The sequence below is a fragment of the Gymnoscopelus braueri genome (genome assembly GCF_963280865.1).
Source record: "Gymnoscopelus braueri genome assembly, contig: SCAFFOLD_94, whole genome shotgun sequence".
NCBI classification, from domain to species: Eukaryota; Metazoa; Chordata; class Actinopteri; order Myctophiformes; family Myctophidae; genus Gymnoscopelus; species Gymnoscopelus braueri.
In genome coordinates, this window is record NW_027660586.1 from 93,023 (window position 1) to 237,201 (window position 144,179).

Genomic DNA, 144,179 nt, shown 5'->3' on the forward strand with positions numbered 1-144,179 from the left:
ATACTGCAGGATTTTGTGCGGAGGTATTTTAACCCAAAGTCCACAAGGGTATTGTCTATGCAAAAATGCATTGAAAAAGTAGACCCAAGTCGTGGGAACGAAATTCATTTTCTAGGCACTTTTTGGTGGGTCACAACACGGCCTAATAGCCTGTCTTTCCTCTGTCTCTCCAGACCTACAGTACATCAGAATTTCAACATTGAAACAGGTAAGACACTGAGACCTCTTATATCTTTTCGTAACATGCAGATGGGAAACCTAACCGGTGACACTTCCTATGAATCCTGTCTATAATACCTTATACAGTAAACATACTTTAAAATGCATTATAATCTGCTTATAACACTGTATGAGAACTCATAAATAAATAAATATGCATAATGTTTATAACAATAATTATAGCACATTATAAATAATTTAGTATAGACTTTTTCGAGTATCATAAATACTGGTCACTTACAGACATGAAAAATCAGCATCCTACAGACTGGGGGAAAATGTAGACATGGGTGTGTGTCCCCTTTGAAGTTGAATCACCTGTGTGATACAAATTGCTAAATTTTACTTACCTTACGGTCTTATATAAATCATGATGAGATCGCAAATCTATAGATGCATATTCTAGATGCATGGTAGTCAATTGACCTACATTTTCCTTCTTTTCCATCTACTAAAGATCAGACTGACACTGATTTGTTGCAGTTAGTTAATCAAGTATCATGTATTCATGATGAGAATGTCAAACTCGGAGAACTCTATTTTGACAAAAAAAAAGGAATTGTGCAATTGTATTTTGTCTATGATTGCCATTGACAACCAACGTATGGCAGTGTTGATTTTATGTGAAAATCTATTGGGCAACAAAGTTATAATTAAACAAGCTATTACAAAACGTACATGAACAGCAATCAGCGTATAATTAGTGTATAGGCTACATTATGCTTCATTGCCACACAAATCAATCCAATCATAACTAGCTTTAGATTCAATGACCTAGCTCAATTCAATATAGTATCAAATACTGTGCAATAAATAGACAGTTATATCCACAGGCATAATTGAGAAATGTCAAACAGGAAAAATGTATGAATCAAATCAAAATAAAGTAAGAGTTTGCAATATCAGTGAGTAATGTCAACAGTAATGTAATTTCCTAGAGGCATGAAGTTGTGTGATGTAGTTAGCTATCCTAAACTCAGTTCAAGTATTGTCCATTTAAGACACACAGTAACTTTTCCAAACACAAGTTACTATTTGTTTCCACACAATACAAACCAAGCAGGTGGTGCTTAATGAAGCCTAAATGTGAGAGTTGTTATGATTACTCAATGACTTACTTATCACACTTATTTCCACTGATAGGTTGTCCCTGCAAACAATACACAGTTAAAGAACCACCACAACGATCAGCAGGGCCGTCTAATACTTTTCCTGTCTTCAGGTGAGTGATGGAAATTAATCTCAGTCAAGTTCCGTACCTTCTACTACTACTTCATCATCATGCATGTCAATTATCCTGCAATAGTTGTCTGTCGAGGCTAACATGAACAAAATTGCAAATATGCTAAATAACACAATTTATTATTACGGAAAAGGTCTACAGGCCGAAATTGTATCTTTTTTTAATTTGGAGGCTTTGGAGCATTTGTAATTTTTAAGAAGTACCACTCTTATAAGACGACTCCCCTGTTTACAGTATAAAGAGTCTATTACAGCCCATTTGATTACATGATGAAAAACTGTTGCTGCATTTAGAACATCATCTGTCTTATATGAATATGTTGCTATAATCATCATACCCCCTCCCCCCCTCTTACAGAGTAACAAAAACACAAGACAGAAATGAATTCAACAGGTACGTACTCCCTCAAACACACACACACACACACACACACACACACACACACACACACACACACACACACAGTATGAATGTAATCATATCAGTTTTTTTCTCCATATCATTGAAGAATTTCGGGTGGTGCTGGTTGGAAAGACTGGAGTTGGAAAGAGCGCCGCTGGAAACACCATCCTGGGTCATGAAGCATTTAAATCTGAATTTGCGCCTGAATCTGTGACAATAAACTGTAAGAAGGACAGAGGTGTAGTGGGTGGTAGAAAAGTATCTGTTGTTGACACGGCAGGATTGTTTGACACCAGATTTAGTAACGAAAAAGTCATTCATGAGATCAAACAGTGTATGTGTTTCGCTGCTCCTGGTCCTCATGTTTTCCTGGTTGTGATTAGACTGGGAAAATTCACAGACGAGGAGCAGGAAACGGTGGAAATTATTCAGGAGGTATTTGGTCCAATGTCAAACGAATACACCATTATTCTCTTCACTGGTGGTGACGAGCTTAAACTTAAAGGTGTAACAGTTGAAAACTTTTTTAAAGAGAGTACAAAACTACGTGAACTGATCAAAAAATGTGACGGTCGCTACCATGTCTTTAACAACAAAAGCGAGGATCCCAATCAGGTCCCTGAGCTGCTGGGGAAAATCAAGTCGCTGGTGGATGGTAATTTCAGTACCCACTACTCCACTGAGATGTTAAAAGAAGCAGAGAGAGCAATACAAGAACAAACAACTTTAAATCTTAAAGATAATGCACATGCGAGACTAAGAGCGATGGAGAAACTGAAAAAAAAATATGTAGGGACGGATCTGACAGAAGAAGAGAAACGGTTGAAAGCAAAACTAGAAGAAGAAGCAAGAAGGAAAGCTGAAATAAATAACTCCTTCCTTTCAAAAGCAGCAAAGGCGGTTGCAAAGATTGCTGAGCAGACATGCAGTATCCAATGAATGACAAAGCTTCAGTGAGATCTACCAACCACTGCATCCGAGTCAAGAAATCCACATGTCAAATAGAGTTCATATTTGGAAAATTGCATGTTATGATTCATGAAGAGAAAACAAATGCAGGATATTTGTTCGTTTTTTTTGAAAGAAGGCTGTATTCAAAATAATTCCTGTAATGTTGTAATAAAATTTGAAAGATTTGACCACTACAGCTGTTCTTGGTATCTTGTATGAAAATGCATAAGGTTTAGGCACTTTGTGTGCATGACAATAGAATACAATAATCCTCCTATAATTCTACAAAGCTCTGTGAGGGTGGTGAGGCCCAAATCGTGGTGAGGCCAAAATCTCTTCTGCCCGGTTCTCCTCAGTGGCTGATCTGAATTTGCACACAGCCATCCATTACCATGTGCACGGAACAGCAAAGCTAGTTTTTCGCTCTCCCCAAATATCAGCTGTTTATTAACGTTTTTGTGATCCCTGGCTCCCGGGTTGCCAAATCATGTGCTTAGTCATGGACTAGTCAGTGGATAATAAATGAATTAATTAATGACTAAATATATATATAAACAAACAAGCACATATATTGATAAATCAATATATCTCTGCTGTCCAGCAGCAACCAGCTAACTCCACATTTTTCAGGAAATGAAGAAAACCTTATATTTTTTAAAACAAAGCAATACTTAGTAGGTATAGTGACTTTATTATTGTCAGATACTTGCATGTGTCATTATATTGTCAACACTACCCAAATCCAGCTCAAGTGGAGTTAGGAGTTTTTTATTATGTAGGCCTACAATAATAAAAAGGACTTTAAATATTACAATAACTTCCGCAAAGAGGGGTTTACAGAGTTGGAGTTTCAGTAGAACTAGCGAGACAGAAATGCTATGAACTCCTTTCTTGTCACAATGCTCTCCTCATTAAACACTTCATAGATTTTAGAAAAATAATGACTTGTTTTCATAACATTAGCGTCAGTGCTAAGTTTGATAAACAGGTACACTGCATAGTTTTAACAGACCACAGGGGGAAAACCCGGTGTCGTTACTGTTTGTTTATGTGCTGCTCTTCTGTCTGTGTGCACTCACTGCGCAGTCAGTGCGCTGTGCTCTGAGCTGTAGAACAGCAGCAGGAGAGGAGAGGGGGGGATTTGCGGGGTTTTGACAGAAAGTTTGAGGATCCAATGGAGGTGGGAGGTTTTGTCAGAGGCGCTTTTTAATACTTTTCATTGGTTAAATTTTTTTTTTTTACACAGACGTAAAGGGTGTTCAATAGCGTTGATTTATGAGGGGGGTTGGTTAACCTCCCCCCTGATGGGGGACAGTTGGCGGAACTCTGTCCGCCAACTGTTCAAACCCCTCTGGTCTCGCATGCTGTCCAGGTTTCTTCTTATTCCTTTTCTTTTGTCCATGTGTGCAGTTGAGAATATTTCAAGTTTCAACACTGCACAGGCTATAGAGAAGAGATTAACCACATTCGCCCCCAAATTGCGTAAATAGCCGATCTATAAACTTCACAACACGCTGTGAGTTTGTATATTGGCATACTCTCTTTTGGCCTGGCGGAGACAATAAATGGAACTATGAAGTTAAAGTATAGTTGGCATTGCCAACATGTACAAATAGATTTGCTTTAAATAAATACATCTATTTTATGACCAATTGAACTATTCAAGTTTAAGTAGTTCAATTGGTCATAAAATACCCATATTTCTTTAGAGTGGCATCACTACAGTACACTGTTATGACTGTCCTTATTGCCCTGAAAAGCTGCCATTGTGTCCACCAACACCTCAGGTGCCAAATCTTAAAGGTGATAAATCCACGTCAGAGATGTAAATGCCCCCATCAACACAAATACGATGCTAACAAGCCATTGTGTGTGCCCCTCCATATGATAATGGACTTTCTTGAGTACCTAGACTGGTGTGTTTAAATACCGGAGGTCAGTCAAGTTCTTCATTACTTACCATCTGTGTGAGCTGTGGTAGTTGTAAGAAGACATGTCAATATGAGGAAACAATCACAGGTAAGACCAGAGCCTATGGAGGAAGACACCATCAGAACTGCTCCAGCAGCCAGCAGCATTACTGCTCCAACTCCCAGTGAAGACACTGCCACTCCAGACGGTGCTACACCAGGAGAAACAGGTACGAGGCCCAGGGCAACAGGAGCTCATCAACCCTCACACATTTTGTGTCAATGCCTCTACCAGCCTTCAGTGGTGGAAAAAGTAGGCCTACTCAAATGTTTTACTTATGTAAAAGTATCAATACTGTAATGTAGAAATACTCTGTTACAATTAGAAGTCCGGTATTCAAAATGTACCGTACTTGAGTAAAAATATAAAGGCATTTGCATCAAAATGTACTTAAAGTACCAAAAGTAAAAGTATCTACAAGCTCACGCTGTGAGCTTGTAGATCACAGCGACAAATTTCTCTCTCTCTCTCTCTCTCTCTCTCTCTCTCTCTCTCTCTCTCTCTCTCTCTCTCTCTCTCTCTCTCTCTCTCTCTCTCTCTCTCTCTCCCCGCTTCCACACTATTTCAGTGAAACCGGTTTTGCGACTTGCAAATGTGGGAAATTTGAAAACAAAGGCAACTTGTATGTCCACAGTATGGACAGGGGTGAGGGGCTGCTAAAGTTGTTGTCATGTAATACGGTCACATAGATACGTAGTTACAAAAGGTAAAATACATTTAGCTGCTAACAGTTTGCTCTGTGTGTGTGTGTGTGTGTGTGTGTGTGTGTGTGTGTGTGTGTGTGTGTGTGTGTGTGTGTGTGTGTGTGTGTGTGTGTGTGTGTGTGTGTGTGTGTGTGCATGCACACATTCAGTGCAGGTAAGTGTGACTGGTGTAAAGTTTTGTGTAAGTTACATGTGTTGTAAAAATCAAAATAAAATAATCAGTTTTGTGTAATATGTCACCCCATATCACTATTTTGTGAGAGTCTGTTCGATTTTGTATTGTAAATGGAGTTTTATGTGTATTTAGTTTTCTGTTTACTATTTTGTTTAAGTGTTTGCAGGCACGAAAATCCCGGGGGTACAGGGGGATATGATCCCCCCTTCAGATTGGTCACTGAATGTACAGTAGCCTAAATGGAAAGAACACTGAAGTTCTGAACGAGGAATATCTAGTTACGGCCAGTCCATGCCAAATAACATGGGTAAGTCCTCCCATCAGCCCAATGCACGAGCAAACAAACAAACAATGGTGTAAAGTAACTAAGTACATTTACTCAATTACTGTACTAAAGTACAATTTTGAAGTATTTTTACTTTACTGGAGTATTTCGAGTTTTCAGGACAAATTTACTTCTACTCCATTACAGCTCAGAGGCAAATATTGTACTTTTACTCCACTACAATTATTTGAATTATTTATTTTTTACTTAATTAAGACATTTGAGTATTTTTTTCCACCACTGCTATAGTTACTTTGTAGATTTTGATTATTATTACAAAACATACATTAACCACTTTGCGACACCCGTCTTAATATTTAGAGATATATATATTAGAGAGAGAAAAAAATTAATAAACTCGAAAGTTTCCACGCCCGCGCGCTTCACGTGCGGCCGACCCCCCCTAGCCTCAACCCATATTTTCGCCCGTGACTGTTTGTTGTCTAACATAACACAGTAACAACAGTAACAACAGTATGTATGCCAGGAGGAGTGACACATCCCTGGTCCCTCCCAGAGCACTGTATAAAAGTGAACAGATAGAAGGGTGTCAGTGAGATCTGGGAAAACCTTTCTGAGTTGTTCAAACAAAGGTAAGACTTCTGCAACTCATCAGATCTGTGTGTGTGTGTGTGTGTGTGTGTGTGTGTGTGTGTGTGTGTGTGTGTGTGTGTGTGTGTGCGTGTGGGTGTGGGTGTGTCTGTGTGTGATCGTGTGATTGGAACCACTTGAACCCAAGCATCCCTATTCTGAGGGGAACATTAGTCGAAAATAGCAGATCTACAAGCTCACAAGCTCGGCTATTTCCGGCAAAAATATTTGGTGTAGAGGGGGGGAAAAGAGAGCAGACCATGAACAAAGTGAAAGGTCATGTTTACTAAGTATTGAGGGTTTAAGTTGTTAAATGTCTGAAAATACACATTAAAGGGATAGTTCACCCCCAAAATGACTTGTTTTCTATTTTTTTTGTATTAGTCACCCCATGGAGACTTGAATTCATGATTTCCTTTTTGTTTTTGTCGCATTCCTAAGCCAATAATTTGATGACCGGCAGAGGTTCCGGTAGGAGACACAAATAGCCTCCTTTGTATCTCTTACCGGAACCGCTGCCTACCTCATCTTCAAATTATTGGCCTATGCGACAAAAACAAAAAAAATATCCATGAATTCAAGTCTCCATGGGGACTAATCGATAGAAAAAAAGTCATTTTTTGGTTGAACTATCCCTTTAACAGAAATCCAACACACTATGATTGTAGGGTTATTCCACGCCTCCAGCGCCTATGAAATTATTAAGATTATTATCATGTGCGTATTTCCTGCTTATTTAGGATTATACCGGCGTGGTAGGCTGACATATAAAGGCAGGGATAAGTACATACATATATGAAGGTTAATACTGCCTGTTTGTGGTCATTAACTGTGACATGCTCTATGAAAGTCAACCAAGAGGCACTGGTGAAAAAGTACTCAAATGTTTTACTTAAGTAAAAGTATCAATACTGCAATGTAGAAGTACTCTGTTACAAGTAAAAGTCCGGAATTCAAAATATATTGGTAAGTATTGGTATCAAAATGTACTTAAAGTGCCAAAAGTAAAAGTACAAAAATGTTTGAAAATAGCAGATCTACAAGCTCACAACGCGTCGCATCGCGACGCGTTGTAGATCGTCTATTTTCAAATAAAATAAATAAAATAGGGTTAAAGTGGTTAATGTATGTTTTATAATATAGTGATTTATATCTGCAAAGTAACTAGTAACTAAAGTTTTCAAATAATTCTAGTGGAGTAAAAGTATACAATATTTGCCTCTGAGATGTAGTGGAGTAGAAGTAAAAGTACTGACAATTGGAAATACTCCAGTAAAGTAAACATACCTCTTACTTAAGTACAGTACTTGAGTACATGTACTTTGTTACTTTACACCACTGCCAAGAGGCCTGGTTTCTGAAGGGCATTATAAGGTCACTGCAGATGGGGTTTCTGTGCCATCCAGTGGACGTTTACATTTAAAATCACGTGTCATTCGGTGGGAGGCAACGTCCCTTTAGCTGAATTCCAATACCCAAAATCTCGACCACTCCCACTCGGTCACTGACCCAATTGGTCATTTGCTTTTTGGAGGAGCCGAGTGGAGGAGCCAAGTGGGCTCTCCGAGTGCGCATGGAGCGAGTGTACATGAAGTGTGGGCTTCGACCACTCTTCACATCTCCTCGCGGAAGACTTCCGCATCACGTGTACACGTTTTTTTCCCTTCTCCCGTGACGTGTATACATGGTCCTCCTCCACATGTGGCCACACAAACACTGCTTGAAACCCGAAACCATGCCGTAAACACCCCGCCCATTCGCTGCCCCGAGAGACACACACACACACACACACACACACACACACACACACACACACACACACACACACACACACACACACACACACTTAACTAAAAAGCATTGTTGTATCGGTTTGTTGAAGAGACACATTTTCATAATACTGAATTATAGAGCTTCAACTGATAAAGTATAACTACACGTGAAAGGACCGCAACAAGCAAGCCGCTGGCTTTATTGCATTGTATGATATAAGCATAATACAATTGTTGTAATGTATTGTGCACACTTCATCTGTCTCAAAAGCTAAGAACTACTCATCGCCACACGTGGGTGTCCAGACCTCTTTGAGGAAGGGGAGGTAATGACACGCCATCAGTCGACTGCTGAAAGCACCGTGGAGGTCGTGACAGAGGGGCCATCGGCGGCCGAGGAGGAGGAGCCTTCGGAGGTCGTGACAGAGGGCACAGAGGTAGCTGCTCCTGCGGACGAGGCCGCGGACGAGGTGCCATTGGAGGTCGCGACAGAGGCTGCAGAGGAGAAGGTCGAGGGAGCTGCTCCTGAGGACGAGGCCGCGGGGGAGGGGACGGTCGAGGTAAAGACTCATGTGGGGAAGGCCGGAGAGGAGACCAACACCAATCCACACTCCGTCACCACACCAGGGCGGAGCAGCAAGGTACGCAGGGAAGTGAGCCCGAGCAGCAGCCCGCTGAGAGGTCCAGAGGCGCGGAACCCTGTCCTCAACTACCCACGCAGACTGGAGGCGATCGAGAGGGGAGTCGTGGCACCACCAAAGAAAGGTGGCCTTTGCCTCGAGCCCGGGGCCCTGTCTGACAAAAGTGGGAGGCCAGGAGCCACGGGGATCAGACCAGTCGAGTCTGATCAAGGTGAGGGGCCAAGAGTGCGCATCCATCCATCCAGCTTCAACCGCTTATCCGGAGTCGGGTCGCAGGGGCAACAGTTCCAGCAGAGAGCTCCGGCCTTCCGTGTCCTGAGCAACATTGGCCACTTCCTCCCGGGGGATCCAGAGGCGTTCCCAGGCCAGTGTGGAGATGCAATCCCCCCATCGGGCCCTTGGTCTGCCAGGAAGTCTCTTCCCAGTGTGCAGTGTGCAGGAGTGCGCAGCCCAGCGGAAGTGGAGCTGGAACGGCTGCTCAGAGAGATATCTGAGTGGGCTAATCCACCTGACCTATTCACGCCTGTTCGGTGGGTCATGAGCAGGTTTCGAAAGAAAAAGGTAAAAAGTTAAAAGGTGAGGAAAAGAGAGATGACTGTCCCACCACCGTCCTCTGCGGGGGCTGGTGGTGCGTTTCGTGGCGGCAAATAACACTGCCAGAGGAACTGACATCTCCACTGCTACCCTCCGCGGAGGTTGGCAGTGTTTTGAATAAGGCCAGTGCCATACCGGCAGCTGAGGTTGGGCATGACTGATGTAAAGGCCCACCCAGATGTGGGCCTTTGTGTCCGTTTATGTTCAGTTGGCAGTTGTGGTTAGTTGCACTCGGGTGGACTGGGCTTAAAAGATGCTAGCAGCATGTGCCTGTAACAGGGAAATGGATGAAGCCATTTCCAAATGTGTGCAGTTATGACTGAAGAATTTGAATAACTTGCATGATGATGATGAATGTATTAATTTACTGCCTACCTCTAAGTTGTGATGAAAGGAGTTAAGTAGGGTGCATTGATGACAATAGGAGCGAAATATTTGTGTATCAGGATTTGTGTTTGCCACTTAAGCTCTATTTTATATACTTAGTTGTACGATGATGTTGCGCAAAAACGGCTAAAATGGCTGACCTGCCAGGTTTTGAGCAACTGGGCTTGTAGATCTGCTATTTTACTTATTTTGAAGAGTTTAAAACTTTGCCCATGAACGACATGCCCAAATTAGGAACGTCAAATTGAAAGGGGTTTAAGTGGGATGACAAGAACATATGAGTGTTCCAAAGAAGATGGACTTGTAGTGTTCATTTTAAATGTAGACAGGCAACTATATGTCAGATTAATTTGTGTTCTGGGTTAATTTAACTCTTAAAATGTAAAACAGGTGGTGAATAATTGTTTCTAATTCAATTGGTAGTAATTTGCTTTTGATGTAAAGTTATTTCAATTTTCAAAATAGAATTTGGAATTTTGGATTCTTAAAAGGATTAAAATGACAAATTGGGGGATTTATGTTGAACATGTTTGGTGTGCATAAATGTATGTTATGTGTGAAGTGCGTAACTTTTAAGTTGAGCAACATGTAAGCTGTTCCGAGTATGGGGTTGGAGCTGTTTGCAGACAATGTAAGATGTTCCTAGTATAGACAGTGGTGGAAAAAGTACTAAAATGTTTTATTTAAGTCAAAGTATCAATACTGCAATGCAGAAGTTCTCTGTTACAAGTAAAAGTCCGGAATTCAAAATGTTACTTGAGTAAAAGTACAAAAGTATTGCCATCAAAATATACTTAAAATACCAAAAGTAAAAGTACTAAAATGTTTGAAAATAGCAGATCTACAAGCTCACAGCGTGTCGCTTGTAGATCGGCTATTTTCAAATAGCCTAGTTATAAAATAGGGCTAAAGTGGTTAATGTGTGTTTCACAATATCATAATTTATATCTGAAAAGTAACTAGTAACTAAAGTTTTCAAACAATTGTAGTGGAGTAAAAGTACAATATTTGCCTCTGAGATGTAATGGAGTAGAAGTAAATGTATAGACAATTGGAAATACTCCAGTAAAGTAAAAGTACCTCAACATTGTACTTAAGTACAGTACTTGAGTAAATGTACTTAGTTACTTTACACCACTGAGTATAGACATGTGTGAAGTACATGGCTTACGATGCCAGGCTGTGCCATCACTAAGAGTGCGGCCTACCTATTGTGTTCTCTAAGTGTCCGGAGGGAGGCAACATCCCTTTGTGTCTCTGTGGAGTCAGTGGGGGAAGTCTAGTTTCGTTGGAGATCGGGATAAGCCGGCAGTGAGTAGAGATTAGAAAACTTTATTACACAACTATTCTATATGCTGATATGTTTATAGTTTGTGTGAAGATTCATGTCGGTAATATTGCCGTGGTTGTTTCTGTGTTTTTTTTTACCTTGTTAGTAGAATGTGTGTCTACTGGCGAGGTTAAAGTTAGACATGTTAGACTGTAACCTCACTCCGTCAAATGGAAGAAGCTTGCGACACACATTTTGTTTCACAGCGTACTTGCATCTGAGACTCCGGTCGCAGAATCGATGACAGACGGAGTTTCATTTTTTCAAGCTACTAGGCAGGTGATTGGATGATCCCGCCCCTAGCAGCCGCTGATTGGTTCGGATGCGCAGCAGTTCGGGCAGCTTTACTCTGTGAGCAATCCCAGACCCTCCTTCCTGAAACCAAATGCAAATGAGATTTCCTGAGGGAGGGGGGTTTACCAGGCTAGTTAGACTGAGCTTGTAAGTAATATGTCTGATTACTGGCTTGGTTAGTAGTTTAACTGATCTTCTAGTAGTATGGTTGACTACTGGGAGTGTTAATGTATGTTTGTATTTGTGTTAGTAAATAAAAAAAAACATCAGAGACACAGGTTTGAGTAATATCTACTTTTATTTACACCTCCTATTTCCCGAACTCCTGGCCCATTGTGGCTGCTGTAGCCGATCAGACGTACAGTAGGTGCGACTGGTTGGTGACCGTACAATGATAGTGCTGTCAAACAAGTCTATAGAAGCCATCTATGAAATATATGGGTCCCTGCTTCATCCCTCTCTCAGCTAAGGGGTCATTGGGCTGAAAAAACATTGAAGACCCCTGCTCTAGGGGTATGTGGAGGTACAAAATGGACTCATTTATTTTTGTTATGTTTGATGATAAAACATTGACACCATTGTGTGAACCTGCTGATCTAAAAATAAATAATAATAAATTAAATCAATAACTTGACAAAGCACAACTGTTAAAAAATATATATATATATATATATACATATATATATATATATATATATATATATATTTATTCCACTCCAATGACGATGGACAGGACTCAGACTCGGTTAATGCTTCATTTGTGCTTTATTCGCATGACGCGTTTCGCCGTGTTGGCCTCATCAGGTGCTATACACAGGCGTGACTGATCACTCTGATTTATAGTGACATCCTCCGTGACAACATATACTCTGCCCACCTGTGTGGCTACTCAGTCAATTGTTTATACAATGTATCAAAAGTGGGCAGGTAAAAAAGCAGAAAAAAGTGACAGACAATAATAAAATGCAATACAGAGAGAGAATCCATTCCTATGTGTGTATACACACACACACACACACACACACACACACACACACACACACACACACACACTTGCTTGCTTGCTTATGGTTGTCCATCGAATCCGATGATGACGTCCACTTCTATCGGTGAGTTCTTTGGTGGCTGAATAGCCCTATCCTGGACCCACAAATCCCCCAAAAAGTTATATTTTTATTTAATTCAAAGGAATTTAGTTATACTTATGTTAACGTTATGAGCTTAAATACAAATACATTGGACATAAAAAAGACAATAGAATTTTAATTCTAGTCATTAAGCTACTAATAAAGACTTAAGTAATTAAAGCGGGTCATGTTTGCATGGTTGGAATTGTAACAGCTGAAATCAATAATATATCAGTATTCCGATATTAACCTGTGGGCCACATTAAGTGAAGGTGGGGGCCGCATGTGGCCCCCGGGACGCCAGTTGCCCATGTATGGCATAGACAATCTACAAGCTCACAATGGGACGGGTTGTCATCTATTTTTTTCCCCGTTTGGAGCCTATTTGACACTCATTCTATCGACCTCCCTACTTTGGTGACGACAAAAATAATCGCGGCTTGCTCCTGTGAAAACAACCAATGATTCTCAAAGTTGCACCTTTATGAACACAATAATGCAGGCATATTATTCCATATCTCTTCAAATATATCACTGCAGGCATATTATATTTCAATATCGCAAAATATATCAGTTGCAGAATCTTATGATAGTTCTTTATTTGTATGTAAGAAAAACATTTTCAGGTGCAAACTGGAAATAAACTGACCTGCTCATGTGACTTTTCACACTATTAGTCAAACATGACATTGATAGATTTTAATCAAGACTGTGTGTGTGTATGTGTGTGTGTGTGTGTGTGTGTGTGTGTGTGTGTGTGTGTGTGTGTGTGTGTGTGTGTGTGTGTGTGCGTGTGCGTGCGTGTGCGTGTGCGCGTGTGCGGCGTGTGTGCATCTGTATTTACTTATTCATTCATTCATCAACTTAGTTATTGATTTCCTTTAACTACGTAAAACTTACTGACCTACTGGGTCCCCAGGGATCTATACTTGCTCCTTTGTTCCCTGTACACCACATATATTTAGCTGATCTACAAGCAACAAACACTTAGTATAAGACACACACAGTATGACTGAAACATGCCATCATTTCTTTCTCACTTAGTCGCTCATGTCAGCTGGTACAGTACATATTTACATGTCAAGAGAGAGAGAGAGAGAGAGAGAGAGAGAGAGAGAGAGAGAGAGAGAGAGAGAGAGAGAGAGAGAGAGAGAGAGCACTCTGAACAGAGTACAAGGATGTTCGATTGTGTTTATGGACGATATATCTCATGTGTCAATAGCAAAGGTTGCTTTGCAGTGTCTAAGAAAATGATTTGTTTTTCTTTCAAAAATCCACTTGCCCGATCAGGCAACCAGAAAGCAAGCTCCACTTGCCAGAATATAAAATTATATTATTATCTTTTTACTGGTACTCTTGACAATCGGACAATCATTAATGTCAACCCCTGGAGAGAGTACGGCCCCTCCCCACCCATTACTGCTCCAGTGGCTGACGTGAAACAGACTGCCCCAACCGGCCCAAAAATAATGAACTAGTTCATTACAACATTATTCAAAGTCTTTTTTTGGTTTTAAAATTTTTAAAACCATTACTTTTATACATGTATCATGTGTTTAGACTTTCTTTAACAGGGACTTTGAAAATATGCACGTGTGACCAAGGTAATATGAGGAAAAGCCATGTGACATGCCTGCTCTTTGTCAAACTTGGGTGAAATAGTTCCAGTTAGCTTCATTGGGTAACACCTGAGCGAGCCGTAGACAGCAGCTAATGGTGGGCTCATAAAAGACAACATGTGCCTCGTCAGACCTCATGTCTGTCTGACGTCCTGGGCGGGAGAAGAGTGATGCTTTTGGAGTTTTGACAAGGACTTTCTTCCTCACACAACCCAACTCTATAAGTGCCTGTAGAAGTTCAGATATGGCCATTGGCTGCAGGACATCCTTATAGTGTTCCACCAGTGCCTGTCGTGTGAGTCCAGGCCGGGACATGATGTGGAACAGAACGGCCTCCAGCATGCCTTTACACGCCGGCCCGTTCAGACCGCCGTCCACCAAACGCCACGGTCGACTGATGAAACTCACATCATCTCCATCATCGTTATCAGCTGGTGATGTTGCGGGTGGTGCTGATGGTGAACCTGCATTAGTAGTCTCTTTGGTCCGAATCCTTCCACCCCCCTGCTCCCATGTGACATAGTTTTCCCAGATGTCCTTCTTCCCTGTTTCTCTCACATTCTCTGTCCCCTCTACTGGCTCCATCTCTGTTGATGCAATGTTCGATGCAATGTCTGTGCTTTTCTTGCCCTCTCCCTGTCTCTCTTGTTCCTCTGACTCTTCTATGCTGTTTTTCTCCCCGTCAGTCTCCCCTCCTGAGAATCCACCTCCCCCCTCTCTTCTCTCGGTATCCACAGCCACTCTTTTCCCTGGTGGCTGCTGTTGCCTGTCACAGCCTTCTCTGCATCTCTTGCGGGTCAAGAAGTTGTGCTGGCTTCTCCAGAAGGGATGTTTTCCTTCCTGGGTTGTGTGGAACTGGGGCCTGGACCCGGATTTTGAGGTCAGAATCCATGGGCCGGCATGGCGCATAAGCACCCAACGTGGCCCAAAACCGCCAACTTGCAACACATGACCCTGTTCCTGCAGCTCCTGCACATACTGCTCTAGGTTCCTGGTGCTACCAGATTGTGTTTCTGTCAGGTGTTTGAGTGCCTGGTACAAGTCCTGTTCACTCAAGCCGTTCTCACCCGCCCCATCTAAGCTCCTCTGTATCTCAGCACAGGCTTGCACGTCCTGAGCGGTGTAGCCGTATTGCTGAATCAAACGCACATCACACTCCACAGTGGATGGATACTCCAGAGAGGGTAGGGGTTGAAAAGAATGAGTGAGTATGGAAGACAGCTGAGATGGACCACATTTGAAGAAGTCCAAAGGGGATGAGAGCTCCAGGTTAAATATCTGGTGAGCAGGAGTGTTGCGCATCTGCACACTTATTAAACAGGACTCCACTACAATGCTGTCATTGACACTGAGGTTATGTAATTGAGCTATGCCTGGACTGCAGTATCCTCGCATCATCAGGTACTTTGTGTGTGATGCCTGATGACTCTTCAGATGCAACCTTTTCCACACCTCACACTCATCAGCTTCATTGTTGTTATCTTCATCATCATCTTCCTCCAGTGTTGCCATACTCTTGGCAACTTCATTGTCCACCAAGTTACTGTCCACCATTACCACCTGCTTGGGTATAGACACGTGCACAGACACTAATCCTAGAGTCATTAGGCTGAGGAATGCTGCACAAGCTCCGCCTGGGGATTCTAGAGAGAACTGAACCATGCTAGAAAAGTCCTGGGGTTCCTCTGAAGCTTGGGCTGCAGGGCTTGACGATGGTACCAATTGAGTCTGCTCCTCCAGGTAAGTAGGGTCCCCCACATGGTCCTCAGTGGATGAGTTAACTGTCAATGGTCTGATGTTTGTCTCCTTGTCACACTTGTTTTCTTTCTCCCTGCAACTCTTCCCACCCTTCTTTTCTTTCTCTTCCGGACTTACTTCCCCCAACTCCTTTCCTCTGCCCCCTAACCCATCTCTCCATTCTGTTTCATTGTAGAATGCAATGAAAGGCATGTCATCTACTGACCCAATGTCATTCACTGTCCTTATGAACTTGAAGGCATCTGTGCACAATGTGGCAGGGAAACGCCACAGAAAAGACCTGAAGTATATCTGAGACATCTGGTAGGACATGGGCAGGATGGGCAGGGTTCGGTTCTTCTTGGGCCCACACTTGTCACTGACACGACGGCGGCTGACCACACCTGTCTTCTTGCACTGGATGAATACTTGATGCAACGCTTCCTGACTATATTTACTATTGATGTTGAAGGTCTGGAAGGACCTGGTTAGCTTCATCTGAGAGTTAGACAACAGAGTGCTCTGCATCAAGTTATTTAACACGATGGCGTGAATGTCGTCTGTACAACTGAGTGAGTCTTCCAAGCATATTCCTTTACCCTCATCTATGGTGTAAACCTTAAACCGTGAGAAAAGCTCTTCCTTGGTATTGGGGACAGCCATGTTGTTGCAGGAGCTCATGTCAGAGCTGAACTTCTGCCTTAGGAGCCTGATGAACTCGGAGAATGCTGCAGCGCAGTCCTTGGGGTCATCTGGGTTAGTGGGTTTCTTTTCCTCCAGAAGTTCCATCAGAAGCTTGTCCTGGTACGCCTCAGCTAAACACACCCGGTAGTTCAGCAGTGTCTGAGGATTCTTGAGGATGGTACACATGTGTCGCCCGATAACGACAGACGTTTTATCTTCAGATATCTCAAACTCTGTGTACAGCAAGGCCCTCACAACACAGGAGGGAACAAACTGCCTTGTCATCATGCTGTTGAGCAGATGTGAGGCCACACTACAGAGCATCATCAGTGAGTCTTCCTGTATGGACCATATGAAACGCTGTCTTGTCATTTTCTTCAAAGCCAGATGTTCTATTTCATCATGGGTGGGGCTACATATCTTTAGCTCTTTTGTTTTCTTGCATGTGGGTTGGACGACAACCTTCTTTGGTGTTTTCCTCTTCCGTTTCCTACCTCCAGCCACCTGCTGGTCCACGCTAGCAGGCTCCTCTGCTACCTCAACACTTTCCGGTGTGATCCAGTCCCAGTTGCGTTTAAGGTGTGCAAAGAAGCATGAATCCAACCCTCCAGCACCTCTACCGTCCCCTGGAATCGAACCGTCATCACACAGCTCATGGGAGCCTTTGAGCAAGTATGCCAATCTCTGGAAATTGTCGCGGTCATGTGTCAAAGGAAGTCCTACGATCCCTCTCTTAGTACGGTTCACTCCCAGATGTGTATTGAGGGAGACACACATAAGGTCAAACCAGTAGTTTTCCACATCTTTGACTGTGGTGAACATGTAGTGTCGCCTCTCAAATGGTTTGTCGGGTGGATCTTTGACCAGCCAGTAGTGAGGCTCAGAGCTGGTTGTGTCAACAATCGTGGAAGTTTTCTTCAAGTAAACAGATACCTTCTGTTTTTCCTGAAACATCTCCACTGGACCAAATTGGAGCAGACCCATATAGGCCAGTCTCTGCAAGTGCTCATGGAAAAAGAAGACATACTTCTGTTTGTAAAGAAGCTGCGATTTCAAAGTACCGGGTAAGAATCTGACAAGACAGTGTTGCTTCACAGGATCCTTCAGGTACGTTGCCAGCCCATCTACCATGTAGTTTATCTGTGTGACCTGTATAAAGATGGAGAGAGGCAAGCAGAGCAGCACATCTTCAATGAGGCCCCAGCCGCTGCCAAACTCCTTGTGTATGGGAACCGGAGGAATGAATCTCTTCCAAGAGATCTCATCCACATAAACTCTCAGATTTGGGGGAGCCGACATTCCATCTGGCTGAGCCGACGTTCCATCCGGCAGAGCCAACATCCCATCCAGGTGAGGAGACCCTGCATTCCACCGGTCCCCCGTATGGGAGGAGAGATCTTCAGAGGAGGTGGTTTGTCTGGGTGCATCTGGTGAATTATGTGCGTTGCCGAATTGGGGATTGTTGCCTGAGAATGACGGATTTGAGGGCTCAGGGTGTTCACATGATAATGTGTGTGTAGCACCAGCATTAGAGGCAGTTCTGTCCGTGGGAGACTGGCTGGATGGGTGTGTACCCCTGGTGCTCTGCTGGAGCGGGTGCCCATGCAAGAGGTACCAAAGGAAGGTATGGATTACACGCAGACGTTGCATCTTGGGTTGATATCCCCAAGCCCTGCCCATTCCTATGACTGTTGTGGGTTTGAAGTCAACAGGTGTGTCAGCATTCTCTTGAGCCTGCAGCAGATGTGCAATGGAGAAGGATCTGGAGGTCTGGAAACAAACAGCGCTCTTCACTATATCATCGTCAGGCTGAATGGAGGGGTGAACCACAAAATCAACCTTTTTGTTGATACCATCCCGTGTGACTGTGGTAGTGAATATCTTAACCAAGCCCTCTCTGGACAGACTATGTATTATACGTTGAATAGTCTTCTTACACACTTTTGTAGTCATGCCATGCGTCTTCTCTTCATCGTTGATCATTTTTTGAAGCATGCCAATTCCTTCTATGATCTTGAGGCTGTGGACAGACTCCACAATCATGTTCTTCCTCTTCAGGAGACGGTATGTCTCATGAGGCTGCGGTATCTTACTGGCCTGAGCCTTTTTGGATCGCCCAGCACACTGGACCTGTTTTGGAATCTCCTCGACTGTAATGCTGTCACTGCTTGCACGGCTGGCTACATTCAGAGATCCATTCTTTCCCAGGGAGACCTCTGGGCTCATGATGGATACCTCTTCTTTCTCCACTGTGGTTTTGTGTTTTCCTTTGGATTTTGACCTGAAAGGTGAGGATGGTGTATTCGGGATTTGAAGCTTGTTTTTTGGGATTGCAGATGAACAGAGCAACTTGTTTCGCTCCTTTGCAAACTGTTGCAAATGGTTACTCATGCTCTCGCACTTGTGGCTGATGTATTTGGTGACCCTCTGCTTGCCTTCATCTTCCATGAATGCCTTAATCATGCCAGACCTGTCCAGCATTCGGCATATCATACGAGTCTCCAGTTTGCCAATGTGCATCCTTGAGCCTATGGCCTTCAACGAAATACCTCTGGTACCAACAGAGAGCACAAGGTGATAGGCCTGCATGAGGACATCCCGCTCCATGATCCGCCCTTTGGAAGACAAACCCACTGCACTTGTCCCAGCCCCATCTTCATCATCATCATCATCTTCCGCAATCAGTTCCTTCCTAACAAATGGCTTTATCAGTTGAAAACAGCGCGTTGTTACTTTAGTCGCTCTTTTGGTGGCACAAGTGCCAGCGTTGGGTTCCGAGTCCTCCACGGGAGCATTGATTATCCTGACCAGCTTGGCAGATTGCATATACTGCTGCACCAACCTGAATGTCCTTTGTGTCACTTTAAGTTGTTCTCTGAGAGAGACTACAGTGGCAAACTGACCAGGTGTCTCCGCTAGAATGTTGGACATGGACTCCATCAAAATGTCATATTTGGTCCTCCTGTTTACATGGAAGCGGTTGAGCAGCAACAGTATGGAGTATTGCTGCTGTCCATTGTGCATTCGAATCACATACGTTTGCATGCTGATGAGGCCATTCTTGACAAGAGACTTCCGTAAGTAATACAACTTTTTGGCATCAAACCTGAGAGAGATTTCCAGGTCCCTTTGTACCTCCCCTTGCCAACGAGCTCGCCCTACGCGTTCCAGTATACAGTAGGTGTGGTCAGCGAGGTTCAGGTCAGGGTCGCCCTCAGGACCAATCAATGCACGGAATCTGACTTCCTGCGATGCCACAACAACAAGCCTCCGGCCAAACCTTTTGAAAGCCTCTTCTAAGCGGAGCAATGCAGTGCTGACGTTGGAGCGGACAATATTGGTGACATCTTTCCTCTCTTTATACAATGCACAGGAGCCCTGTACGCCATTCTTGTCTTCCACTATGACATGGGTCGGGTAGATCTCTGTCCTTTGTTGTTGGTTAACAAGCGCCTCCCTTGTCTCAATCCCTGTTTCTGGGTCAATGTCTGCAAACCTGTCAGAGAGTAGAACGTCATCCCTCTCCTTTGGAAGTTCATAAAAGCTCAAGTCACAATTGCAGATCAACGCCTTCCAAATGAATTCCTTGGTGTGCAGGTCTAGTTTGAGAGGAAACTCTGGCTTTCTACCCTCCAGACGTATCCACAGAGAGGGAATGGTGATTCCATCCAGACCGTCCAATGCTACCTCATTCTCCACTATGCTCAGTGCATCCATAGCATTGTATTGGCTCGGACGTCAAGTAAGTAGGTCAGATTTAGCTTATTGTAGACATCAGCTGAGCGACCAGCTAATGGTGTTAGATAGATAGTCTTGTCTAGAATCTATAGGATAGAAACGCATTGTATGTGCACTAACGGATTTCAAAACAAAAGAAAAATCAACATGGTAAGAACCTACTTCGCAAAAGTTGTTACATCATGTCATATAAATTCTTAGAAAGATGAAGACGTTACTTCAACCTTCCCCATTCCTTTTATACGATTTGCCGTGATGTAGACGTGATGTTGCTGTGATGTAGATGTGATGTTGCTGTGATATAGATATATCCATATTTGGGCACAGCAGTGGAGGACGTCCATACTTGGAAAGTGCATGGAAGGACTAGGGGGAATGATGTCACTATGATGTCAGACATGCCCAAATATGGATGTCCATGATGTCAGACTGGCCTTCAAGTAGCCTCTTTGGTCTGCAATATAGGGTAAATATGAATAATATTAATATTAAATAATAATACATCACACTTATATAGTGCTTTTCATAGTACCCAAAAATAAACAACTTTATAAAAAAAAGGCTAAACATTGAGCAAGGACAAAAACATAAGCTAAGACTAAAAGGCAGAAAGGGAGATTTGATTTGAGTTAGGCGGGGAAAGTGAGTCTGAAAAGGTGTGTTTTGAGGGAGGCTTTGAACAAGGCAAGGGTGGGGTCGGCTTTGATGTGAGGTGGGAGTGGGTTCCAAAGGGAGGGGGCTGCAACTCAAAAAGCCCTGTCACCCCAGGTGTGTTTGTTATTTTTTTGTGGTATTTCCAGGAGATTGGCATCCCCAGACCTGAGGGAGCGGGAGGGAGCGTGGCGTTGGAGGAGGTCAAGTATTATCATTAACATTAATATTAATATGAATGAGAATACAATATATATGGACAACAGGGATCTCCATATATGCATAAAATGGACAAGGACAGACATCGCCATAATGGGCATAAAGGAGACACAGTCAGACAGACAGATATGTGGTCTGTATGTGTCTGTGTCATAGAGTTAAAAATAATAGAGAGGGCACCGGAAATCCTCTCCCATCCACTTGCATTGAGTTGCTCACCCAGTGCATGAGGCAAAATCACCCTTCTTCCGGGTTGTGAAATGTAATGGGTGAGGCCTATTTGGGGCTTCTGTGATGCGGTTTTGCGTCACCTCTGTGCGCTGCCCCGTGCGCAAGCTTGTGCGCAAGCTTGTGAGTCGAGCCCATTGGTCGAAACCGTTTTCGCACGAATGACCAGCATGTCCAATGCGCTTCAATGCAACCACTGGGTTCTGGGGGCTTGGTCTGTGTCCCTTTTATGCTCATATATGGAGATCCCTGACGTCATCAGTATATGCTCCTATATGGGCATTCCCATATATGGGCGTATCGGTCGGCAATGGCTGTTCCGGACAACCGCCTATCCGACCGACTTCAAACCGACTGTGCCTGGTGTCGGCCAGGCACAGTCGGTTTGAAGTCGGTCGGATGGTTTACTGGAACGATGAAAGTTGGAAATGCATGCCCCACCCGGTTATACAATACCCATTGTACCCATTTTCAGAGTACCCGTTGTACACAACTGCCAATGTCCCTTTTATGCCCATATATGGAGATTTCTGTATCTGTCTGTCTGTGTCCCTTTTTATGGAGTTCCGTGTCAGGCATGCCCAATTATGCAGTCCAGGCCCGTATCATATTAATCAGGGGATTCCATATATGGTGATTTATGTTTTGGAGATCCGCTGATCTGAACGACTGCGCATTACGGCCATAGTTATTATGAAACCTGGAGTGGTCACTGGAACTCCCCGCCCATAGAGTACAGAAGTCCTGACGTCACTCGTTCATCCCCTGGGTTGCGGAAGTCATTTCTCTATGGAGAATAACATTGGGTCATCTTAGATTCGTCTCATACTGTATAAGAATTGTGGTCCAACAATAAACAAACTGTCTCTGCGATATTGTCAGGGAGGTGGCTCTTTATTGTTTACGATAGTCAGTCATATTTGATACAGTCTGTTTCTGGCGAAGATTTTACAAATTCGGCGTAAGTAGCATTAGCGTTTTCTCACCGTCATGGGCACATTGGTCAGGTCGGCAGTTTTGGACAACTACAGATCCAATCCAATCTTTTTGCAAACAGTTAATAAAGTATTCAATCAATCAATGCACTACCACTTTGCAACTCTCACCAAAATGTAGGCCCAAATGAGCAGATATGTTCAGATGCTTCGAGCTGGTAGGAATTATGAAGCCATGCAGCTCAATTTCAATAAGTTGTACGAACAATACCAACATCTGTCCCACCATAAGCCACATGTAATTTTAACACCAGCTCATCCGTCCCCCCGTCCCCCCAAAGAAACTGGGTCCTGGTTGCTTGATGGGTTATGGATACCTGGGCATGATACTGTAAGTCTAAATATTGTTATTCACCTTTTTCTATTGCTTCTGTGCTCTGTGAGAGTGGAACCAACTGTAGTGATTATATTCACCATCATTAGATTTAAACAATCTGCTTTGTTTGTGCTATGATTTTGACATTTGTTTTGTAATACAATGAGTTAATCACCATTATACAGTCCCTTGATCATAGCAGAATCAATTGATAAAGATAATTGACAATATTTGGACATACAGTAAATATACTTAATCATGAAGTATAGATCCCAATGCTCTACCAAAGTCAACATCACTTTAAAACCTAAGACCTAAATTCTCACATTATCTAAAGAGACATCTTTGTCTAGCTGAACTTCAACAGAAACTGATGGCTTATTTCTTCCCCGTATCAAGAAGACAATATCAACAAAGACAGATCAACTGTAGTTTTTATGTATTTATTATTATTTATTGTTGCCAAAATTGCAATAGAAATACAAATCTGATACAAAGTTCAAATTCACAGTGAGAAACTATTCCAGTCATGATTACGTACCATTTTCTCTACTCTACAGTCCAAAACAATCATTTAAACAATCATTTAAAGCAGTGGTCAACTGGTCTCACACTGCGAACAAAATGTAGCATTGACCACGAAGTCAGGAACCACAATACGAAGTCATACAAATTCAATAATGTGCTTTTAAGTTGTTCTGTTTGGGTCGGGACCCGAACTATTGAGAAACACTGGCAATTAGTGCCTTCATCATTACTGGAGCTATTTCAGTCCGGCAGTGAAAATACTACGGATTGTTCAAATTTTACACAATCAACTTCAAAGACTCTTAAGGCATTAGTTAAAACAAACACATACTTCATACCAGTAGTTTTCAACTGGTGTTCAGTGGTCCTCAAACGTTCTAATGTCAAGGTTTGGTATGCATTAGGCCATGGATCACATAACCTCTGCATTAGGCCATGGATCACATAACCTCTGCATTAGGCCATGGATCCAAATGGACCCGGGTCCGTTTGTACACTCTCAGCAGAGCTACAGACCCGTAAAGATCCATTTCTATCAATCATTCAGCTGGGCTGGAACTCACTCAAGGACCCCTGGGGGTCCCCACTTTGAGAACCACTGTTCAAGATTATTAGGACTAATTAAGCTGGGACATCCGGTACAGTGAATGCATTTAAACCCTTAAACTTGAATTCATTTGTTGACCGGGGTCCCCCAGGGAGATGTACTTGACCTTCTAATTTCCCCAAAAGTTAGCCTATTATTACTTGCCCAGAAAAGACACGAAAGTTTATCCCCCAAACTACAGAAGCACTTCAAGGACTAAGACATTTCATTGTATACAGAGTCAAGTACAATTACATTTTGAACCATCTCAAGGCATCTGAATAAAACCATGTAATGGCAGGGTTCATTTCACATCAAACGTGATTGTTCTGTTCAATTCATTCACAAACACGTTGTAAAAACATATATTACTGAATTTTAGTACACACATTTCACCCTGTGAAAATGTGACATTTATTTTATGATCCGTTTTTCTAAAATCTTCCCGGAGAACAAAAATGGGTTCAACCAATCACAGCTACCCAACAAATTATTTTCATCTCCCAGCAGCAGGTGTCAGTAGTGTACCAGATGTCCTTTCTTTAGTCTGTTCTAGTTATGTCGGTGTACACATAAGGATACAAAGACCTTAACCACTCAGACCTTACATACAACTTCTCACCAGCAAATAGTGAAAATAACTTTTTCATTATTTTTTAAATGTATTGGAGACTCTTTGAAAACAAGCTCAAAATAGGGACGCATGTTGAAAAGTGGATAAGGAGTAGCACAACGTCACAACGTTATGTTAAACCATCCGCTTTCTTTTGTCCAAGAATTTGTCCAATTAAATAAAATAGAATAGATTTTATTGAACAGCAACAATTTCACCTCTCAATTGCATTTTTGTTCGTGATGAGACTGCTGCCAAATGGCCTCAAATCCAGTAGAATGCATAAGTCTAAGGAACGCTTCCTGTAATCTAGACTAGGACTATGCATACGTCTAAGGAATGCTTACTGTAAATCTAGACTAGGACTATGCATAAATCTTGAGGCAGTGTTTCTCTTCTCAAATGGTGCATCCCTAGGGGTATGCAGAGGTACTACAGGGTGCACGTGAGAGAGAATGGTGAAATGTATTTCTGTCATGTTTAATTATAAAACATCGACACACTTTGTGTGAATCTGCTCCCGTTATTCAATACAAAGCAATATTATTTGCTGTTAATGCCATTTCATTTTGAAAATATTTAGATCAAAACTGGACTTAATCTATCTGCTCACAAGATACTAATTGCAACTCTTTCACTCCATTTCTTATTTGTAATGTTATATTGTTTAAAATGTAGGTTATCATTCATTCATAGCATCATATGCTAGCTATACTTTTCTATTGCAGTTTTCTAAGCAAAATGTAGCAATAAAAGTCAAAGTAAAAGTGTGAGAACCACTGAAGGAATGAATGCTGTTCGTCTAGGGAAATGCATCAGTCTAATGGAATGCATAGAAGTTGTGCAGTCTCTACAAATCAACTTGTAAACTTTACAAAGACAGTTTGGGAAATATTGCATTAGGGTCCCCCACACGTATCAAAGAATAAACTTGCCAAATCTACAGGAATAATACAAAAGATCATACAAAGTAAGACAACAAATTATAAGGAGTGATTTCAATAAGTGAAAAATTAAGTAGTATTTCCCTTCAAAGCAAACTATACAAAGCATGAAGTAGAAACATAAAAAATTGAATCTATTCAAAAGAATGGGATGGTACTTGACAGCAGAACTGAAACGCACATTGCAGCGTATCCTGGCTGTTGAATACCGTGCCATTGTTTTGAATGGGACATTATGTACCAGGTCATGTGGTCCCAGTGCACTGTCCAACCTGGACACACCTGTAGATTGAAAACGCAATCACAATAGACAAAATCAGCATGAGTATATTTCACATCAATGTGTCGTGTCACATCGCGACACGTCGTGAGTTTGTAGATAGGCCATTTTTTGAAAATATATTTTTATAAACGTTAAAATAGGGCGTGATTGATTCAATTCAATAAGTGATTCAATTCAGGAAGAAAAAAAAAGTATCACGACAATGATATCTAGTCTGATAAGTTATCGATATAACACCGATATTTGTCCCAGCCAGAGTCTGGCTCTGCTCCAGGTTTCTAACCATTAAAGGACAGTTTTGTCCTCGTCACCGTCCCCAAGTGCTCATGGGGTAACGTCGGGTCTCTGTAGAGTATATGTAAAGTGTCTTGAGACAACTTGGCACTATATACAGTACATACAACTGGTGAAATGGACATTTACATATATCAAGTAAGTGCTTTAAGAACTACAGCATACCATAGTCTGGATAACATTGGTCAAAAGTTCTCATATTTCTGGTTATGTAGTGTAAGATACTGGTCATCAGTGTCAATTCTTTCTAAGATTCTATTTTATTACTTGGCATAATAGTGATAGGATATTTCTTTTCCCAGAGCTAACTTGGAGGATGGGCCCCACTTTACCCCTGTGCTGGGGAACAAACCAGGCTCTACCTCAGTGTGTTGACTAAACTACTTTTATATACAGTGAAATGACCCTCTAATACTACGGACTCCATTTCCCACAGTCAACTGTGTGACAGTAATAGTGTTACAGCTGGGAAGTGAGTTATCAATGTGATAGCCCGATTTTCATTTGTTGCTCTATGACATCAATAATGCACCCGATAATATTGCAACCGCACATTTTAAAGCTTTCGTGTGCTTTTTCTTTCACTATTAATTGCGTATGTGATTCAAACATCATAGAAAGTGTGTCGATATGTGGCGATTATGCAGTTGAACAGATGATGATCATAAGCCTTTGTTTGCTACAGGGATGATTTTGTCTTCATTTATCCAAAACCCTGTGCAAACTATTCAATTGAAACCTGCAATCGGAAACCAAGTCCTCCCTGTTAAGACTCTACATGAGTGACTCCTGGACCCCCAGTTTGACATGCATTACCTCACGGACCCCCATTTGGTATGATTTTTGTTTTATCTCCGGGAACCCCAATCTACTCTGTAAAATCCTTAGTGTTATCTTAACTCTGAGAGTGGTTCCATTTGTACACTCAGAGTTACAGACCCGTAAGGATCCATTTGGCTCCTAACTATTTAGCTGGGGACCCCCTGGAACCCCCTCAAGGACCCCTGGGGTCCTTGAGGGGGGGGTCCTCGGATTCCTAGTGTGCAGTTAGGTGCATGCAGAAGGTCAGGGGTCCAGGTGGGATCTTCTAACAGGAGCTGGTTCTGAAGGTTGGTGGATCTCCTAACAGGAGCTGGTCTGCAGGTTGCTCTCGGTGAGGATGGAGGTGATGGCTGAGGCGTCGTACAGGTCATCATCCTCGTCCTCTGAGCTCAGCGCTGATGAGTCCAGGGCGGCGCGTCTCATCGTCTGCACCTTCCTCCTGGAATACACAAGAGCGCCAAAATGATTCGTCTCGGCCAGAGGCGTCATAATTAGTTTAGTTTGATATCATAATTTCATTTAACTTGGTATAATAATCGTTTGGTATTCATTTGGGGGAACAAATGAATACCAAAACAAAGCAGCGGCAACCACTTTCTAAAATTCTGCAATTGGTCAGTTGGGAATTAAAACCAGGCTCTATTGTGTAACACAGTGGTGTAAAGTAACTAAGTGCATTTACTTGAGTACTGTACTTAAGTAAAATGTTTAGGTATTTGTACTTTACTTGAGTATTTACAATTTCCAATACTTCTACTCCAATACATCTCGGATCCAAATATTGTACTTTTACTCCACTAAATTTATTTGAAAACTTTAGTTACTAGTTACTTGTTAATTAGTGTGGTTGCCCTAACAGGGCAACCGGAGTATTGTTATCCTCCAGAGGCCCTAGCGGTTTATTTTCAACCGCATCTCCTCCCACAGTTTATTTTTCCCAATTTAGTGCCATATGTCAAAATGACCGGCTTCACCGGGAATCGTGTGCTTGTATTTTGCTAAGAGATTGGTTACATAGTTTAAAAAATAATTACACCAGTCGGCCTCATGGTGGCGCTATAACAGCCCACTTTACGTTTTGGCCTATAACTCTTGAACCGTAGGTTGTAAAATAAAAATCTTTTTTCCCCTAGATACCTTGGGTCATGACGCATTTGTGACAGGATAGATTTTCCGCCATTTTGAATTTTGTTCAAAACACACTTTTAGCTCCTCCTCCCACAAATTGTGTCCAAATTTCCTATGTCAAAAATCGGTACACATGATCTCTGGGCCCATGCGATAAACATATCCAAACGGCATTTTGATAGTCCTTACCGTTCGTCCGTAAATGGCTTCCAAAGTTAGTGGGAGGGAACCGTTTTACCAAAAATGCCAGAAATCACAAAGTATTTTTTTCTCGGAAACCGTAAGTGCTAGAGTTAAAAGACTTTGAAGGGAGGTTCATAATTTAGTCCAAAATTATTGAAAAAATAATTACACTAATCGGCCACATGGTGGCGCTATAACAGCCCCCTTTACGTTTTGGCCTATAACTCTTGAACCGTAGGTCGTAAAATAAAAATTTCTTCTCCCCTGGATTCCTTGGGTCACGACGCATCTCCCCATATAGGCCACGCCCATTTGCGTCAGGATCGATTTTCCGCCATTTCGAATTTTCTTCAAAACACACTTTTAGCTCCTCCTCCCATATATTTTGTCCAAATTTCACAAAAATACACACATCTCAAAATACACGATCTCTGGACCCATGCAATAATCTGGACCTAAACAGAATTTTGATAGTCCATACCGTTCGTCCGTAAATGGCTTCCAAAGTTAGCAGGAGGGGCCCGTTTTACAAAAAAGCCCACAAATCACGAACAAAACGTCCAGTCAATCCCAAATTTGAATCACATGTCAAGTGTGGTTTACTCAACAAATCCCCAAAAGAATTTCCACTTTGATCCATAGGGGGCGCCACAAATGCTCAAAATGTAACCGTTTGATGCAAAAACCTTATTTTGGGGGATCAATCCTCTCAAAATGAAACGCAAGTGATCTCAGGAGTTACGTGACAATGTAATTGGCACAGCCTGCGACGGTATTCCTCCCAGCGTATTACTCGAGTCCCGGCGGCAGCGACCCGCGACTAGCGTCGGCGCAACCACACTCTGCAATTGCCCTGAATTGCGACGCGTCTAGTTTGGATTATTATTACAAAACATACATTAACCACTTCAGCCCTGTACATTTCGGCTATTTGAAAATAGCCTATCTACAAGCTCATCGCGACGCATTGTGAGCTTGTAGATCTGCTAATTTCTAAATATTTTTATATTTCTACATTGCTGTATTGATACTTTTACTTAAGTAAAACTCTTTCCACCACTAGTGGAGAAAGCCTCCGTGTGGAAAGCCTGGTGACGCCAGGGTTGAGATGTCTTTACTTGAGCTCGTTCTCAAGCGCCGCGACTCTGGTCTGCAGGGCCTCCTTCTGCTCCACCTGCTCCTCCATCTCCCTCTGAGACTTCCTCCTCAGTCCGTCCATCCTCTCCACCTCAGACTCCCCCTCATCCACCTGCCTCTTCAACGCCTTCACCCGCAGAGACAGCTGCCACACACACACACACACACACACACACACACACACACACACACACACACACACACACACACACACACACACACACACACACACACACACACACACACACACACACACACGTTGTGAAAATGTTGTGAGGTGCTGTGAGCTTGTAGATCTGCAATTTTCACAAGGTTTGCCTATTTCTTACGTCATATTTGACAATTTGGTATTATAAAGGTCTTAAAAGTCAATTCTAAAGTAATCTCTCAAGAACAGATTCTGCTCTGCGCTTGAATCTGTCGGGGAGGTTCGTCATATCGCCTACGCACTGGCCTACAAGAGGGCGTGCCTTCAGATCAGGAAGCAGACCGCGCTTTACCCAATCAAATGTAGTGGGCGGGATTTACGTGTCTACCGATCCTTCCCCACTAGAAACAAACCGAAACTCATTTAAAGTTAAAAAAATAAAATAAAAATTGATTGTTTTTTTGACGTCTTAGACGTCACGTGGCGCTCGGGGCTTAACAATGGCGATAAAAACGGACGTCTTAGACGTCATGTGGCACTGAATGAGTTAACAATAGCGTCCTCGGAGCAGACAAAACCACGGAAAGATATTCACATTTTAACTTGCTCTTTCATCATAGAAACAAGTGGGCTTATAACCAAAACTATCCATGTTCTCTGGGAGAAGTGGTGTTAGTGTTCCGTGTAGAAATATTGTTAGTGGGAATGAAAACATAGTCACACCACCGGAAGTGAAAGGCTGAAGGCAGACCAAAACCCCGGTTTCCTTGCGTACGTGTGCTACGTCGACTTCCTCCCAGAGCCAAGTGAGGGCGCTGTTTTTCCTTTTCATTTGGCGATGGGTTCCCAGATTGATTCTAAAGTGACAATTGTCACTTTAGAAATGTGCAGACACCCTGTATATACTTATACTCTATGTTGGTTTGTTTACTGTTGAGTGAGAAAACAATGTTGCACATTATGCTAATAATCTGGAGACCCCCCCAACATAATTTGGGAACCACAGGTATAGATACGGACCTGGTCTCTCTGTTCAGTGTGTTGTTGACGTTCTTCGTCCAGAGCCATGTTGACGTCCTTTAACTTCCTCTCCAAACGCCGCTGGGAGGCCAACACCGAGTTCTTCTCTCTGGTTCACACACACACACACAAAAGTAAAGCTATGAGGGGTCTGCATGCGCACATTTCTGTCAGGGATGGAGAAAGGGTCCATTTGTTTTTTTTTACTATCAATCATTGAGGACCCCTGGAACCCCCTCAAGGACCCCATGTTGAGAAACAGTATTGAGTGGGATAGTACTGTGAGGTGCACCTCTCCTCTAGGGGGCAGTAAGTATAGTGTGGTGTAACATCTACCTCTCCTCTAGGGGGCAGTAAGTATAGTGTGGTGTAACATCTACCTCTCCTCTAGGGGGCAGTAAGTATAGTGTGGTGTAACATCTACCTCTCCTCTGTGCTCAGGCGTTCCAGTAGCTCTTGGTTCTTGTTCTCCAGCTGGGTGACTCCTACCGAGGGCCGAGACTGACCCTCCATGTCGGCTAGACGCACCCTCAACTCCTTCAACTGCACACACAATTTTATATATATATATATATATATATATATATATATATATATATATATATATATATATATATATATATATATATATATATATATATATATAAATAAATAAATATATATGAGTGAGAGTGAGAAAGAGAGAGCGAGAGAGAGAGAGAGAGATAGAGAGAGAGAGGACCCCCGCAAAAACATTATTAACCACGTTAATAACAACAGTTCTGCATGTGGCCCCATGCGGTCTGTGTGTCGTTTTTCCTACAGTTGCCAGGTTTAGCGAGAGAAACAAGCAACCAGTTTTATGAAAACAAGCCCAAAAGAAGCGAGCCCTTCGCCCCGTGGGGCACTCTAGAGGAATTTCTAGTAAAATACATGTGGGGACACCACGCCACAGGGCTTAATACAGAAACCATGTCACACATTCTGAATGGCTGCTATGCCTATAAAGGGCTTTACATAGCACGCCACAAGTTGATCTCATAACAAAGGACATATCCAAACATTTTACACCGTCAGTGAGAATGTACAAACATTCCTGTGTCAAACCTTCCATGTTTCAACTGTGTACTGTAATAATCCTGAAATCTTTGCACATCTCTCTGCTAATACACCAGATCAGGGGTGGGCAACTTTGATGATGGAAAGGGCTACTATATTTCCACACTCACTCCAGGGGGTCATATTGCGTATTGTTGCTGTCGGGCAGAAATCTCTTATCTCCATATTTTAACTTTTTTCGTAAATTACCGTAATGCCGTACTTCGTCATTCTAGTATGTCACACAAAAGTAGCAAAAATAGCTTATCTACAAGTTTGTAAATCTGCTATTTTTGCTATTTTGGAATTGAAATCCCAAATATTTTTTGGGTATTTTGGAATTGGAATCCTGAAAAGTAGTTCAAATGCATTTAAATTAATGCTTAAATTAACTTTATGAACTTAAATACAAATACATTGGACAAAAAGTCATTAAACTAATAATATAGACTGAAGTAATTAAAGCGGGTCATGATTGCATGTTTGGAATTGGAACAGCTGAAATCAATAATATATCAGTAATCAGAGATTAACCTGCGGGCCGCATTAAGTTAAGGTGAGGGCCGCATGTGGCCCCCAGGCCGTCCGGGTTGCCCATGTATGCACCAGATGTTGTTGTCAATGAAGGCTCCACATCAGTTTCCATTCTTGAAGTGGCCTGCACCTTTGACTCTAGCTTAGAGGAAGCTTTTATGACTAAAGTCATTAAATACCAGCCGCTCATCCATCTACTTGTGTTTAAATTTTGGTTGGGTAATTGTCCAAGATTTGCTGACTGTACATGTTTTACAGCACGTTGTAAATAGTGTCCTTTCATGGTATCTCTTATGTGGACATAAATCATAAATACATTATTAACCCAGAATTTTTTCCGTCATAGTTTTAGTGAGATTTGCACAAATCTTCAAGATTTTTCAAAAATAACAGATCTAGATCTGCTATTTTTGAATAGCCAAATAAATCTAAAATGACACAGATGCGTTCCCGGTCTTAATGGGTTGAATGTGTGCATAGTATGAGTATATACGTACATGTCTCTCCATAGCGTTCTTGTCCAGCTCCAGGTCTTGTTTGGAGGATCTCTCCTGCATCAGTTCAGAGCGGAGCTGATCCACCTGGTCTCTGCTGCGCGTCATTCTGTCGGTCAGCATCTCCACACTGGCCCTCTCCTCCTCCAACTCCACCTCCACACGCTTCACCTTGTCCTGACACACACGGAATGTGTGTGTACAGGTATATGGTATATAATTTGTATACTTTACTTCATTTGTTCATTTAGATGAGACAGAGCAGTGTTCTCAAACCTTTTCATGTCAAGGACCCCCAAAATGATATGCATTTGTCTGCGGACCTCCATCTCAACATATTTTGTGCCAGGGACCCCCAGAAGCAAAGATTTGAGTTACAAATGTTCGCTTAAAAAAAAATATATATATATATATATAAAAGGTTGCAAAAGATTTTTAGATAGCAGATCTATAAGCTCACAGTGCGGTACTTGGTGCCGTGCTATGAGCTTGTAGATCTGCTATTTTTGAATAGCCAAAGTATAAAAGGTTAAAGTGGTTAAAATTATTGTGATGGGACCCCACTTTGAGAACCAATGAGACAGAGCGTATTAATTTAATAGTACATAATGATGTAATGTAAATATACCGGATTTAGTGGTGATACAAATTTCACCCGCAGTCCCCCCCCCCCCACCCAAAAAAAACAACAACATATGGAGAAGGATTTACTGCCAGCTCCAAACATTATTTTGTCACAACTGAAATATTGCGTAACATTTGACACAGGGTCAAAGCAGGCCAAAGACAATTCTCACTCATCACCATACTGTGTGGAATTGAATTTTAGGACGAGGACAATTGTGGCTTGCAGCTGAGATCCAGGTCTGAAGTTAGAGACATGGCAGGTGTCAATAGGCACTATGCAAAGCAGCCATATTGGAAAGAAAGGCCCCGTTCCATTCTGGTCAAACCGAGTCATGGTGCTGATATTGTTTCGTGAGAGAAACAAGCAACCAGGTCTATGAAAACAAGCCCAAACGAAGAGAGCCCAAGTCGCTTATAATAAGCGGACATGGCGACATGATCATCTGCAGCCGTGTGTGTCTGTCTGTTCGCTCGGGTCCACGGCCGTGTATCAGCAGCCACGCACGTGTGCATGCACGTTGGGGAGGCACATGTCAGAAAATACATTATTTGTGTTCGCGCGTCGGCCGTGTGTGTGTGTGTGTGTTCGCGACGGGGGGGCGGCTCTGGCCGCATGAGGACGTACCGTGTGTGTGTGTGTGTGTGTGTGTGTGTGTGTGCTCGCTACGGGTCGCGTGTGTGTGTTGGCGACGGGGGGGCTGTTGTAGTACACAGTACAGAGTACAAACTCACTTTCCATTCAGGAAATGAAAAAAAAAAAAAAAAAAGTGGAGTTAGGAGGTTTTGTTCATCATTGATAAGAACAGCTGAATGGACCTCCAAGCTCACAATGAGGTTGGAGGTCAAAAGGGGGCGGAGCCTGGACTCAGCAAAACCAGCTAACTCCACCCCCCTTTGGTGGAGTTAGCTGGTTTAGCAGAAAGTTTGAGGATCCAATGGAGTTAGCTGGTTTTGTCAGAAGCGCTTTTTAATGCTTTTCATTGGTTCATATTTTTTTACCAACACACAGATGTAAAGGGTGTTCAATAACACTGATTTATGGAAAAAAATGCAAAAGCGTCAAAATGGAGTTGGTTTCTGCAACGACTGTCTGTGCATAGCGCATAACCCAAACTGCCCACTTTGGGTGCTCATATCCCCCGACGGGTATGGTCTAGTTGGTCTAGTATGGTCAGTGAACAAGGAAAGACTTTCATGTAAGTCGCTTTGGATAAAAGCGTCTGCTAAATGACTGTAATGTAATGTATTATGCTCCACACAAATGGAACAAACTTCAGGACTATCTGAAGCTGGAGCGATTGGTCTCAATAGAGACATTTATGGTACTTCTTGAGGACACATTGCATAGTAACTGCACCTGTTTCATGTAACACTATATTTATTTGTATCTGTGATGATCGTAATTTGATTCAAATGTTTGTTATGGTTTTTCATTATGTATGTATTTCATTTGTTTTAGATGCTGTTATCAGGGTGTCCTTGAAAAAGAGAGCTTTGCTCTCAATGGGCTCCCCGGAATAAATAAAGGAAAAAGAAAGAAAGTTAGTATAATTGGTAAGGAAGTAAGGAAGAGGCCCAAAATCTGTCAACACTGGTCAGCACACGCTTATAACCCCCTCTGTCCTTTTATTACTACAAACATATATAAATAAAGGCAAACTAATGTATTCAGAATGCATTATTTATCTCTGCTATATCTTACCTCCAGGCTGCGGATCTCTCTGGCCTTGTCGTTGTGGCTGTTCCTGCTGTTCTCCAGCTCGGTCTCTAGGTGGCGCAGTCTGTTGGTGAGCAGCTCCTTGTCCAGCTGGTGGTTGTCTCTCTCCTCACACACCAGCGAGAGCTCCTTCTTCTGACGCGAGGCCTAGTCACACACACACACACACACACACACACACACACACACACACACACACACACACACACACACACACACACACACACACACACACACACACACACACACACACACACACACACACCTCAGATTTCTTGCACATACCTGTATAACAAACTATTCTACCACTTTTCTAAATCAATAGTTCTCAAACTTTCAAGATTTCTCAAAAATGCTCAAAAATAGCAGATGTACAAGCTTGCCATTTTGTGCTCGCTTGTAGATCTGCTATTTTTGAATAGCCAACGCACAAATCTAAAATGCTTTCCCGGTTTCAATGGGATAAATAGGATGTTCAGGGTGGTGATGTGCCAAGTGACTTCTCCTTGTCAGCAAATGTATTATTTGTTTTTTAAAACAGACTTGGTCCCAAGTAATTATTTGCCTTTTTATATTTGTATTAGTCATTATTATATATTTTTTCACTTATCGTGGTATTATCGTATCGTATATGTCGTTACATCCCTATGTTACAATATGTCATGTCATGCTATGTTATGCTATGTTAACCCATTAAAACCGGGAAAGCAGATATACAGCGTGTCCAAACAGTGTTGATTTTGACAGCAAATTTGTATTTTGTTTTAGTCATAGTCTTTTGAATAAAATTCCATTTAGTTTTAGTCATATTTTAGTCATCTGAAATGTTTTAGTTTTTGTCTTAGTTTTAGTCGACTAAACATGACGCTTAAAATAAGATTATCAATCTACAGTTGATTTAGTCGACTAAAATGCATTTTGGCGGTACCGTGATGGCGTCGTAATGGCTGATTTTACACTTGGTTGCATGCTGAAAATAGCCGATCTACAAGCTCACAACGCGTCGCAGCGCGACACGTTGTGAGTTTGTAGATCTAATATTTTCAGAGCACAACACCAGAGCGCAATGAAACATAAAATGACTTGTCTTTTTAGTTCTACTGGATCTCTTCTCCACTGGTCCCTCACTAACATTTTAGTCTAGTTTTTATTTGTTGACGAAATTGTTAATATATGTAGTCTTAGTTTTAGTCATCGTAGCTTAGTTTTTATTTAGTTTTTGTCAGTGAAAAAAGGTAGTCGACGGACATTTTCCGTCATAGTTTTAGTCGACGATATCAACACTTCGTCCAAATACATATCATTTTGGGTGGTCCTTAGCAAAAAGTGTGAGAACTACTGATTTAGAAGGCATTTGTAGAATCTAACTGAGGTCTTAAAGGGGAATACCACTCATTTTCAACATTGAACAATGTCATTAATACACCTTAGAGCTGTTGTGTGGAAATAAGAACAAAGCCCCCCCTTCTATGTTGCCTAGAAGTGGAGAATTGATTGTTGGGGTCATGTGATCAGTGACATACGGCCGGTGTACTCTTTGGTTCCGCCCTCTAGGCTGCTGCATTCACTAGAATGGTGAATCTCTAGTCTGGAATCTCTGTGTGGAGCCTGCCTTTCCAAGGGGCAAATTAAAAAAATGCCTCTGGTGATAAACCCGCCCCATATTTGCATACTGGGCCCTGATAGTAGAGTTCTCAAATTCTACCCGAACCCGACCCGAAGTTTTCGGGCCGAGCCGGGCCTAAAAAGTATGCTAATTGGTCGGGCCGAGCCGAGACTAAAAAAAATTTAAAATGATTTTTTTTTAATGATTTATTTTCTTTCTTTTAATAATATATTTTTAAATTCTGTTCTGTCTGAATGTGTATTTATCTATTATGAAGATGGCGCTGACGGGGCTGACTGACTGGCGTTAACTTGCACTGTGCTGCTCAGGGCTCAGGCAGCAAAGCGAGAGAGTTAAAAAAAACGATTCTGGGCGAGCGTTCCGATGGTAACCGGAACGTTCGCCCCAAAACACACTCGCCCCCATTCATTTCGCGGACAGAGGCCGCCGGATTAGACCCGGGGCGAGTGTGTTTAGGGACGAGTCTTCTGTGATTTCATTCACCACTTGTTTACAAGTCGAATTTGGGGAAACAAAATAATTAGGAGCTCAAAAACATAATGAGAGGATACAAGAGATATTTGTGCAACAGCTGCAAAGTGTGCATACTTAAGCAAGTATTTTAAAACAGTGAAACCTACCGAGGAAAAAGAAACAGAAAGTGATATTTTCTGCGACTCCAGTACAAAAACCCACGGCAAATAAAGTTGGTCTACACCAGCCTTCAACAATAGCGGTACATTCAGTGGTCAGGTTCGTTCAGAAATCAATTGAAGAACGCAGGAGCTAGCTTTCCATATATAGCCACTTTAGCCACGTGCGAGAACATGCATACAAGCAGTACACTACACATGTGTCATTGTTTACGTCGTCATATGGTTTTAATTTGAAGGTTTAACAGGATGTTCAATGTGTTTTTGTGAGTTAAGATAACTGACCACCGTGCTCTATGCCGGCGCGCTGTGTTAAGTTACACAAGTGGCGGAAACAGTGCTCTCTGATTTTCACAATAAAATGTTATCCACCCGCGTTTAGTTCAGTATTATAATATTTTTCACCCAACACGTGTAAACTTAAGCTAATAGGTTAACAACAGTCTCGAGTCGGTCTCAGACAGTCAGGGGGGGAGAGGAGACGGAGACTCGGTCTAGAGAGGCAGAGAAATGCAGACGATGCATTGCATTGCACAGAGGTGTGTCCGTGAGCAACACAAGGATTTCACTTAATTTAAATCAGCACAGTGTAAGTTAACGTCAGTCAGCGCCGTCAGCACCATCTTCATAATAGATAAATACACATTCAGAACAGAATAATAATTTTTAAAAAATTATAAAAAAAAAAAAAAAAAAAATATTTTTTTTCCTTTTTTTTTCCCTCTGGTTTTTTCGGGCTTTCGGGCCTAACATGACGGTAATACTCGGGTTCGGGCCCAGTTAGGGCCGAGCCTTAATTTTCAGGCCCGTTGAGAACTCTACCTGATAGGTCCCTCACAACTTCGGAGGGAGAGAAATCCAATTTCTATTGAGAGGGGCCAGACCTCATCATTTTTTTTTGCTATGGCAGATTGGTCTGGAACCAGGCTGTCTCACCTCCTCCTCCAGTCTCTTCAGACTCTGCGTGTTTCTCTCCAGTGAAGTCTGGACCTCAGTGCCATGTCTCTGGGTCTCCTGCATCTCCTTACGCGCTCGGTCTCTCTGCTCCTCCAGCTGAGCCCGGAGGGCCTGCGCCTCCTCCCCAGAGGAGACGCTCAGAGACCCATACTGACACACACACACACGCACGGAGAAAAAAATGCAAAAGCGTCAAAAAAAATCAAAAGCGTCAAAATGGAGTTAGCTGGTTTCTGCCCAACAGCAACGATATGTAAAAATAAATAAATATACATACATACACACACATTATTTCGGGCTCTACCCTCTCTCACCTCGTTCTTGAGTTTCTCCAGAGCTCTGTCCTGCTGTCGTTTGCTCTCCTCCAGTTGGCCGACGTTGTGTCTGAGCGTCTCCCTCTCTTTCTCCGTCTCCTCCAGGCGCAAGCCCAGCTCGTAGTGCTCCTGGCCCAGGCGAGAGGAGAGCCTCTTGGTGTCGTCCAGCTCGGCCCGCAGTCCTCTCACCTCGGTGTGGAGGGTCAGCTCCGACTCGGAGTTCTCCGTGGCGTTGGCCTGAAGCCGGGTCTGCACACAAGACGTAAAGAAAAAAGGGCTTTGTTGTATACTGCGTTCAGGGATTAGCCCATTAAGACCGGGAAAGCATCTGTGTGTAATTTTTTTAGATTTATTTGGCTATTCAAAAATAGCAGATCTACAAGCTCATAGCGCGGCACGAGTGCCGCGCTATGAGCTTGTAGATCTGCTATTTTTGAAAAATTTTGAAAATCTTTGAATATATCGTTGCTGTCTGCCAGAAACCAGCCAACTCCATTTTTCCGCTTATGCATTTTTTTCATAAATCGGTGCTATTGAACATCCTTTACATCTCTGTGTTGATTTTTTTTTTAAATATTGAACCAATGAAAAGCATTAAAAAGCACTTCTGACAAAACCAGCTAACTCCATTGGATCCTCAAACTTTCTGCTAAACCAGCTAAGTCCACCAAAGGGGGGTGGAGTTAGCTGGTTTTGCTGACTCCAGGCTCCACCCCCTTTTGACCTCCAACCTCATTGTGAGCTTGGAGGTCCATTCAGCTGTTCTTATCAATGATAAGATTTTTGCCGGACAGCAGAGATATATAATCTTTTAAAGTGAACATTTGTAACTCAAATCTTTGCTTCTGGGGATTCTACAAATGTCTTCTACAGTTTTTTGGAAAAAAAAAAAAAAACGTATGTTGCTATAATATCAGTGGTGCTCAAACCTTTTCATGTCAAGGACCAACCAAAATGATATGTATTTGGCCGCGGACCCCCACCTGAAAACATTTTGTTCCAGGGACCCCCAGAAGCAAAGATTTGTATTAAAAATGTGTGTGTGTATGTGTGTATGTGTGTGTGTGTACACACACACACACACACACACACACACATACACACACAGATGCGTTCCCGGTCGTAATGGGTTAAAGCAACAACTAATCTGACGACTGTCCCAGTCTGTGATTTATGAAACAGTGTGAAAGGACTCCTCCACACTAGTGCTGTTTCCAAAACAATTAGCGCAATATGTAGAAGTATGATGTTTAGGTATTATCTGTACCTATCGTATGTTCTTATTGTTCTACATACAGCCCAGCAGTGGAATAAACTTTAACCTTTGCTTTTATGAAATATCCTAATTAATATATTACCATAAAACCCTAATATATTAAGGTTTTATGTAGAATGCTTCTGAACATCAATGTAAGCAATATAACATGTATTCTATTGCTAGTTTGACACATTCTAATACACTTTAAAGCAGCACTATGTAATTTGGGGTATCAGTGGCCACTTTGGACACAAATAACATGGCGGCCAACGTCTTTGACGTCATTACCCAAGAGTCTCTGCAAGCACGTCCGGTGAGGATGCGCTGTGATTGGTTAGTCTTCGCTTTGACTGGGAGTTCTGCCTTGGCAAATGCCAGGATGAAACTCATTGTCTCCCCTATACATAGTAATACAGTCAAGCCCCTATAGCAGGGACGCGTGATTTGGGAACGTATGGGACCGGTTGGTCAAACCCCGCTGGATCATGGATGCTATATTGATAATTCTCGTCACCAAACGCCTCGTCTCATTAGTAGTCATATATCTCACATGAGTACTGTACGCGACTATTCCGCCAAAAAATAGAACGGTACATAACGCAAACTGTACATGAAAATAGGGCATGGGAGAACGCCTCTCCTACTGCACAAATGCACAAAAGCTGTCTTTTATATTGTGTTTTTTTAGTAAAAGTGTCCTGTCACTAACTGCGTGGCATAACATACAGCAAGGCGCACCTATGTACCTTTCAAGCAGGTGTTATTCAGCCAGTGGAGACAGTCGGGGGCGGGATTTGCCAACCGGTCCCGTACGTTCCCAAATGACGCAGCCGGACCCCCCCCCCCCCGCTCCCGAGTCTATACATTTATGGAAGGATGATTGTTATTGTTTAACCCATTGAGACCTGGAACTGTCTCATTTTTAGATTTGAGCTAAAAAGCATTATCTTACACTTTGGGCTATTCAAAAATAGCAGATATACAAGCTCATAGCGCGGCACCGAGTGCCGCGCTATGAGCTTGTAGATCTGCTATTTTTGAAAAATCGTGAAAATGTGTCCAAATCTTTGAATATATATATTTTTAAAGCGAAAATTTTTAACTCAAATCTTTGCTTCTGGGCGGTCCCTGGAACAAAATATTTTGATGGGGGTCGGCGGCGAAATACATATAATTTTGGGGGTCCTTGACATGAAAAAGATTGAGCACCACTGATACAGAAACATACGTTTTTCAGAATACTGTTGAGATTTAGGAGACATGTAGAATCGGCTTCAGGTCTCAATGGGTTAAACATGTAACTTTATAATTTTGTGGGACATAATGTGCTATATAGTTGTTAAAAAGTTACACAGTGCTCCTTTAATATTATAAAAATTACTGAAATCAGTTGTGTCGACTGAGAACTTTAATCCATGTACGTTGCACGCGGTGTTGTGTGATGAAAATAGGTGATCTACAAGCTTGTAGGAGGGCTATTTTCACAACACCAGCGTGCAACTAAGTAGGCTTTACATCACCCTTACTTGCATGTCATAATAGGCGAGAATGTGTCGAAAACGGCAGAACATTTTTCAAAAATAGTCGATCTACAAGCTCACGATGTCTCACACTGTGACACATCGTGAGTTTGTAGATCGGCTATTTTCGGTGACTAGATTTGTGTAGAGGGAAAAAGGAGGGGGTCTAATATAGACCCCTGGGGAACCCCGGTCAACTAAGCATACTGTAGGATTGAAGTGGTTAATGGCATTTGATATGTTGATAGGTTCTCCAAATCTATGATTCAATTAGACTTTACATTTTTCAATTTACCTTTTAAAAAAATCACACTGTCAAGAAAAAGAAAAGATATTTCCATTTACAGGTGAGGAACCTCAAGCTGTTGCAAAGTACTCTTCTGCCCTCTAGTGACTCTTCTTGTAACTGCAGCGTGCACTCTTCACATCAAGCAGTAGTGCATTCCAGCTCTAACATAACCTTCTGAATTAAAGCATACATATACATATACTGACACACTGAGTATGATGTTTCTATTAATCTGTATGAATTAATCTGCTGAAAATTTTCCATACATTATTGAAACTGGCAAAGAAAATTGCAGAATTCCCTCGGCGTGTTTGCCGTTTTTGCAAGTGTGGCCACAGTTTCGCTATTGGGCTTTCATGCCAACTCCAATGTTGCGCTATTACTTTCTAATATTGACCACATCACATGAACACAGTCTTACCTTGATGAGCATGCAGTATGGGTGAAATCTAGCTGTGTGCATTATGCCATTTCCAATTCCGATGTAGGAGTCGGACAATGGAGGGTTCGTCCAAAGGACAGATTCCCCTCAGTAATCAATAAAGCTCTGATAAAAATAACGGATAGTGGCGGATTCCAGCATCATCTTTTTACCTCGGCAAAGGTGAGTGAGCAATGGTTTAGTAGAAAGGGCTTATATAATTTCCATTCCAAGTTTGATTAGCTTTTGGTCGTGAGGTTAAACTTTGTAAATTCACTTCTTATATTCTCATTACACGTGAGAGTAGGCTATATTTACTTTATTAACGTTCAGCGTGAGGGACTCGCTTGTGCTGATCTACAAGTTGTCAGGTGGGTGCGTACCGCCACATTGCAAGCTTGTAGATCTGTCCATTTTGAAGCGTGATGACATTTATGGTCAGAGTTTCCGGTTGCCTTTTATGGTGTTAAATGGGGCGTGAATGATCTACACCAGGGGTTTTCAACACTTTTCATATCAAGGTCCATTATTTATTCGGCATTTGAGCCACGGAACCACCGTTTAATGAGATTTAAACTGTCAGACCCAAGACTTGGAATATTTTGTTATCGTTGGATACGATTTTGTCCACAATTCCATGCTGTACTGATGTTGGTTCCATAGGAGAGATAACAGGCAAACGTTGATCAAAATAACAATTATTTAATTAAGTAATGCTGATGTGTAACAATAATTTAACCCTTGTTAAATTATTGTAAAATGGATTTTTAATGGACCCTTACTGGTCCATTTGGTTTCATTTTACGCTCTCAAGGGTTAAATATCTATAAGGGTCCATTTGGTTACCAACTCTCCATCATTTAGCTGGGGACCAGCTGGAACAGAGGGTTCCCCTCCCTGAGGGTCAGGGACCACTGGTGGTTCCCGGACCACTGGTTGAGAACTACATGATCTACACGGAAGCTCGCTCGTGACTGTCAGGCAAAAATTCGTTACGCCTGCGATACGCACAAACAAAAGGCTGTGTACACGCCGTTTGGTGAGCACGCAAGACTGTGCTCATCGAAAATACGCACCCCTTTAGGCTCCATTTACGAACAGCTTAGTGAATCAGGCAATCAATGATTTTGGAGGCGGTGTGTGTCAGTGAGATGCAGTGTTGATTTTTACGGCAAATTTTGATTTAGTCATATAGTCTTTTGAATACAATTCCATTTAGTTTTAGTCATATTTTAGTCATCTTAAATGTTTTGGTTTTAGTCTAGTTTTAGTCGACTAAATATCATAAAATTATAGTAGACTAAATCTACAGTTGATTTAAGGTCGTGACAGACAGGAAGCGGTCCACGCGGGCGTTACCGCTCGGATCAGCAGTGATCGCGCCGCGTTCATTGTTGTTTTGTCCTCCTGCGCGGTGCAGAGAAAACAAAAACTCACCACAATCCAGCTTTTGCCGCGTGTGCACAAACGAGCACGCGCGTGAAAATTCGCCTCACCGCCCCTCAACTTCTCTGCACGTCCCAAATAATTGAAAGTGAATTACATACTGTAGGTGAATTAGTGAATTATTTTTTAATAAGGTAGATCCTAAGTATGAATTTGTGTGGTTGGATGACTCGGAGAAACTGAAACGTCTATTTCAACAAGATTTTTTTTCATTTGCTTCATTTCTTGACAAGGCCTGGTCAATGAGGAGGAGGGCCACTTACATGTAAAATGGCATTGTCTTTTTTTGTTCTTATTTTGTTCATATAATTACTGTATGCATGTTTTATTTATTTGGTATGTTATAAGGAAGGACATAATATGAACAGGAAGGACTGTTAATGGACTGTTAATGTCTTGTTTTCTTTCTGTGTAATGTGTCATATAATCAGACGAAGGGAAGCGCTTTCGCGCACCAACAGCTGGGACCGCTGTTGGACACTCACACAATCACGCTAAAGCACAAGTCGGCCCCATGCACAGCCATTAGGCGGAGGGGGAGGGGACGGATTCGTCACCGATGATGAACGCACCGTGATGGTGCAAAATATGCCGTGAACGTCCCAATCTGGCGGATAAAATCAGCGCAGCACAGGGCACCAACCATGGGGGTGACACCAAACGGCAAACGGCGTGATGCAAAAACAACGGCGAAAAAAGCGGAATTTAGAACATCGAAGCGCACCAGTGAAGCGTCCTTTTCTTTCTCGCGCGGCACCCCGGCCGGATGGGAAACATGAGGTTCCCAGTTCGATCCCGGGCTCCCCCAGAGTTGGTGTCGAAGTGTCCTTGAGCAAGACGCTGAACCCCTAATTGCTCCCGATGAGCAGGTTGGTGCCTTGCATGGTTTCCTCTGTCATCGGTGTATGAATGTGTGTGTGAATGGGTAAATGTAATGCACAATCTATGTAAGCGCTTTGGATAAAAGCGCTATATAAATGCACCATTTACCATTCATTAAGAATGGCACACAGTAGTGTATTCTACTTAGCCCATACAGCATTTTAAAGGGCAAGACCACTTTGGTAGAGGTTTGGTTTGTGTATTTGATGCAACTCCAAATGTGGACAAGAAATCAAAAATGATTGCTCCATTGATTAGAAATTGATAATTCTAAATATACTCCTCATTGACTTACATTGTAACGGTAAAACAGTGCGTTACATCATGGCAAGGTAACTGCACAACCCAAACCTCTACCAAAGTGGTCTTGCCCTTTAAGTCTGGCCACCATAGAAGGCTTATAAAACAATATTTTGTCATGCCAGCTGTTTTGAAGCATAGAGATATTAGGCCTACCTGAGAAACATCCTTAGATTCCACATGAATATGAAGTAGGTAAAAACATGGTATCAGAATATATGTCCTGTTATTTAAGCAATCATTTTGTTTATAGGCATTTTACAGTATTTATAGATAAGGAAAAAATATATATAATTTTTTTTACAATAATAACTTCATAATATACTATTTAACAAGGCCTAGGAGCCTATAAAAGCCTGCTGATTCACAATACAGCATATCTTGACCTATCTTTCTGGTTGTTTTGGGTGTTCCTACCTGTACACAATCTGTGCAAATATGATGTAAATCCAACCAGTAGGTGGACAATGGAGCAGGATTAACTTGGAACTACCCTTTTCAGGGAAGGTAGGGATTTTTCTGCATTTTTATTTTTATTTACAAATGTGGTGAATCATCTCATGGATACATTTCACGACATTTGCAGTAAAAGTTCAAATCTATTTCATGAAGAGGACATCTTAACGATATGAAAAAACAAGGTCACATTTTGTTCTACCCCTGATAGAAGAGTAGGACCAGTATTACATGTGGATTTTTCTCAGAAAAGTCCACTTTTTGCTATTTCCGGCTATAATAAGGCCTTATATAAAAGCATGCTGATTCACAATAGAACCAAATATTGGTATTATGATTGTTTTAGGATCAGAACAGGGACACTACCTGTAGACCATCTGTGCAAGTATGATGTAACAAGGGAACCAGGAGACCTGGTACTGCCAGACCCCTAGTGGCTGAAATCTGAATGGCCGGACTTCGCATGACGTGTGTGCAGAGGAAAAGAGGGACAGACCGAGGAAAAGAGGGACAGACTGACCGACAAAGCCTCATGTAGGCCGACCCTCTGGGTCTGGCAAAAACAACCAGCAGGTAGAAAATGACTTGGAACTCCCTCTTTCAGGGTAGGCGTTTTTTTTTGCACTGCCAGACCCCTAGTGGTTGAAGATCAGAGCACTACGTCAGGCGAAGCTTGGCCAATCAAGGGGACAGGTAGAAAAAGAGGGACACAGGTAGGAAAAGAGGGACAGACCGACAAAGCCTCATGTAGGCCGACCCCCTGGGTCTGGCAAAAACTAAGGCTCTTTTTGAGGGTTTGTTCCTGCACTATATTATTTTCTCAGTGTGCCTTCAGAGCCAGAGTGCTTGTACTATTCATTGACTGCTAGAGTTAAAACATCGTCTATAGCTGCCCTTGCCAGTGAATCCGAGCGTTTTCACTAACCTTTGAAAAATCATAAAATATTCTTCTTCACAATGATCCACCCGCCGATCGCTTTAAAAGACATAGTAGTCTCGTAGAATCTGAGAAAAAAAAGGGTGCCCTCAAGATAATCCGTTCAATAGTTATTGGCTGTTGAACGAAGCTTGTTGTCGCCAAAAAGCAACAGAAAGCATATATAAATATTTTTATAAATCCTATACACGGTGACTACCATCTTGATTTTGATCTTTGGCTGTACTCTTCTTCATCATCATCATCATCCAAAGACTGCGGAAGAGCGGCCTCTATCGTAAACCACTAAAAACACCACGTGTCAAGTGACTGGTCCATGGCGGTGTGAGCCTTGGATTGAAATGACGAGTATACTCGTCAGTGGCAGTCAATGAGTTAAAGCAAGGCACAGCCCCTAGCACGTGTACGTACAGTAAGTCAGGCAGAACATCTTTACAAGCCCTGCTCCAGGCCCAGAGTTGCCCCAAGCATGGCCCTGACTTTGCAAACGGCCAGAGACGCACGCATTTCCAACCAAGAGCAAGGGGATGAAGAGTGGCTATCCGCCCAGTAACGCAGAATTTCCCGGGGTGCGACGTGGTGGACGGACACCATGGCCTGGTAACAACAACGCCCGTAGGGCACGGCTGGTCCTCCAGAGAACAGCGGGCTGTGCGTGGGCAGCACTCCAGCTGCACGGGCACACAGCCCGACGAACACGTCCTCGGGGGGCAGAGGGGTGGACAGGGGTGTGGCAGCGGCCGCCGGGGACATTTTGAGCAGGGCAGAGCGAGAGAGGACATAGGCCGTGCCGCTACAGTAATCTGGGAAGACATCGGTAGGGTACGCCTCGGAAGGGAGGTAGTGCTGGCTGTCCGGGTCACGGGTCGGAGCATCCCTAGGGTGCACCCGGCCGAGGTAGAGGTCTCCTTGTTCGGGGTCGCGGCCCCTGTTCAGGAAGCGCAGCAGAGCGGCGGGGTTAAAAAACACATCGTCGTCCACTTTGGCCATGAAGTGGGCCTGGGGACAGAAGCGACGGGCCCAGCCCATTATGCCCAGAGTCTTGAGGGTGAGGTTGGAATAGCTGTCCAGAAAACGGCCCTGGATCAGGTCTCCGTGCTCCTGGGCCTCCTCGGTCAACAGCTCGGCCAGGCCGGGGTCGGACACCTCGCCAACCATGAACAAAGTCATGGCCCGGAGACCCCTCACCTCAACCTCCCCTCCCCAACTCTCCCGGATAGCCCGGCGGGCTCTCTGATTGGCAGGTGCAGACACGACCATAATGAGGAGATAAGGCTCTGCACGTTGACAAACCAGAGGACTGGGCATGAGCAAGAACTCCTCCGGTCTCGTCGGAGGGACACCCTGGGGAGGAATGCTACCCACATGTGGCTCCACCACTGTGTTCATGTACATAGCAGTGACCCATAATTCAATTGAGTCCACAAAGAGCAGCGCTAGCAAGGCAGCAACCACTATCGCAGCAACGACAAAAGGCAAAATCCCAAACCTGCTCCCTTTCTGTCCAAATCGGAAAGCACCCGTCCCAACATGAAATTAGTTTATTTCGCCATAGTCTCCTCAGCTGTCAACAGTTCCTTTAATTGTGTGTCACGACTCGTAAGGCCTGATTTATATTCAATACATGGGCTTTTCTTCTGACTACAGTGACGTCACACGTGACGTATCAAATGCCCAGTATGTTGTTGTGCGCGATGCATAGAGACCATAGAAAAAGCCTAACAGGTGCTTCCTTCTTGGACATTTAAGAGGTTATCTTGAGTTATATGCAGGGGTGAACATAACTGGTGCGCATGCGTCGTCAAAATGCATGCTGCGCGGCACATCAGACGAAGGGAAGCGCATTTGCGTACCAACAGCTGGGACCGCTGGGACAGGAATTTACTTCCTGAAGCCACACATCTATTTGGTGAGCACCAAGTAACATCTCCAGGTGCTCTTCTGAGTACTAGACCAAAGAAGGGATATGGGATGGGCCAAAATGGTGGCATGACACGAAAATTTCATTCATTAATTTCATTCATACATAGGTGCGTTGGCCGCTTGCCGCCTGAAAGGACCCTTCATCGACTAAAATGTATTTTGCCGGGCCTTGATGGCGTCGTAATGGCTGATTTTACACTTGCATGCTTGGACATGTCCTCAAGTTGCATGCTGAAAATAGCCGATCTACAAGCTTGTTGTGAGATTGTAGATCTGCTATTTTCAGAGCGCAACAGCCGAGCGCAAGCAAACATAAAATGACTTGTCTTTTAGTTCTACTGGATCTCTTCTCCACTAGTCCCTCACTAACATTTTAGTCTAGTTTTATTTGTTGACGAAATTGTCAATATATTCAGTCTAGTTTTAGTCATCGTAGCTTAGTTTTTAATTTGTTTCTATTTAGTTTTTGTCAGTGAAAAAAGGTAGTCGATGGACATTTTTCGTCATAGTTTTAGTCGACAAAATGGTGAGACGTTTACCTCCAGGGATGAGATCTTGTCTCGGAGGCGAGCGTTGGTCTTCTCCTGCTCCTGCTGCATGTCTCTCCCGTCCTTCAGCTCCATGTGGGCGGTGCTGCAGAGCGTCTTACTGGTGTCCAGCTCCGCCTCGGCGGAGGACAGCTTGTCTCTGAGCAGACTCACCTCTCCTCTGGACTCGGCGAGCTTCACCTCCAACTCTGACATGACTACTGGATCGAGGAGCTGTGTACACAAGCAACACAACTATTAGTGCGGGGTGTTTTAACAGCATGGCTCTGGAAGAGGCTAGAGCTAGAAGCTAATTTTAGATTTAACCACCTTAACCATTATCTTATACTTTGGCTATTCAAAAATAGCAGATACTGTGTACAAGCTCACAATGAGCTTGTAGATCTGCAATTTTTTGAAAAATCCTGAATTTGTGCAAACCTTTGAATACATATTTTTAAAGCAAACATTTGTAACTCAAATCCTTGCTTTTGGGGGGGTCCCTGGAACAACATATTTTGAGATGGGGGTCCGCAATCACATACACATCATTTTGGGTGGTCCTTGACATGAAAAAAGTTTGAGAACCACTGACGCTTAAACGTTTAAGATGGAAACGACGCCAGATGAACCCACCTTTTTATTTTTCTCCTGTGCCTTGCCGCAGTCCTCTTTGGCTTTCTGCAATTGGTTGATTAGCCTGTCAATCTCATACTTTAGCTCCGCCTCCTGCTCCTGGTGGGCCTTCTTGGTGTGGATCAGTTCCAGAACCTTCTTGTCCATCTCTGACTTGTGTTTCTCCACCTCGGCCTTGGAGCCGTTCAGCTCAGCACGACAACGCTCCACTTCCTGAACACACACACACACACACACACACACACACACACACACACACACACACACACACACACGCACACGCACACGCATGCATTTTAGAGCCCGACCAACTCACCCACTGGCACTTTACCCTCCCTTCCTGCCACCTTCTGCCTCCATTTGATGCAGGGGTGATGCAACTTTGATGATAGAGAGGGCCACTATATTTCCACTCTCACTCCAGAGGGCCACATTGCATATACTGTCAGGCAGACATCTCTTATCTCCGTATTTTAACTTTTTTCCTAAATTAATGGCGTACTTCGAAATCCTATGTCACACAAAAGTAGCAAAATAGCAGAACTACAAGCTCAATTTTTGAATTGGAATCCTGATTTTATTGGGCTATTTTTTTATTGGAATCCTGAAAAGTAAATTTTTTATTTAATTTCAAATGCATTTAGTTATACTTATTAGATAGATTGTTAGATTCATCAAAAACACCCGTCCTTGGTTCTGGTGACTCATATTGCCCTCCTAATACGTGAGGAGTGTTTTTTCAATTACTTTTGTCATTTATTTTTAATCATGTTTTTGGAAAATGAAAAAAACTAATACAATACAAAAATTAAATAAAAGAAAAGAAAAAGAAATCGAAAAAACACGCCCCCTCACGTATTAGTAGGAACCAAGGACGGATGTTTTTGATAAATCTAACATGGTCAAAAAGGAGTTTGAAGTTACAACGGGTTTGTATAGGAAGGGGGCGTCTGATAAAATAAATATCAAATATATAAATACTGAATCAAGCAACATAAAAACTGTCTGGGGGGCTCACAAAAGCCTGAGTAGACGATAAAATGATGCAATTTTTATTTTAAAGTGAAATATTCCTTTAAATACAAATACATTGGACATACAAAAAGACAATAACATTTTAATACTAGTCATTAAGCTACAATAATATAGACTGAAGTAATTAAAGCGGGTCATGTAACAGCAATAATATATCAGTATTCTGATATTAACCTGCGGGCCGCATTAAGTGAAGGTGGGGGCCGCATGTGCCCATGTATGCACTAGCACTTCACTCTCCCTTCCTGCCACCTTCTGCCTCCATGTGATGCTAGTGGACTATGTAGACATATCTTGGTCACTTGTTCTCATGTTTTTTTTTGTTTGGTTCATAGATTAGTTTTTATTAACCATAAAGTACAGAATGTTATTTAGATAGCATGATGTTTAGACAGATGCTAGGCTCATTGTTTACCTGGTATCCTATAGTTTCTTTGTGGCACTACACTGTTCTCTCTGCACTCTGTACTCTTATGTGACTATGTACCTTGTTGTTTATTGACTAGAGTTCATGTTTACTTAAATTACTACTTTAATTCTGATTTAGTCTTAGTCTTTTGAATAACACGCCATTTAGTTTTAGTCGTCGGATTTTTTTTAGTCTTAGTCGACTAAATATCAAAATCTTAGTCTTTTAGTCTTAGTCAACACAATTAACACTGCTACATTGTAAACTGTACAGCCTTGGCATGTTTGGTGGAAAGGCTGAAAAGTTTTCCTCCAAACTAAGGTTCTGCGCGCGTGCGAGCGTGCGTGCGTGCGTGCGTGCGTGCGTGCGTGCGTGCGTGCGTGCGTGCGTGCGTGCGTGCGTGCGTGCGTGCGTGCGTGCGTGCGTGCGTGCGTGCGTGTGTGTGTTACCTTGTTCAGGCCGTCAGTGTGTGTGTGGTCAGGTATGTTTAGTTTCATCGTGTTCAGTTTCTCCTGCAGTTCGTTCAGCTCCTCCTCAAACTCCTCTTTCTCCAGTCGAGCCTGGAGCAGCCTGACGCACGCACACACACACACACACACACATATGCGCACACACACACGCACACGCACACACACACACACACATATGCACACACACACACACACACACACACGACCGTGTTAAACAGGCTGGATATCGACACACAGCCCGAAACCATATAGTCAAACCATGCTGGTCTACAGTGACTCCCACCTTGGCAAAACACACTTACATCTAGCCATCATTAAAGGGATATTTCACTTTAAAACAAAATGTTGGTAATTTTATCGTCTACTCAGGCTTTTGTGAGCACCCCGCACAGTTTTTAAGTCGCTTGATTCAGTATTTAGATATTCATTTTATCAGACACGCCCCCTTCCTATGCAAACCCATTGTAACTTCAAACTCCATTTGCAATTACATGCACTTAGTTACTATACACCACTGTGTGACGGCAATTACATTATGGACGATTAATATATAATCTGGCCGGAGAAATATAATATTGCAGGTCACGGTGGTCGGCCAAATGATTGCCTAGCGGAAACTCTGGATGGCACACTTTTATTTATTTATTGTATTTGGTGATGTTCTGAGAATATGGGAACTTCTTGTGTTCTGTGTGCGTGCGTGCGTAGTCCCTGTACTCACTCCTGCTTGTTGGATCTCAGTTCGTCTCTGGTTGCGTGAAACTGCTCCATCCAGTGGCTGCTCTCGTCTCTGCAGTCGTCGAGCTGCTGGTGCAGCGATCGGACAGACGTGTTGACGCGCTGCCGCTCCGCCTCGATACCCGCCTGAGACTGACATGATGAAGAACCATGTTAGTATAGATAAGTAAACCTAACTGACATGATGGAACCATGTTAGTATAGATAAGTAAACCTGCCGTAGTTCCCTCTTCCATCTTGGCTAGGGCAGTGTCAATGGATTTCCTTAGGTGGGTCTCTCTATTCAGGGCACTGTCTACAGAATCTCTGAAATCAGTTTCCAGCTTAATCACCTGTTCCTTCAGAGAATTCACCTCACCTTTAAGTTCCCCAAAATCAGCCTGTGTAACATACTGTATTCCCTGTCTGTCACCAGCAACATTTGATTCAGCCTCAACCCCATCACCATCATCATCACCCTCATCATCATCATCGTCATCATTTTCAACATGTGCTTTAACTTTTTGATCGTCATTTTCTATGTACAAATCACTCAATAAAGAGGATATTTCATCAGTTGGATTTCTTCTTGTGACGAAAGGTCCTGCAGTGAAATACCAAATACAGGCAAATTCTCACTCACTGGAGTAGAGATAACTTTGGCTGTATCTGCTGGTTGTTCTGATGCCATATTGTTCAATTCAAAACAAACAATACAAAATTTATTTAAAATCATTCCCCGTATGGGCCACCATATGTAACGGTCAGATATTATATATTGACTGTTACTATTAAATATATTTAACCAAATATTTGTGGTCAAGTTTAACCCTTTTATCTACTTAAATCAATGACAGGAAAATAATACATGCATTGTCCAAATATAGCAGATCATGAAGCGGCCGACGGTAAAGTCCGCGTCTCGCGCACACTCGCACGCACGCTCCTATTGTTCCAATATAGTTCCGTGTAGCGTCTCCCAAACGCTCCCAAAACCGCACGAAAGAAAGTTAATCCAAAATAAATCCAAAAGAAACTGAATCCACTCCAGAAGCGGTATAATCCAAGGGCATGCTCAGATCTCCACGGAGAAAACAAACATATACCCCCGCTGGGTATAAATAAAATATAAACGGTCTCACCAGTTCAGAAGAATGTCCCCAGTGTCTCTTCCCTTTAACCGGTGAGTAAAACAGGGACTGTGGCCTTTGCTATTTTCCACCTATAGCTTTCAAGAGATTAATACTTAATCAAACTAAACCAGGTCTCCCATGGACTCCCTGTCGGTTTGTCGTCTCTCGTTTCGGGGCCGCGAGCCAGCAGCTTCCGCACATTGTTTGGTACGTCAGTCATTTTCGGACCCGTCAATCAATCACTCATTACATCAAAATGAAAACATAAACATTTAAACCCTCCAAACAATAACAAAATTAAAACATAAACATCGCAAAATATAGGGCCTTACCCTAAAGGATGGCGTTCTTTTAAGGAATATTTTAATTCATAGGCATAATCTTTTAAATGCCATTATAAAAACGGAATCCTCTTTTACACATATGTGGCAGCGCTACACATTGACTGTTGACTATTCATAAAATACTGTATAGCATCTACAATTGGTCTGCAAGTAAGTAGACGTTAGTGCTGCCTATAAGGGCTTGCGTTAATATTTTGTTGTTACTTATAAATGCGTTAACGCTAATGTGTGTGGTGCAAGGCCATTCATTTGAGTAAAATCTAGACGTAGAAACCATTTATGCTAGAACTAGGCCATTTATACTAGAACTAGATACAGTTTGAACTTAAAGGGATACTTCACTTTCGGGCCGGGGAAACATTTAAAAAATATATTAAAAATAAATGAAAAAAGTTATGGAAAATTCATGGCCCCCTCACGCATTAGTAGGACACTCTAATGCGTGAGGGGGCCATGAATTTTCCATAACTTTTTTCATTTATTTTTAATATATTTTTTAAATGTTTCCCCGGCCCTAAAGTGAAGTATCCCTTTAAGTGTGAGGTTGTTACAACCAGGAAAGCTCTGTCTGTGGATGTTGCGTTTGTATGTGTGTCAATATGCGTGTACAGTACTTCACTGCGTTCTTCCTCAACTTTCACTTTCCATATCTGAATTTCATGCCGTCTCAATTACACAACCTACATGTAAGAGTTGCACTCTTTAAGCCATTGTAGGCTGAGCTCCTTGTCAGCAGTAGTGTAAATATGTAGACATAGTTGTTTTATTAATAATTCTTCTCTCTTCCCCTTGCTCCCCCCCTCTCTTCTTCCCTTTTTATGGCAATGACAAAAACGATGGAGCTTGCACAACAACAACAACAAAAAAAAAAATCACCCACAGTTTTTACACCTGTAAACCTGTGATGAGACAATAAAGTTAAAAATGTTTAACCAAAGTGGCATTGAGCTACCATACTGTCAATGCATTGCCATCCAAACGTGAGGATAACAATCTTATTATATTAATATTGCTGTCGCTTGTTTGCTCACTCCCACCCAGCCACTGTGAACAGTTTTAGGCACCGTTTTGGTAAAGTGTCAGAAATGGAGAGGTTCATGCTGCCATGACTTAACCATGTAAGTGCCTCACTCATGTTTTGTCAGTTACAGTAGGTTTGTTTTCTTGACCACGATGTTAAGAATGCAAACTAGATGTAATTTAAAAGGATTTTAGGTTCATTGTTCATCTGGTATCCGTATCCTATAGTTTCAATGTACATATTGACCTGTAGTTGGTTTTCTGTGCCAAGGGATTAAGAAATTAACAAAATATCATTGTGTTCTATCATCCCCTAAAAAGGTCCAGATGTTTATCAGTTCCTTGCCAGCAGATGACACTACTCTTCAGCTTAAATCTCCTCCTCCTACTCACATAAATGGTGATGTACTGGAACCAGTAGGGCTGTCACGATTACAAATTTAAGTTGACGATTAATTGTTGAACATTGGAACATTATCAAGCCTTTTAGGCTTGATAATAAAAAATTGCACAGGGCAGATATGACAAATAACTGAAATATGAAAAGAAATTATTGACATGTTTAATAATTTATGCATGTAAAAATAGCAGAAATAGCTGATCTAAAAGCTTACAACGTTGTAAGCTTCCATATCTGCCATTTCTGCTATTTTAATATTGTAAGATGTGTGTCACAATTTCAACATGGAAACGATTATGACGATTATTTAAGAATAATTGCGATTATCTCAAATAATTGTGATTAGACGATTATGTAATAATTGTGACAGGCCTAGGAACTAGTGTACTCAAGATCAGTGGTGAATCACGCCTAACAACAAACTAACAAATCACAGAACAAGCACCCATCTGTGGAACTCTGCAGTGCAGTCAGAACTTTAGACTCACTCTCAAATTTTCCGCCGTAATCTGAAGACTGATCTCTTCAGACTCCACCTCACCCCCTATAGCACAGTGGTTCTCAAACTTGTTCATGTCAAGGACCCCCAAAATGATATGTATTTGGCCCGTGGACCCCAATCTCAAAATATTTTGTTCCAGGGACCCCCAGAAGCAACAATTTGAGTTACACATGTTCACTTTAAAAATATATTCAAAAGGTTTGCACAAATGTTTTCAAAAATAGCAGATCTTAGCGGCACTTGGTGCTGCGCTACGAGCTTGTAGATCTGCTATTTTTGAATAGCCAAAGTTGAAAAGGTTAAAATGATTGTGATGCTATATTAACACAATCTGCTGGGGACTCCCTGGAACCCCCCCGAGGACCCCTGACCACTTTGAGAACCAATGCCCTAGCACTCACCTCTTCAGACTGCACCTCACCCCCCTAGCACTTCACTCTCCCTGTACCCCTTCCTGCCACCTTCTGCCTTGATTGATGCTAGAGATCGAACATGACATGGCCACCATGCAGACACATCTTGGGTCATTCTTTCTCATGTTTTTGTCACTTAGTAGGGGTGTGCCGATATATCGCGATATGTTTTCGTGACGTTTTGGGGTGGAAAAAAATCGTTTTGAAAAAAAAAAAAAAACTAGAAAAGGTGCTCCTCGGTGCACAGGTCTCCGCCAGGTCAGGTATGTTATTCTGGCCTCCTGGTGGCGCTATAACAGGCCAATGTGAAAGGGGTGGCATTTCTTCCTCGGCCTAGTGGGAATGTACGTGTGAAATTTCACGGAAATCGCAAGCTGCGTGCATAGTTTGAGGCTTTTTTTCAAAACCTCTCTCTCTCTCTCTCTCTCTCTCTCTCTCTCTCTCGTTTGTATATTTATTTAACCCATACCGAGCAGTGCGTGTTCGAGTTACACTAAAGCAGTCATGTAGGCTATATTCCCATGAGACTCGGGCGGTCTGCAGACTGCAGTGATCCCGTGCCGCCACCCACGTTATAAGAGATTGGAGCGTCAGGTTTATATCCTTAACCCAGCCAGGTTGTAGCCTATATAACTCTCTATGACATAACTCCATACCATAGGACAAGCTACTGTAAGTTTGTAGACCGCACTGTCCATGAAAAGATGGTCGGGAGTCCCGACCGCGGGACTCCTGACGCAAAAGCGCTCGTATATTTTGAAAATAGCAGATCTACAAGCTCACAATGCGTCGCGATGCAACGCTTGTGAGCTTGTAGATCTGCTATTTTCAATGCAGCCAGATCTGCAATCTTATCTGAATGACTGTTAAAGCAGTTTGTTTAAATTAATTTATAAAATGTTACATCTTCACAGGGATTATTTTATAGTGTAGATATACATTTTGGAGTGGATATATGTGTCCAGATGCCTGTCAGACAGTCAGACAGTCCGCAGGTCTAGGATGGAAAAACGGGCGCAGCCAAAGTCAACAACTGCTCGTGACCAGACGTGAGATTTCAGCGTACGGTAGGATGAAGCCCACGTCAGGATATATTGATAAATGCCGAAAGGTGCGGTGATCTCGCCGTACGCCCATTATTTGGGCTGCACCGCGTTGATAAATGAGGGCCACTGTGTACCGATTTGCATGACGTTCGGATAAAATCTGTAGGAGTAATGTAAAAACATGGGTTTTGCACAAATCGGCCTCCTGGTGGCGCTATAACAGGCCCATGTGAATGGGGCAGAGGTTCTGAATTGGCATCCAGGGAGTGTGTGTGCACAGTTTCGGAGCGACCGGGCCAACGGTGCCGGAGATTAGCTGCAGACAGACAGGACGGACACACACACACACACACACACACACGGACGGACGGGCGGACGGACGGACAGGGAGAAAAACATACTCTCTCGCCATGCCTTTCGGCCTGGCGGAGACAATAATAATATTTGTTTGCATTTGCTTTTTTTCCCCCCCATATATTTTCATAAGCTTTTTTTTCCCCCCCATATATTTTCATAATAAAAGTGCCATATATCGTATCGTATCGATGTCGTGAGTCCAATATCGTATCGTATCGTTTCGTGAAATTAGTGTATCGGCACACTCCTATCACTTAGGTTTGTTTTCTTGACAGCAATGTTAAGAATGTAATTTAAATGTTAGCATGTTTAGATCAGTGGTTCTCAAACTTTTTCATGTCAAGGACCCCCAACTTGACACTTATTAGCCCGCGGCATTGGTTCTAGAAGTGGGGTCCGGGGACCCCCAGGGGTCCGTGGGGGGGTTCCAGGGGGTCCCCAGCTAAATGTGTCAATATAGCATCACAATAATTTAATAAAACCACTTTAACCTTTTATACTTTGGCTATTCAAAAATAGCAGTTATACAAGCTCCTGAAAAATTGCAGACATTTGTGCAAACCTTTGAATATATATATTTTTAAAGCGAACATTTGTAACTCAAATCTTTGCTTCTGGGGGTCCCTGGAACTAAATATATGAGATGGGGGTCCGTGGCCAAATGCATATCAGTTTGGGGGTCCTTGACATGAAAACGTTTGAGAACCACTGCTGTAAGTCACTCTGGATAAGAGCCTCTGATAAATGCCTGAATTGTAATTGTAACTTAGCCTATGGCATGTAGTTTCAAGTGTCGCCGGGCAAATTATGTATAGCTTATATTGTCTGTCTAATGGTGCCTATTGTAAGTTGTGCTTCTTCATCTTAAATTTAAATAACTCATCATGTATGATTATAATGGTGATCTTCTCGGATCATTGTAATGCCCTGTTGGGAACATGGGGCCTATGCACAGTGTGTGGTGCACATGTGCGTAGCAGCAGCACTGAACTCTTTCTTATGATCTGACGGACTGGTGGCTCGTGCTTGTTGTCTCCGCCAGGCCGAAAGGCATGGCGAGAGAGTATGTTTTGCCCCCTGTAGTAGGGGGTACTAAGTGAAAAATCGTTACGCGGCGGATAAAAGCATGAAATTTGATACAGATGTCCCTTGGGTCATCCTAAAACATCCTAGAAGAGGTGCCCAAAAAAATCTTAAACAGGAAGTGAGTTATGGACAAAATCCAAAATGGCCACCTAAACTGTTGACCGTTGACTCAAAAGACACCAAAATAATCTCCAAAAAGCATAAAATATGGCACACATGTCCCTTGGGTCATCCTATGACATCCTAGAAGGGGTGCCCAAAAAAATCTGAAACAGGAAGTGAGTTATTGACCAAATTGAAAATGGCCGCCTAGTGTTGTCGATTGACTCAAAAGACAACTAAAGAATCTCCAAAAAGTATAAAATGTGTCACACATGTCCCTTGGGTCATCCTAAGACATCCTAGAAGGGGTGCCCAAAAAAGTCTTCAACAGGAAGTGAGTTATTGACTAAATTGAAAATGGCCGCCTACAGTGCTGGCAATTGACTCAAAAAGCCTATAGAATCTCCAAAAAGCATACAATTTGGCACATATGTCCCTTGGGTCATCCTAACACATCCTAGAAGGGGTGCCCAAAATAATCTGAAACAGGAAGTGACAGGAAGTGACAGTCACTTAGTGGTAGCAGGGACAACATCTTAACTGTTGTGTGACATACAGGTAGCAGGGACAACATGTTAACTGTTGTGTGACATGCAGGTAGCAGGGACAACATCTTAACTGTTGTGTGACATACAGGTAGCAGGGACAACATCTTAACTGTTGTGTGACATACAGGTAGCAGGGACAACATCTTAACTGTTGTGTGACATGCAGGTAACAGGGACAACATCTTAACTGTTGTGTGACATACAGGTAGCAGGGACAACATCTTAACTGTTGTGTGACATACAGGTAGCAGGGACAACATCTTAACTGTTGTGTGACATGCAGGTAACAGGGACAACATCTTAACTGTTGTGTGACATACAGGTAGCAGGGACAACATCTTAACTGTTGTGTGACATACAGGTAGCAGGGACAACATCTTAACTGTTGTGTGACATGCAGGTAGCAGGGACAACATCTTAACTGTTGTGTGACATACAGGTAACAGGGACAACATCTTAACTGTTGTGTGACATGCAGGTAACAGGGACAACATCTTAACTGTTGTGTGACATACAGGTAACAGGGACAACATCTTAACTGTTGTGTGACATGCAGGTAGCAGGGACAACATCTTAACTGTTGTGTGACATGCAGGTAGCAGGGACAACATGTTAACTGTTGTGTGACATGAAGGTAGCAGGGACAACATGTTAACTGTGTGACATGCAGGTAGCAGGGACAACATGTTAACTGTGTGACATGCAGGTAGCAGGGACAACATGTTAACTGTTGTGTGACATGAAGGTAGCAGGGACAACATGTTAACTGTGTGACATGCAGGTAGCAGGGACAACATGTTAAAGGGATATTTCACTTTCAAAAAAACTTTGGGTCATTTTATCGTCTACTCAGGCTTTTGTGAGCCCCCCAGACCGTTTTTAAGGGGGGGGGGGTACTGGTGTGTGTGTCTTTGATCTTCTGCTTTCCCGCACAAGGTTGCAACTTTGTTTAATTTCAAGCACGAGAACCTGTCTGCTCCCACACTCCAAGCACGAGAACCTGTCTGCTCCCACACTCTCCTACATTTTTGGGGCATTAAAACGCTATGGAGTTGTGCCCCAATAGAGGGCTTGATCTCTGGTCATATGAAGATTTGTACAATATATTATGTATTGGTAATCATTCATAGGGTCTTTTAAAAGTTTTAGAAAACAATTTGGCATTGACAATATATCACTTAGAAAAGGATTAATGTGGAAGGTCATCTTATTCGGAGTGGTTTTTAAGACAATTTTGGGCATTTAGAGTTGTTTAAAAAATATTTAAGACATTTTTCATGGGTTATTTTTGCCAAATCCTTTAATATCAGTCTATTTACTATAAATGTAAAAGTTATATTTAGCACAATCAGCCAAAATGTCAGAATTATATCAACTTTTAGGAATCATGGGTCATTTCTGGCGGCCATTTTTGATTTTTCCTTTAAAAAACCCTTTAATGGGTCCAAATTTTTGGGCACCCCTTCTGAGATGATGAGATACATCCTAAAGAGTGCGTGTACCAAATTTGGTGCTTTTATCCGCCGCGTAACGATTTGGCCATTTTTTGTGCTTAGTACCCCCTACTACTGTCCGTCCGTCCGTGTGTGTGTGTGTGTGTGTGTGTGTGTGTGTGTGTGTGTGTGTCCGTCCGTGTGTGTGTCCGTCTGTGAACAGCTTATCTCCGCCACCGTTGGCTTGATCACAGCGAAACTGTGCACACACACTCCCTGGATGCCAATTCAGAACCTCTGCCCCAAATTTTTCACATGGGCCTGTTATAGCGCCACCAGGAGGCCGATTTGTGCAAAACATATTTTTTGACAGTACTCCTACAGATTTTATCCAAATATCACACAAATCGGTACACAGTATCTCTATAGTCATGTGATCAACACGGATCTGTCTGATTTTCCATATTCCATCCTGATTGGCTAAGGTTCGCTTCCAAAGTTTGCAGGATTGGTCCATTTTGAACTAAATGCCTCAAATCATGAACGCAGCTTGCTATTTCCGCGAAATTTCACACGCACATTCCCACTAGGCAGAGGAAGAAATGTTACTTGAAAATGTTCAAATCAGCCTCATGGTGGCGCTATAAAAGGCCGATTTGCATTTTTAACTATAACTGCACCGATCTGCGTGAAACTTTGCACGCATACTCCCTAGAGGCCGAGGAAAAACGTCTGTCCTGCATTTTTCACATTAGCCTTTTATAGCGCCACCAGGAGGCCGACTTATGTAAAACAATTTTTTTTAGATTAAGCCTTCACATTTTATCCAAATTTCACGCAAATCGGTACACATGATCTCTATAGTCATGTGATCAAGATCGATCTGTTTGATTTTTCATATTCCATCCTGATTGGCTAACATTGACATCTAAAGTTTGCAAGAGTAGCCCGTTTTGAACAAAATGCCGCAAATCATGAACGCAGCGTCTGATTGCCGTGCACGGCCTAGGAAGAAACGGCACCCTTTTCACTTTGGCCTATTATAGCGCCACCAGGAGGCCAAAATAACCTACCTGACCTGGCGGAGACCTGTGCTCCGAGGAGCACTTTTTCTAGTTTCCATTGTGGTCCACTGCACTCAATGCATCATCATGGCATTCAATACATTACATATCAGCAACAACACTATAAGCAATATATATAGATATATTTACAGAAAAAAAGTCGGTGGGGGCAGAGCAGAGGATGACACTCCCACGGAGCTCCTTCAGTGGCGCTCGCTGAGGGAGTGTGTTTGACTCTCTGAGGGCAAGAGTAGTAGTAGGGGATCAATAGACCAATTATTTGTTTACCAACATTGAGACTGTAATCAATTCCCAACAGATCCCCAAACCTGTTGTTTCGTGGTGCGCTGGTTTCAGTTCATTCAACCTCCTCTTGTGTGTTGGCTAGTGAGGCGCGCCCTGGCGAGACATTATACTTCATCGCGCAACGGTATTGCGCGCCGAGAATAGCTGACATACAAGCTCACAACCGTGTCGCGGATGCGACCGTTGTGAGCTTGGAGAGCTGCTATTCTCGGCGCGTTCTCTGCGAGCGACACCTTCGCGGGACGGGGCATAAATTAGGCTCGACGGGCTGCACCTGCGCGAGCCAAGCAGGCTCACGTGCCATGATCATAGAGCACTCCCTCCGTTCTTATGACAGCCACTGGAGGTCGGGTTTTGGGGACATCTACTTTAAATCGCTATTATTGTTTACACACAACAGAAACCAAGGATTATATTTTTCAAGAGCGAGAGATCACAGAAAAAAATCCTAAGCATTCTTCCTCCATACTGGGAGACAAACAGGATTTTTACACGTGAGTGCAGTGACCACTTTAACATTGCATCTTATGAGCGGTGGGGTTCATTTGGTGCCGGCCCGCGCACGCATACTGGTTCTTATCAGTGTGCCGTTGTCTGATAAGGGGTCTATAGGCGGTGCACAGCAGCCATATTGGAAATACATTAGGCATATTCTTCACTTCCTTCACATGTGTTACCAATGATACTAATGAAGGCTCTGTTCCATTCTGGTCAAACAGAGTCAGGGTGCTGATATTGTGCATGTTGGCTCACTGGAAACACTCTGCTACACCTGTGGGTCTCAAAGTGTGGTCCTGGGACCCTCATGGTTCCTTGAGGGGGTTCAAAATGGCCCCTTACGGGTGTGTAACTCTGAGAGTGTACAAATGGAACCAAATGGACCCTTGGTTCCATTTGTACACTCTCAGAGTCATGGGGGGCCTTGACATTAAGTCAAAGTGTGAGAACCAGTGCCACTGTGCTACACTAAATGGAACAGAGCCTTCATTAGTATAATTGGTAACACCTGTGAAGGAAATAAGGAAGGGCACCCAATTGCTTTCCAGTATGGCTGCTGTGCATAGAGCCTATTTATCTAAGTCCAATAATATTGTGTGTGGTGTGTGTGTGTGTGTACCTGTGACAGAGTCTCCATGCTGCTCCTCAGTCTCTCCATGTCGGTGCTGTACTGCTCTCGTAGCGTCTCAATCTCCTTGTCGTGAGAGGCCACTTCTTCCTTTAGGGCTCCTTTCAGAGCTGTCAGCTCCCTCTCCCTCTGTCTCAGCACCTCCTCCACCCGCTGTCTCTGCTGACCGGCCGCACACAGCTCTGCCTGGCACGACACTAACTCCTACACACACACACACACACACACACGCACACACACACATTTTGTAATCTACTGCAAGGGTTCCCAAACTTTTCCCCAATTCAAATAATCATATTTGAACTGGGGACCAGTGGCGTAACGGAGGGGTAGCAAGTGATGCGGTGCGGGGGGGCCACCAGCAGGGGGGGCCCCGCCTGCGCTGATACAAATATTTTTACAGCAAAAAAAAAGAAAAAAGTTGAAAGAAAGAAGTTGATCTATTGGTTCTATTTGACCAATAGTCAAATAGAACCGAATTAGACCCGAAAAAAGTTGATCTATTGGTTCTATTTGACCAATAGTCAAATAGAACCGAATTAGACCCAAAAAAAGTTGATCTATTGGTTCTATTTGACCAATAGTCAAATAGAACCGAATTAGACCCAACATTTTTGGGGTCTAATTCGGGTTGTGCACGCACATGCACGCGCGCACGTGAAACTCCCGCGGGGAGGCCACGCGATTCTGCGTTATGCCGCTGCTGGGGACCCCCCACCCTGGCAAGCACTTGGAGTTGAGGCATTACATTTAGTTTGACTCGGTTCCACAGATACATATTGTGAAAATAGCCGATCTACAAGCTCAAGTTGTGAGCTTGTAGATCGGCTATTTTCACAATATTTGCCTCTTTATAAATGTGCAGATACTCTGCATACACTTATACTGTATGTTGGTTTGTTTACTGTTGGGTGAGAAAACAATGTTGCTCATTAAGCTAATTATCTGGGGACCCCCCAAAAATAATTTGGGCACCCCCAGTTTTGGAACCACTGATCTACTGTATTAAGTTGGTGTGCCATGACACTTTGGTAGAGGTTTAGACAGTGAAACTGCTCTCAAAGCCACTATTTTAGCACATAAATGAACACAAACCAAGCTGATTCTGACAATGTATGAAATAAAAAATGATGACATGGATGGACGGACATTGTCAGAACCCACTTTTTATATGTTTATATTTTGTGTCCTAAAAGTAAGTCTTTGAGATCTATTTCACAGCCAGCAATGTCAAGTCAATGACTACAATATTTCGCATAATAAACAGAGCAACTATTGACAATATCTCACCAATATTTAGAGTTACATCGTGACAATGTAAGTACACAAGCCAAACCCTCTACCAAAGTGACATTATGGCTGTTACTGTACCTGCTTGTTGTCATTGTCTCTCCTGGCGTCTTCCTGGAGCTCCGCCAGACGGTCTTCCATCTGTCTGACCTTACTCTCTGCAGTCTCTCTGTCCATACGCAACTGACTGAGTCTGACACACACACACACACACACACACACACACACACACACACACAAGATGTATCTTTCATTTAACCACATGAACCCTAATCTCTCAAGGCAGATTCTGCTAACAGCAGAATCTGTCAGCACCACTGCCTTGTTAGTAGGAATAAACACAGAAGCATCCGGGAGGAAGTGGACCAATGAAGGGGAGGAGCCAAACCAAGTTCCCGTTTTACACAAAAAAGGAGGTGGTGCTCCCAGAGGCAAAAATATAAGGAATTATTTTTCTTTTTCATTTACCGAATGGGTTCCCAGATTGCATGAACCCTAGTGTCCATATTCTGGGCATGACATAATAGGCCAATATTCTGCCAAAAAAAAAACTACTTTGGGCAAAAATCTATAAACGTTCAGTGGTATTTGGTTGAACATTTTAGTGACAATTTGGGGATAATCTGGTGAAAATAGCAGATCTACAAGCTCAAAACGAGTCACGTTGCGACACGCTGTGAGCTTGTAGATCTGCCATTTTCACTATTGACAAACAACAAAGTATGTAGGGTTTATCCCGTTAAAACCGTGTCATTTTAGATTTATGTGTTGGCAATTCATATAGCAGATATACAAGCTCACAGCGCGTCACTTCGTGCCGTGGTGCAAGCTTGTACATCTGCTATTTTTGAACATTTTTTAAAGTGTGAGAACTCCTGATTTAGGTCTTAATGGGTTAAGTGTGTGTGTGTGTGTGTGTGTGTGTGTGTGTGTGTGTGTGTGTGTGTGTGTGTGTGTGTGTGTGTGTGTGTGTGTGTGTGTGTGTGTGTGTGTGTGTGTGTATTAACTCAGAGTGTGTCTGGTGCAGCTCGGCTCTGCTGTGGTCCAGTCTCTCCAACAGCTCCAGGTTCTCATCCACACTGGAGTCCAGCTGAGCTTTCAATGATACTTCTGACTGACTCTGACCACTGCAACCCTGCACACACACACGCACGCACACACACATTTTTAGATTTCTTTGGCTATTAATAAATAGCAGATCTACAAGCTCATAGCGCGGCACCGAGCTATGAGCTTGTAGATCTGCTATTTTTTTTTTATCGTGAACATTTTTAACTTATATCTTTGCTTCTGGGGGTCCATAGAACAAAAATATTTTGAAATTGGGGCCTCCACGGCCAAATACATATCATTTTGGGGGTCCTTGACATGAAAAAAGTTTGAAAACCACTGATTGTAGCAACATGAGTTTTTTCAAAAAACTGTTAGGATTTAGAAGAAATTTGTAGAATCATTTCATCATAGAAACATTTGAGTTACAAAAGTTCGCTTAAAAAATAATGATATATTCAAAGATTTGCACACATTTTCAAGATTTTTCAAAAAAATAGCAGATCTACAAGCCCATGTATAGCTGCTTTTTTTGAATATCCAAATAAATCAAAAATGACACGGATGTGTTCCCTTAATGGGTTAACTGAGTGATGACATTCGTTCCACATCTGTACAGTTCACACATGACATCAGTACTTTTGCTGGCAGGGGTCTGATGTATTTGTTTTCCTTCCCAAAATAATATACAGTAGTCTTTGGGCTGATACACTGATGAACTTTGTCTGCAACACTTTCAGCTGTGACTCAAATCATTTGGAATTCCTCACACAATCAGTTATGACTCATACAACTGATAAAAGTATGAGCCAAGTAGTTTCCACCTCTCTCCCAATCAGCTGATGTGACTGTTCATTTGATTTATTAAACTGTAAAACCTTCATTTATACTCCATTACATAACGGTGTTGTTCGCTGGGAAAGAAATGATCTTCAACAGTTAGTTTCGACAAGTGACACAGTCACACGATCATCTATAAACTAAGCCTGATTTAGCTCCCAACGCATCACACTGTTACAGTGTGAAATATAAATATATATTTTTTTTTTTTAAAAGATAAAGTGATTAAGACACTGGTCCTCATTTATCAACGCGGTGCAGACCAAATAATGGGCGTACGGCGAGATCACCGCAACTTTCGGTATTTATCAATATATCCTGACGTTGGATTCATCCTACCGTACGCTGAGATCTCACGTCTGGTAGAGACCAGTTGTTGACTTTGGCTGCGCCCGTTTATTCCATTGTAGACCTGCGGAGCAGCATTGTCTGACTGTCTGACAGGCATCTGGACACATAATCCACTCCTAAATGTATATCTACACTAATAAATAATCCCTGTGAAAATATAACATCTTATAAAGTAGGCTAATTTAAACAAACTGCTTTAACATCATTCGGTTAAGCTTGCAGATCTGGCTGCATTGGCTATTTGAAAATAGCAGATCTGCAAGCTCACAACGGGTCGCATCGCAACGCGCTGTGAGCTTGTAGATCTGCTATTTTCAAAATTTACGAGCGCTTCTGCGAGCGCATTTTTGGGACTCCCGAACGTCTTTTCATGGACAGTGAGGTGTACAAACTTACAGTAGCTTGTCCTATGTTATGGAGTTATGTCATAGAGAGTTATGTAGGCTACACAACCTGGCTGGGTTAAGGATATAAACCCGACGCTCCAATATTAACGTGGCGGCACGGGATCACTGCATTCCGCCGGAGTCTCATGACTGCTTTATTTAGTGTAACTCGAACACGCACTGCTCGGTATGGGTTAAATAAATGGGTATACAAACGTATTCCATTCATGGCGATGTGATTGGTATCATAATATGTCATTCATGTAGGCTACAAGCCTACCTATGTGACAACAAAGATTGTACCGCTATGCTACGGATTACATGAACGACAAAGTTGGGCGGGCGCGCGCGCGTGCGCGCGTGCGTGCGTGCGTGCGTGCGTGCGTGCGTGCGTGCGTGCGTGCGTGCGTGCGTGCGTGCGTGCGTGCGTGTGTGTGTGTGTGTGAGAGTGAGAGAGAGAGGCGTGTGCGTGTGTGGCGAAAAATATTTCTTATTGGCTTTTCATGCCTTTTTGGGTCGTATTCTGGTTCTTCATGTCGTGAAGTCGGGGCGTTTTGTGAATATTTAAGGGCGTGTTATTTAAATGACACTCGGTTTCAGCCGTGACATTTATCAAGGCTGCGACCCAATGTACGCTAGGATCGCCTGTATAGGATTAGTTGATAAATGTGACTTCGACGTTGGTGTACGGCCGAATATATGGAAAAATATAAGCCGGTTTATACGCTCCGTTGATAAATGAGGGCCACTGTCTCTCCCTCTGTTTATTCTATTTTATTTATTTTTTGTTACAAATCAAACCCTGCTTTTGTGAAATGCCTTCAATCTAGTAAAAACAAACACAAAAAACAGTATGAACCAATGACAGTTAGAAAGTTGTTTAAAAAGGACCAACCAGGAGTCTCTGAATCCTCTGGAAGATGACCTGGACTCTGTGCTTGACCACATCCTCACTCTCATTGGTCCTAGAGGTACAGTACGGGTCAACACAACCAATCAGAGATCAGTTTATAGAAACGTTAAACACATTAAGAAATCAAGAACTTAAAGCATATTGACACCACGCTAGAGGTTTGGCTTGTGTAGTTATCAGAGACATTTTTATTTAAACAATATACAGAGTCAGGTTCTGTGATATTATAAATTGTCATATTTAGTGTCGTCATATTTATATATAGTATAAACAAAGCTTTGTTTGCTTTTGTTTACGTGATAAAAAAGTGACTTTGAGAGCTTTTTTTTTCTCCTGACACAATCACAGCCAATAGCACAGTAGTACTAGGAGGTTGTCATGGCTTTATTTGTTTGTTTTTTCTCTTTTTTTCCCTAAATTTAGAGTAGCCAATTATTTGTATCCCCTTTTCTTCCCCAATTTAGTCGTTATGCCAATTAATTCCTCCCCACACATATTTCTGTGTTATCACTGATGTTGTATCCTACTGTCTCACCTGCCAGTGAGGAGCCCCCACCAGGACGTAGTAGAGCCTTCGTCCTACTCCTCCCGCCCAACACTCCCTACTGACAGGTGCCGCCCCCAGCCCGTAGGACTACATGCAATGACCATTATCACCCTCCCCACCCGGCTTCCCTCCCCCGAACACGGGCCAATTGTGTTGTGTAGACGCCCGACATTTGACGCCTTTATTCGTTTATTTACATAAAAACAACTTGTAGATATGAACTAATGATCAGAAAGGTGCGTACCCTCCTCTCACTAGGTTGTATATGGTGTTCATCACCTCCTCCTCTTCTGAACTCTGACCCTGGTCCAGCAGCAGGTCAGGGGTCACCTGCACATGGGAGATAATAGTGATCACCTCTCATCAATGACACATCCATTTATATAGAAGATAATATTGATCACTTTCAACCTGGTATTTTAGATTAAAAAATACATATAATAATAATTGTTCTTTCTTCAAAGAAACACAGCCGGTCTACAAGCTACAAGCTTGCAGATCTTTTTGAATTGTACAATAGGTGGCATAGATGACATGAGTTAAAAGGCTGTAGGATAGGCCTACTTGGAGAGACGGTAACACACTGTAACACATTTTGGTGATACGATCATGAATCTATAAAACTAAATATTAAAATGCTGCATAGTATTGTTTACATTTCCTTGTTAACTCTTTGACTGCCATGGACTCGTTAACGTGTCGAATTCTGCCAAGGCTCAGCCTGCCGTTGACGAGTTTGGGCAATAAATAAAAGCTTGTTTACTTGTTTATTTCCTGCAGTAAAATGGCCACATCTCTGCTAGATCTCCGTTCCTCCTGCTTTACGGCAGGGACAAGGCTCATTGAAACGGCCATAGCTCTTGAATGGAGGATTGCGACCAGACAATTTTTTTCCCCCTCTACTACGACAACCCTGTGCGTGTAACAAGCCCATCTTTGTGAGGACAGCGGTCACAGAGAATATTCCATGATTTTTTTAAAATAAGTTTTTGCTGGCAGCAATATTACACTATTGATCTGGCAGTCAAAGAGTTAAGTTATCTAGCTTAGCAAGTAAGAAGAAGATTGAAGATTTTTTACAGCATGAAATGATTAAGGATGTATTATTGGTATCAGTCATAATTGTCCTTTCCATTGGCCTACTGGAAGAGACGTCCTTACCCATGTCTCAGTCTGATTGGCTGATGGCGTCTCCACAGCAACGTATCGCCCCGGCGGAGCCGTCTGGTTGGCCGAGGGCACGGTAACCGTGGCGACGGATCCCTGCTGGCCCTTGCCCAGGCTGCTGTGTGTGGATGACGGGGGTGAGGAGTAGGGGTTGGGGGTGAGGACCGGGGACGTGTCTCTGATGTCCTCTGGACAGGGTGACTGGTGTCTGTGTTGGCCTGTCACACCTCCACGCTCCCACCTGCTGCACGGGTGGAAAGTAACCAAGTACATTTACTTACACAAGTACTGCACTTCAGACCATTTTGATCCATTTTGGTGAAGTAAAAAACAACCAACAAACAAACAGGGCGTACTTGGTCAAACACTGACCTGTTGGTGCGTGTGGGGGCCGGACAGGGTTGTGTCGGAGCGGGAGGCAGGTCAGTGAGGGACTGGCTGCCTGGGGTACCACCTGTCGCCATAAAAAAAAAGATAATTCATTGTCATACAAACAATTGCGATAAATGTTTTATAGTGAGCTTGCAGATCGGCTACGTTTGCTATTTTTGCGTGCCACTGTAGTATGACGAAATAGGGCATCATTCATTTACGAACGAAAGATGAAAAGTTAAAGTATAGGCTCTATGCACAACAGCCATATTGGAAAGAAATTGGGCCTCTTCCATACTTCCTGCAATGATACTAATGAAGGCTCTGTTCCATTCTGGTCAAACAGAGTCAGGGTGCTGATATTGTGCATGTTGGCTCACTGGAAACACTCTGCTACATCAGTGGGTCTCAAAGTGTGGTATGAGGGGGTTTCAAATGGCCCTTTATGGGTGTGTAACTCTGAGAGTGTACAAATGGAACCAAATGGACCCTTACGGGTTCCATTTGTACACTCTCAGAGTGACGGGGGTCCACTGTGCTACACTAAATGGAACAGAGCCTTAATTAGTATCATTTGTAAAACCTGTGAAGGAAGTAAGGAAGAGGCGAATTTTTTTTACAATATGGCTGCTGTGTGCATATATTGAAATATCGAGGTTCCGTACCTCCAGTTGGACCCAGTGAGCCGTTGAGCTGCTTCTGGTAGGACCCCTCATCCCACCTGCTCAGGCTCTGGACCACCCCCACTCGGTCCAGGTTGCCGTGGCTGCCGGAGCGCCCGTCTCCCAGTGGGTGCTGTGTGGGACCCTCCTCCCCGGTCCCTCCTCCACCTGGAACTGCATGTCACCATCATCAAACTTTAGTCATACAAATAACTGTCATTGATGATTTCATTGTGGTTTTGGCATTGAACATTGGAACATACAGTATGAACAAAAAATTCTGTTTGCCTTTAGACTAAAACAAGGCAGACAAATAACTTCAACGTACACATTAATGACGAACAATGCCCAGTACCAATAATCAAAAATAAATAATGTACCAGTGGTGTAAAGTAACTAAGTATATTTACTCAAGTACTGTACTTAAGTACAATTTGAGGTATTTTGGGCGGTGAAACCGCCCCTATAAGTGAGGTTTGGAAATTTGTACAATTATCCTGCGCTGTGATTGGCCAAAAAGTACCCCGCCTAACCCTGCACCGTGATTGGCCAATCACAGTCAATTCAGGACTGTGATTGGCCAGTGTCACATGACACATGTGCATAGCCCTATATAAGAAACCATAACTTTAAAAAAAAAACGTAAATTTGTTTTTTTAAAGTTATGGTTTCGTCCGTCATAAAGAGTGTTTCAATAAATGTATTTATTTTTTGTACATGATTGGTTGACTCCATTCAGTATTGTGATTAGCTAGCAAAACACCACCCACTTCACACAGGGTGTGATTTTTATTTTACTGGAGTATTTCCAATTTTCAGTACTTTTACTCCACTACATTTCAGAGGCAAATATTGTACTTTTACTCCACTACAATTATTAGAAAACTTTAGTTACTAGTTACTTTGCAGGTATAAATTATTATATTATAAAACATATATTAACCACTTTAGCCCTATTTTATACCTAGGCTATTTGAAAATAGCTGATCTACAGACTCACAACACGTCGCATCGCCACATGTTGTGAGCTTGTAGATCGGCTATTTTCAAACATTTTAGTACTTTTACTTTTGGTACTTTAAGTATATTTTGATGCCAATACTTTTGTAAGTTACTCAAGTAACATTTTGAACACAGGCCTTTTACTTGTAACGGAGTATTTTTATATTGTGGTATTGCTACTTTTACTGAAGTAAAATATCTGAGTACTTCTTCCACCACTGTAATGTACTATGGACAAAGCAGGCCATATGCATACTACTTCTGTTCTACAAGCTGACAACAAGCAACCTTGTAGATCTGTGATTTGTATGAACTTCTTTCAACAGATCAATTCATAGAGATGATTGGACATTATTGTGACAATTACAGGGATTAAAGCAAAAACAAATCTCACAACTTGAAATATTGCAAATCTGTGATTTATGAAACAGTGTGAAAGGAGTCCATACTCTCATGTCTAATTATCTTAGGTTCAAACAATAATCCACAAGAAACTATTACTGAAATGATTTGTGAAAGAAACAGAACAGATTCCCATGTCAAGCGTATCAGCAACCCCACATGGTAAAGAGCAGAATTGTTAGTGCCATTTTCATTTGTTCTTATATTATTAAATAAAACAAGGGAATAATTACGTATCCCTTTCTTGTGGTAGTCAGAATGACTTCCTTTATGGAAACCCAGTGTTACATCAATACTGTTAATGGCTCAACTTCACAGCTTAATCTCTTGATGACAAGGATGCTCATTTCATGATATTACTGTTTTATGTGTTGAGGCTTTAACCTTTGCTTTCATGAAATAACCATTACGGTTTGATGGAGGATGATCCTCAACATCAATTTACAATTTAAGAAATAGAATGTGTATTCCATTGCTAGTTTGACCCATTCTAATACTCTTTAAACTTATTTAAAAAAATCTGAAATCAGTCGTGGCGACTGACAACTTCAATCCATGTGATTATGCTAAATAATTGCTTTTTTATCTCAAATAGCATTTGTATAATGTATTAACCCTTTAAGACCGGGAACGCATCTATGTCATTTTAGATTTGTAACCATTTTAACTATTATCTTATACTTTGGCCATTAAAAAAAAGATAGGAGATATACAAGCTCATAGTGCCGCATATGAGCTTGTAGATCTGCTATTTTTTTTAGGAAAATCGTGAAAATGTGTGCAAATCTTGAGTATGATGTATCTAATGTATTTTTTTTAAGCGAACATTTGTAACTCAAATCTTTGCTTCTGGGGGATTCTACAAATGTCTTCTAAATCCTTTTTTGAAAAGTTTTTTGAAAGAAACTTTCATGTCAAGGACCCCAAAAATGATATGCATTTGGCCACGGACCCCCCCCCCCCCCATCTCAAAATATGTTGTTTCAGGGATCCCCCCAGAAGCAAAGATTTGAGTAAAACATATACCTATCTTATTCAAAGATTTTGAACATAATATTTTCAAAAATAGCAGATATACAAGCTCATATCGCGGCACTCGGTGCCGTGCTATGAGCTTGTAGATCTGCTATTTTTGAATAGCCCAAAATATAAGATAACGGTTAAAGTAGTTACACAGATGCGTTCCCGGTCTTAACGGGTTAAATATTTGATTGATACAGGGCAGGGCCTACCTCCTTCCGCCTCTGTGTCCAGCAGTGACCCGTGGGAGAGGGCCCTCCGCAGCACGCCACTTCTAAGCCCCTCCCCTTCTCCCGCTGGGCGTGGCTGTCCTCCTCCAGTCTCCGCCCCCTCCCTCCCCCTGCCGGGCAGGCTGCCGTAGCCGGGGGGGTATTGTGTCCTGAGCTGCACGCCATACGAGTCTCCATTCTCACCTAGAGGTGTGGACCATGATGGATTATGAATGATCAGTGTTTTCCAAACACTGGCTCGGGACCCATTGGTGGGTCACAGACCCATTTTTATGGGTCATAAGTATATTTTTGTTATCGTTATTTCGTACAAATAATAATAAATAAATACATTTCCAAAAGTCCCAATAACAAAAATGTTTACGAATAAAAAAAATATTAAAAAAAAATATTTAGGGAAACAGGGATTTTAATGGTACGATTATAGTGAAAGAAATACAATTATCAAGTATACGCAACAATATTGATGTATAAAATCACATGAGTATTTGTAAATGTGAGGTTTTATTATATTTTCCTCACAAACTTTCAGTTTTTTTCTTTGGCTTTTTTTAAATCGCTGCTTTTCACAACTCAAATAATGCAGTAGCCAAATAATGCACACAAAACAATAATAATAAACAAATAGTACATCTCAACTAAATAAAAAAAGGTTTGAACATCCATGTAGACTCTAGGACCTTTGGGGGGACGTTTGCCAAAAATAGAAGATCTACAAGCTTGTAGATCGGCCCTTCTTGATAAAGAGATTGGTTGTAGAGTGAAAAAAGAGTGTGCGCCAAGCACAGTTGCATTTCAGGTCCGTTTTACTAGTATAGAGGGTTTAAGTCAGGGGTGATGCAACTTTGATGATGGAGAGGGCACGCCGCCACTATATATCCACACCCACTCCAGAGGGCCACATTGCATATACTGTCGGTGCAGACACCTCGTATCTCTTTATTTTAACTATTTTCGTAAATTAATGCTGTACTTCGCCATTCTATGTCACACAAAAGTAGCAAAAGTAGCCGATCTACAAGCTCAAAACGAGTCACAGTGCGACGCATTTTGAGCTTGTAGATCTTCTACTTTTGCCATTTTTGAATTGGAATCCAGATTATTTGTTTGCTATTTTTGAATTGGAATCCAGATGAACTTTTTGCTATCTTTGAATTGGAATCCTGAAAAGTAACATTTTTATTTAATTTCAAATGCATTTAATTATAATGATGTTAACTTTATGAATTTAAATACAAATATATTGGACATAAAAAATACTTTTAATACTCATTTAAGCTACTTATAGACTGAAGTATACAGTTTGCATGTTTGGAATTGTAACAGCTGAAATCAATAATATATCACTATTCCGATATGAACCTGCGGGCCACATTAAGGGGGTGGGGGCTGCATGTGGCCCCCCGGGCTGCCAGTTGCAGTCCCATCCCTATTCTCACCGCCGTCTTTCAGCACGACGTAGGGCTGCCCGTGGATGCCTTGGACCCGGATGGCCACTCCGTAGCGGGCGGCCGAGCTGCCCGTCTGGGCTTTGGGTTTGGTCTTCTTGGCGGGGGGAGCCGGCAGACCCCCGCCGGAGTCACGCAGGTCATCGATGAAGCGGATCTGAACGCCGTGGTCCACCTGGCTCCTCTGCATGGACGCCGGTACGGCCGTCATGCTGCAAAGAGGAGAGAGCGGAGCAGTGAGAGCACAGACAATGACTTGCGGATTGATGTTTGATGGGACTTCTTTGGGTTCGCATTGTACCCAAAGAGCAGCGGTGGGAAAAAAGTACTAAAATGTTTTACTTAAGTGAAAGTATCAATACTGCAATGTAGAAATACTCTGTTACAAGTAAAAGTCCGGAATTCAAAATGTACTTGAGTAAAAGTACAAAAGTAATGGCATCAAAACGTACTTAAATTAGCAAAAGTTAAAGTATTAAAATGTTTGAAAATGGCAGACAAAAAACATCTACTGGGAGAACTACAATATGCGAACACAGCAGCAAGATCTGTGAACTGTTGGACCTCTGACATAGACCTACTGTACATATAAACGGAGCTGCTAACTTTAAAATACATTTTAAATCTGAGGCTTTTTTGTATACCATTTAAATAGTTAATAGTTTACAAAATGCTGCTAATTGTCCCATAGTGATATGACTGCAAAAGATTGCTGCTATTTGTCTCAAAAAAGCTTTATAACATACACTGTAATGGCTATTTTGTTGGCTCCCAATTGCTCATCAAAACCCACTGATGCACCTATGTGGTGGCTCTACGCAGGCGAAATAACACATTTTCCACAGGTTTGAGTTGTAGTTTTTGTGTTGCTTTTACTCCAAAACATGATACAAAACATTTCTCTGTCATGGCATTGTTCTGTGTGCTGCTGTGTGTGCTGCTGTGTGTGCTGGTAAAAACCATTTGTCCCTCAGGTGCATCCTGTCTCACAATCACTTGTCTCCTGATATGCCCTAGAGGCGTGCCCTTGGTGCCCACAAATCTATACCAATTAATCAATCAACTAATAAAACTAAACATGCTAAAATAACAACTACAATAATGATAATAAACAAAAACAGTGAAATGGCTTCTACATACACATATATACAAATATATATATATATATATATATATATACACAAATATATATATATATATATACATATATACATACATATACATATACATATACATATATATATCTCTCTCTCATGTATATAACGTTCCAACGTGACATAGCACTGTTTAACACAATGCTGTACCCCCTCCAACCAGTGGCGGAACAAATCAAAGCCGGGCCGGGAGGCACAGCACAGTGATCAGGCCCCCCCTGCGCACCCACGCACGCGCGCGCAGCGCGCGTGGGTGGGTGGGTGCACATCCCCCGCGCGAAAAATTTTGCGGGTTTGCGGCGGTTTCGGTCACTTTTTGGGGGGCTTTTTGTCACTTTATTTCGGTTTTAGGGTTAGGGTAGGGTTATGTTGTTTAATTCTTATTTTTGCCTGATTTTACCGATTTATTATCTGACGGCACGGGCCCGCGAGGGTCGCGGGCCGGGAGGCGGCCGCCTCCCTGGCCTCCCCGGACGCTCCGCCCCTGCCTCCAACTGTATATACTTCCCCATTTCTTTCTTACATTGTTTTTATTCACACTTGCTTTGCCAATGCAAACATTTGTTTTCTCATGCCAATAAAGCTCCTTTGAATTGAATTGAATTGATAGGGATGTCACGATTATGGAATTTTACTTGAGGATTAATTGTCACACAAATGATTGTGATTAACGATTTAATTGTGTTTTTGACATTGAACATTGGAACATATGTTATAAATAAATTAAAAAGGCTTTGTAAAAAAGAATATCAAAGGGCAGATATGACAAATAACTTTAATATATGAATATATCACCGACATATATATTTTAAAAATGAATAGCAAAAAGCTAATACAGAACAGACAATAGTTTGTATTTTATTTGTACATTCCAATGTTCAATAGCAAAAACACAACGAAGTATTTGTGAGACAATGAATCATCAAGGAAATGCCATGATGGCGACAGCTAGCTACACCAGCCAGGCCTCCACCTCAGTGCTGAGCCTCCATCAATGATTACTGTGTACAGATAGTGGAGTTTCACTGTGAGTCTGGACTATAAACACAACCCTGACCTCCATAAACAAACACCTGGCATCTCTACTTCCTGTTGTCCCCACCCTCTGCTGATCTACAACACACACACACACACACACACACACACACACACACACACACACACACACACACACACACACACACACACACACACACACAGTAAATACTTAAATGTAATAAATAAATAATTTGAATACATAAAAGTGTCAATCATTTTTCCAAAGAACTTCATAAATGTACAAAACATTTAAGAAATAGTGACAATTGCCGATCTACAGGCTCACATCGGCAATTTCCACTATTAAATAGGGCTTAAGCGGTTAATTCATTATGGATTTTTGTACATTTGGGTCCCGGGGAGACACCAACATTTCTGGTCTCAGCTTGTGAGCTTGTAGATCTGGGGGCGGCAGTGGCTCAGGGGTAGAGTGGGTAGAGTGGCCGGTAGAGCAGCCGGATGGAAGACGTGAGGTTCCCAGTTCGATCCCGGGCTCCTCCAGAATAGTTAGTGTCGAAGTGTCCTTGTGCAAGACGCTGAACCCCTAATTGCTCCCGATGAGCAGGTTGGTGCCTTGCATGGTTTCCTCCGCCATCGGTGTATGTATGAATGTGTGTGTGAATGGGTAAATGTAATGCACAATCTATGTAAAACGCTTTGGATAAAAGCGCTATATAAATGCACCATTCATTTACCATTTATCTTATATTTTCAAATAGCTTATGCAAGGTTAAAGTGGCTACGCTGATTTTTATGCTCAGCTGTATTAACTAGCTTAGCTGGGGACCCCCTTTTGAGAACCACTGCTCTACAATACTGGTTCTCAAAGTGGGGTACCAGACCCAGGGAGTCTTGGAGTGATGTGTTGTGAGCTTGTAGATCGGCTATTTCAATTATAAAAATTAAGTATAACATTTGTATTATATCAATAATGTCTTTGTATATTTAACCCATTTCGGGCGGGAACCCCTATTTGGGGTTGTTGTTGCTGTGTACAAAGTAACATACATTTGTTGTAATTTTTTATAAATATTTGAAGTTTTTCAGAAAACTTCAGGATTTAGAAGCCGTTTTTAGAATCGTCCTCAGGTCTAAATTGGCTAAGTTATCCGTCATATCCCTGTGCAACTTTTTTTTAACAAAGCCTAAATACCAAACAGAAATGTATTTTTTTATATATATATTATGAATTATGTTCCATTGCTCAAAAGCCTCAATGCTAAAAAACACAATTTGTCAACTAAACGTAACGTTAATAATCTTGACAGCCCTAACACCAGGTTGAAACTAAGTGTTTAATTTGACTATACTTTCAGCAGCTAGAAGTCCGTCCAATAACAGAATGGATAAGAATGACTATTCACATCATAGGTTTGAAGGTAAACAGTTACAACTAAAATCTTCTTCTATGTGGGACCCTCACACCAAATCCTTTCAGGAGGGGGGTCCACGACCCAATACACATCAATGTGAGGGTCCTTGACATGAGAACATTTGAGCTCCACTGCTGAACAAAAGCATCATTGAAGACACACTAAATAGAAACAAAACTGACCCATATTACACAGCCTGCCTCCCCACCCCCAGTGATTGACACGCACGCACACACACACACACACACACAGAGCTCAAAAAACTAAAGCTGTCCCATGCTGAGCTCTCATTACACCACGACACCCAACACACACACACACACACACACACACACTACACATTCGTTCAAACACTTTATTTATAGTGTTTACTCTCCCCGTGATGTCTTGAATACAAGGACAATGGTTGTTTGTCTAACATTCCTTTATGGTGAATGAATAATCCAAAAAGAATAAGAAAACGCTTGATGAATTTAATAGGCTCTATGCAGAGCAGCCATATTGGAAAGAAATCGGGCCTCTTTCTTACGTCCTTCACAGGTGTTGCCAATGACAATGATACTAATGAAGGCTCTGTTCCATTTAGTGTAGCACAGTGGTCCTCACCCTTTTGGTAACACTTTACTTAAAAGGTTGGGTTTATAATACATTATAATGTGCTTATAAATAAGGCATTATAAATGCTTATAATTATGCATAACAACTTTGTTTATAACATATTTTAAGTGCTGGTCATAATGCTTTATTATGCTCAATGGAACAGCACATTATAACTACCATAACTTAGTTATTTATAAAGTGTCTTTTTTATAAGTTGTTATGCATACTTAAACATTTATAACGAGTGTTATGAAGCATTATAAGTGTATTATAATGCATTATAGACCAACCTCTAAGTAAAGTGCTACCTGGTAGTTATAATGTGCTGTTCCACTGAGTTTATAATGCATTATGACCGGCACTTATAAATTATATTATAATATAAGTTATAATGCTTCATAAACCTTGTTATAAGTTGTCACGCATAATTATAAACATTTATAGCAAGTGTTATAATGCCTTATAAGTGCATTATAATGCATTATAAGTGTGGTTATAACGCATTATAGACCCGACCTTTAAGTAAAGTGTTACCAAACTTTTGTATTTATTTTTATTTCAAGAACCCCCATAACTCTGACAGTGTACAAATGGTTCCATTTGCACACTCTCAGAGTTACACACCCGTAAGGGGCCATATGGAGCCCCCTCAAGGAACCATGAGGACCACACTTGGGACCACACTTTGAGACCCACTGGTGTAGCAGAGTGTTTCCAGTGAACAAACATGCACAATATCAGCATCCTGACTCTGTTTGACCAGAGTGGAACAGAGGTAGTAAGGAGGAGGCCCAATTTCTTTCCAATATGGTAGCTGTGCATAGCCTATCAAATTGAGGCCACGATTAACAGCAGCAGAACTTTATTTAAAAAGTCTGGTTAAACTAAACCAAAACAACAACTCACAGTGTGAACCAAAGCCTAGCATTTCGGCTTGCAGTATTTACCTTTCCAAAATATAACCATAGAAAGGAGAAAATTTACATTTTAAACTACGTCCGGGCTAAATTGCCTCACGCATGAATTACGCACGCACCTTGGCGCTCGCGGACACGCCCCAGGCACGTTCATCGATACCCTCACAAAAACATGCAGTAATCCTGGCCTCCCCCTGGTCAGCCGGGGTGCCTGATGGAGGGGAAAGGAACTGGTGGGAATAACGTGTTCCTTCCATGCGCTACGTCCTACCGGGGAAACTCCCCACTGTCAGGTGATAAGAAGCGGCTTGCTAGCTCTCATGCATTGAAGGAGGCATGAGCTCGGCTCTGGGCTCTCCCTAGGCTGGCAGAGGTAGTGTAGTGCTCAGGATTACTTAGATAATCGGCACTGGGTGAAAAAATTGGTATAAAAAAATCGTGGAAAAAAAATGAAAAAAAAGTATTCAACTCATCATGGTGTGAATGTTATTTATTTTTTCAGCCGATCTACAAGCTCAGAACGCATGGCATCGGGACACGCTGTGAGCTTGTACATCCACTATTTTCAAATAGCCGATGTAAAGGCTATAGGGTTAAAGTGGTTGAACTGATTTTGATAATACTGTATTTACAATTATTTTCTGGGGACCCCCTGGAACCCCCTGAAGGACAGTAACATTTCAATGATAAGAAGAGGAGTACATCTGTTGACTGGTTCAACAGTTAAAACTTTTATTACAATCACTAGTTTTGTCCAGTCTTGATTATTGCCCAACGGTTTGGTCCAGTGCTTCAAACAAGGATTTGGACAAACTTCAGCTCACTCAGAACAGGGTGGATGCATGCTGCACTGTCTTGGATGAGAGTGGATCAAAGGTTGGCTTGTAGCCTTGTGACATTTTTATTTAACATCTCTCATAGGCCTACTGGTAAACCTTCATATTTGTTGTTACAGATACAACCCACCATTACTAGACATGGCTATGCCACAAGACAGGCCATGGGTGGTCACTTTACTCCGGCTTTAATACCAAGAAATAATGCACTTAAGAGAACGGCAATAGAGCAGGAACACATTGGATCAAGCTTCAAAAATAAATTGAAGGAAGCCGTGATTAGTCAAACAGTTGTTTAATGTTTGAACTATGATTAATTGTATATACTATTTTTATTATTTTTTTGTAATTTCTTGATTTGCAAACTAAAAAGTAATATACTATGTAATAATTTATAGAATTTATGAAGATCATTTGTTTTGTTTTAAGTATGCAATGGTAGAATTGTATTATGTTTTAATTGTATTGTGAAGTGTGAATGTTTGGACCCCAGGAAGAGTAGTCTTCTCTGTGGTGAGGACTAATGGGGATCCGTAATAAACAATAAACAAAACAACAAAAAATTCTATAAATTCTCAAGGACTCGTTCTAACTGAAATGGAAGGCAGCGTCCATACCACAACTACGTATAAGGACAACAAGAGTTGTAAGCAATATCATTTGGATCACTTTCAGTACGGTTTTATGAACGAAGCATTGCCAGCCGTCTCACTCACCCTAGGAACGTTTCGTTATTAACAAAGATGAGGAGATTGTGATTATGAATAGCTGGTAGGCTAGCTGGCAATACCTCAGGTAGGCTCACCTCTTTATAATTAGTAATCAGTCAGATTATCCATAATTATATCCCGCCTTGCAACACCACATATACCAGAAATACTGGTTCCTCACAAACGTTTGAATCTAACTATAATTAGACAATGTTCTAATGTGATTATGATGCATTATAGACATGGGATGTGTTAGACAGGTCTCTCTGATCATTCTGTTCAGCTTGTCAGTGTAGATTATTAGACATGATTTAGTTCCATTCCATCTACAATATTTATAATGGTGTAGTAGCAAAATGATGATCTGCCTGGCTGTGGAATGTGAACTGAACTGTTGACCCAGTCTAAAATGGGTCAACAGCACTGGAGCACAACATTGTATTGTTACAGGACTAGATGTGAACAACAATATGTCACCCTGACCCTGAGACAGAGAGACCGAGACAGAGACAGAGAAACAGACAGACAGACGGGGGGAGGGGGGGGGGCAGAGAGAGACAGACACAGAGAAAGAAAGAGAGGAATGACATCGTTTCTCTCGTATCAGTGAGTGTTTGGTGATAAAACTGAGTCAGTTTCTCTCTCTCGCTCTCTCTCTCTCTTAGAGAGTTATAGACATTATCACCGACTGTGTACGTTTCACTCTCTTTGTACACTCTCAGTCAAATTAACACCAGGAGGTTACTGTGCATGCGCACACATGTACATGAACACACAGAGACACACCTATGCATGCCCATAAACGTGTGTGTGCGCACATGCATGCACACACAGCAACCCTGTGCACGTTTTACGAGATAACGCACTTACACTCAAGTAGTGCTTGACCTTAAGCAGAATACACAAGAACCTCGTGCCATTTAATTCATTAAGTTATCATTATTCATGTACGCCAGTATTTTATTTGTTATATATTTATTTTTGTATCAAAGAAATGTGGCTGGGTGGTTTATAACACATAGAAAAAGAGACAAACAATTGAGTAATGTTGAGAATAGGATAATTTAGATAGGATGTTACTTAAACAGATGCTATGCTATAGGTTCATTGTTCACCTGGTATCCTATCGTTTCAATGTACAGATTATTATTTTGATAGTATATTGTTTACTTTAGACTGAAGCAAGGTTCATCGTTTACCTGCTGCCCTATAGTTTCAACTACAGATTGTTATTTCGATAGTATATATCGTTTTAGACAGATCATGCTAGGTTTACCTGGGATCCTAGTTTCTTGAGAGACTACATTGTCTCTCTGCATTCTATGCGTGCGTTTACCTTGTTTATTGTAAGTCGTTCTTAGGCCTGTCCCAATTATTACATAATAAATCATCTAAATCACAATTATTTGAGATAAGTCATAATCGTCTCCATGTTGAAAAATGTAAAATATAAAAAAAAGCAGAAATAGCAGATGTACAAGCATACAATGCGTTACGAATAGCCTATTATTTAAATAAATTATTATTAAATGTCTTTTTTTGTGTGCAAATTTAAGTTATTTGTCATATCTGCCCTGTGCAATTTTTGATTACGAAGCCTAAAAGAAAAACTTAAATTGTATTTGTATTCATATGTCCCAATGTTCAATACCAAACACACAATTAAATGGTTGCAATTGCAATTTCAGTAACAATTAATCGTCAACTTAAATTTGTACTCGTGACAGCCCTAGTCGTTCTGGAGCTAAATACCTAAATTGTAACATGTAATTGAGGTTATTTGGTGGCGCTACAAACTGAGAGGTCATCTTATTACTTTATAGGGTCTTTTAGTAAAATATCTTAGTACTTCCATCACTGGCATCGTTCGTTCTACTGCGGCTCAGCGGCCGCATGGGAACCGCTTGGGTTCCCGGGTTCGATCCCCGGCTCCACCTGTGTCAGTGTCAGTGTCTAAGTGTTCTTGAGCAAGACACTGAACCCATTACTGCTGCAGATGAGCAGGATGGTGCCCGGTGTTACCAGATTCTGCGAGAGAAATAAGCAACCAGGTCTATGAAAACAAGCCCAAAAGAAGCGACTATAGGCCACATGAGCACTTAAAACCTACTGTATATGCATTGGCTATTTGAAGATAGCCGATGTACAAGCTCACAACTGTGAGCTTGTAGATCTGCTATTTTCAAACAAATCTTGAAAAGAAGCAAAACATTTTAAATATTTTTTGAAACATTTTAACAACACAAACCTGGTACGGGGGGCCGTGGCAATTTCAAATATGTTTAGATGGGGGTCCATGGACAAATACTAATAATTAATAATTAATTTGGGGGTCCATGACGTGAAAATGTTTGAGAACCACCGGTTTAAACAACATTAGGAAGCAAGCCCAAATAAGCAACTACACTTTACAAACAAGCCCAAAAAGAAAACACAATCCGCAACTACCAATAATTTACAAGCAACTTTACAGAAAGATGGCTAATGACGCTTATAATAAGACATGGCAACACTGATGGTGCCTTGCATGGTTTCCTCCACCATCGGTGTGTGAATGTCTGTGTGAATGGGTGTGAATAGGTGAATGTATTGCACATTGTAATTTAAAGCACTTTGGATAAAGGTGCTATATAAAGTCATCATTTACCATTTACAGATCTACATGACGTGGAGTGAGAGTGGTTTCTTCTTCAGTTTGCTTTGTACTCTGATTAATGGGCACATTGTAAACACAGAACTGCCTTCACCTTTCGCAATGTTTGTCCTTGAAGCATGCCTTTAACAAATGACATACAGTGCAGCACCGCTACACTGCACAGCAATGCACACAAACAGCTATTCCTGGCCAGCAGCGAGGCAAATATTATATCAACCAGCCATTGTCCATATAGAGCAAAGGTTATAGATTTATGTCTAGAACTAAGCTGTGCGATGATGTGATGTGTTAAGCTTTCAGATCTGATATTAGCTTTTTTTTGGTAAACATTTTGAAAAAGTTTGGACATTGTGGAATAATGTTGCCTATAATGACATGCCCAACATAGGCAGGCCAGGTTGAAAAGTGGTTAAATCAAAATTTCTTTTTAAATGACAGTTTATAATGATAATTTAGGCTCTCAAACTGGGGTCCAGGGACCATATGGGCTTCTTGAGGGGGTTCCACATTCCTGGCCCCAGCAATGTGTCGAGGTGTCGCTGAGCAAGACACTGAACCATAGACTTCAAAATAATAGAGAGGACACCGGAAATCCCCGCCCAACAGCGCATGGGCCGAAATCACCCCTTCTTCCGGGTTGGGAAATGCGATGGGCGTGGCCTATTTGGGGCTTCTGTGACACGTTTTGCGTCACCTCCATGCGCAACCCAGTGTGCAAGCTCTTGAGTCGAGCCCATTGGTCGAAACCGCTTTCGCTCGTTCGTGACAGCGGCCCCAGGCCGTTTTAAGCTGCAGTACCTACCTATGAATGGCCAGCATGTCTAATGCGCTTCAATGCAACCTCTGGGTTCTGCACTCAAGTCTGACCGCTTGGCCAGCAATCAGCTGGGTGAAAAAAATTCTGTCGGGAAAAGATTTTTTTCCCGACACAGGATCAAATAGGTCTAATTATAATATTATATTTAAATGGACACTTACAGGTCTATAACTCTGTGGACTCTATGGACCCTTACAGGTGTGTACACTCATGGGGGTACTTTAAAACGTTTGAGAACCAGTGATTTAACAGACCCACTCAGCTGTGGATCCTGAGATCTACAGGATTCCTTTAAAAAAAAAGACATTTCCAATTAAAAACATTTAAATTGGAGTTAAAGACCTGCTGGGTAAAAACATAACACTGACCTTATAGTACACAGTGACATAAGCAACACAGATTTCAAATTAATAATGGGTGTGTTAGGTGTGTCAGTACGGTCCATCATGCTTGCACATTGGCCCTTGGCTATAGACACACCTATGAAAATCCAACATGCTCATTATTAATTTGTTTGTTGTAGCCGTGTTAACCTGAAGTGGAAAACACACTGCAAAATCAGCCTGGGGTTTCATTCCCTTTGAGCGGTTTGTCTATGTGGTTTATGTCCAATGTTATTGAAGTTAACCCTGTGTCATTTTAGGATTTATTTGGCTATTCAAAAATAGCAGATATACAAGCTCATAGCGCGGCACCGAGTGTAGATCTGCTATTTTTTTTTAAACGTGAAAATGTTGTGCAAATATTTGAACATACATTTTTAAAGGGTTTTTTTTTTACTCAAAGCTTTGCTTCTGGGGGTCCCCATTACAAAATATTTTGACATGGCCGTCCGTGGCCAAATACATATAATTTTGGGGGTCCCTGACATGACAAATTTATGTTTTTTCTAAAAGATGTTTTAGAAGGATTTAGAAGAGATTTGTAAAATCCCCAGAAGCAAAGTCACAAATGCTTGTTTTTAAAAAATATATATATATATACACACATGTATATGGCCCTATCCTCATTGACCAGGCCTTGTCAAGAAATTAAGCAAATGAAAAAATATATAAAATCTATTTTTGAATAGCCAAAGAAATCTTAAAATGACACAAATAATGCTTTCCCGGTATTAAAAGGTTAAAAGTGGAAGAGCTGTAGTACCAGGTGGTAATGGAGCTATACAGCCTTGCATGCCACTGAAGTGGAGTCAGAAGTCTGTGGGCCGTTTGAGTCTGCGAAAGATCAGAGCCCTGTATTAATACATACTGAGTATGAGTGTTTCCAGTGAGCCAGCATGCACAATATCAGCACCCCGACTTTGTTTGACCAGAATGGAACAGAGCCCTTCATTAGTATCATTGGTAACACTGTGAAGGAAGTAAGGAAGAGAGGCCCAATAGAGCCCATTCACTTAAATGAGACACTGCCTATCTCCCCCACCACTCCATGGGTGAACTAGATACTGCTGCTCTTTCACCCACACACACACAGCTTCTTCTTGGCAGCACATTGGCATAACAAAGAGGGACGTCAGTGTCACCAAATACCACACAACTAGCACCATACCTACAGTACATAAAAGCTGCCCTGCCCTATCTCACATTCACACACTTAAAACCCTCTCTAGCCTATACTTAGTAAACTGAACCTGAGTTGGCTCTGTACTTCTTTTCCATTTACCAAAAATAGCAGATCTACAACCTCACAGTTACTGTATACAGCTATTTTTGGCAAATGTCCCCCCCAGAATATGAATGCTATGTTGCTTTGAATCTGTCATGCACACACACGAAGGGCTGTCACGATTAAAACGTTTAACTTGGCGATTAATTGTCATACAAATAATTGTGAGTAACGATTTAATCATATTTTCTTTTTGGCATTGAACATTGGAACATAATGAATACAAATATGATTTCTGTTTGCCTTTTAGGCTTCGTAAACCAAAGTTGCACAGGTAAGATATGACAAATAACTTAACTTAAGTATAAAAAGGAATGACTGACATATTTAATCATGTTATACTTTATTTTTTTAAATAGCGGAAATAGCTGATGTACAAGCTTACAACGTGTAAGCTTGTATATTGGTTATTTCTGCTATTTTTGGAAAATGTTTGAAAATGTATGAACGCTTTTCAACAAGGATCAACACATAATTGCGAAAAATCAGCAGCACTCAAATATTTTGGTGATCCCCCATGGCCTTTTTTTTTATAGCGCATCCTTTATCCCAAAAAATGTCCAATGGTACACAAGCCAGTCAAAATGTAATGGGCATAATGCCATACTTCCCTGGAGGCAAAATCCAACTATTTGAGCAACCCCATGACTTTTCCTCTGTAGTAATGTCCTTAGAGTTACTACAGAGGGGCCGCCAAATCTTTGTGATGACATTTTATTTTATTTTTAACCAGCATCCCTATTCTAGGGTTGTGAACTTGTAGATCGGCTATTCTCTCTCTCTACTAAGGGGTCATTGACCTGAAAAACATTGAAAACCCCCACTCTAGTGCCACCAATAGGCTGAAAAGCCAACTTTGTAGACATCTCATAATTTAATAGAGTGCTTTTCAAAAGTTTTGTGGGCAAGTCAAAATAAAAAGCATATATATATATATAGGCCTATATATATATATCAACACATAATCAACACAACATAATATATATATATATATATATATATATATATATATATATATATATATATATATATATATATATATATATAAAATATGCAGTGGGTGGTCTCCCTACTCTTCAATTGAGAAATGCAGACACTTGTGGAATGCATTGCGTCTTTGATTTCTCAAGCTTTTAAGCTATACTAACTTGCAGTATTATTACAAGTTATTAAAGAAATCGTTTCTGTTTAACAGTGATATAAGTGAAACTTATAATAACTGTTAAAAAGGAACATAACCCGTGAGTATTAAAGCACAGGGTGTAAGATAGATCACTAAACTACCTGGAATGGATGCACTGTCTGTCAGATGGATGTGGGGAAATCAATAAATCAACTTGCCGAGCAGCAGCAGTTTGCAGAGCTACAGTTTGAAGAGACTTTTAAGTTTGATTCTAGTAGAGAATAAAAGCCGAGATGCGTCTGTATCCATTCATTCATTCCATCCAGTCCATAAAGATGCACATCTGATCTGATCGCACTGTACAACAACTTTATAATAACTCCTATCGTTAGCTCCTGCGGGCTAACCCAACCTAAGACTGTCACAGCCTACTTGGTGACCCATCGGAGTCTGTGACCCGTCACCCAGAGCCGTGCATACTCTGTCACATGCACGTGAGAGGACGGGCAGGCAAATCAACTGTAAACATGAGACGATCTGGTGACAGTAATGTGGGGAAACGATTCGCCTTTTTTCGCCTGAAACAAACCAAGGACGGTCACAGAATTCGACAGGTCACCAGTTCCGGCGCAACACCTCAAACTCTCGCTAGTTGCAAAATCATGAGAAAACTGATAATAAACACAGTAATAATCAGACCCACACCCGGGTGTAACATCTTATTTATAAGGCAACATAAATACGAGGTTTATACTAACAGGTAGCTGCAAATCATCTCCGATCACGCAGGTTAGGATGATTAATAGTTTGGATTTCCTTCAGTCATGGATGAACTTCAACCTGGTGTTAGCACTTTCTCCCTTTTTGGCCCGTACATCTACATAAACGTTCAGATTTCAAATATAAAGTGCTTAACCCATGGCCACTGACGTTAAAATTATGTACGGGCTCTCAGAAGCACCAGTATATTCCGTATTGTTCAATAAAAAGCATTGTAATCCAATTGGTGGCCATTTTTTCATAGTTATAATGTATCAGAGTGCAATTCATCTCCCAACAGATAGGGTCGCGTAGTTGAAAGTCTATGGAGAAAAAAATTGAGAAAATGGCCATCAATCAGATTAAAATGCTTTTTATTGAATAATATGGAAGGTACGGGTACTTCTGAGGGCCCGGACATAATTGTAACATCCGTGGCCATGAGGTAAGCACTTTATATCTGAAATCTGAACGTTTACGTAGATGTACGGACCAAAAAGGGAGAAAGTGCAAACACCAGGTTGAAGTTCATCCATGACGGTCGTGACAGATGACCGTCTTGTGATCCATTTCCTCAAAAGTCCGAAACAAACAAACATACCTCTTTTCTTTTTGATCAAACTGCAAATTCCTCTTGTCTCTGAGACTTGATCCCTTCTAAACGTGATCTAAACGGATCTGTATGATAAATCCATGATCAAAAGACACGCCGAACATACTGTAAAGTCCATGGTTCATTATGATGAGACACTATGAGCTGCAACCTGTTACCTTTGTCACACACTCTGGACTCCAGGGTGTTGATTTAACCAGTGTTGCCAGATGTTGCGAGAGAAACAAGCAACCAGGTCTAGGAAAACAAGCCCAAAAGAAGCGACAATAGGCCACTGTTTCCCAAACAGTGCGTTGGGGCCCATGTTTTGGTTGCGGAGCAATTTGTATGGGTTGCGAATAAATATCCATTGTTTTCGTTTCCTACATAAAAAAAATTAGTATTATTTCAAAAGATTTTAAAAATATTAAACAATAAAAGTCACAACTTTTCATGAATTAAAAGTTATTCCAACATTTTTCAAAAGTATATTAAAAAAGTAGTAGTGAAAATAGCAGATCCACAAGCTCGCAACACGGGGCGAAGCAACTCATTGTGTGTTTGTAGATTTACTATATTGGGTCCTGGGCAAACGTCTAATTTCACTTTTGGGTCTTGAGCTAAACAGTATGGGAACCAGATAGGCCACATGAGCACTTTAAGTTTAAACCTACTAAAATGTGTTATTATTATTATTTTTAAGTGACAAATTATGTATATTTCTGAAACATTTTAACAACACAAATCTGGTACGGGGGTCCCTGGCACATTTTCTTTTTTTAGATAGGGGGTCTGTGGACTAACATTAATTTGTGGTTTAAACAACATTAGGAAACAAGTCCAAATAAACAACTACACTTTAGAAAGAACTCCAAATAAACAACTACAATAGAAAGAAGTCCAAATAAACTACTACACTTTAGAAAGAATTCCAAATAAACAACTACAATAGAAAGTCCAAATAAACAACTACACTTTTCGAAAGAAGTCCAAATAAACTACACTTTAGAAAAATAAACAACTACACTTTAGAAGTCCAAATAAACAACTACACTTTAGAAAGAAGTCCAAATAAACATTACACTTTAGAAGTCTAAATAAACAACTACACTTGAGAAAGAAGTACAAATAAACAACTACACTTGAGAAAGAAGTCCAAAAAAACACAACCCGCAACTAATAATTACAAGCGACTTTGAAGAAAAAGAAGCCCAAAGTCGCTTATAATAAGCGGACATGGCAACACGGGTCTCTTGGTTGTTAAATAAACACTCTGGATTGTAAGAGTGTGGGATGGAAACTAGATCCGCCCACTATGTGTAGGACAGTGGTAGGATTACTGGAATAATAGCGCCCCCTGCTTTGCATAATGTGTCAATCATTTATCAGGGAATTAAACTGTAGAATTAGGCCTGTGTGCTTTGTAATCTTTAGTGGTGGTAAAAGTACTACATTTGTTTCATTAAGTAAAAGTAGCAATACTGCATTATAGAAATACTCTGTTACAAGAAAAAGTCAATATGTACTTAAAAAGTACAAAAGTATTGGTATCAAATTGACATAAAGTACCAAAAGTAGAAAGTACTCATTGTGCAGAATGTCCCATTTCACAAGTTTTCAAATGTATAAAAATCTTTTGAAAATAGCAATAACAAGCTCACAATGCGTCGCGTCGCAATGCAATGAGAGTTTGTAGATCCGCTATTTTCAAATGGCCAAAATGTGTGTGTGTGTGTATATATATATATAAATATATATATAAGGCTGAAGTGGTTATTGTATGTTTTGTAATAATAATAAAAATCTAAGGCCTACTCCACTGAAGTAAAAAAAATACCTAAACATTGTTCTTATGCACAGTGAGTAAATGTACTTAGTTACTTTACAACACTGACCTTAAATAGGGCTGTCACGATTATACAATTGTACGATTAATTGTCACTCAAATAATTGCGAATAACTATTTGATTGCGTTTTTTGATTGCGTTTCTGTCGTTGAAGACTGGCTGTCACGATTATACAATTGTACGATTAATTGTCACTCAAATTATTGCGATTAACTATTTGATTGCGTTTCTGTCGTTGAAGACTGGAGACTATGTGTAGTGTCCAAAAGTCCTATAGGCTACTTTTAGGCACTTACTGGTTAGGGTTGTTGTGTGCTAAAAAGACTGAATTCCAAACCGTCTGTAAAGTTCATAAATAAACGCTTTATTCTCTGAACCTTGGTCGTCACTCCAGCATACAAATAATAAATACAGTTAAACAAACAGTTAATCGTACGGTGGCTAAACAAACAGCTCTCCTAAACACAGTCAAAAAACTGTTTGCTCCCATCAGGAACACCTGCCCTTGATTACAGACAGGGTTAAATACCCTGTAACCCTGCGGTGACATCATCAATTTAGTAACAAAATGGCTCAAATGGCTCTTACACTATGAATACATTTTTAATTTCTGTTGGGCTTATAGGCTTCGTGAAAAAAGGTGCACATATTATGACAAATAACGTACATAATTTATGAACTTTATACTATGAAATAACATGAATAGTGGAAATAGCTGATCTACCAGCTCAAAACATGTCACTATGTGACTTGAGCTTGTAGATCAGCTATTTCCACTAGTTTTGAAAATATATATATATTTTTTTAGGACATGAAAATAATAATGACGATTATGACGATATGCAAAACAAATTTGTGATCAAATCAAATAATTGCGATTAGGTGATTATGTAATAATTGTGACAGGCCTAATCTTAAATGCACAAATGATTCATAGTAGCATAAAGCTATAAGTTCACAAATTATGAGCCTATGAGACAATAAAGAAACGGACAATGTAAAGGGGTAGTTCACCCCCAAAATTACTTTGTTTCCCCTGTCAATTAATCACCCCATGAAGCCTTGGATTCATGGATTTTTTTAATTATTTGTTTTGGCTCGCATTCCTGATCCAATCTTCCAATATGTGATGAATTGAAGTAGATAAGAAGACAATGCAAAACTATGTCAGAAATGAAACTCCATAACAACTCTCACAGTGTAATCCAAGGAGGACTGTAGTGAGGAGGAGGTTATAAATGGTAACAGGAAAAGGGGGCACCGCGATATAAAATTAAGTAATGTAAAGTATACATGATTAGAACATGCTTGAACATTCGCCTATCAAGGATTAATATTTCTAATATTGCAACAAATTGCTGCAAAACCTGTGTATCCAGTCATTTTGGGCATAAACAAGTAGTTGAAGGATCATTTTAGGTCTGTGATGGACCGTGCATGTTCACATCATGTTCACACCATGTACAGTATACGTTACATTACTTCAGACCATTTTTCTAATATTGTTTTACATTTTGGATCCAATTTTATCCGATGATAGATCAAGGTGCCCACTATTCCTTAGTGCCCACTCTTCTTGTATCCTTATAAGTGAATGTTTTAAATATAGTTTTGCTCTTTTAAGCTTGGGCTCCTATCAGTTCATCAAATACTGGAATATTGGATAAGGAATGAGACAACAAATAAATAAGTATCTCCATCAGTTCAAGGCTTCATGAGGTGAGTAATTGATAAGGAAAAAAGTCATTTGGGAAACAAACTACCCCAAGTAACTGAGGTTGAATTATGGAGGATAGACCTAAGCAACCTAAGTAACCTAAGTTACTATATGTGCACAGGTGGATTGTGTATTCAGGTCACATAATTGTATTGTCTATCTGTTTGCACATAATATGTATAGGAATGAATTGGCATAATGGCTAAAAAATGGATAAAACAAAAATGGGATATACTCGTTATCTGTTTTGTATTTCACTTTCGCAATCTTGGCTCTGTTTACATCCCATAGTGAGAAGGGGAGGTTGTTTATGGAGTTACATTTGTGTCTTTATTAACCAAACAAAAGAAAAACATTTGAGAGAGAAAAAATATAAACAGAGCAAAGAATAGTTTTGAATGAAAACGAATTAAAACAGCTAGCAAAAAAATATAATTTGTAAGCAAAGGAAATTATATAAACAGAACAAAAAAATATTTTTAATTAAAACAAATTAAAAACGCAATCAAAAAAATATATTTGCAAGCAAAAAAATATAAGATTTGAAAGAAAAGAAAAAATAATTGAGAACAAAACTTTTAAAATTCAAGAGTAAAAAAATAAGGAAAAACTGTTTAAACTACATAAAACTAAATACTTAGTAAAATGTTTGGGTAATAAAATGTGTTGTGCTAAATAAAATGTTTTTAATGATTATTTTCCTCATTTGCGAATGAAAGTTGTTTTTTCTGATTGCAAAATGCCTTCTCTCTCAAAACCTATGTCTTTGGTCTCGATTTTTTTTTTCTCTCTCTTGGATTTGTTTGTGTGAGGGGTTAAAGTTCAGAAGGCGGGTCCTACGCTGATAGATGTAAGACACCTCTCCATTGGTCACTTGGAGTCTGAGTGACAGCTCCCCCTTCCTTATGTAGCTTGTTGAATGCAGGGATGTGTTACGGCCAGCATGTTTTTTTGATTGATTGAATTATTAGCAGTTTGCAAAAAAAACTAAAAAACATGAAAGTATAATGCAAGGTCAGCTAAGAGTATTTAAAACCCAAGAAAGATGACTTGTTTCCATTGGGGTCCTTTGTACTCAATTCATAGAGACATTTAATGACACAGATATACACTACTATGCAAAACATCATAAAAACAAAAACAAAAAAAATATGTACAGTAAACAGTTTGAGTAAACAGATTGATGGAATACTTTATTAACAGTAGGATACAGAGGTACAATTGTACAATGATTGTTATAAGGACAACACAAAAAGGCTTGTTTCCATTGTGGTCCTCTGGGACTGAGGTCAAAGCTCCATCCCAGCTCTGGACGCTACACTATTCGTTACAATATTGAGCATTTTAGGCTATTAGCAATTCAGATGATTCCCTAATGTTAGGTTTCTGTTCTACTTACAGTTTGTGATCTGTATTTAAAATTGTTGTTACTGTTATAGTAGGCCAGTGGTTCCCAAACTTGGGATCGGGACCCTCAGAGGGGGTCCCCAGATTAGCTTAATGGGCAACATTGTTTTCTCTCTCAACAGTAAACAAACCAACCTATACAGTATAAGTGTATACAGGGTAACACATTTCTAAAGTGACAATTTAATGACTTTTAAGACCTTTTTAAGGCATTGTGCGCTTGTAGTTCGGCTATTTTCACAATATTTATCTGTGGAACCGAGTCAAACTAAATCTAATGCCTACAATTTCAAGTGCTTGTCAGGGTGGGTGGTCCCCAGAATCAGAATCAGAATCAGTTTTATTGTCACATCACAGGTTTACAAGGTAAAAAAGTGGGTGAAATCCGTTTTTGTACATCGTTCCCATCGCAACGTTAGTTTCCATAGAAAGAAGAGAGGGGGGGGAGAAGAAGAGGGGGGTGGGGGGCAAGTGGGAAGGAGATCAAAACAAGAGAGCAACAGAAGGCCAGACAAGTTATCTACATATTTACAAAGTACCTGAGATAATAAAAAACTAAGGTGCCTGAGCATAGCAGCAATGTATGAATACTGTGCATGTTATACTTATACTGTGCATGATATACATGATATACACAAGATATAAATATGCATGATATACACAAGTATGATTATTTTGGGGGGTCTCCAGTTCAAATATGATTATTTTAGGGATTCACATTCTGAAGCACACTATCAGACGAAACGTTTCCAAAGCAGTCTATCTGGAATGGGCCTGGCCAGTAGGCCAGTCACTTCAGCCTTGCCTTAATTAGAAAAACGAATATAACATAAAATAATGTAGCTTTATTTTATAACTTCAAGGGTTCCCAAATGTTTCAGGCTGTGAATGCCTAAAATAATCATATTTGAACTGGGGACCCCCCAAAATAATCATACTTGAACTGGGGACCACCCACCCTGACAAGCACTTGAAATTGTAGGCATTAGATTTAGTTTGACTCGGTTCCACAGATAAATATTGTGAAAATAGCCGAACTACAAGCGCACAATGCCTTAAAAAGGTCTTAAAAGTCATTAAATTGCCACTTTAGAAATGTGTTACCCTGTATACACTTATACTGTATAGGTTGGTTTGTTTACTGTTGAGAGAGAAAACAATGTTGCCCATTAAGCTAATCTGGGGACCCCCTCTGAGGGTCCCGATCCCAAGTTTGGGAACCACTGGCCTACTATAACAGTAACAACAATTTTAAATACAGATCACAAACTGTAAGTAGAACAGAAACCTAACATTAGGGAATCATCTGAATTGCTAATAGCCTAAAATGCTCAATATTGTAACGAATAGTGTAGCGCCCAGAGCTGGGATGGAGCTTTGACCTCAGTCCCAGAGGACCACAATGGAAACAAGCCTTTTTGTGTTATCCTTATAACAATCATTGTACAATTGTACCTCTGTATCCTACTGTTAATAAAGTATTCCATCAATCTGTTTACTCAAACTGTTTACTGTACATATTTTTTTTGTTTTTGTTTTTATGATGTTTTGCATAGTAGTGTATATCTGTGTCATTAAATGTCTCTATGAATTGAGTACAAAGGACCCCAATGGAAACAAGTCATCTTTCTTGGGTTTTAAATACTCTTAGCTGACCTTGCATTATACTTTCATGTTTTTTAGTTTTTTTTGCAAACTGCTAATAATTCAATCAATCAAAAAACCATGCTGGCCGTAACACATCCCTGCATTCAACAAGCTACATAAGGAAGGGGGAGCTGTCACTCAGACTCCAAGTGACCAATGGAGAGGTGTCTTACATCTATCAGCGTAGGACCCGCCTTCTGAACTTTAACCCCTCACACAAACAAATCCAAGAGAGAGAGTAAAAAAATCGAGACCAAAGACATAGGTTTTGAGAGAGAAGGCATTTTGCAATCAGAAAAAAACAACTTTCATTCGCAAATGAGGAAAAAAAACATTAAAAACATTTTATTTAGCACAACACATTTTATTACCCAAACATTTTACTAAGTATTTTGTTTTATGTAGTTTAAACCGTTTTTCCTTATTTTTTACTCTTGAATTTTAAGTTTTGTTCTCAATTATTTTTTTCTTTTATTTCAAATCTTATATTTTTTTGCTTGCAAATATATTTTTTTGATTGCGTTTTTAATTTGTTTTAATTAAAAATATTTTTTTGTTCTGTTTATATAATTTCCTTTGCTTACAAATTATTATTTTTTGCTTGCTGTTTTAATTCGTTTTCATTCAAAACTATTCTTTGCTCTGTTTATATTTTTTCTCTCTCAAATGTTTTTCTTTTGTTTGGTTGATAAAGACACAAATGTAACTCCATAGTTGTTTCGAGCAACAGGAGGGTTGTCCAAGGCAACCGCTGACACGCGCTTCAGTGGTCCAGTCAATGGTTCATTCATATGTTTGACAGCAGCAGTAACCCAGGACCAGTGGTGGAAAGTAACTAAGTGCATTTACTCAAGTACTGTACTTGAATACATGTACTTTACTAGAGTAGTTGTATTGGATACGACTTATACTACACTACAAGACAAATATTCCGATTTTTCAGTAGGGGAAAAAGTACATTATGATTTGTTGTAAGTGTCTACATTTTCTAAATGTGTGTACTTTGTCCACCACTGTCCAAGACACTGAACCCACTGAACCCCGTTGGACAAAGTTTTCAAAAAGTACAAAAGCACATTTTATTTTTAATGTCAATACATTACTGTATTGACAAGAACACAAAACAACAAAACATTCTGCAGTTTTCAGCATTTCTATGACATGCAGTGCAACATCTTTGCATTTGTGGCGCCCTCTATGGGCAAAAGTGAAAGCACATTGGAAGATGTGCTCTATAGCACTGTTTCCCAAACAGTGGGACGTTTACTACTTTTATTTACTAACTTTTATTTCCATTAATACAATTTCAAAATATTTACAAAAATCAAACAGACATTTAAAAAAAATGTCAAGACATGAATTTTCAAATAAATCTACAAAACTTCATGAAGAAACGTTTAAGAAGAAATAGAAATAGCAGATCTACAAGCTCACAACGTGTCGCATTGAATGTGACACGTTGTGAGCTTGTAGATGTGCTATTTTCACTAGCTTGGGTCCCGGCCCGAGGAGACATAACATTTCTCTTTCGGGACTCGAGCTAAAAGGTTTTGGAACCACTCAAGCCCCAGAACATGAAATTCAAAAGTTGAGTTTTCAGAAGGTGAGCACAATCCGTTTCCTGTTCGGTTCAGTTTCCCATAGCTTCCAGGCCTGGCTTAATGCATGGGCTTTAGGAGCTGAAGCCAAACTTCACAGCAGCAGCAGCAGGAGCAGCATACTGCTTCATCAACTGAAGCTAAAAAGCTTGAACAAATAAACTGGAACAGCACATGCTTATGCACCTTCTAGAAACCAGGGACTGCAAGTTATGCACTAAGCCTTATAAGTGCTGAATTGATTGGTTGATTGATTGATTGATTGATTGATTGATTGATTGATTGATTAATTGATTGATTGATTGAATACTTTATTAACATTTTGCAAAGACGAGCACAGGGAAGTACAGTGCAATACAAGGTCTGTTAAGAGCAAAATCTGTGTTGAACGTGATTTGTGGAGCTCCCTCTGGTGTTGTGATTGTGGACGTCATTGATGTTTTTGAAATAGTTTCACAGCTACATGGGTGGCTTTGTGGTGTAGTGTATCTTGTTGACCAGGCCCATTGCAAGTTGCTGTACTCTGTCATTGTCACTGTTACTCTGTCAATTGACGTTGCATAACTTGCATTCATTATATATATATGCCGTTATTTCACACTAGTGTGTGAGTACAGTAACAACAGTTCATGTAGGCCACTTGGAAGAAAACGTAACATAAGCTTCTAAATGAAATCCTGTTTAAGTATTAATCTGTGGTTGGTGTCACACAGCACGGTCCACCACAACAGTTCACAGAGTTCAATCAACACCATTATTCATGTCTAACCTGGAAAGCCAGACTAGACCAGACCAATGGCTCTTTTTAAGTTGTGGAATTGTTTACTTAAGTAAAAGTATCAATACTGCAATGTAGAAATACTCTGTTACAAGCAAAAGTTTACTCAAAATGTACTTGATGAGCACTACTTAATTGAGTAAGTAGTGCTCATTATGCAGAATGTCCCACTTCACAAGTTTTCAAATGTAAATAAAACTTTTGAAAATAGCAGATTTACAAGCTCACAATGCGTCGCGATGTAGATCGGCTATTTTCAAATGGCTGAAATGTATAGGGCTGAAGTGGGTAACTAGTAATTCAAATTGTCAAATAATTGTAATGGAGAAAAACGTACCATATTTACCTCTGAGATGAAGAGAAGTAAAGTATAGCAATTGAAAATGATAAAAGTACAAATACTTTTGTGTACTTAAGTACAGTACTTGAGTACATGTACTTAGTTACTTTCCACCACTGAGGGTAACCCAGAACCTTCCATAACCTGAAACTTTCCAGAACCCATGGAGTTTTTTGTCTTCTTTTGTTTCCAGTATAACCACAACCACCCCTATAGGGACTAGGGAGAGGTACGGCCTAAAAAAATTACAAAATCAATTTAAAAAGTGAAAATAGCCAATCTACAAGCTCATAATGTTTTACACTTACAGTCAGAAAAAAACTTGCTCTTCAACTCATTCTTCCTATTATGGATTATGCTGATGTACTGACTTTTCAGACTGCATCTGAAAATAAGCTTCTTCCACTTAATACAATATACAACCGTTTATGTAGATTTGTTGGCTGTCCATATATGACTCATCATTGCACCATGTATGAAAACCTTAACTTGCCATCTCCCACAGTAAGACGACAGCAGCACTGGTTACAGTTCATTTTTAAATGTATTTACTTTAATTACCCACAGTAGACTACCTGTTCATGTTTTCACTAATTATCATTATAACAGATCTACAACACGATGATTCATGTATTTGCTCTGTGTATTGTTGTTGTGTTATTGTTGTATGTTTTGTTTTGTTTTCCCTCCTTGGTTGATGTTGTTATGTATGTTTTGTTTTTGTTCTGTTTCTTAAATATATGTATTATTATGAATTCTGTAACTGCGGAGCCCCTTGAAAACGAGATGGTTCATCTCAAGGGGATATTTTTGGCTATTTTAGAAAAATATAATTGAAAGTATGAGTTCGCAGGCACGGTGGCGCAGTCGGTAGCGCTGTCGCCTCACAGCTAGAAGGTCCTGGGTTCGATTCCCACCGGCGACGCTGTGGGCGCTGGGGGCGTGTCTTCTCCTCCGCGTCATCAGCGCCCATACCCTAGGTGGGGTTGGCGAAAGGGCCTACTCTGTGTGGAGTTTGCATGTTCTCCCCGTGTCTCCTAGGGTAGTTAATACCCTCACAAAAACATGTAGTAATCCTGGTCACTATACCGCCTCCCCCATGACAGCCGGGGCGCCTGATGGAGGGGAAGGGAACTGGTTGGAATAACGTGTTCCTTCCACGCACTATGTCCAACCAGGGAAACTCCCCCCTGTCAGGTGACAAGAAGGTCAGTTGGCTCTCATGCCTGAAGGAAGCATGAGCTCGGCCCTGGCCTCCCTACTGTGGGGGACTGGTGTAATGCTGGTGTAGGGCTGGTGTAGCGCCCAGGATCACTTAGGAAATTGGCACCGGGTGAAAAAAAAATGGGTTACAAAAATCGCGGGATAAAACATTTAGAAAATAAAAAATAAAGAAAGTATGAGTTCGGAGTTGCGGGTTTCTCAAATGAGGTTCTGAGAAGCGTACCTGAAACTGAGCCTGTAAACAAACCCAGAACCCGTGCAGTAGGTTTCACGACATGGCACGACTCATTAAGTTCTTGTAGTGGAAAAGACACTTGCCCAACATCCATAGCTAATGTTTCATTAAACAAACCAGTGATCTAAAGTAACTAAGTACATTTACTCAAGTGCTGTACTTAAGTACAATTTTGAGGTATTTTTGGGCGGTGTAGCCGCCCCTATAAGTGGGGTTGGGACACCTCATTAGTATTAGTTTCCTGCACTGTGATTGGCCCATTAGTAGACCCCTAGCTGTACTGTGATTGGCTGACTCTATTGGCTGACTCTATTCAGCACTGTGATTGGCTAGCGAGACACATGATGACATTAATAACCTATAAATAGGATTATGCACTTCCAAAAATATTTTTTTTTGGAAGTGAGCTTCCATCACTATGATGACCACTGTGATGACCACACCGCCCACTTCACACTGGGTGTGATTTTACTTTATTGGAGTATTTCCAGTTTTCAGTACCTTTACTTCTACTCCACTACGTCTCAGAGACAAATACTGTAATTTCACTCCACTACAATTATTTGATAACTTTAGTTACTAGCTACTTTTTAGACTTTGATTGACGCATTGTGACGCATTGTGATTGCGGCTATTTTCAAACGATTTTTCATACATTTTGAATTTGTGAAATGGGACATTATGCACAATGCGTACTTTTACTTTTGTACTTTAAGTATATTTTGATACCAATACGTTTGTACTTTTACTCCAGTACATTTTGAATTCTGGACTTTCACTTGTAACAGAGTATTTTTACATTGCAGTATTGATACTTTTACTTAAGTAAAACATGTGAGTACTTTTTCCACCACTGAAACAAACAAACAAATATACAGGTATTTGATTTTGTTTTTTTCATTATACTGTTCACATAATTTGCACTGACTGCATTATTGAAATCCTAAACACAGGATAGACTTGGACCAGGCTGCATTGATGTATGTATACAGCCAGTATACAGTGAATAGACTAGGAGCTTCATTGATGCATGTACAGCCAGTATACAGACTACACCATGCTGCATTGATGGTAAATGGTAAATGGTGCATTTATATAGCACTTTTATCCAAAGCGCTTTACACCGATGGCGGAGGAAACCATGCAAGCCACCAACCTGCTCATCGGGAGCAATTAGGGGTTCAGCGTCTTGCTCAAGGACACTTCGACACTAACTCTGGGGGAGCTCCCCAGCCCGGGATCGAACTGGGAACCTTGCGGTTTCCAGTTCACTCTACCCGCCCACTCTACCCCTGAGCCACTGCCGCCCCATATTGATGCACGTATACAGCCAGTATACAGCCAGTATACAGTGAAAAGACTTGGACCATGCTCCATTGATGCATGTATGTCACAGGTAAATTGGCGTGTGACATACATGCACACGCGTGTGCACACGTGTGTGCATGCATGTGCATGCGTGTGGATTCAGTGTGCATTCATTGCCCTCTAGCGTTGGTTCTACAGAATTGCCTGGGGGCGGTGAAAACATGCGCCCCTTTTCCAATTTACCTGGAATGCCAATTTACCTGTAACATATACAGTATACCAGTGGTTCTCAAACTTTTTTGTGTCAAGGACCCCTAAAGTGATACACATTTGGCCACGGACCCCCATCTGATAATGTTTTGCTGCCAGAGACCCCCAGAAGAGAAGATTTGCGTTGAAAATAATTTAAAATGATTCTACATTTTCCACAACTCTGCCAAGATTTTTTCTAAAATGTTTGAAAATAGCAGATCTACAAGCTCGCAGCGCGGCACGAAGTGCATTGAGAACCAATGCAGTATACAGTGAATAGACTAGGACCATGCTGCATTGATGCATGTATACAGTATTATAGACTAGGGGTGTCCTGGGGTGCTTGTTTCCATTGAGGTCCATTGTACTCAATTAATCAGTAGACATAATAGCCTCTCAAACTATGGGTCGTGACCTAAAGGGGGTCGCGGGAAGGTGCTGCTGGGGCACCTTCTTTTTTTTAATGAGGTATTAGTATTAGTAGCCTATAAGTAAAAAAAAAAATATTTTGCGGTGGCGCTGCAATATTGTTGATTCATTTCATTAATAACATAGGCCTAGAAACCAGTAGGAATCACTGCTATATTTTCATTTTGTAGGCCAACAATGTATGCTTTTATTATATTCTTTATTTCCACTTTGCACTATAAATCAAGTGTGGGGTCGCCAAATAAATCCCCCAATAAAATGGGGTCATGGTATAAAAAAGCTTGAGAACCCCTGGCCTACATACATTACATTACATAACGGTAACAGCTCCAGTAGCAGGAAAAAGATATGTTTACAGGAAGTAGGACAGGGCTGAGGGTAGGAATCTAAGACCAGTTTGTAATTTGAGCCAAGATTTTAGGAGAGTTTTAAGTGTGCATATAGGGAGTCTCTTTAATGGCTGTTGGAAGGGCATTCTGCATCATGATATTTTTGGTTGACGACTTTAAAATAGTTGTCATTAATGGTTTAATTGTGTTTTTGCCCCTGGAACATTGGAACATCGGAATATACATTACATTTCTATTTGATTTTTAGGCTATGAAAACAAACAGATCTAGGGAAGTTATGACAAATAACTTACATAAAGAATATGACTGATGGTGATGACCGCTACCAATAATCAAGATAAATAATGTACTGTGGCCAGAACATGCCATACATTTTATTACGTTATACTTTCAAAAATGTAAAAAAAATAGTGGAAATAGAAGATTTACAAGCTTACAATGTGTCAATGCAACGCATTATGAACTTGTAGATCTTCTAGATATGTTATTTCCACTATATTTGAACTATTTTTGAAATTGTTTGAGCATTTTCAACAGATGAATTTATATGTAAACGATTATGCAAAATAATTGTGATTATCTCAACAGTTGTGATCAGGTGATTATGTAATAATAATGTATACTAGCGTCGTGTAGCTAGACATAAATAAATAAATACACACACACACACGCACGCACGCACGCACGCACGCACGCACGCACGCACGCACGCACGCACGCACGCACACACACACACACACACACACACACACACACACACACACACACACACACACACACACACACACACACACACACACACACACTATTCCACAATCTCTAAAAGCTATATAGTCTGGAACTTCGTCCTCTAAAAGCCAAGAAAGGAAACTTTCATCTGTTCATTTAATTCCATTCACGAAAATATATTGGTGTTGTCAGGCAGAAACCTAGTATCTCTCTTTTTAATATATTTTTTTGTTTGTAAATGAATGCCTTACTTCCTCATTCAAGAGTGTCACACAAAAGTAGCGAAAATAGCTGATCTACAAGCTCGCAACACGTGAACTTTTAGATCGGCTATTTAAAAAATGTAAAAGGTTTTTAAAATAATAATAACAAAAGGAATGGTTTTGGACATACAAGGTCTGACACCCGACAGCAACGCTATCTTAAAATGTCTTTAAAATGCATATATTGCCATTTTTCATTTCTGCTAAGCAGCAAATCTGCATATGCTTCGATATACAGTAGGACAGATTTACGTGACTGCAAAGACTACCGAGGAGGAGGGGGGAGGGGCTTAGACATCTGCTCTAACCCCGGATCATTTTCAGCGCTTCCGTTGCACAGACTGTATGACAAAAGCATTTAAAAATTAAAAGAGAGTGGTGGAAAGTACATTTACTTAAGTGTAAATGTTGAGGTATTTTTACTTTACTGTATTTCCAATGTTCAGTACTTTTACTTCTACTCCACTACATCTCAGAGGCAAATGTTGTACTTTTACTCCACTTCAATTATTTGAAAACTTTAGTTACTAGTTACTTTGTAGATTTTGATTATTATTACAAAACCACTTCAGCTCTTTACATTTTGGCCATTTGGAAATAGCTGATCTACAAGCTCACAATGCGTCGCGATGCGACGCATTGTGAGCTTGTAGATATGCTATTTTCGAAAGATTTTTACGCATTTTAAATATTTGAAAACTTTTTGAAATAGGACATTCTGCATAATTAGTACTTTTGGTACTTTAAATACATTTTGATACCAATACTTTTGTACTTTTACTCAAGTGCATTTTGAATTCCGGACTTTTACTCGAAACAGAGTATTTCTACATTGCAGTATTGATACTTTTACTTAAGTAAAACATTTGAGTACTTTTTTCACCACTGCTGACCTGCAAACAGCTGCGGGCAGAGCAACGCTCAGTGGACTAATGCTTCACCTCTGCAAACTTTAATTACTGCCAGCCGGAAACCCTGTACGTCCAACACTCGTACTTTTCAGGAAATCAAATAAAGAACCATGTGTGCCAATGGAGCCGCCGTAGTATTTTAGTCACAAGCTCTTGTCAATGCTGTTTCACTGTTTCAATATGTATAAAAACACACACATTATAAAACAGACAACGCGCCGCAATGCAACACGTTGTGAGCTTGTAGATTGTCTTTTTTGTGTGACACTGTATGATTAACTAAGGCGTCTGAATTTCCCCGGCAGGATCAATAAAGGTCTTTCTTTAAGGCATTAATTTACGGAGAAAAATAAGGAAAAAAATGAATGAAAAGTAAAAAAAAGTGTAAATAGGGAGAACCCCTCCCTTAATTGGGAATACACGTTTTCCGTCTTTCATTAATTACATTTGACTCAGTGGTGACCCATGGGTCACATTACTATTTCATTCTCCCTGACAGTGTAGGTTACCTCACAACAAGTGTTAATGAAGTTAATTATACATGTTTGACACACTTAATGAAAACCACCAGACTGAGCCCACAGTCACGTCTGCAACCGATCGTCACTTAAATATCGCACCCTTAATGCTGGAAACACCCGGATTTTACGACATGATGAACCGCAATACGACCAAAAAAGTATGGACAGCCAATAAGAAAGAGGAACTTTTCAAGTGGTGTTTGGTGGGATGGTTACCTATCTCCAGTCTCCCGCTGAGGTCCCGTGGCCAAAATCCACAACGTGAGGATCACGATCTGTGCTGGGCACAGGTATGGATGGCATAGGACTCCAGAGGACAGAGCTACTGTACCTACGTTTGGTGACCTCACTCTCCGTGAAAAGATACAGCGGTCCCAACTCCCGAAAATCCTCTCACATGTACGCGCTAGGTCTTAACTGAGCCAGATCTAGATCCGAATGTCTAGATCCGAATGATTGTTCACGCACTTGTTTAAATGGGTGAATGATTAAGCACATACATTATAACTTTGCAAATAAGGTTCAAGGTTCACTTTATTTGTCATTTACATGCTTGCACATGAAACGAAAATTGTACTCAGGACCAGCAGTGTACAATAAAATAGCTATCAATAAATAAAAAATGAGCATAAAATCCTTAAGTGCAGTGAATTAAAACTCAGCAGCATATTAAAAACAGTATCATCCAGCATTTATCAAAACAGATAACATGGCAGCATGACATACTATATAACAGCACAGCAAGGCAGAACTGCTAAAGTGCATTTATTGGGGCTTACTTAGAGTTCAACAAACAATAAATGAATACGTTTTCAATGTTCGATTTTAATTGCTTGTAATTATGTAACTTGGAAAAATGTTTTAGGCATAGGACACATTTTATATTTTCACAGGGAATATTTATTAGTTTGTTAGCTATAGATTTTTGGAGTGGATACATGTTTTCAGGTTTGATTGATTGATTGATTGAAGTACTTCATTTAGAAAGACAAGGACAAAGTACATGGAAGTACAGTTCACAATACAAGGTCCTCTAAACTGGATCGCCCATAAAAGCACAATAACCACAAGGTGCCTGTCATATTGTCTGACTATGCTGCACCGCACGTCTAAGATCTAAAATATTTGCGTACGCAAGCTGAGGACCTGGCGTGAGATTTGAGCGCACTGTATGCTCAAGTCAAAGTGACGATCGCCGACAAAACGCTGCGTACGCCCATTTTTCGGTCTGACCAGGTTTGATAAACGTGGGCCATTGTGTGTCGACTGCTACAGTTGTGAGCTCATTGTGTGTGTTGACGGCTACAGTAGTGAGCTCATTGTGTGTGTTGACGGCTATACAGTAGTGAGCTCATTGTGTCTGTTGACGGCTACAGTAGTGAGCTCATTGTGTGTGTTGACGGCTACAGTAGTGAGCTCATTGTGTGTGTTGACGGCTACAGTAGTGAGCTCATTGTGTTGACGGCTACAGTAGTGAGCTCATTGTGTGTGTTGACGGCTACAGTAGTGAGCTCATTGTGTGTGTTGACGGCTACAGTAGTGAGCTCATTGTGTGTGTTGACGGCTACAGTAGTGAGCTCATTGTGTGTGTTGACGGCTACAGTATTGAGCTCATTGTGTTGACGGCTACAGTAGCACACTCTGACATCAATTATTAATTCTCTGCACCTGGATGAGATAACTGTCCGGTCACTGCCTAAGTGACAGTGACCCCGGTGAACAGGGTGTCACATGGTGTAAACAGAGAGGAGGGTGTCACGATAATAAAGGACAGCAAGGCAAACCCACAAGGGGCAGTGGGAAGGAAAAGGGGGACGACAGCACAGGAGGAGAGCGGAGAGGGACCAGAGAGACAGAGGAGGGGACATAGACCACCGAGACACTCGTTCCACTCAGAGGGGCAAGGTGGTGGTACGGGGGACAGGGACATACAGTGCTAGGAGGGTGGACAGGGACACCCACAGGCCAGAGGACAGGACGTCCAGTGTTAGATGTGACACATGCAGTGGTGTAAAGTAAGTAAGTACATTTACTCAAGCACTGTAGCTACTTAAGTACAATGTTGAGGTATTTTTTTTACTTTACTGGAGTATTTCCAGTTTTCAGTACTTTCTACTTCTACTCCACTCCATCTCAGAGGCAAATATTGTACTTTTACTCCACTACAATTATTTGAAAACTTCAGTTACTAGTTACTTTGTAATGATCACTTATTATATTATAAAACATACATTAACCACTTCAGTCCTATTTTATACCTATAGGCTATTTGAAAATAGCCGATCTGCAAGCTCACAACGCGTCGCACCGCGACACGTTGTGAGCTTGTAGATCTGCTATTTTCAAACATTTTAGTACTTTTACTTTTGGTAATTTAAGTACATTTTGATACCAATACTTTTGTACTTTTACACAAGTAAATTCTGAATTCCGGACGTTTACTTGTAACGGAGTATTTCTAAATTGCAGAATTGTTACTTTTACTTGAATAAAATATCTGAGTACTTTTTCCACCACTGGAAACATGGAGGCAGCAGCAGAGTGAAAAAAGCTCTGCCTCGCAGTGTGAGTGACCTGTAGGGATTTGTGTGGCACCCGGGCATTGAGACTTGGCTTGGCGACAGCTGGAGTGTGTTCCGTACTGACCCTGGGTCTGTGCCACTTTCAGGTGTCCCTGGTGGTCGCTATCAGGATCGACGGCGGAGATTGAGGCGCCAGTGACCAGTCAGTGTCCTACAATACGAGCATGAAGCAGCGACAGTGAAGAAGCGAAACCACACAGAAGCAGTGACAGTGAAGAAGCGACATCAGAATCTGCCGGTCAGGTGGACAGTTGCAGCGACAGTGATTGACGTGACAAGCTGCCAGTGGCTGAAAAGTCATTCTCCCCTCTCATTAATCAAGTGAGTGAGTTTTTGTATGTATTTAGTTGTTTTTAGGGGCTTGTACATTGCACTGTGGTTGATTCAATCATATTTGTTGTCATTCAGCTGGTTACATTATTAGGATCAATAATAATTGTGAAAATAGCATATCTACAAGCTCACAACATGCTACATTGCGACATGCTATTTTCACTACTTGTGTGCGACACTCTTGTATGATGAGGTAGGGCATTAATTAACGAAAAAACATTAAAAGTCTAAATATGGAGATAGACAGGAACTTCAGGATTGTGACTATGTGGGATTAACTGAATGTAACCTGGTGTGGCAAGGAATTTACTTTGAATTATAATATAATGTCCGACAACGCCACCTTGAAGATGTTATAGGAAAATACTAATAGATGCATTTGTAATGTTTATAAAAATTGGGTTCCGTGAGTTTCCCCCAAACACATGCATTTATTCAGATTAAATACACAAAGGTTAAACTATATACACTGGGTAAACACTGTTTATTAGCAGTCCAGTTAAAATCACAAATTGTTCTGCAATTTGTTATAATAACAATAAAACACAGTTCTTCATAAAACCACAGATACAGACTAGCAATGGTAATCACTGACCACAATAAAGGTGCTGTATAATCAGAGTCAGCTGGCCAGTGGGCAACAACACTGTTACAGGGCAGCGGAGGCACAGCGAGGGCAATCCCAGGCAGCGGAAGCCTACGCGGAGCTGCCGGCGGCGGAGCGGCGGGATACAGGCGGCGGCGGAGCGGCGGCTCGCCAGCGTCAGAGCGGCAGGTGCCGGCGGTGGAGAGGCGGGGCGGCAGCGGCGGAGCGGCAGCTGGCCGGTGGAGAGCAAACACGGAGCGGCAGGCCGGCACCGGCGGAGCGGCAGCTGGCCGGTGGACAGCAAACAAGGAGCGGCAGGCCGTCAGCGGCGGCGGAGCGGCAGCTGCCCGGTGGAGAGCAAAAACGGAGCGGCACGTGCCGGCTGTGAAGAGGCGGGACGGCGGAGCCCGGCGGAGAGCAAACTGGTCTGATTTGCAGTTGATCAATATTGATTCATTTAACATTAATAACTTCTTGTTTTAAAAAACGATATAGATGTACTGTATATTATTCAGATTCAGTAGGACTATTTAAAATGAGGGACCGGTCCGTCAGTCAAACTAGTCCCCCCAGGGCCCTGTGAAGAAGAAGTCCTACGAGGTGTCTATCCCTCACCATGTTCTAATCCTTGTAATATCATATTATAGTAGTAATAGGTCATATAATTTGTCAGGTTTTAATTGGTTTTAGAATTTTTGTGTGGTAAATAAAAACCAAGTACAACAAGTAAACCCTAACCCTAACCTCAGTAAAACTATGCCTAAACCTAACCCTAAGCTCAGTGAAACAATGCCTAAACCTAACCCTTAATTACCTCAGTAAAACTATGCCTTAACCTAACCCCTAACTTCAGTAAAACTATGCCTTAACCTAACCCCTAACCTCAGTAAAACTATGCCTAAACCTAACCCTAACCTCAGTCAAACTATGCCTAAACCTAACTCTAACCTCAGTAAAACTATGCCTATGCCTAAACCTAACCGTAACCCTAACCTCAGTAAAACTGTGCCTATAAATCTAACCCTAACCTCAGTAAAACTATGCCTATGCCTAAACCTAACCATAACCTCACTAAAGCTATGCCTAAACCTACCCCTAACCTTAACCTCAGTAAAATATTCCTCCTCATGAGTGCATGTTAATGAGGGCATCGTATTTGAACTGTTATTGACAGTTTGTATTTCATTTTTTTCTTATTTTTTTACCAAAAAAATAATTTAAAACAAATAATTGACTTATTATTTTATTTCGAGGATTAATAAAAACGAAATCATTGACTAATTATTTCATTACAAGGATTAGTAGGCTACATGGTGAGGGATAGACACCTCGTAGGACTTTTTCTTCAAAGGCCCTGGGGGGACTAGTTTGTCCGCTCCACCGCCGGCAGCTGCCGATCCGCCGGTGTTTCGTCGCCGGTGTTTCGTCGCCGCTTCGTCGCCGCTTCGTCGCCGCTTCGTCGCCACTCCGCCATCGGCAACCCGCCGCACCATCGCCGGCAGCTGCCAATCCGCCGGCGCTCCGCCGCTGGCTCGCTGCCGGAACATGCACTCACTCCTTCTGGCTAAGCTAGTGGGCTAGAGGGTTAGATACATCTCAACAGGTTGTTTGCGTACCTTAAGTTGTCCGTATGTTCTCATACTCTCGTCACATGACTGAACGCCACGTCAATCAACCTGAACGATCACAACGAGTTTAGTTGCGAAATCAAAAAGGAATACCATAATGAAAAGCACATACAACACGTTACTCACCCAGGCACCAGAGTAAATGAATAACACCAGCAAGACCCTCAGCCAGCAACCACCAAGCAGCTTATCGTTTGGTCACCGGCCGGGCATTTAAATAACGAAGCGGACAGCACAGCTGTCCCTAGAGTGGCCCCTAATATAGATGGGACAATTTTAACTTTTTACCGCTGTGCTCAAAGGGGGCTGTGTTTTGGAAAACCCATTGTCTGCCAAGATGGGACACATTTTTTCTTTGGCACATCATACAGTAGGTGCACCTTATACCTCCAGGATGTCCACTGTTCACAACAAAGTCAGGTGGGCGCAACCCACATAGGTCTACTCAGCTGCACTGCACTTCGTACAAATGCATATTCCCTACAAATGGGGCGCCATTTAACTCATTCACTGCCAGACTTATTTCTGCCAGACCTGCTCCTGGCTTTTTTTTTAACCTTTTCAACTGGTCACATAAAATGTATATCCATTATGATCGATCATCCGACCGTTTGTAAACACGAACGGTATCAGTGTGCGTCGCCCAGAGAAAGAACAATCCAACCGCGACCACCCCTTGCCTAGTAACAGCATGTTGAAAATAGCATGTCTTGCGAAATGCAGGGCAAAGAAAATCAACTCAAGGTACATCTGTTTTCAGGAAAACGCTAAACAGGAAGTTGACGGAGGCGGTAATCTTCAGATGACGTGATCTCCGGATCCGCAGTAGAGAATGAAAATGGTCATACGGGTGATAGAGAGCAGCGCCCCCCCCCCCCCCCCCCCCACACATACACACACTTCCCCACCCCACCAAAATAAGTCGCCAAAAGTCGTCCTTGGCAGTGTGGGCGTTTGGACGATGTCTCGTCATAAGTCGTCCTTGGCAGAAGGGAAATAAACGGTATAACAGTTATAGAAGCATTGTTGCAACAAATCTACTGTACCAAACACACATTTCTGAACCTTTTGTTTTAACACAAACCTGTGTTCCTTTCACAGCTGGACAGCGTTAAAGCCAGTGAAATGGATAACGGGCACCTTGTGTTGGAGAACAATAATGTGAAAGAGGAGAACACTGAAGACCTGAAAGAAGAGCTAGCAGTAGTGAGGCAGACTGCAGCTCAGCTGAATCAGCATATTCTGACTATGGAGGAAGACAAACAAGGTCTGACCCCAGATCAGCAGCCTGCGGCCGACAAGGAGCTGAGCTCAACTGACCAGGAGGCAGCGCAGAGCAGCAGGAGGAACAGCGCCGTGCAGACTCAGAACAGCAGGAGGAACAGCACCGTGCCCGTGCAGAACAGCAGGAGGAACAGCACCGTGGAAGAAGACAACCCGTACAAACAGGGAATGACTCCAGGGAGGAGGAGAAGCTCAGTTCAAGGTTATTACCCTTTTTTTTAACACTTTACTTAAAGGTCGCGTCTATTATGCATTATAATCACATTTATTACGCATTATAATGCACTTATAAGACATTATAACACTCGCTATAAATGTTTATAATAATGTATGACAACTTATTACAACGTTTATAACGTATTATAAGTGCTGGTAATAATTAATTATAAGCTCAGTGGAACAGCACATTATAAGTACCTTAACTTAGTTAGATATAATGTGTCTTTGTTATAAGTTTATATGCATAATTATAAACATTTATAAAGAGTGTTATGAAGCATCATAAGTGCATTGTAATTATAATGCATTATAAATGTGATGCGATGCATTATAGACAAGACTTTTAAGAAAAGTGTTATCTTGTGTTATAATGTGCTGTTTTGATTGATTGATTGAAATTTTTATTAGGCAAAAGAATGTAAAACAACACAGTTACATTTATAATACTTTTGTCTAAAAGGTCCGACCAAAAAGTCCTTGCGGTCTTGTTTCCGTTGGGGTCCTTGAATTGAAGTTGTTCCACTGAGTTTATAATGCATTATGACCAGCAATTATACATTATATTATTATAAGTTATAATACTTCATAACCCTTGTTATAAATTGTTATGCATAATTATAAACATCTACAACAAGTGTTATAATGCCTAATAAGTGCATTATAATGCGTTATAAATGTGATTATAATGCATTATAGACACAACCTTTAAGTAAAGTGTTACCTAGTTGGTAATGTTGTTTTTTTCAGTTTAGTTTTAATTCGTTATTTAAAGGGCAAGACCACTTTGGTAGAGGTTTGGGTTGTGTAGTTACCTCGCCATGATGTAACTCCAAAGGTGGACAAGAAATAAAAAATAATTGTTGCATTGATTAGAAATTGATAATTCAAAATATGCTCCCCATTGACTTACATTGTACAGTAAAACAGCTCTCAAAGTCGATCTTCTAGCATGTAAACGAATGTAAACAAAGTCGATTCAGACAATATAGAACATCACCAAACCCAGTACTGTTTGTTTTTTTTATAAAAATGTTAACTTACTGTTGATTTAGCTATTTTTATTAGAAAGAAAACCTGGACTGGATCGGCGGATCCGGATCCGGATCCGGATCTTCAAATAGTAAAATCATCAGGAAGTTGACATTTTTATTAAAAAAATAAACAGTACTGGGTTTGGTGATGTTCTATATTGTCTGAATCAGCTTAGTTTGTGTTCGTTTATGGGCTAAAAGAGTGACTTTGAGAGCTATTTCAGTGTACAATGTAAGTCAATGGGGAGCATATTTTTTATGATCAATTTCTAATTAATGGAGCAATTATTTTTAATTTCTTGTCCACCTTTGGAGTTACATCATGGCAAGGTAACTACACAAACCAAACCTCTACCAAAGTGGTCTTGCCCTTTAAGCTGTGTTTCTGTTTTTTTTCCGGTGAAAACAACCGCTTCTAGAAGTGACTTTGAGTGTCTGTCTGTCTGTCTGTCTGTCTGTCTGTCTGTCTGTCTGTCTGTGTATTTATGTATGAGCACGGCATAAACAGCTGCTACTGATTGACACACAAAGCTGCAAATAATTACACTAATTTAACACAAACAAGAGGCACAGTGCACCACTAACACATGCACCACTTAAAGACAATAAGGGAGCATAAGGCAGCAGAATGCAGCAGGGAGTTGGTAATAAGGCAGCATAAGGCAGTAGGGAGTCGGTAATAAGGCAGCATAAGGCAGTAGGGAGTCTGTAATAAGGCAGCATAAGGCAGTAAGGAGTCGGTAATAAGGCAGCATATGGCAGTAGCGAGTCGGTAATAAGGCAGCATAAGGCAGTAGGGAGTCGGTATTAAGGCAGCATAAGGCAGTAGCGAGTCGGTAATAAGGCAGCATTAGGCAGTAGGGAGTCGGTAATAAGGCAGCATAAGGCAGTAGCGAGTCGGTAATAAGGCAGCATAAGGCAGTATGGAGTCTGTAATAAGGCAGCATAAGGCAGTAGCGAGTCGGTAATAAGGCAGCATAAGGCAGTAGGGAGTCCGTAATAAGGCAGCATAAGGCAGTAGGGAGTCCGTAATAAGGCAGCATAAGGCAGTAGGGAGTTGGTAATAAGGCAGCATAAGGCAGTAGCGAGTCGTGAATAAGGCAGCATAAGGCAGTAGGGAGTCAGTATTAAGGCAGCATAAGGCAGTAGGGAGTCAGTAATAAGGCAGCATAAGGCAGTTAGGTGTCGGTAATAAGGCAGCATAAGGCAGTGGGGAGTCAGTAATGAGGCAGCATAAGGCAGTAGGGAGTCGGTAATAAGGCAGTAAGGAGTCAGTAATAAGGCAGCATAAGGCAGTACGGAGTCAGTATTAAGGCAACATAAGGCAGTTAGTAATAAGGGAGTAAAATAAACTCATCAAAGGCACTTCACACTGGCTATGATTTTTATTGGAATAAGATATTTAAAGGGATAGTTCATCCCCAAAATGACTTTTTTCATTCTAAAAAAGTATCCATGAATTCAAATCTCCATGGGGTGACTAATCGATAGAAAAAGTCATTTTGGGGGTGAACTATCCCTTTAACAAAAAACAAGCAGCCACCAGAGGTCGTGGTTGATTTTAAAATGGCAGGGTCGGAAGCACTCTGCTGCACATGGTGCTTCCTGCACATCTTAGCATTGTAAAATCCATGGTAAACCACGACCTCTAGTGGCTTATTGCTTTACTTGCATGCTCGCTGCCCAAGCAACCATCTATTGGACCAGGGGCGCAGCCATGGGTGGGCCACCCACATAGAAAGCTGGCCCACCCAATCGATTTTGCAAAAATAAATGTTTTTGGAAATTTTGATTTTTATTTTTAATAAAAATATAATATAAGTTTTATAATTAATGTTTTGATTAAAAAAATGTAAAATCAGGAAAAAATAAGAATTAAATAACATAACCCTAACCTAATCCTAACCCTAACCCTAAAACCGAAAGTAACAAAAAACGAAAATTTTCGTGCGCACGCGTGAAGAGCCTATAGCGTTCTGGCTGCGCCACTGTATTAGACTCTAACAACCACTGTTTTATCTTATCAACCACCTGTTTTACCTTCATAACTCTGTCTGTTACACCATAGCAGCCATGGTTTTACCCTAGCAGCCACCATGTTACCATAGCAACCCCATACTTTTCTTTTATAAATGTCTTTACACTTTAAAGGTACATTCTGCACAAATACTTGTTCTACTGATCATCATCTTATCCACACGGTTTCTACAGCAACTGTCTTTTTCAAGTTTAGCCACTTAAACCCCATACGTTGTTGTGCGTTGTCCCACAGGGCTCTATAGTAGTGACTTTTCTGTTTTTGCTCTACATGAAATATCTTCGCTGAAAATAGCCAATTGCTTTATTTCATATTTTAGATATGTAATATTAAATTTATCATACACGCCCCCTTCCTATACATTCCTATACCCATTGTAACTTCAAACTCCATTTTAACCATGATGGATTCATCGAAAACCTTGTTTCTGGTGATATTGTCCTTCTAATGAGTGAGGGGGCCGTGTTTTTTCAATTACTTTTTGAATGTATTTTTAACATTCTTTGGGGGGGAAAAAAAGATGAAAGGAATAATTATAAAAACATCGCCCCTCGCGTATGGAGGGCAGTTTGAGGCACCAGAACCAAGGACGGGTGTTCTCAATGGATCTATCATGATTAACATTGTGTTTGCAGTTACAATGGGTTTGTATGGTTGGGATCTGATACAATGAAAATCATATATCTAAATACTGAATCAAGCAACTTAAAAAGTGCCTGAAGTTAAACACAAAAGCCTGAGTAGACGGTAAAATGACCCCAAACATGTTTGAAAGTGAAATATCCCTTTAACTCCAATGACCCTGTTGCAGCTCCCCAGGATATAGAGCAGATGGAGGACCTCCTGATTGACATGGAGAAGAAGAACATGCAACTGATGGAACAGAAGGACTCTCTGACTGAGGAGCTGTTTGTAATCCGAGAGGTAGTGATGGACAGTAACTAAATACTAGACTTGAGTACATTTTTGATGTATTTTTATTTTAATTTTAAAGTATAGGGTAAGTGATATTTTTTGGTAATTTTATTAGTACTATATTCTGATAGTAATCATTGCTACAGAGCGTTTGTTCGGTCACGGGGGTCACTCCAGCTCTTTGGTAAACAGAATATAGTACATTTTCAGGTAGGTGACAACATTTAAGCCAATCAGGAGAGAGCACTGAAAATGCATTTTCTGTTTAATAAAGAGCTGGAGAGACATGGGAGACTCCTTTTACTGAACAAACACTCTATAGCAATGAGTACTATCACAATATAGAGCTATTTAACACTTATTTTAACCAAAGTAAGTCACTTACCCTACCTTTAAGTTGTATTATTTATTTGTTCAAACCACATGACTTTCACACGCTGCTTTATTTCAAATAGAAATATTGTACTTTTGTTCCTATAGGAAGGGACTCTTGGGACCCACACTTAAACAAATGTATATATAATCAAAGCCCTATTTCAAACATACATAGCTTTTTTTCCTTCATTTTTTAAAACATAATTTTGAATGTTTTACATTTCAAAACAGTAATGCATTGAAAAAATAAAATGCACTTTGTAATTTGTACTTTTGAATACTTGAGTATTTACTTGAGTATATTATACTTTGTCCCGCACTGGTCAGGTGGCAAGTCAGATGAATCAGATGATCTTAAACAACCTCCAGGTGGACAAGGCCAACCCTAACCCTAACCCTAACTCAACTGAGGATGTGACCATAAGCACCATAAGCACCAAGTTCCAGCAAGTGAGACAGAGCCTCCAACAGTTCATGGAACAACAGTATGTGAGCCCCGAGGCCTGGGAGGTTCTGGAGAGGCTCAACCTTCACATAGACGATCTGGAGAAAATGTTCTACCTGTTGCCACACCATTGACCAATAGGCTCTATGCACAGCAGCCATATTGGAAAGAAACTGGGCCTTTTCCTTACTTGCCAGGTCTTACCAATGATACTATAATGAAGGCTCTGTTCCATTCTGGTCAAACAGAGTCAGGGTGCTGATATTGTGTCATGTTGGCTCACTGGAAACACTCTGCTACACCAGAGGGTCTCAAATTGGGGTTCAGGGACCCTTATGGTTCCTCGAGGGGGTTCCAAATGGCCCCTTACAGGTGTGTAACTCTGAGTGTGGACCCTTACGGGTCCATTTGGTTTCATATGTACACTCTCAGAGTTATGGGGGTCCTTGAAATTAACAAGTTTGAGAACCACTGTGCTACACTGAATGGAACAGAGCCTTCACTAGAATCATTGGTAACACACACAGTTTTCTGAAAAACCTATGTTGCAATAACAGTGGTGGCTTTTATAAACAAGGATAAACAAGTGAAATGTGAAGTGATGAAACAAAGAAATGAGCAGACAATTGGAACACTCTAAAATTCAAGCTGATGTAATGTCTCCTGATTGGATTAAATTGGCAAATGGCGGCCCCTGTTACTGAGCAAACACTCGTCTACAGCAATGATTACTATCAGAATATAGAGGTTTAACCTTTTAAAAATAAACGTATTTTGTTTTAACCAAAAGATATCACTTACCAATATACATTTAAGTGGAGTGCTCCGAGGAAGATTAAAGGGATAGTTCACCCCCAAAATGTCTTTTTTTCCTATCGATTAGTCACCCCAAGGAGACTTGAATTCATGGATATTTTTTTGTTTTTGTCGCATTCCTAAGCCAATAATTTGATGACCGCCAGCGGTTCCGGTAGGAGACGCAAAGAGTCTCCTTTGTGTCTCTGACCGGGACCGCTGCCTACCGGTCCGCCGGTCATCAAATTATTGGCTTAGGAATGCGACAAAAAAAAAAAATATATATCCATGAATTGAAGTCTTCATGGAGTGACTAATCAATAGAAAAAAATAAGGACCTATTTGTGTAGAGAACACAACAACAGGTGATCAGCATCATGGGAAAACATACATTATGTGTAACTGGTTAGAGACAATCAGGTGTTGGCCGAAAAGCTGAAGGCCAACGGGAAATAACAATGTGAATAAGTATAATTTCTTTCTTTTCAAAGCAGGTTTTCTAGTTAAGTTTAGTTTATATTATTCTAGTTTTTAGCTTTAGTTTAGTTTCTATTAGTTTTAGTTGGACTTTTGCTCTTCCTCGTGGACCGACCTGTGGATTATACCAGTGACAGTTATTATGTGGACTATGGACGACACGCGCTGACACTCTGCACCTTAATCCCATGTACAACGCACTGATTTGTATTATTCTCGCACCTTAACTAACATCCATAGCATATCATGTACAGTATAGGCTATATCTGCTGCTATGTCCACGCGCCTTATGTCTTACCTCAGGTTCTTACCACACCGGATAGATATACTACAGTACGTGTAAATATGTAGATAAACTGTTGTTGTTTTTTTGTTGATCTCTCTCTCTGTCTCTTCCCCTTGCCCCCCCCCCCCCTTCTTCTTCTGCCCTTTTCTCTTTTATGGAAATAACAGAAACGATGGAGCTAGCACAAAAACTAATTTCACCCACGCTATTTTACACAGGTAAACCTGTGATGTGACAATAAAGTTGATTCTGATTTTAGTTGTCAGGGGTGATATTCAGATGCGCAGAACAATTGTGTTAGCAGATCTGCAAGCTCACAAGACAGGAGTTAATTGGCTACAGCTAAGTGTCAAGTCAAGGGCCGAACCCAAAATGAGAATACAAATTAAATAAATAATCAAACACTAGACTAGACCCAGGGATCACACCAGCCACCATGGTGCTAAATTGGTGTGTACAGCGAAATCCTCTGTCTTAATTTAACCATGAGAGTCTACAAATGGAACCGTGGTTCCATTTGCAGACACTCTTACAGTTACAGATTGATAAAATGAACACTCAGGATTGTTTTGCAGCCCAGTGACATAGGTACGACGTGTCACAATGTGTCGCGGCTGGTGCAACGACAAATCAACTATGTTGGAGCAGGTATACTGTACCGTGCTGGTACTGCAGTGGTTCTCAACTTGTGGGTGGGGTGGGGGGGAGGGGAGGGGGGGGGTACGGTATTTTGGGGGGGGGTCACGGCCTGAACAGGTTGAGAACCCCTGCTGTACTGTACTGGGCTGGTACTGTAACGACATTGTCCGCCAGCTCCTCTCGAAGCGACACCCACATTCGTTTCCTATAAGCTTCAGGTAAGAGGTGGATTTACAGTGGTCAGAGCGAGGTTGGGAGCTGTTGTTAAATCTTACATTGAAGGAAATAATGTATAGTCATTACCTAACCTATTGTTTCCCAAACATTTCCTGGAATCCCTGTTACTGTTACTCTGGATATAAGAAGAGTGGGCACTAAGGAAGAATAGGCACCTCATCGAGGTTAGAGCAATTCACAGGTTTAAAAAAAAAACGACCGAACCGAAAAGGTCCCAGGAAATTTGGTCCGATTCCGAGCCGTTCCGAGATTATTTTCAAATAACGGAATCAAACCCGAGTGGACCCGTGACAATTTGGTCCGATTCCGAGCCGTTCCGACTCTATTCTTCCAGAAACTTGTTCCGAGATCCGATAATTTCCGAGATTCCTAGACTGACCCGACCCAGACACCCCTTCAAAAAAGTGCATAATATGAAACTACAAAAATAAATAAATAAGCCTATGCGCAGAGGTATTAATTTAATATGCGTGACAAAAGGTTTTCCTTGTAAATAAATGTGGACCATAATAGCAGACCTACAGTATTGACCAATGATCATTTTATGATCAAAGCTTTGCTTTCACCTCGTCAGAGGAATCCATTATTTGCACACCTGTGTTTTCAAATCAGCCTGGCAGCTGGCTTGCCTTGCAGTATGGTGGTGAGCATGCATAGCGCAGCTCAACTCTTTTTTTGCGCTGCAGTAATCTGATCTTAAACCAGCCTAAAACATCTCGCAAGATGCACAGCCATTCATGTCACTGCTGCACTAACCTGATCCTAGGTCTGTCTAAAACATCACACACAAGTTAAACAGCACTTCATTGCGTTTCTCACCTGATTAGTGCAGCCACGCACACACACAGTAGGCATACTACGGGTCTTCTCGGATCCACTCGGGTATTACAGATAATGATGGACAGACCCAAGTTCAGAGGTAAAAAAACCCTGATAAAACACGGATCCGACCCGCACTGGTCTCGGGGTCCTGTCGGGTATTCTCGGAATCGGGGTGCCTGTGAAGAGCTAGACTGGGCACAGTGTCTCTCTCTCACACAGTAAAATCCTGAGGGTTCGTTTTGATCAATTTGTAACTGTGAGAGTGTTCAAATAGAACCAAGGTTTCAATGAGATTTTACACCAGTTTGGCGTTGTGCCAGGTGTGATCCCTAGAATAATATCCCTTATTCTTCATTTTATTTGTATTATTTCTTTTGGATCGGATATTACTGCTGTTGCTGCTATGTATAATTATAAATAAAAACATCACGTGGATGCACCTGGGACGTATATCATCAGTGTTGTAGCCTGGGGTCGACGGGTGTTTTGTGTGTTTTCTGCTATGACACTTGCTGAATCTCCGCATGGGGATTCAATGATGATGTTAAACGACTTCAGGGCTTGTTAATAACACATCATGAATTTGAATCAGCTGTGCGGAGGGAGATATAAAACATAGAACTGCGTTTTTGTTGTTGTTATTAGAGGGGGTAGTTAAAGGATATATTCTACACCATGAATTTAAAAAATAATAACAATATTTAATATCATATTGTTTATGTCCCTCAAATGTTTTTCTTATTTTTTCCTGCATTTATTGTGAACATTTCTTTTTAAATTATATTTATTATTTATTTTCTATTACATTCCACTGTCTATACCAAATTTTAAATCATGTTTACATGTTTGTCAGGTACATTTCTTTATTCCACTGCATTTGTTACAGATTTTTTTGTCTTTATCTTTTGAAAAGGAAAATGTGACAGCAATAACAATATGGGGGGAGGGATGGGGAAAGGGAGAAAATGAAAAAAAAAAAAAAATGTCTGACTGATTTCATATCAAAACTGTGAAAATAATAAAGAGAGATTTTTTTTTTTTTTTTTTAAGGTTTGAGCCTAAATCAAGCCTAAATCAAGCCTCAGATATACTCATTCCAACTAACTTCTCTCTGGCTTATAAAGCACTTTCACCTGCAATACCACATTGTCCTGTTTGGCACGGGGTGCTATTGAGCCAGTTTGTATGCATGTTATCTCCTGCTTCTGTGTGGAAAAAGTAAAAAAAAAAAAAAAATAATAAAAAAAAAAAATATATATATATATATATATATATATATTAATTTTTTTTACTGAAAAACGGGAGGTATTGCACCCTGACGTGATGTCACGTCAGGGTGAAAATCAGTTTGGCAGTTTGGCAGTTTGGTTTTGAGACCAATTTACAGAAAACCCCAGATTTGCTGTGAAAGACACACGCACACACACACACACACACACATGCAGTACTACTCCTAAACAATAGGAGGCAGTATTACACAAACACAAACACACACACACACACGCACGCGCGCACACGCACACACACACACACACAGGGGCGCCGATAGGGGGGGGGCTTCGGGGCCAGCGCCCCCACGCTCAATTGGTCAGCCCCCTCATGAATCTCAGATGTCAGGCTCAAACTTACAGTACCATTACTATAGCGGGGCGCAGATAGGTGTTAACACGCCGTTGACATGTAGAACAATAGCCCAGACAGAGAAACGGCTCGCGGCGGGGGGGCGGGGCTATTGCGGCTCGAGTTGAGCCCCCACGGCCGCGCACATAAATCGGCGTGCCTGCACACACACACACACACACACACACACACACACACACACACACACACACACACACACACACACACACACACACACACACACACACACACACACACACACACACACACACACACACAACACACACACACACACACACACACACACACACACAGAATTACATTGTGAATACACAGCCTAGTTTATTGTGTAAAATAGACCAATGTCCAAATCAACTTCCATATTAGGTTTAGGTTCAGGTCACACATTACTTTTCATATAAATGTGTAAAGTTGCTGAATTACCTTTGTGACTTTTTATTTTAGTTTGTGAATATGAAATAAGGCTTTCTTGAATGTGTAATTGAAGGGTGCAGATAGAGAAGGAGCTTCCTTAATAAAAGGATGGGGGTTGTGCTGTCCATCATGCTCTACACAGCAAAGGTACGCACGCTGAACTTTGTTCATGCCTGTGTAGGGGTAGAGCTGTGGAGGTATGGATGTGCCCAGAAGGTCATCTCTGTGTGCCCGTGGCATCTGTCAAGCCAAAAAAACCAAACCAGCATCTGGCCACATGGACAGAATAAGCAGTGGCCCTGATCGCCAGCTCCAAAAATGGAAACTTCCCTCTACAGATATGCAAATATCTGTAGAAATATGTGTTTTGATAACCATATGCATGTGATGTTAAATTCCATCATAAGTAATGGAATTTTAATATTTTCACTATAGTACTAAAAGAGTAGAATACCACTATCCCAAGAGATCGGACAAGGAAAAGGAGATTTTTCAGATTCCATTCCAAACGGCTATGACTGGATTCCAAGATTTCCAGGAAAAACGACTGATCTGCCCCAAATGTGCATGACACACACATTGAAGGGCCTCTCATCAACACAGAAGTAAAAGCAATTTCACCCATAGCCCATTTTGTTTTATTTTTCTTTTAAAATAACTGTTTACTAACAATTATGTCGGAAAATACACATTAAAAAGTATCCAACATATTATTATCAAAGATAATGTATGAACAATCAAACAAACAAAAAAACGTTTTAAAACTCAACACTCATGATAGTACTGTCAAACAATGAAGTCATCAAACTTCAGCATCACTTGGAGACAAACTATGGCCACTTAAAATAACAAGACCAGGAGACCTGGTTCTGCCAGACCCAGAATAAATTCCTAGTACTTTATAGGACGTATGACGGACTTCGTATGACGTGTCAGCCTGTGTCCCTTTTATGCCCATGTATGGAGAAGAAAGGGTCCCTTTTATACAGCCGGTCTTTTTCGCCCATAAATGGACGAAAGGGGGCAGAGCCTCATGTAGGCCGACCCTCTGGGTCTGGCAAAAATCTGTGGAAGACTTCAAACCTATAGTCTCACATCTCTCCATGGTCAAAGAACATTGATATTAAGACAATCAGCCAATCAGCTACATAATGAGCTAGCTTTGAAAGCTCTAGTCAAGTTTCATGGAAGGCTTAAAAAAAAAAAAAAAAAACATTTTTACAAGTAGTGGTCTCACTCTCGTCTCACTCTCAGCTATAGGGGTCCTTGGCCTGAATTGTTTTGAAGATTCCTGGTCTAACTAATTTAAGCTATTGTCACTGTTTAGGTTTTTTTCTCCAGTGTGGATGTGCTGGTGTTTCCTCAGGCTACCTAATTGATTGAAACTCTTGCCACACTGTTCACAGGGGAAATATTACAGAGGAAAGGTTTTTCTCCGTGTGAATGGTTTGGTGTGTCTTCAGGCTAACTGGCTATAACTCTTGTCACACTGTTTACAGAGGAAAGTTTTTTCTCCAGTGTGGATACGCAGGTGTGTCATCAGGTTAGCTAAATGGCTGAAAGTTTTGTTACACTGTTTACAGAGGAAAGGTTTTTCTCCAGTGTGGATACGCTGGTGTAACTTCAGAGTATATAAATGACTGAAACTCTTGTCACACTGTTGACAGAGGTAAGGTTTTTCTCCAGTGTGAATGCGTTGGTGTGTCTTCAGGTTCCCTATCTGACTAAAACTCTTGTCACACCATTTACAGTGGAAAGGTTTTTCTCCAGTGTGGCTATGCAGGTGTGTCTTCAGGGCACTTAAGTGACTGAAACTCTTGTCACATTGTTTACAGATGTGAGATTTCTTTCTTGTGTAAGTATTCTTTACTTCTGGTTGAGTGAAAGTCTCTGTAAACTGTTAATGAGTGTAATATGTTGGTTTGTCAGTGTCTTCATGTTCCTGGCTGGTTCCACAGCTGGTGGTGATTTGCTGACAGGCTGCTGAGGGGATTTGTCCGGACATCATTTTGCAGTAGAGGTCGTGGGTCCTCTGCATGTGTTTAAAGAGAGTTGTCAAGGCAGACGTACACTTAGAACAAGAGAACTGAGTCAGGAAGTATTCAGACTCTTTCCTTCTAGGAGTGGCGGTGTATCGTCAGAGCTGCTGCTATGGACTGTGATGAAGACAGAGTTGGTTCTGCTGGGGCTGGCAAATCTCCTTATTTTCTTTTTTCTCTCAGGACAAAGTTGGACTCAGTGGGATGAATTGGAAGCCTTAAGTATATCTTTTTCCTTTTACCTCGATGGGATGAATACTTCTCGATGGGATGAATACTTCTCGATGGCCTCAACGGGATGAAGAGGAAGTCTGCAGTATATTAAGACCTTATATAGGCCGAGCAGAGCTCTGCTCTTACCTCACTGACAACACAAACTGTTGCCATGCATGCCTAACAACACCCATGAGTGCAAGCCGCCGCCTTTCCATATTTGGGCAAGACTGACATAATCATTATGACATCATCACCATGACAGCAGAGATGCGACGCAATGCGATGCATTCTTAGCTTGTAGATCTGCTATTTTCAAAAGATTTCTATACATTAATTATACATTTGAAAACTTTTTAAATGGGACATTCTGCATAATGGCTATACTTTTAGCACATTAAGTATATTTTGATACCAATGCCTTTGTGGTACAAGTACATTTTAAGTTAAGTAAATTAAGTACATTTTGAGTACCAAACTTTTATTTGTAAAAGAGCATTTCTACAATGTGGTATTGGTACTTTTACTTAAGTAGCCTACAGCATGTGACTACTTCTTCCACCACTGCATACTACCACACCTTCTTGATCCTTTAAGAAAATGATTTATTTATTCATGCAGACATACTCAGCTTAAAAAAATAGGATGGCGACCATTATTTTTTGGCGGGCAACATGACTAATATATTATGTTGAGAAACACGGCTTGTTTTCTTTATTAAGTAATACTCTTAAATTACGGTTGTCTAACTCATAGCATGCATCTCATTGTTATTTTGGTGCTATGAAGTTCGCAACCAGAGGCTATGTCACCCTGTTGGCCAAGAACATGGCAGGTGAGCTCAAGGATGTGGAGGTGGGTTTTTGCAGGATGCCTACGCGTGTTTACGATGTCAAGAAGGCAGCTTCCCTTTCTGAGTTTCCATACTGCATCCGCTTTGAAAGTATAAATAGTTATTGTCATATTGAATTGGGAATTGGCTAAAACAGAGATTACTCTCTAAACCATAACAACATGGTAAACTGTCTGTCATCACATGTAGATAAAGGAGGTGGCATGGTGCATTGCTGTGGTTCTCAACTTGTAGGTTGGGACCCCATATGATTTATTTATGTATTTGGGGGGGCGGCTCAGATGACAGTGAAGTGACAATTTAAGGACTTTTAAGACCATTTTAATTAAAGAAAAGAACAAACTATGCTATAAATTACAGTCCAAACATTGGCCAAATTGTCAATTAATATTAGAAAGAGGCAGACATTGTGAAAATAGCCGGTGTTGAAGCGTTATGAGCTTCATAACGCCTTGTGTTGCGAGGCGTTGTGAGCAAACAACACGACTGTGTCTCAGGGAGGGAGATGGACCAGCAATCATCGATTGCTGGAAGATGGATTTGGTCCATTTCTGGAATCGGAAACATCACACATATTTTGAACTAAGATACACGATGCTGGCTGGTTTGTGCTGTCAAAAGCACAACAGAAATGACCATTTATATACTCGTTATCCTAGTCAAGCAACTTGTGCATTATGTCTAACTTGACAGGGGTAGCAGGCCATCTTCCAGAGGCACAAAGGAATGACGTCATTTGGAACCGGGTGGCAAATCTACAGGGAAGACCAGGCGGAAATGGACCAGGTGGCCTGTTTGACCGCGCCAAGAGGCTGCTACCCTCTGTCTATTAACACATGATGGCATCTGGGAAGCAGGAGTGGGAGACGGCCAAGCCCACACACATCCATTGCTACTGCTACATCTGGGACCCGGGAAATGGCATCAAGGTGATGACCTTCCATGCCGGCAATGGACACTGCTGAACCACCCACAATCGTACATATAATGACCACCTGGCTCCTACAGACCACATATATACACACACACACACACACACACACACACACACACACACACACACACACACACACACACACACACACACACACACACACACACACACACACACACACACACACACACACACACACACACACACACACACACACACACACACACACACACACAATGGTACATATAAAACAATGGTATCTCTGTTTATAGTCTTCCTACTCCGAGCCTTTGATAATACATGACTTACAGATTGGTGGAGGCAACCATGCGATGCAGTATATTAAGACCTTATATAGGCCGAGCAGAGCTCTGCTCTTACCTCACTCACAACTCAAACTGTTGCCATGCATGCCTAACAACACCCATGAGTGCAAGCCGCCGCCTTTCCATATTTGGGCAAGACTGACATAATCATTATGACATCATCACCATGACGGCAGAGATGCGACGCAATGCGATGCATTCTTAGCTTGTAGATCTGCTATTTTCAAAAGATTTCTATACATTAATTATACATTTGAAAACTTTTGAAATGGGACATTCTGCATAATGGCTATACTTTTACTTTTAGCACTTTAAGTATATTTTGATACCAATACCTTTGTGGTATAAGTACATTTTAAGTTAAGTAAATTAAGTACATTTTGAGTACCAAACTTTTATTTGTAAAAGAGCATTTCTACAATGTGGTATTGGTACTTTTACTTAAGTAGCCTACAGCATGTGACTACTTCTTCCACCACTGCATACTACCACACCTTCTTGATCCTTTAAGAAAATGATTTATTTATTCATGCAGACATACTCAGCTTTAAAAAATAGGATGGCGACCATTATTTTTTGGCGGGCAACATGACTAATATATTATGTTGAGAAACACGGCTTGTTTTCTTTATTAAGTAATACTCTTAAATTACGGTTTTCTAACTCATAGCATACATATCATTGTTATTTTGGTGCTATGAAGTTCGCAACCAGAGGCTATGTCACCCTGTTGGCCAAGAACATGGCAGGTGAGCTCAAGGATGTGGAGGTGGGTTTTTGCAGGATAACTACGCGTGTTGACGATGTCAAGAAGGCAGCTTCCCTTTCTGAGTTTCCATACTGCATCCGCTTTGAAAGTATAAATAGTTATTGTGTGTGGAGTTTGCATGTTCTCCCCGTGTCTCCCAGGGTAGTTAATACCCTCACAAAAACATGTAGTAATCCTGGTCACTATACCGCCTCCCCCATGACAGCCGGGGCGCCTGATGGAGGGGAAGGGAACTGGTTGGAATAACGTGTTCCTTCCACGCGCTACGTCCTACCAGGGAAACTCCCCCCTGTCAGGTGACAAGAAGGTCAGTTGGCTCTCATGCACTGAAGGAAACATGAGCTATATATATATATATATATATATATATATATATATATATATATATATATATATATATATATATATATATATATATATATATATACACATATATATACACACACACACACACACACACACACACACACACACACACACACACACACACACACACAATGGTATATATAAAACAATGGTATCTCTGTTTATAGTCTTCCTACTCCGAGCCTTTGATAATACATGACTTACAGATTGGTGGAGGCAACCATGCGATGCACCAACCAGGCTGTAGGGAGCAGTGTTGTTCAAGAAAACACTACCTTGCAAAGAGGAGCGTGAGGGGCAGCTTTAATGTGAATTGGGAGTGAGCAGTGGTGGACAGTAACAAAGTACATTTACTTGAGTACTGTACTATGTTTTAACACCAACGTATTTGTATTAAAAAAGAAAATGTAGCCTACTTTGTAATTTGTGCTTTTTAAATACTTAAATATTGTTTAAATCAAGTGCTCAGTACATTAACTACAAATTTGACAGAGCAACTTTCACTAGTAGTTGAGTAAGTACTTAGTCCACTACTGGTCCTATGGGTAGCACCAGACCCTAGTGACCCCAGGTTAGGTGCTTTGTCCTGGAGGGAACTAGGAGGTTGACATCACGAGCCCTGAGGGAATTAAAACATTTAGTTTTTTTCTTATTTTTTCAGAAATTAAAAAGGTCAAACATTTTTGAAAATGTCACTTTCTTTTTTTTATTAATCTAAGAGATTCCCCCAAAACCATTTAAGAAGTAGTGAAAATAACAGATCTACAAGCTCACAAGCGAGACATCAAATATCTCTTCAGGGTCTCAGGCTATAACATTTGGGAACCACTGGTTTGGGTGAAGTGGTTGACACGGAGCTGGAAGGAGAGGGTGGGGTCCGGATACAGACTTGGGTTGAGGGGGTGACGATGGAAACATCAATGTGGAGGCAGAGGTTTTGAGTGCCGTGTGCAGGTAAGAGAATGTGGAACGGTGATTAGGAACTTCAGGCTTATCGCAGTTGAGTTACTGTACTTAAGTACAATTTTGTAAAATTACTGGAGTATTTCCAATGTTCAATACTTTTACTTCTACTCCACTACATCTCAGAGGAAAATATTGTACTTTTACTCCACTACAATTATTGGAAAACGCTTAGTTACTAGTTACTTTGTAGATTTTGATTATTATTACAAAACATACATTCACCACAGCCCTAGTATATACATTTCGACCATTTAAAAATAGCCGATCTACAAGCTCACAATGTGTCGCGATGCGACGCATTGTGAGCTTGTAGATCTACTATTTTCCTAAATATACATACATTTTAAAACTTGTGAAATGGGATATTCTGCATAATGAGTACTTTTACTTTTTACTTTAAGTACATTTTGATACCGATACTTTTATACTTTTACTTTACATTGCAGTATTGATACTTTTACTTCACTAAAAATATGTAGTAGGCTACTTTTTCTACCACTGGGATTTGTCACTGTATATTTGCACGTACAGTGATATGTCTTCTGCATTTAACAGAAACCACATTTCACATAATCAGATATTGATATAATTAAAGTAAGATACAGTAGGCCTATATGCATACAGGGTGCATGGTAAGAAGAGATGGCAATTGAACGAGGCAGTTGAAATTGTGCATAATAGTAACATACCTTTGTCATCTAACACTTATATATAACTATAGCAAAGATGTGAGCTTGTAGATTAGATTCTAATTTTTGAATCTCACCCCTGACTATCCCCTAAAACTGAAAACTAACACTAAAGCTAACAAGAAATGACTAAAACTATTTTTTTCTAACTGAATGTCAGTACAAAAGTCAAAACAAAGTAAAAAACTAATAAGGGAAAAGTCAAAACTATAATGCACCTGAGATGTCTCAAGGCCAAAGACTGAGCGCAAGTTATTATTATTTTTCTCTTCCTGAGTGAGTCTGTCAGAGCTTAAAAAGGCATGGGTTTCCGAGGCTAGTCAGAGCTCGAACAAGAAAAACAAATAAATAAATAAACCTGCATTCATTGTAACACCCATTTTTACTCACAGAAGAGAATAAAATGTCGCCATTCTGTTTTGGGACAGAAACCTCCTGCACATAGTATACTTTTCACATACTCTATCCTACTTGCATTATACATTTATTGCACCGCTTTCGAGAGGAAAAGTCAAACAAAAGTGTTACTTTTCAGGAAATGGAAACGAGAACCATGCGTTCCTAGGAAGTTATTATTTATTATTTTCAATATTAATAAAACCCACTGACACACTTAACCACTTTTCTACCCGGTTTCCGGAATAATTCTTTTTTATTTTTCCGAAATAGTGAAATGAGCGGATCTTCAACTCACAATGCGTTGCATCATGCATCATATGAGCTTGTAGATCGGCTATTTCGCTACCGTAGTGCAACCTTGTCATGGGACAACGTATAACATAGAGCATTAAAGGTAATGCAAGTGATACTGTTTGGTGAAAACTAAAACGTTTTTCCTTGAAACAGTTAAACGCTCTATATTCTGATTGTAATCATTGCACTCATTTCATCCAATCAGGAGAGAGAATACATTCATCAGCGTCAGGTGTTTCCAATCTTTGTCTGCTTCCAATTTCACGTGTTTATCCTGTATCCTGTACATCCTTATTGGAGTCGTTGCTATCGTGGGCTGAAAATTTGTTTTCTGTTTCTGTTTATTAAAGGTAGGGTAAGGGTAAAGAAACGCTCCTGGATCTTGCATCTTAACTTCCATGAGACCTACAGGACGTAATGACATGTTTTTTATTAGCTTTTGTGCACAGGTACACTGCCTTAACCACATGGAACCTTAACACTGTGGTTCTCAAAGTGGGGTCCGGGGTCCCTCAGGCTGTTTTCACAATAAGGGGTTTAAGCTATTATTTAGTGTTGAATGTAACAACTATCTATTATCTATATATCTATTTGAGTGTACATGCTTTACATAGTACAGCCCTTCTGAAATGTAACACAACTGCTTGTTAGGAGCCATTTAGAACGTACTAGAGCAACTTTGATTATGGAGAGGGCCACTATATTTCCACACTCACTCCAGAGGGCCACATTGCATACTGTCGGTATGCAGACACCTCTTATCTCCGTATTTGAACTTTTTTCGTAAATGAATGCAATACTTCGTAAAAAAAATAATAATAGCAAAATTAGCCGATCTACAAGCTCAAAACCTGTCGCACCGCAACGCGTTTTGAGCTGGTAAATCTGCAATTTTGCTATTTTTGAAGTGGAATCCTGATTTATTTTTGTTGCTACTTTTTTATTGGAATCCTGAAAAGTAACATTTTTATTTAATTTCAAATGCATTTAGTTATACTTATGTTAACTTTTTGAACTTAAGTACAAATACATTGGACATAAAAAAGACAATAGAACTTTTATACTAGTCATTAAGCTACTAATATAGACTGAAGTAATTAAAGCGGGTAATGTTTGTAATTGTAACAGCTGAAATCAATAATATATCAGTATTCCGATATTAACCCGAGGGCCGCATTAAGTTGGGGGCCGCATGTGGCCCCCGGGCCGCCAGTTGCCCATGTATGTACTAGAGACATCTAAATGTCAAAGAAAGACATGTTGAGGGTGTACAGTGCTGAATATTGTAATGTTTTGGGCAATTATTGATTGAGTTTCTTTGATTGTGATGTCTTTTTTTTACCCTTCTACAGTAGCTTTTCTTGCCCTGTAATCTGTATCTTAACCGCTGCGCTGCCTTTGACGACAGAATTTCCATTCAATAAAGGTCTTATCGTATCTTAAATTAACAGCCTTTATTTGGCAAAAAGATTTGGGGTTGACGGGGAAAAAATGGGTCCAAGTACAGTTTTAAATGAGATCTGTTTGACTGAGAATAGAGGGTTTAACCCTTTAAGGCCGGGAACGGATCTGTGTGTCATTTTAAGATTGCTTTGGGCTATTCAAAAATAGCAGTGTGACGGTTCCCTGTATAGTATGATAATATGTGTCACTCGTAGGTTGTATGGTTATGGTTTGCTTTGTATTCATTTCTGTTTCTCACTGGCTCCTATAGACCATATTCACACGGCGGCCATGTTTCTATGAAGTCAATGAAAGTAGCCACCCCGGGTGGCGGCACTTTCAATGTTAAATTCCAATATGGCCGCCGTGTGAATATGGTCTATAGGACTTGGGGAGCAGTGGGATGTTGGCAATCAGCCAAATTGGCGTGCACCTGGGCCCGGGTGTCCACTTCCTATAAAAGCCTGCCTCCCCAGTCCTCTTTCTCTACTTCAGTTCATTTGCTTTTGCTCCTCATCCAAGCTACACCTCTTTCTCCCACCTTTATGTTCACACATGCAACACACACACACACTACATAATCCACTCATCCATACACGCATTACACTACTGACACTACTGACGTTACTGATTTCCACACCTCATCTGTTATTTCATGATTTGTTCATTCATTTTGAATACTTAAATAAACACTATTTCTTTGTAAACTGCGTCTCCCCTGTATTTTTGTTGTGTTCCCTGGTCCCCCTAGGCCAGGGTCATAACAAGCAGATATACAAGCTCTCTGTGCCGCGCTATGAGCTTGTAGATCTGCTATTTTTGAAAAACAAAAGTGAAAATGTGTACAAATCTTTGAATATATATATTTTAAAGCAAACATTTTTCAAATCTTTGCTTCTGGGGATTCTACAAATGTCCTCTAAATCTGAACAGTTTTTTGAATCCGAAAAGTTTTTTTTGCTATAATCAGTGGTTCCCAAACTTGTCAATGTGTCAAGGACCCCCAAAATTATATGGATTTGGCCGCGGACCCCCATCTCAAAATATGTCGTTCCAGAAGCAAAGATTTGAGCTAGAAATGTTAAAAGAATAGATACACATTCAAAGATTTGCACACATTTTCGTGACTTTTCAAAACGAAATAGATCTACAAGTATCTACTTGTATATCTGCAATTTGTTTAATAGCCAAATAAATATAAAATGGCACAGATGTGTTCCCGGTTTCAATGGGTTAAGTGGTACATATTAGAGCATTGCTCCTCATTAAGACAACAGTGTGAGACGTCTCCATCTCAATGTGACGTGTGAACGCGTAGATCCATTCGGCTCATCAGTTAACGCCGTGCCTTGCTCGTTAGCCCCGATCAATAGCATTGATCCACATGATTGGAGTGTATTCATTCATCCATCAACGCCACACATCCATCCATTGATCTTTCCTGAATACGGAGCTAATTTGCTGACCATTTTGTCTGTCCACACACACACAAAGACCATTTATTGATTAGTTGATTGAAAATAGTGCTGTGGGAGGGGCTTTTGGTTAAAAAAAAGCCGAACACAAGGAGAGCATGTGTGTGTGTGTGTGTGTGTGTGTGTGTGTTTGTGTGTGCAGAGAGCGATGTTCTCCATTTCGGGGACCCCCCTCAATCGAAAATAGTTTTTTCTTCCAATTTCGGGACTGTTCCGCAAATTTCTGGACGGGTGGTCACCCTATTAACAACCTCAAATAACTGTAAGAAAACGCCTAGGGCAAAATTCTCCTTCACGATTAGAGTTAGGGTTAGGGTTGAGCTTAGGCAGTGGTGGAAAAAGTACTCACATTTGTTACGTAAGTAAAAGTATCAATACTGCGATGTAGAAATACTCTGTTACAACTAAATGTCCGGAATTCTAAATTTAAGTACAAAAGTATTGGTATCAAAGTGTACTTAATGTACCAAAAGTAGAAAGTACTCATTGTGCAGTGCAGAAGTTTTCAAATGTATAAAAATCTTTTCAAAATAGCAGATCTACAAGGTCACAATGCGTTGCGATGCATTGTAGTGGAATGAAAGTACAATATTTGCCTCTGAGATGTAGTGGAGTAGAGGTAAAAGTACTGAAAATTGGAAATACTTCAGTAAAGTAAAAATACCTCAAAATTGTACTTAAGTACAATACTTGAGTAAATGTACTTAGTTACTTTACACCACTGAGTTAGGGTTAGGGTTGCTTAGGGTTAGGGTAGGGTTAGGGTTTGTTAGTATGCAACGCAAAATCGACGATTGACTACATGGTTCTCATCTGCGGGCACATGCAACCTTTTTGGGATGAAAAATGTCATCACTGTACGTTTCTGCAAAGCGTACTGGGACAACGTTTTTTTTTCTTCTGGCGACCAGGCTGCCTGGGTTGGCTCCCATAGTGTCAGTTTGCTCCCAACCAGTTCCGGGTGCCTAACGCAGTGCCTACAGCCAGCCTCATCCTTCTCTCTCTGACCTTGTCTGACTGTGACCCCTGGCAGGTCCCCGTAGACGTATGGTCTATATGTCTGAATAATAAGAGTCCCATTTTGTCCGTCACTCTATACTAGCGCACACACTAGGCAAAAATTTGCCTGGGACCAGACAAATCTGCCATTGCAAAAAAAAAATGCCCTCAGCAATTTGGGTCTGGCACAGCTCGTTGCGAATCCTTTTCAGGGCCAATCAGGGCCTAGTATTCAAATATGGGAGACTGTAATTGGTAGTTGGTTGTAGGTCTAACTAATTGCGTCCAGAGCCATTCGATCCCGCCCCTTGGGAAAAGAAAAACTTCCTCATAGAAGCACCAGACTCATATCCACGCAGTGATATAGTCTGGCCATGCGAGGCTAGGCAAAAATAGCCGATCTACAAGCTGACAACGTGTCGCGACTGCGACGCGTTGTCAGCTTGTAGATTCGCTATTTTCGCTGAGCGTTCGCCCAGAATAAGGACGCTATAGGTTTTGAGTGGTGAAGTGGATAAGAGTGTGTGAAATGCCTAAATTGTGACTCGTGACTATATGAAACGACGGGGACAGTAATGAGGAGGTAATGCAGTATATACATTATGTATGGTCCCACACACACTCACACACACACACACACACACACACACACACACACACACACACACACACACACACACACACACACACACACACACACACACACACACACACACACACACACACACACACAGAGCGATGTGTGTGTGTACTTGTATTACTGTACTTGTTGAGGGCAGGTATAGTAGTAGAATTTGACAGATAGACATTGTGAGGAACTACAAGCTCACAACGTGACGCGCGTTAGGGTTAGTGTAAAGGTTTGGTTTTTTATTTATTTTTTAAACCTTTATAAAATGAGCGTACTAATATGTTGATGTCCTCACAATTATAGTAGCCTAATACAAACATGCGTGTGCGTGCGTGTGTGTGTGTGTGCGTGCACATGCACGTGTGTGTGTGTGTGTGTGTGTGTGTGTGTGTGTGTGTGTTGTCTGTGCAATTGTGCTTGTGGCAAGGCAGATCTGTGCTAAAAGCGTCCAGTGCGTTTGTTTATCTGTACGCATGAGTGTGTGTGTGTGTGTGTGTGTGTGTGTGTGTGTGTGTGTGTGTGTGTGTGTGTGTGTGTGTGTGTGTGTGTGTGTGTGTGTGTGTGTGTGTGTGTGTGTGTGTGTGTGTGTGTGTGTGTGTGTGTGTGTGTGTGTGTGTGGTTGAGTGAGTCACAATTCTTTCTTTATTTTTTTTCTGTTCAGGGATTACCAGGTTGCCATGGTGATTAGTTAGAGCGAGGCAGGGCCATCTCCGCAGGGAAGAGAGAGAGAGAGAGAGAGAGAGAGAGAGAGAGGAGGAGTCATGCAGACAGAGTGCAATAATAAAAGGCCTCTATGAATAGCATGCAGTGGTAGGTATCCACCCACACACACGCACGCACGCGCGCGCACACACACACACACACACACACACACACACACACACACACACACACACACACACACACACACACACACACACACACACACACACACACACACACACACACACACACACACACACACACACACACACACAGGACATTGTCCTCATGATGACATGATGCTAACAGAGTGAGAAACTAGGGGAGTCAATGTGTAACCGGAAGCCCTGCTTGTTTAACCATTCAACCCTCTATTCTTAGTACAACGGATCTGAGTTGCAACCGTACTTTTTTCCGTTGACAACAAATCTCTGCCAAAATTAGCTGCATCCTGATCTACGAGCTCACGGCACATCGCGTTGCGGCACGTTGTGAGCTTGTAGATCGGCTATTTTTGCTACTCTTGTGTTACAAAACAGCATTACAAAGTTATACAATTTATTCAATCAAACAGTGTCAAAGGCCACAGTGAAAAAAAAGATTTGTCTTCACTAAAGATTTAAAGGTGAAATTTAAATCAGTGAAGGAGCAGAGCGAATATGGAGGGGCAGGGTATTCCAGAGTCTAGGCACCTGTGGTTTTATAACTAGTTTTGGGCACAATCCAGAGCAGGGGTGGGCAACTTTGATGATGGAGAGGGCCACTATATTTCCACACTCGCTCCAGAGGGCCACAATACTTATACTGTCGGGCAGACACGTCTTATCTCCGTATTTTCACTTTTTTCGTAAATTGATGCCGCACTTCACCATTCTATGTCAAACAAAAGTAACAAAAATAGCCGATCTACAAGCTCAAAACGCGCTTTAGTGCGACGCGTTTTGAGCTTGAAGATCTGCTATTTTGGCAATTATTTTTTTTTCAACATTTTTATCCCGCGATTTTTGTAACCCATTTTTTTCACCCGGTGCCAATTTCCTAAGTGATCCTGGGCGCTACACCAGCGCTACACCAGTCCCCCACAGCCTAGGGAGGCCAGGGCCGAGCTCATGCTTCCTTCACTACATGAGAGCCAACTGACCTTCTTGTCACCTGACAGGGGGGAGTTTCCCCGGTAGGACGTAGCGCGTGGAAGGAACACGTTATTCCAACCAGTTCCCTTCCCCTCCATCAGGCGCCCCGGCTGTCATGGGGGAGGTGGTATAGCGACCAGGATTACTACATGTTTTTGTGAGGGTATTAACTGTAGTACCCTAGGATACACGGGGAGAACATGCAAACTCCACACAGAGTAGGCCCTTTCGCCAACCCCACCTAGGGTATGGGCACTGATGACGCGGAGGAGAAGACACGCCCCCAGCGCCCACAGCGTCCCCGGCGGGAATCGAACCCAGTACCTTCGAGCTGTGAGGCGACAGCGCTACCGACTGCGCCACTGTGCCCCTTTTTTTTGCAATTTTTTTATTGGAATCCTGATTTATTTTTTTCTATTTGTCAATTGGAATACTGAAAAGTAAAATTTTTATTTAATTTCAAATGCATTTAGTTACACGTATGTTCACTTTATGAACTTAAATACAAATACATTGTATTTAAGTTAATTTCAATGACTAGTATTTTTAATACTAGTCATTAAGCTACTAATATAGACTGAAGTAATTAAAGCAGGTCATGTTTGCATGTTTGGATTTGTAACAAAAAAAAAAAAAGCGGGCCACATTAAGTGAAGGTGGGGGCCGCATGTGGCCCTCGGGCCGCCAGTTGCCCATATATGATCCAGAGCCTTGTATTAGAGAGTTCCGCCAATGAGGGGGCAGAAACAGCGCCGGTCACGTGGTTTATGTAAACTGGAAATAGTTACAAGGAGCCGTAGACTTCAGTGCATTCCATAAACTTCCGGTTTAGGGCTTTGTCACTATTCGCCAACAGACGGCTATGTAGAAGACCTGGCCCGATGAAGTGCACGCTAGTGTCAGAACTCTCTCTCTCTATAGATGGGTTTCCTGTTTGTAAACATGAGAGGATGATGCGCGCGCAGTGGCGGGATGAGCCTGTAGAGGGCGCTATTACCCGCAGCAGCTCTGGCCATTGTACATTCAGAAAATAAATGGTCTTCACCAGGTTTAATGAAAGTAGATTAAATGATGCAGTTTGTAATATCTTCTTTACTCAATAAAAATGATTTGTCGAAAGTTGGATCTGTTTGTATATAATAGCAGCATTATGCCTATTATGCCTATAATAGCAGCATTATGCCTATCTAAATCCCGAAAATAACAAGAGAGTGAATGGCGCTTCCGGTTCGTTCTCCCCCGCGCATGCGCAGATTGCGCACTCTGCTCTGTGATGACGTCGCGCGGAAACCCATCTATGGGTCTGGCACAATCAAGAGTGACTGGTCAGCTGACCTCAGGGCTCTGGCTGGGTTGCAACTGATTGCAACACAAAGCTGCAAATAATTACACTCATGTTTGAGAAACAGAACATTTATGAAAAAGTTGTGACTATTTTTTGACAATATAATGACATGCCATGTTTAACCCATTAAGACCTGAGGCCGATTCTACAAATGCCTTCTAAATCAGTAGTTCTCACACTTTCAAGATTATTATTATTATAATTTTTATAAAGAGCTTGTATTTCTGCTATTTTGGAATAGCCAACGCAACAAATCCTAAATGACACAGAAGCTATCCCGGTTTTAATGGGTTAAATTGTAAAACTTAGTGTAGTACAGTAATAATACTGTACTACACAATGATGGTACATGTGTGAGTTATCTATGGTAAAGCAACTTAAAAAACTGTCTAGGGCGCTCACAAAAGCCTGAGCAGACGTTAAAATTACCCCAAACATGTTTGAAAGTGAGATATCCCTTTAACACATCAAATGACCATAACTCGGTGACCATTGCTCTCAGCACATTATTTTAAAGGATGTGACCCCCCCTGATCCTTGGCCCCCCCCCCCCCCCCCCCCCCCCCCCGGACCCCGGGTTTTGGAACACCGGGGCCAGAGTATTCCGTGACAACACTGTCCCCCTGGCCTCCGTTGTGTTTTCTCATTGAATCCACTAAGTGGGTCATTGTCCAGCTGGAGGCTGGAGCGTCTCTCACACCTCTCTCTCTCTCTCTCTCCTCTCTCTCTCTCTCTCTCTCTCTCTCTCTCTCTCACTCTCTCTCTCTCTGCAGCGTCCATCTGTCGCACCTGTCGCACACCCCTCAGAGACATGGCTGCTGCTCACTGAATGAGACGGACAAGCGCTATACATCACTGTTTCACCAACCTGGAGTCTGGATGCCAAAGATCACGCGTCGTGAGACCATGTGTGTTTGAATCTAGTAGAACATTGTAACCACTTAGACCCCCACATCCATGTAGAGCAGTGGTTTTCAAGCTTTTTCATGCCAGGGACCCCTAAATTGATATACATTTGGCCGCGGACCCCCATCTGAAAATGATTTTTTTTGCCAGGGACCCCAGAAGCAAAGATTTGAGTTAGAAATCTTTAAAACATATATATATTTCCAAGATTTTTCAAAAATAGCAGATTTTTCAAAAATAGCAGATCTACAAGCTCATAGCGCGGCACTCGCGCCACAATCTATGGCACCACAAAATGGGGGAACATTAGAGAACCCGAACTCCAGATGTGAGGGCCGCGTAGCAACCCGAACTCCAGATGTGAGGGCCGCGTAGCAACCCGAACTCCAGATGTGAGGGCCGCGTAGCAACCCGAACTCCAGATGTGAGGGCCGCGTAGCAACCCGAACTCCAGATGTGAGGGGCCGTGTAGCAACCCTCACTCTAGATGTGAGGGCCGCGTAGCAACCCGAACTCCAGATGTGAGGGCCGCGTAGCAACCGAACTCTATATGTGAGGGCTGCGTAGCAACCAGAACTCCAGATGTGAGGGCCGCGTAGCAGCCCGAACTCTAGTGACCTTAAGTTCCCAATGCAGCTACGCCCAAATACAGAGTTTGTTGTCTAATATCAAAGTGTCGTCATAGCATCAGGCGCAAACTAATCAAGTCAGTTCCATATATGGGCATATACTGATGACATCAAGGGGCATAAAGGGGTCAAGGACTGACAAATACTGTACAGAGATCTCCATATAACATATTATAGGTATAGATTGTGGTCCCAGAGATAACAATTGATCAATTGGGGCTGTGGCCTAAAGCATATCAAACTGGGGGTCCTTGAAATGTAAAAGAACCACTGCGTAGTTTACAAATATGCATCATGCTGTGGGAAGAAGAGCCTAGCTATTGAAAACATAAAGTTTGTGAGACATAGAATCTTTTTTCTAATCATATTATAAGGAGCATTACTGAGGACCAATTATATGAAGATAGGTTGAGAATGGGTGATGTTGACAAAACATGCTGTCAATAATACTTAAAGTTTAAGTGTTATTAACAGCATGTACAAATATCTATACTCAAGTACTGGAGAGTTGAGTACTCTGTGAAAGTGCTTCTATTGGCAACACATAAGGTCCATGTTTGCTGGTGGTGATGTAATTGACCCACGCGCACACGCACACACACACACACACACACACGCACACACACACACGCACACACACACACACACACACGCACACGCACACGCACACGCACATGCACACGCACACGCACACGCACACGCACACGCACACACACACGCGCAACGCTTTGTGAGCTTGTAGATCTGCTATTTTCATGACTTTTGCGTGATCTTGTATGATGAAGTGAGGCATAACATTGTGACACGCCATTGCCACAAATAGATGACAGAGACTGCAGCACCATGGGATAGACACACCTCCAGAGAGAGAGAGAGAGAGAGAGAGAGAGAGAGAGAGAGCACACTATACTGTTGCCGTTCAAACACTGCATCAACAAAGGAGTTAAAGGAAGATTTTCAACCTTATCTTCAATCTTCATATAATTGCTCCTCACTAATGCTCATTATAAGATAAGAACCATTTCTGTCTAGTCACTCTGTGCCTCATTGGTGGGGCTGTGGACAGTTCAGAAACCTGCCTACCAGTGACATCATGGGGGAGTCCACGCTAATAGCTTTTCTCTTCCTGGAAAGTTGGCGTGCAGAAATAGAATACATTGTTCTTGAATTAATTAAAAAAAAATTGTTTGAAATGACCTAGCCTGCAGATTATGTCACTGGTAGGGTCCTTTTAAGCAGAATACTGTTCACTGTTCATGCATTGGTCACAGCTCTGTTCCTGCAGCTGTCTGTTATCAAACTCCCTCCCTCCACCTCCCCAGCCTCCTCCACCTCTGAGTCCTGTGACATCTAAGTTAAATGCATGATTCTATGGATCGTATGATGTTATATCTGTGTATCTTAACCAGTGGTGGAAAGTAACCAAGTACATTTACTTAAGTACTGTACTTAAGTAAAATGTTGAGGTATTTTTTACTTTACTGGAGTATTTCCAATTTTCAGTCCTTTTCCTTCTACTCCACTAGCCTACATCTCAAAGGCAAATATTATACTTTTACTCCACTACAATTATTTTAAAACTTTAGTTACTAGTTACTTTGTAGATTTAGAATATTATTAAAAAACATACATTAACCACTTCAGCCGTATACATTTCGGCCATTTGAAAATAGCCACAAGCTCACAGTGAGCTTGTAGATCTGCTATTTTCAAAAGATTTGTATGCATTTGAAAGCTTGTGAAATGGGACATTCTGCGTAACGAGTAATTTTACTTTTGTACTTTAAGTATATTTTGATACCAATACTTGTAATACTTTTACTCGAATACATATTTAATTCTGGACTTTTCCCTTTAACAGAGTATTTCTATATTGCAGTATTGATACTTTTACTTAAGTAAAACATTTGAGTACTTTTTCCACCACTGATCTTAGCTTATGCCTTTGAAGGGCTCCATAAGTACTGCATGTGCTGTATGTTTTCTGTGGATTGTACGTTTCTGTGGACTGGTAGTATGGGCTCAATTCAGTGCCAATATTATGTTGTACTTGTAAAAAGATTTTGTATTTGTAAACACATTTTGTATTTGTAAAAAAAATATTTGTATTCGTAAAAATAATTTGTACTCGTAAAAAAAATATTTGTATTCGTAAATAAAATATTTGTATTCGTAAAAAAAATATTTGTATTCATAAAAATAATTTGTACTTGTAAAAAAAATATTTGTATTCGTAAATAAAAGATTTGTATTCGTAAAAAAAAGATTTGTATTTGTATTTTTCCCTAGATTCCTTGGGTCATGACGCAACTCCCCATATAGGCCACGCCCATTTGCGTCAGTATAGATTTTCCGCCATTTTTTTTTCTTCTTCAAAAAACACTTTTAGCTCCTCCTCCCACATATTTTGTCCGTAATGTCCGGGTGCCTCAGTGCGGCTGCAGAGTGAGACTAGAATAATAGAGAGCACATGTTCATCAGCTTGTAATTTTCAATGCAGAACATTTATTATTACCATTTAAGAGTGCAAGGGTGATGCTTTATTATTTTATTGTTATTATTATTATTAGATACTGTATATATGTGTGTTGGAGGGAATCACATCCTGCCAAAAACTAGATTACAGCGCTGGCATATACATATGGCCTACATATTTTAAAAAAATATTTTAAACTTTTTTGCTATATATATTTTTTTGTGTGTTTGTAACATGTGTTAAACATGTTGTAATTGTAGAATTATATTTACAATGAACATTGTGACCAGAAAAAAACAACAGTTTGCTCGCTCGAAGATCTGTTTGCTCTCTCTCAGATCTGTATTTTTGGCACTCTGCACTTCCGGGTATGAGCCAATCACGTGAGGCTTTTTCCACTACCCAATCATAAAGCTCCATAGGTCTCCATGGCAACATGGCAAACGGGGTTGCCATGTTGCAACCCCAAGAGTTTTAGCTGCAACATAATTCCATTGCTCAGGAAATAAACAACGGATTACAATAATATAACATTCCCTATAATCAGTAACATGTAGGTGATACCTATGTCTATCAAATATGGTTTTATTGAAAGGTAATCAAAGGCTAGATCGAGTTTAGAAAGCAAACAGGTAATGTCAGGGCGCTATATTTTGACGAATTTTTTTCTTTTTCTTACAAATAAAAATCTTTTGCTTACAAATACAAAACTTTTTTTTACGAATACAAATCTTTTTTTTACGAATACAAATATTTTATTTACGAATACAAATATTTTTTTTACGAGTACAAATTATTTTTACGAATACAAATATTTTTTTACAAATACAAAATGTGTTTACAAATACAAAATCTTTTTACAAGTACAACATAATATTGGCACTGAATTGAGCCCATATGGTAGGCCTATGTTATATCTATCTTAACGTATGAGCATTAGTGCGGACACCTTTAATTGAAAATGGGTGAAGCGGTCCTTTAGTTTACAAGCTCGTTTTAAGAACAGTGGCTGCCCATTTTGCTTCATTCTCACATTTATTGAGACAGTCTGTGAAAGCGTCGTGCTAAACAAAGACATCCATTAGTTTTAATTGGGTCGATCCATTTGTTAGAGTATCACCCCATTAAACAAGGCAAAGGGAGGTTTGCCAAGTCGAGCGTTTAGGGGGGGGGGGGGGTGCACCGTGCGGGAAATCTGACAGGCGTATAGCGACAAGCGGGCGCCATCCCGAGAAATTGAGACGCACGTGCTCGCCTCGTGCACAAGCCGACCTGCGTCAAGAATGTGTGATTTGCAGGGGTGGAAAGTAACTAAGTTAATTTACTCAAGTGCTGTACTTAAATACAATTTTGAGGTATTTTTACTTTACTGGAGTATTTCCAGTTTCCAGTGCTTTTGCTTCTACTCAACTACATCTCAGAGGCAAATGTTGTACTTTTACGCCACTACAATTATTTGAAAACTTTAGTTATACTAGTTACTTTTCAGATATAAATTATTATATTATAAAACATACATTAACCCCTTTAGCCCTATTTTATACATAGGCTATTTGAAAATAGCAGATCTACAAGCTCACAACGCGTCACAACGCGTTGTGAGCTTGTAGATCTGCTATTTTCAAACATTTCAGTACTTTTACTTTTGGTACTTAAAGTACATTTTGATGCCAATACTTTTGCACTTTTACTCGTGTAACATTTTGAACACAGGCATTTTACTTGTGACAGAGTATTTTTGTGTTGTGGTACTGCTACTTTTACTTTAGTAAAATGTCTAAGTACTTTTTTGCACCACTGGTGATTTGTGTGGACTTGTGTTGCGTGTTTGTATATGCACACAAACATGTATTCACATGAGGAACACATGCAGTGTGACCCGCCTCATCCAAGCGTGTACATGGGCGTGTAGTGTCACTCTCCCATGTGACAATGACTTTATGCTTGGTTGTGCGTTGGTGTCACACAATACATGTAGTGGCGGAAGAAGTACTCCGATCTTTTCAAGTAAAAGTACCAATACCACAATGTGGAAATACTCTGTTACAAGAAAAAGTCCTGCATTCAAAATATTACTTGGGTAAAATTACAGAAGTATTGGCATCACACTATACTTTTTTCATAATCAAAAAGTTTCAAAAATAGCTGATCTACAAGCTCACAACATTTGGCTTTTTTTTAAAGTGACAAAGTATAGCATAGGGCTTAATTGGTTAATGTTTATTTATGATAATAATCTAAATCTTCAAAGTAACTAGTAACTAAGGTTTTTCAAATAATAGTAGTAGTAAAAAAGTATGAGTATAAAAAAGCACAACATTTGCCTCTGAGATGTACAGTAAGGGAGTATAAGCTACAGTAAGCCTTGAATTGTACTTTTACTCCACTATAATTATTATATTGTTTATATATAGGCGCGTCGCGATGCGAGTCGTTGTGAGCTTGTAGATCTGCTATTTTCATTTTGTTTTGTACTTTTACTGTTGGTACTTTAAGTATATTTTGATGCCAATTATTTTGTACTTTTACTCAAGTAGATTTTGAAATCCAGACTTTTACTTGTAACAGAGTACTTCTACATTGCAGTATTGATACTTTTACTTAAGTAAAACATTTGAGTACTTTTTTCCACCACTGAGTATCAGCGAGTTGACTGCGTGGAGGATGAATACGATGCCACCAGGAGAGAGAGAGAGAGAGAGAGAGAGAGACAGACAAGATGACAGCTATAGGAGAGGACGCGACGGGGCGTTGGGGCGAGCGAGGTAGAGAGCGTGAGGGGGAGTGAGGAGAGGGAGAGAGCGAGCACTCGTGGGGGTCCCAGCCCGTTGAATAATTGAGCGAGTGAGCCTCACTGGCCGTGCAGAGGAGAGGATGCTCTGTCAGGTCAGCTCACTCATCACTGGAGAGGGGGGGGGGGGGGGTAGGACCGGAGAGAGGGAGGCAGGGGTGTAAAGTAACTAAGTACATTTACTCAAGTACTGTACTTAAGTAAAATTTTGAGGTATTTGTTTTACTTTACTGGAGTATTTCCAATTGTCTATACTTTTACTTCTACTCCGCTATACGTCTCAGAGGCAAATACTGTACCTTTTACTCCACTACAATGATTTGATAACTTTAGTGACTTAGTTACTTTGCAGATATAAATTATGATATTATGAAGCATATACATGAATCACTTTAGCCCTATTTTATACCCAGGCTATTGGAAAATAGCCGATGCGCGACGCGTTGTGAGCTTGTAGATCTGCTATTTTCAAACATTTTAGTAGTTCTACTTTTGGTGCTTTAAGTACATTTTGATGCCACTACTTTTGTACTTTTAATCAAGTACATTTAGAATTCCTGACATTCACTAGTATTTCTATATTGCAGTATTGGTGTGTGTGTGTGTGTGTGTGTGTGTGTGTGTGTGTGTGTGTGTGTGTGTGTGTGTGTGTGTGTGTGTGTGTGTGTGTGTGTGTGTGTGTGCGCGTGCGTGCGCGTGTATCTGTTCCTTATGGAAAATAAAGAAAATAAAGGAGGAACAAGCGATCTGCACTTCCTCTTTTTCTTTCTTTTTGGCTTCCTTTTAGTCACCGTGGCAACCGTCTCCTCCCCCTGCCCACTGTTAGGATTGTTTACTACTGTGTCTCCCTCCTCTCTCCGTTGGTGCATTTGGGTGTCTCTCTATCACTCC

At 41.1% G+C, this 144,179-nt stretch overlaps 4 protein-coding genes across 6 annotated transcripts; 1 reads left to right on the plus strand and 3 right to left on the minus strand.

Moving 5' to 3' along the window:
* The first annotated feature begins 4,833 nt into the window (after positions 1 to 4,833).
* On the plus strand, positions 4,834 to 11,722 carry LOC308081413 (uncharacterized protein). Of its 2 annotated transcripts, none has more exons than XM_080457786.1 (2): positions 4,834 to 4,955; positions 8,625 to 11,722. In XM_080457786.1, exon 2 carries the CDS (start codon positions 8,683 to 8,685, stop codon positions 9,565 to 9,567), a length of 885 nt encoding a protein of 294 aa, XP_080313912.1. In that variant the 5' UTR covers positions 4,834 to 4,955; positions 8,625 to 8,682; the 3' UTR covers positions 9,568 to 11,722. The 2 variants fall into 2 exon arrangements, with proteins under 2 accessions (XP_080313912.1, XP_080313911.1); XM_080457785.1 differs by lacking the exon at positions 4,834 to 4,955 and adding an exon at positions 6,554 to 6,583.
* A 2,647-nt stretch (positions 11,723 to 14,369) lies between these two features.
* Positions 14,370 to 20,483, minus strand: LOC308081412 (general transcription factor 3C polypeptide 1-like; the record flags this gene model as incomplete). The annotated part of the gene is made up of 1 exon (XM_080457784.1): positions 14,370 to 20,483. The coding sequence occupies one exon, from the start codon at positions 20,481 to 20,483 to the stop codon at positions 14,370 to 14,372; it is 6,114 nt and encodes a 2,037-aa protein (XP_080313910.1).
* Positions 20,484 to 23,377: 2,894 nt separating this feature from the next.
* LOC308081411 (cingulin-like) lies at positions 23,378 to 88,659 on the minus strand. Of its 2 annotated transcripts, XM_080457782.1 has the most exons (23): positions 88,617 to 88,659; positions 74,356 to 74,576; positions 72,899 to 73,099; positions 70,266 to 70,436; positions 69,601 to 69,682; positions 69,223 to 69,472; positions 68,306 to 68,391; positions 67,497 to 67,566; positions 64,982 to 65,109; positions 64,056 to 64,167; positions 62,676 to 62,888; positions 51,809 to 51,957; positions 51,067 to 51,187; positions 49,174 to 49,386; positions 48,550 to 48,771; positions 38,579 to 38,827; positions 38,244 to 38,414; positions 35,034 to 35,195; positions 32,708 to 32,881; positions 31,024 to 31,142; positions 30,600 to 30,708; positions 29,413 to 29,576; positions 23,378 to 27,422 (listed from the first exon to the last, which is right to left on the minus strand). In XM_080457782.1, the coding sequence occupies exons 2-23, from the start codon at positions 74,573 to 74,575 to the stop codon at positions 27,284 to 27,286; spliced, it is 3,525 nt and encodes a 1,174-aa protein (XP_080313908.1). In that variant the 5' UTR covers position 74,576; positions 88,617 to 88,659; the 3' UTR covers positions 23,378 to 27,283. The 2 variants fall into 2 exon arrangements, with proteins under 2 accessions (XP_080313908.1, XP_080313909.1); XM_080457783.1 differs by lacking the exon at positions 70,266 to 70,436.
* On the minus strand, positions 46,520 to 48,240 carry LOC308081416 (beta-1,3-galactosyltransferase 4-like; the record flags this gene model as incomplete). The annotated part of the gene is made up of 2 exons (XM_080457788.1): positions 46,520 to 47,587; positions 48,208 to 48,240. 2 exons carry the CDS (start codon positions 48,238 to 48,240, stop codon positions 46,520 to 46,522), a joined length of 1,101 nt encoding a protein of 366 aa, XP_080313914.1.
* Positions 88,660 to 144,179: the final 55,520 nt, after the last annotated feature.

Bases quoted from the DNA above. Each gene is read 5' to 3' on its own strand.
- LOC308081413 (XM_080457786.1), top strand. From the start codon at position 8,683: ATGACACGCCATCAGTCGACTGCTGAAAGCACCGTGGAGGTCGTGACA.
- LOC308081411 (XM_080457782.1), bottom strand. From the start codon at position 74,575: ATGACGGCCGTACCGGCGTCCATGCAGAGGAGCCAGGTGGACCACGGC. The intron at 65,110-67,496 runs GTTGGTCCTTTT...GTGTGTGTGCAG, and splicing joins AGAGGATTCAGAGACTCCTG to GGTTGCAGTGGTCAGAGTCA. The intron at 38,415-38,578 runs GTGAGAGAGGGT...TGTGTGTGTCAG, and splicing joins TGGAGAAACTCAAGAACGAG to TATGGGTCTCTGAGCGTCTC.